Here is a 110,456-nt window from a genome sequence, read left to right as displayed (position 1 = left end):
TGAAGAGGAAATGACACCAAAATAGCAAGAAATTAGTAAAAAAGTACAAGAAAATTACCTAAAAATTAGCAACAAAAAAGTATAGTAAAACATAAAAACAAATAAGTGCTTAAAAATAATATTATTTATATATAATAACAGTAATGTAAATAAATAAATAAATTAAAATAATAATAATAAACAAAGCTTCTGTAAAGATACATTACTAAATCTACTAATTTTAAAACAAATTAGTTAAAAATCAAGATTCACAGACATTTCTTGCCTCTTTACGAAAGAAATTAAACCAATTTGCTCAGGGTTCAAAGGTTTAAATACTTAAACACATCAAAGGTGTCAGATGATCCAGGTCTCAAACGGTTAAAAGCCTTTGAGAGCTTTATATGACTTACTTTATGAGCTGTAACTTTGTACAAACACAGTTGTAGAAAATGTACTGTTTATTTTTTTGCCACAGCGAGTCACTGACGTCAGCCTTGATTTTTTTAGGTGGTTTTAAACTAATCAATGAGGGCAGTTTGCTCAGCGACGCGGCGTTTTTCTACCCCAGAGTTATTGTTCATAAACTGTTATGACTGATTCGGTCAAGAGAAAGAGGGCATATTGCCTCGTACTGTGGCAGTCGAACATATTTCAGTCAAAAAATCGATTCTCCCCTGTGCTTGTACACTAGGACAAGGACATTAGTCCAGTTAAACGGTCTAAACGAGACTGTAAATGACTGTAGCTCGACTAAACTGTGCATGTAAACGTACTGAAATGCATTCAATAGCTATAGAAGAAAAAAATCTGATCATAAATAGTATCTAAAATGGTCATTAATTAGGTGCAAATCTAATGTACTAATGAGACGTCGCCTCTGGACAGACGGACAGACGAGTTAATGATACTAAAGACCTTTGATAAAACACATCAGCTCATGCAAACACACACAAAGACTGACAAACTTAAGGCACAAAGCGTCTTTGTTTCATGCACCTGTGTCTGTTTTAAACACCTTTTTCTCTTATTAAACTTTCCTCTCGTGACGCCGGCTGTGTGTCTTTACTTCAAAAGAAAAACTCAATCTGAAAAAACAATCCGAAATAGAGCGTTCTGAATGCTGCAATCCTCCCACAGTTCGGTGAAATCTCTCCCTCTGGTGACTAAACGACTGAAAATAACTCTACACTCGTCTCGCATGTCGTCATCTGCTGCTCGTTACCTGCTGGTCCTGCAGTTTGACGCCCACCACTCTGAAGGTGTTGTTGGCAGTGTTGTGGTAGATGTTGATGCGGCTGAATCCCTGCTGTCCAGGCTTGATGGGCACCCACTTCTTACTGGTGTCATCGTAGACCATGACGGAGGCCCGCGCCTGGCAGATACTCTGCTCACTGCATGTGAAAAACAGACAGAAAAGAGGAGATAATTATGCTCCGAATTCTTCAGTTCAACTGTGCAATTATGAAACTTTTTGTTTCATAATCGCACTACTTGCACTATAAACTCAGTTTCTGCAGCTGTACTGTACATTTATTCTCTTTATTTAGACTCGAAAAATCATTGAGGGCGAGCCGTCATATACAACGTTGAGCAGACGTCATAAAACATTACTTCATATGAAAACCTGCCCTTTTCTTTTTGCACCACCACACTGCACCACGTTGTGCGCATGAGAATATGTCTACATGTCCATAGCATATGTTTGTATGTAGGTATGTTTTTACACCATGTCTATATTTTCTTTCTTTCTATTGCACGGTTATTTAATTTATGTACATATATATTTTTAGCCTTTTTTTCCTCTTTGTTTTTCTATTCTCTATTTGCACAGTGGGCATGGAGAGAAACACAATTTCAATTCCTGTAAGTCTAACAAACATGTCACAATTGACAATAAAGATGACTTTGACTTTTGAAACGATGTTCACTCAAGAATCAGCTGTTTAAAGGAAAAATCCATCGATAACTTTCCACAAAGCACGGCGACGGATGTTCAAAACATCAGCGGGTTTATTTCTGTTGCAGATGCTGCAGTAGCAATTGTTATTTTCAATCTAAAGTGACGCAAGCGCGTATTCCAGTGATAATGGAAAGGCGAGCCCCCTATACTTGAGAGTGGCCTCGTATGAAGGATTTCTGGGAGGAGAGGAATTATGGACACAAAACTTCCAGATGAGCCGCTCAACTTTTAAAGAGTTATGTGATGCAATAACAGCTCTTGTAGCTCCTGCTGCATCATGAGGGAGCCAGTTCATACCAATAAGCACACACCAATTGCATCATGTGAGCTATAAAAGTCAAAAAAAGTCTTTTCATTGCAGTTTGGCAAAATATGGCTTTTTCCAACCGCCTGAAATACCACCTCATACAAGCACAGAATCCTTTTTTTGCAATAAATGAGTTGTTTTTTTGTAATTTTTCATTAGGCACATATCATATTGGCAAATTCAGTTTGCACAATTTGAGGGTTAATGGAAAACCAGCCCACAGACACAGAGATGTGAAAGACCCTGAAATGCTGATCTATCACAGCAGACCGGGCTTTTTTGTATTTTCAACGGACAGGTGCTAAAACGTAGATAAAAGGTGACCATTAGAGCCAATAAAAATGTTCAAGCAGAAACTGAAAATAAGCATGACAGGTGCTCTTAAATAACTGATCACCAATCGAACAATAAGGAATCACGAGTTTATTTAAGTCTTCATCAAACCATTTATTTTACTCTCTGCTTCTTGTCTGAATTTAGTCCGTTTTGCTGATAAAAAAAGACAGAACTCTAACAAATACAAGGTTGACAACTAAAGTCTTTTAGTGATTTAGTATTGATTTTACGGTCCAGTCTTCCTGCATCAGCAGTGACCGCCGTGTGTTTGTCTGAGGACGTAAGTGAGATAATTACAGTGAACAAGGCAACAACTCAGGCTCCTAATCCTGAGTTACACTAACTGTCTAATCCAAATGTAATCAAGCGCTTGTCCGACATCTGTTGATGTTCTTAATGAGAGGCAGTCGTGGGGTGTGTGTGTGTGTGTGTGTGTGTGTGTGTGTGTGTCCTCCAGTGTTTGGTCTGCCTGCTGACTGCATTTATTACAGCCCACTGAGGCTCCTGCTCACTGCTCTGTCCCTCACTGCAACACACACACACACACACACTCTCACACAGACTTCAGTACACTACAGTGCGAGTGCAGAGTCTCATGACCTTTTCCATGTGTTTTTTCACAAAGCATGCCAGACAAAATGCACTGCGTGGCTGCAGACTGGAGAGGAAAAAGAGCAGATCAAGGTGGAAGTGCAGGAGCAAAGAGGAGGGGAAAACACAGGGGAGGAACAGAGAAACAGTTTTGACTTGCAAATGAGATTAACAAGAAGAGTCCCATCTGTGTCTTTGCCTCTTTGCCAAGCTAAAATTAGTGGATCGACCCCTGAGGCCGAGTGAAAGAGCTGCGTCAGAGAAGAGAAGGAGAGCAAAAAGGGAGAAAGAGGGAAAAGTCTTGGCTTGTAGAGCAGCTCATGTGTGGTTTTAGCATAAAGTAAAAGACAAAATACCTGATCATGAGGAGGATGTTTAAGAGATACTATAGATGGAATAGTTTGACATTTGGGGAAATATGCTTATTTGCCTTCCTGCCGAGAGATTAATACAACTGTCAGAGCTACGGTTAGACACAAGGCGAGTTTCCATCACAGATTTGAGCAAAATTGAAAAGATATTTTTGAAAACACAATTGCGAAATGACTGCTTTTCCATTGAGTGATGTTATGCGACTTCTCCGCTCACAATGACATCCCAAGAATTATGGCGATGGATGTCAAAACATTAGCAGTTTTATTTCTATTGCAGCCACCGCAGTTGCCGTCATTATTTCCAGTCGAAGGCGACGTGGGCGTGCTATGGAGCGATAATGTAAAGGCGAGCCCCGTATGAGGGATTTCTGGTCGTCCACGATTTCACAGAGGAATTGTGTTCAGAATTTCCACATGATCTGCTCACTTCTGAAGAGTTATGTGAAGCAATAACAGCTCTTGTGGTGCCTGCTGCATCATGAGGGAGCCAGTTCCTACTGACAAGAGCAGAAGCCACAGCATCACGTGACCTAGAAAAGCCAAAAAGTGTTTCCATCACAGATTGGTGAAATATGGCTTTTTTTCGAATCACCTGAAATACCACCTCATGTGAGCGTAAAAACTTTTTTTTGCGATAAATGGAATTACCATCAGGTGTATTTTATATTTGCAGTTTCAATTCGCGCAATTTGAGCATCACTAATCCTCACAGAGCTACCAGCAGTGCTGTAGACTCTTCTCACATTGTTTTAAAGCTTTAGAGGCGCTGTTAGCATAATTTTAAAATTCTGAACATAGCCAGTTAACTGTTTTCCATCACGTAAGACTATTCTTTTAGATTAGATTTTGTCGTCCCACTGCAAGAAAAATGACTTTATTCTGGTATAAAAATGACTTCATAATGCAAAGGTAGCATCACTGAAAGCTGCAAGATAAGAAATGTAGTAGCAGAAGTAATAATAGTATTCATGAAAAGAAAGCACCACGCTTACACTCGAATAAAGAAAATAATACCTGCTGTCCTTCTCTTTCACGTCAAAGCACACTGAAAGGAGAGCGGTAAGATGCAGCTGGAATTTGTAGCACCAGACTCCATTCAACCAACACTACAAAAGAAAAAAAAAGCTCCACATAATACTCCTCTGCTGCATTTTAAGTCGCAGTTATAAATAACTTCTTCCCAGGTTGAGTCTTACTCTTTCCACACACACACGTTATCTTGCATTAACGGTTTCAATGTGCACACACTTGAAATCAGCCCGAGCACCAGCAGGGCAACGATGTGTTTAATTTATCTTCTTTAACTTGTCGACTCTGTTAATTTTTAAAAAGAAGTTCTTGGCAACCAGCTGAAAATGGCATCGAGGGCCCAGGAGCATGAATAAATGAGGTTCTTGTGCTAAAAGAGACTCGAGCAGGAAAAAACTGAGGGCACGGGGAGGTGGAGATGGAGTGGTGAGGGAGAAAAGAGGGCGAGAGAGAGGAGCTGTGAAGGAGCTGAGGCAACAACAAAACAAGATTTTCTGACTGACAGTTGTGGGACGCACACACACAAACACACACAAACACACACAGTCATAAATGCACATGCACACAAATGCAGGAACGTAGTGAAAATCGCTCCATGCGCCACACCCGTTGAAAAATTAAAAATTGCTGCGCAGGACATGAATAAATCACATGCTTCTGAATGTACCTTGACAGCACACACATGCACGCACACGTGCGCGCACAGACACACACACACACACACACACACACACTCTTTAAATGCCATCGTCCTCCTTGGCCTGTTCACGTCGGTGCTTCAGCAAATTGGAGCTGACAGGGACAGACAGAGAAATCTCAGAGAGCTGCTCAGGAATCGTCTCCCATCGAGTCATTTCCACAGAGACGTCCAATCACAGAGCAGCAGGAAGTGAAAATAAAAGGCGCTCAGTCACTACTGAAGCGCTGTCCTCATAAAAAAAGCTATTTTGCATGATGATGCACGTTTTGGCTCAGCTATGACAGTCATGAAAATGAAGTGTTACATTAAATCTAACTTCACCCCTCAATGGTTGAGGTACAAACTGCACACTACAGACTAGAGGATGGCAGATTATTAATTATTACTGAGGCTGATATTTGGCATTTTGCAGATTATCTGTATCTGCGTTTTATATTAATGATTGCCGATAAAATGAATTATTTAAAAAGTACAAAGACAGAGTCAGCATGGAAGGACCTCTTACTTTGTAAACCCTCATTAAGCAACGTGTCTTCTCATGCAATATATTATTTTCCAGCAATATTTTAAGGCAAATTAAAATGATTAAATATGTTCTCTACAGTACTCTACATATAGTATGTGAGCTTTCAAATAAAAAATACCTATTTTTCCTCTTTACCTACTGTATGGAGCTATTTATCAGCCTAGATTGTTTTTGGTGGCTGGCTCTTTCCAGAAATCATGACTCGATTATTCAAGATAATCCATGTAGGTCTTCATGGAGGAACTTTGTTTTTTCTGCTGAACCACACCCAACAAATGCATCAGCCTGCAGAAGGAAGCGTGCATCTACTGCGTGCTCACCTGGCAGTACTGAGCGAGCTAACAGAGAACTCAGCCGAGGAGGACGCCATTAGTGAAATCTCGCGCTGTGGCGAGCCTCTCGTCCATGAGCAGATCTGTGGATTATCTCAAGTAACCAGGTCATAATTTCTAGAAAGAAAAATTGCCATCTAATCATCTAATCATCATCAATCCATCATATTGAAGAGAAGAAAGACATCTCGACAACCGATTTCTTCAACACTCGAACACTCACACCGAAACAATTTGGGATGACAAATAGCACCACTAGCAGTCTGTGTCACAGTTCACCACCAAAAGACACAATGCATTTTTAGCCGGTTGAGTTTGTTTCATAAGCTCAGGTCACATACTCAGAAATGACATTTCTCATGTAGCCTACACAACATCCACATACCCACCATGCAGCTGGAGCGCTCTGCATACTCCATTTAACATCATACAACTAAGAATAGCATGTGATTTCCAACAATGACTTTAAACATCACGACATAACCTTGAAGGTGCATGCAGCGAAAACTGCACCGCAGGCCACTGAATGCAACACAAACACCGAGAAAAATGCATCCCGCTGTACTGTAAATCATGGCTGCAGCACATCCAGCACAAAAACTCAGCCAAACACTTTTCACAAACATCCCAGAGTGCCCCGAACACTGTGATTTGTAGCTTAAATGACTTTAGCACTTGATAATATTATACCATTATTACTAATATGCTTTGCACTGGCTTCACAGCATCAAACCTGTGAAGCTAATAGGTCAGTGTGTCTGTCGGAGGTCACATTAATGAGGGTCTAATGATAAACACATGAATTATTCATCCTCACTGCCGCATGTTTGCAGGGCTGAAAAGAGTAATTACTGCTCAAGTGCACCCTGTTTTCTTTTTCATCTCCCCTCTTTTAAACCAGTGCACACACTTACAAACACACTCATGCAAACACACACATGCAAACACACACACTGCACACACAGCAGCTCCATTAAATTGCTTTCCCTTGTGTCTCAGGTCATCGCAGGGTTAATAGGATGCCTGTTTCGCCCAAACTCCTTCCACTGTTGTTGGTTTTTCTCATTTCTCCTCTCTCTCACACACACACACACACACACAAAATAAAGCTCATTAATTCCCTAAAATCTTCATTATGCAAGCATTTCACAAGTGTTTAGCAGTTCCTTCATCAGTCTGCTCACACCTGCACCACTCACACTCGCGCTGCACTCTAACTGGCGGCTGCAAATCGTCAAAGTGTTTCGTTCCTCTCTCTGTTTCTGCTGCCACATTTCCTGTCTGCCTGCACTAAATTTACTCTGCGAGTGTCACTCCTCTGATCTGAGATGAACGGCACAACCAGGAGCTATCGAAGGAGACGGATACGCTTTAGACTGACAGTGGAAATCCAGGTAGAAGGAGAGAAAAAAAAACTCCTGAAGCATGAAACATAATTAGCACTTTGATCCTCTCTCCTGCTGATGAATTGCCAAAAGAAGGAATTTAAATTTAGCCAAATTACTGCTTGGTAATGGAATTTTGCAATGAAGCAACGGTGGAAATTTTCACATTTACGTGTAATTTATCGTTATTGTGCAAGGAGGAAATAAAGTACTTATCCACTTAAAATATAATTGAAAGTGAGAGCGAATGTTTCTGAACAGTTTTCATTCATTTTTCGGTGTGTTTTGCGGTGAATCAGCAGCAGCCAAGGGGCGAATCAGTTAGCACGGAGCTAAACTCTTAATATCAGCAGCTCTGAGTCAGTTGTAGCTGTAACATTATGAAGAAAAGTGTATTTACTGTCACTCAATTCTCTCATTTGCGCTGCCAGTGTGTGTATGTGTGTGTGTGCGTAGCTGTGAGTGTGTGCACGTGTCAGTGCTCGTCTGCTTGTTACACTAATCTGTGCTGTCAGAGGGCCGTGTGTACGACTCGGTCTCCGTCCACGCGGCAGCTCTTACACCACCCCGCAGACATCACAACATCAAAGCCATTGTGCTGCTCCACTTTCCAAGGCCTCCGCGCTCAAGGCAGCGGTGCGCTAACAACAAAGAAGGATGTGCCCGAAATAGAAGCGCACAGACACACACGTCGCAGCATGCAAATTTGTGTACACACTCCCAGTGCAGATTCATATTGTTCATCGATCCTACAGTTTGGGTGAATGACGGCCGTAATGGTAAACAAAGTCAACTTATCACCACTGACACTCAGTGACCCAACACGTCAAACTATGACACCTGAGGTAACCCTCTTGTGTTATTTTTGGTAACACATTCCCACCCCAACTCCCCAAATATTGGCATTTGGTCAAAATATAACATGGTAAGTATTCTCCTGCATCTGTTGTTGACGTTGCAGGACGGCAATTTATGTGAGGGATGCACAATGTTGGATTTTTTTGCCGATATCCAATATGGCAATATTGTATAACAGGACACAGACGGCTGTCTCCCAGGGGAAAGTCTGGAGTTTGTTTGACTCATTCACTCCTTCCCTTGTCAAACTTCTCAGTCTTTCTACTATTTTAATTGCTTGTAGTGTCAAAATGTGTAGCTGCCCGATGAGTCACATATCGAGTCTAAAGGGTCTCTCAGTGCGTTGGACCCGACACAGAAGTCCACTGACTAAGCGTCTGTATTTGGTGAGTTTGGGTTGAGACCTGATTGCCAAAGCAGAGGTGATTTTTGACAAGGCAACATAATCAGTCTCTTCATTTTACATCAGTTGTATACAGCGTTTTTTTAAATTCACCAGTTTCCGCAGTGTGTAAACTTTGGCCATTTGGCAACACCTGGATTGGAGCGCAAAGGTTGTAGTATCGTGCATTTCAGTTTCATGCACAGCAAAAGCGACACACTTGGTGTCTGGGAAGCTCATTTGTTGACACTCTGAAACCACAGAAACCAACAGTGTGTGACTGATACCGTGATATTTGGGGTTTTCTCTTCTGGCAGTGATGATATTGTAGATAAAACATTCTGCTGGTGAAAATTTGCCATGTTAAAAAAAAAAGATATTTTGCATGCACTTTTTCCTTCTTTTTGTACTGCAACTTCCTGTCCTCCAAAATAAATACACACAGGTTAAAAAACTCTTTAAGAACCAAAAAAAAACTTATATGCGAAAGAGACTAAATGTTAAGGACATAAAAAGATGCAAACAGTTCATAATAAAGAAACTGGTAGCCACACTAACATCCGGTAATAGAATATTTCATTAATCATCATCGACCACCTGCTTCAAACTAACTCCTGATGTTGGCAGTTTACTATGACAGAGACGATATAATATTTTGTAAAATCTGAACACAATCGAGCAAACAAACTAACTGACAATATTGTCCCTGAGTGGAAACCTGCCAGCGGGCAGCAGTGGCCGTCATTAGGAGATAAAAATGTCCTAAACTGATTTGATGGATTAGCCCATCCAGTGATGCTGCTGAAGCCGGAACAAGGTTAATACAGAGTAAACCTCCTGATGACGCACCACCGATGAAAAGAGACAGAAACAGTGAAAACAAGATGAAAATCAGAGTGACACAGAGCCAACTCGCCCTGAAGTGACACTATATCACGAAAAACAGCCTGTAACTCTACACAGCTGACAGCTAAATATGAGTACATGCGACTACAAACATAAATGCACCATAATAAAAGCCAGAAGGAGCTGAAAGACCAGAGGAAAAAAAACAGATATTTGAATTATAGTGTAGTAAAGTGTAAATATGGAAACACAACACCTCTAAAAACTCCAAACTTGATATATAGTCTCTATATTCTGAGCCACAAGTGTAGAAAAGTGGCACATTTGCATACTTGACTGCACCCAGTCATTAGTGCAGAAGACTGTTGCGTGTAATTTTGGTTGTCGGTCAAACAGAGAGAGAAATCACAGCTCTAACTGTTATCTCTGCCAGGTGTGATCCTGCAGGAGGTCACGCATTTACGAGATTAGCTGCAAACAGACACACATGAACACACACAAACAAACTACCGGACCAAATATGTTGTGTGTTTTTCAAATATGTTTTTTTTGGTTTTTTTTTGACCAAGGCAACTGGGAGGGACAATGCAAATGGGTGTACTGTCCCTCCAAGTTGCCTTCTCCCAAATAATAGCAACAAATTAGTAAAAAGTTACAAGAAAATAACCTAAATAATAATAATAAAAAAAAAAAAAACAGGCAAGAAAATGGCCAGAAAACTAAAAATATATATGTGTAAGTTTTTTTTCTTCGTAACATAATTTTAAATATACAATTGCAATGAAAATAATTATATTTTCCTGGACATTTTTACCTAGTTTTTGATTTTTGGAACTAATTTTCGGTCATTTTCTTTGTCAATTTTTTTTCTAATTTCTTACTATTTGTGGGACATTGTTTTTTCCACCATGTTTTTGACAGAAATTAAACCAATCTGCAAACATTTCGAGTGGTTAAATAACTTGTGAGTTGCATCAGAAGGCAGCACAAGAAAACACAAAAAAAGGTTTTAAAGGGTTACGTTAATAATAATACATTCATCCTCATGATAACATTGTTCCCATGTCTAACATACAAGCTGGAGAAATTGATCTGCTCAGTGCAACACGCTGCAGCTCTGTCAGACAGACGAGGCGTGTATTTTTATTAGTTTCTGGGACGCCTCTGAAACACAGTGGCATGTCTGCTGGAATTACAATAACTGTCTCGATTTATCGCCTGCTGTGATCACCTCGGGTGGCCCCGCGGACATCTGCACTCGGTGCATTTTTCTAGTTCTGCAATAAAATGTGTGTCTCTGTGTGATCCGTGAAGTTGGATTTAAATCCAAGATGTCAAAACTGGCAAACAAAAGTCTTTTGCAAACCAAATATTGCATCCTCCTCTATGATTTGTTGCTTCTCATATACAAAAAACAACAATCTCATTCACTTTGCCTCGATGCAACCATTACACGCTGCAGCAGTGACCTTGAGATTAACAGAGCAGCTCCAATACCATTTCCAGACTATAAGATTTAGCTCCAACATTCATGATAATGTCACTGTTTGTTCTGGTGGTTCAGCAGTCTTTGAGTTTGAGTTCAGCACATTAAGTCTCTACAAGTGAATAACAAGTAAATTAATTTAGGATGTCAAACGTCTTTATTTTTGTCCATTACTGTTGCTGATTCACTCTCTGTTATCACTGTAAAGCTTGAAGTATTAAAGATTTTTTTTGGATTTGTGGTTCAGTTAAAGAGGAGGAGGGCATGTCATAAAAAGTGTCTTTGTGTCCCGCAGCCAGCTGCTGAGAGAGAGCCGCCAAATCCCGAGAGTTCGCTGGCAGAACAATCGTCACCACAAATTGTTTGTCTTTTTGTCTTAACAAAACGCTCTCTGTTTTCTAAGTCAGGAGGAAAAAGACGGAGAATCCACCGCCTGCAAACTGGCCAACAAAAAGGGTGCACAATGAAACTTCTTGTGCGTGCGTGTGTTTCTGTGCATGTGAGCATCATCTGCACGAAACATCAAAGCTGCATAAAGCAGAAAGAAGAACAGCTGACAGCTTAAACATTTATAAGCGTGCCAGGGCAGAGCTACATTAGCAATGAGCCCGAGCTAAATCTCAGCTTTCAGAGAAAATGGGATAAATCGTGATAAACCGACACTGCGATCCAACCACGGGGGCCAGTTGGCATAATGAGAAGCCACTTTGGTTAAATGACATTAATTTCAGCTCCCATCTGAGTCTCCCAACAAACACTGTGCTGTCAGTCGTTACTTCAGGGAGGATGCTCTGACACAGAGAGTTTGTCCCAGTTGCTGCTGCTGCTGCACTTTCTGTGAAACTAGAGCCTGCTGTGTTGGATGTCAGCCCTGTTTGCTCTGCAAAAAAATGTTCAGACAGCGTATTCTCCTGAAACTTTGTGAGATGATCAAAAAGTTTTGATATGCAAATGTATTCTCCGCACACGAAAAAATGCAAAACAAAACCATGAAGGCGACTCGAACTAGAGTAAAAACAGGCAGCAAAGGTGCTGGTTATAGATGAATAAAGTTTATACAGCACATTAGCTGTTTCCTAAAATGTTTAACTATTTTAGCAGAAGCTTTTCTGTTTCAATCATAACCTCAATTATACATCATCCTTAACAAACTTTCATAACACTTAACGCTTAGTGTAATGACCCAACACTTCACTTTAAGTCCTTTTAAGTTATGATGTAATATCGCTGTATAAATCAGTACAGATAAAGTACATACTGATACTGGATACTTGAATGTAGCTACAGCAGAACAAGGGAGCAACAATTAGAAATTTTAAAAGGAAAGAAGAGATGAAATTACTTAAGCCTTGTCAACATGTACCCCAGTATATTTAAAAACAGCTTTTTCTGTGTTTTGGCCTTTCATCCACATGTAATCTGTGTTTAGGTCATTGAAAACTTCTGTTAAACTCCTTCTTGGGTAAAGATTTTTAGAAACTCTGTTTTAAGTGTTGACATGCAGGCAGGGAAAACATTGCTTCATCATGTCTTTGTAAGGCGTCAAAAATCAACATTTCATGCAATGGCAGGGCTGCCATAAACAGGGCTTCCCACACATACATTCATTTAGGACAGCCTGCCAGGATATCAGCATTTGCTGCCATGTATTTATTTTACATTTTTTGGACCGTTCAATCAGAGCGCTGTTGGAATATACTGTATATATGCCCTTCAGTTATTCTCTGCACCACACTCTCGGAGCACAGAGCGTACAACTGAATAAATTTCCCAACCAGTGACTCAAAATCAAATTTCTGCTGAGGGGAAAAAAACAGGAATATTAGGAATCTATTTTCTTTTTACCATATTTTGTCCAATATGGTAAAAAGGACTTAATCAGGGAGAAATTAGTAAAAATTACATAACATCATGGCAAAAGCCCAGAAAGCCAATCGAGAAAAAATACATGTTTTTATGCTTTGATGGCTGTGGGATCAAAAACTACAGTTTGAATGGGTTTCAATGGCGCATTTTTTTTTGCACTTAACAGCATGAATGTAACAAATTTGTATACACAGTGTATTTTAGATACTGTAGGAGCTGAGCTGGAAATTCCAAGATTAAACAAAAACACACAATCTTGCCAAAATGTATTATACATGCATCAACACGGCCAAAATTATCAAAAAAATGAAGAATGAAAAGTGTGTGAAATGCACCAAACAGTCCCTACCAAGTCCCTACTGAGGTTAAAACCTTAACGGTGCAAATAAAGAGTAAAGAATCTGACACGTAAATAAAAAAAGATTTAAAAAAGGCTCTACCCTTCAGGATATTTAAAATCCTCACTACACATCTTAATTTATTGTTACAAACTCTTTACATTTTCAAAGGTTACATTTATTCTCATAGAGGGAAGGAGAGAAATGGGGATGGCGTGACAGAGTGTGTATTCTCATGCTTCTGTCCCGAGGCCTAAATCCCTTCATGTTTATGTGTGGAAGCATGTTTATGAATGTATCTGTGAAAAATGGTCTCAAAGAAAGTAAACTGTCAGGCCGTTTGCAGGACAGTTACATAAGCAGCTTGCTTGCTTGCGTATTTGAGGTTTTGGTGGTGGTGGTTTGGGGGGGGGTGAAGCGGGGAGAGTAAAAAGAGACAGAAGAGTCAGAGGAGAGAAAAATGGGTGCGCACTGACAGCAGACTTTCACACAGCCTGCCGGCTCGAATACAAACTGTTATAAAACAAACTGAACGGCTCAAGTTGCAAAGAAAAAGTCTAAAAATAACTGGCCTCGGCTGAATGAGGTTACAAGTTTTATAAGTGTGGAAATCAAACTCGCTCGCTGTGTGAATGTGAAGGACAGACAGTCTTGTGACCTGACGGAGAGGACGGACATCAGTCCTCCACACTGACTATAAAGCACTGGTTCATGGGAGAAGCTGTAGTGTGACTCAGTAACAGCTATTATTGTTGGATATGACACTGCATATTAGGACCAAAATAGAACAGCAGTTTTTAAGCTTCATCTCTGAGGACCCAGAGTTTTTAAATCATCTCTCTGGCCCAAATTTTTAGGGGCTATTGTGCAGCCAATCTCCCAAACTGTGCACTGTTTCAGACCACTGACAGCTACAGAGACTTTTCCTTTCAATATGTTACTCAAGAGGGGAACTGTTCATTTTCAATGATACCATTGTTGAGACTTTTTAAGTCTTCATCGATACTATTCTTTCTTTTTTCTCGATGTTACATTTAAACACATAATGATGACGGTTTATTAACCTTTGCCTGATTGTCGTTTTACTGAGCCGACCTTGAACACATCACAATGAAACCTCCTTTATTGAGCTAACTAGCTCCTATCCTGCAGATTTCAACACTGGATTCCTGTTTTTAAAGGTGCTATAAAGTTTGGCTGTGCTCTCTCCTGCTGCTGTGAGAGGATGATGAGGAGGACTGTGCCTGCTGTGCCACAGCAGCCGCAGCTGAGGGAGCTGAAGGAGGTTTTTTTTAACCCTAAGAGAGTCTAAGGTACATTTGATGCTGTATGTTGGTGTGCTTGGCCATGGAGGTTGTGCAAGGTCAAGTAAAAATAAAATAAATATATATGTTAAAAACTGTAAAGCAGACTAATATGATAAATAAATAGTCTGTAAATAAATAAATAAAGTTCAATCAGACTAAAAAGGTAGGTCTTGAGTTTGTACCTGCTGCATATTAAACTGCAGACATTAGTATTTACCTGAAACACTGTGGTGCTGCAGTCTAACAGACAGTATGGCGACGTGTAGACACGTTTAATTCAAGTCAACACTGTGGAAAAATCCACAGACTTGAAACTAGACGTCAGTGTGACTTCCTGTTCGACTCGCTGACATTTAAGCAGCAGTTTTGATGCTAATTCACATAATCCTTTAATGATGTTTTCTGAGTGAATTCAGTGCTATCAGGAAACCAATCTCAGAGCCTTTCAGTCTGACGACGATAAAGCCTCTGGGGGCGAGGGACATTATTTTGGGGATGATTCGGTGAAGCCAGCAGATATCCGATCCAAGACCTCCCCCTTTGTGCACTGGTCATTTCGGCTAATCTCAATCAGCAGATATCTGCATATGAATGCATACATTTTTTGTAAATATCAAGCGAACTTGTCACCAGATGATAGCTCATGTGTTACAAGATTACATTTTGGCCGATGCTTTCTGTCTCTTTTGCTCTAAATACAGTCTGTTTACCTGTCAGTTAAACATGATTTGTCAACTACAAACAGAAACCAGAGCACTTCCGATACCAAAATCATGTCCCACCATCTCGTTAATCTGCATACATATGCGTAATGTGTTTAAAGAGATCATTAGGCAATAAATACCAAAAATAGATGATGCTGTTGTGACAGTGACAGTGAATATTGTGCATGTGAGCTATATTGGAGCATTGGCCTTTATGCTGCATTATTGTAACTGTCATTACCTGTAGATGCTGTTTACTACATAAATGGTTACATTTTTAGGAGATGTTTGTCATTTTTAACTCCCACTGAATTATTTGAGGCCCTATGGAGTTACAGTGGACACTTTTTAATCTGCTCCTGTGGAGCTTGAATGTGCTTTGATGCATGTCACCCTGTGAACAGATTAATGTCAACTGTTGTTTGTTTCTGTGTCATATTGTTTGCACTTTATGTGTTTTGATTTTGTTTTTTTATACTTGCTGCGACACAAATTGCCCTCTGGGACAAATAATGACTTGAACTGAGTCTTTGAGCATCTCACAAGCACTTCCAGGCTTTACAATTACCCAAAATAGACAGGACAAGTGGGAAAAATATATTAATCCATCTACAAGATAAATATAAATGATAAGATAAATATAAAAACATGTTTGCTTTTATAAAACTATTTCATAACAGCAAACATATTTGCATTTGGCCCAATTTTCCAACACACCATCAGGCTTCAAGACTTCTAAAACTTTTGTAGTTGTCATGTGCTTGAGCAAACATTAATTTCTTTGGTTACTTCTGATGCTGCAAACCTCAATGTGTGAAGTCAAAAGCATGCTAATCAAACAGTCTGTGTGTGTGTGTGTGTGTGTGTGTGTGTGGACATTTGATTGTACTCAGTATATTTGAATGCATGCCAGAGCCTGGAGACCCTGCAGAGAAGACGCCACACACACACTCGGGTTTCCACGTGCATGCACGCACGCACACGCACACGCACACGCACACGCACACACGCACACACACACACAGACTACACTCTATTGCAGACTGCTGAGACCACGCAAGAGCACGCTAATCTGTTGGCATGACAACTGGAGTGGAATATTCGCTTGGCCTAGAAAATATGGCTGTGAAGAAAACATGAATGAGCGGAGAGAGATGAATAAAAAAAGAAAAAAAAACATCAACATAAGCCGTCAGACGGCCTGCGCTTTAATTACAGACCCCGCTGTCTCTGCAGCATTACTACACAATATCCTGTCTCATCCTCTCATCATCAATACGCGTCTGTGCAGCTGTGTATTATCACGGCCGTTTGCATCCGTATGTAACACTATGGAATATTACATGAGCTGTCCACACTGTCCCAACGCCTCGGAGGCAGACGCTACAGACTCCACAGACCGTAAAGCACATTTTTAACCATTTGCTGCGTCTACTGTTTGTGTTGCCTCGCTTTAGGGGGTTTTGTTGCTCTTTTTTCAAACCACTAATAAAGCCTTAAACGTCTCTGACAGTCCACAGAGGTCAGAGGAGGAAAAACGCCACGTCGCAGTGCCATAAAACAAGTTTGAATTTATGATTTAATTCCAGCTGAAAGCCGACGAAGAGAGAGCACAAGAATGAGGTTTCTTTTACTGCTGCGCCGCATGATCACATAAAGCATTTAAGAGTTTCCTCAACCCGCAGCGCTAATGCTGAGACTCTGAAAAAGCGGCACAGCGGCGGGAGATCTTGTTGGAGGAGGGCAGGAGGTTTAATATGATACCAGGTTCTTTGAAACCTGGAGTGACGTCACTTTTCTTGTTTTCAGACACTTTTCACAAGAAATTTAACCTTTAACCGGAGCAAACTGGTGCAATGTCTTTCAAAAACGTGAAGAAGGCGACTTAGTCATAAATGTTCCACAAACTGCAAGAAATTAGTAGATTTAGAGAACGACATTAGGGACAAATTATATTCTAAAATGATCCTAATTACATATTTGACATTATTTTATAGAAAAACTATAATTTTGAAGCACTTTTTCCTTGTTTTATTTTGCTCTTTCATTTTAATTATTTTTTTAACAGAATTTCAGGCCATTATAACGTTTCAGAATTATTATAATTTTTTAAATTCAAAATTATTATGGCCATTATTATGTTACAGAATTATTATAATTTTTAAAATTCAAAATTTATTTATTCTTTTTTTTTTTTTTTTTTTTTTTTTTTTTACTAACTTTCTTGTACTTTTTGCTAATTTCTTGCAAATTTTAGGATAATTTCTTCTTTCACTGCCGTCTTCCCATGTTTTGAAAGAAATCAAGTGAATGTTCAAGGGAAAAACTATATTTAAAATGATCATTATTACTTGATCATGGGGCACTGGGACACCCAGTGGTTCAGTTAGTGGAGCGGGTGCCCCATGTGCGGAGGCTGGGTCCTTGCCGCAGCGGCCGCAGGTTCGGTTCCAGTCTTGGCCCTTTACTGCATGTCATCCTCTTTCTCTCTGCCCCTTTCATACTTGAACTGTCCTATCTGAATAAAAGCAAAAGCCAAATCAGGGAATTTTCTTGTACTTTTTACTGATTCCTTGCAAATTTTTGGATCATTTCCTTGTTTGTTGCTCATTGCCGTCTTCTCATGTTTTGAAAGCCAATTTGCTCAGGTTTCAACGGGTTATGTCCAATAAATGCATGTATTACTGAGTGTGATGGATACAATAATGTCGCTTTAAGATTAATATGAGTTTAAGTGGCGTGTTAGTGGATTGAAGGAGGACTTTTTAATGGTCTTGAGCCACATGCACAGAATCTAAAACCTCATAAAAGGGGTGTCACGTCAGCGAAATGCCTGGTACAAGGTCTAATGGAGTTGGCAAGCTGGGTTTGGATATCATCCTTACATCGTCTTGTTCCCTCCTAACTCATCACTGAGAGAAGACGCCAGGCACAACAATTAAAATTAAAAGGAGGGCTGTCTGACCCCGCTTGGCTTAGATCAGAGAGACAGAAGAGAGTGGAAAATAACTGAGAGACTCAGCGGCGGAGGATTTAGACTTCGGATGGTCCTTTATGTCTCTGCAAAGACGGCCAAATCCTCTGACATAACAGACGCATCATCGGCACAGACAACACATGGTCAATAGATCCTGATGAGTTGACTGCGGCCCTAAACAAACAAGTTAATCTGCGGTGAACTAGGAGCAACCTGGCACGCAGCTGAGGTTTGATGCAGATGAGATCTGAATCCTGCAGGTGCATCAACATCACCCTAAAGGTATAATTCCACGTTTTAGGAAACAACGCTTATTGGCTTTCTTGCTGTGAGTTAGATGAGGCGGACAAAGCCACTCACATGTTTTTCCTTTAAATATGAAGCTACAGCTAGAAGTCGGTGGGGCTGAACCCAAATATTCAGCTCCTGGAGTATTTTTTAATTGGGAAGGTATTTGTTTTTCAATTTAGGAATTAATTTTTTGTTTGTTTGTTTTTGCAGAGGATGAATGCTATTTCAGTGTTTGTGATCCTGCTGCTGTGCCTGTCACACACACACACACAGTGACAGGAATCATCATTTTACCCAACGGTTATTGACGGCTTTATTGACTGAGTTGGGCCATTTCTGTGTCTGAGTGTCCAGCACCAAAACGCAAACATGTGAGCTGCCCCCGGCTCACCACAAAAGTAGCTGTGACCTGCAGCACAGAGCAGGTCAATATCAATATCTTACATAAAATGAGAAGAACCAAATTTAATTTTATGTCTTATATCTTTGACTTAAATTCTTTAACTGAATTCATTTTGTTTAATAGTTAAGAAATCAAATAAGTATGTTTCCAAAAATGTCAAACTATTCCTCTGAAGGTCGAGTGTGTGCAGGGTTTGGTGGCATTGAACGGTGAGTTACAGAGCTGAAACAGTGCCAACGTTTGAGAAAACTACGATGGACGACGTGAAAAAGTGAAAACATCAATGGCCCTGTCTGGAGCCAGTGTTTGATTTGTCCAGCGGACTCTGAATGTAGACGAACAGCTCGTTCTAAGGTATGAGTCTTAGTTTCAGGTGATTAAAAACTAATGAAAACATGTTATGAATATTATGTTCCATTTCTACCAATAGAAGCCCCTAAATCCTAAACTCTGGACCTTTGAAGGCCGTTTTATTTCTGTTTGATGTGTGGCATTAAAGGCTTCGAGCCCAGCAAGGAGTCAGACATTCCTGTCTGGTTTGTTGTTCGTGGGAATCTTGATCTGAGCTTAATGAGCGTTTGCTGGAATGTTTTAATACAGAGTCTAGCGCCTCGGGCCGTCCTCGTTTACCTCCAACTGGAGCTACGCGCTACCGTAAACATATTAGAGGGATCAAACTTTGCTGAGTGTGTGCAGGCATGTAGGAAGGTCAATCATTCTTCCAATCAACTCATGCATGAGCCGACGAATCGAATGGTTTGGCAGAGGCGCCTGGACCCCATGCTGAGAGGAGGAAACGAGGGACAGAGAGAAAAATCGAGGGGCTACGAAGAGGAAGATGACAAATTAAGACAGAGGCAGGAAGATAAATCGGGGAGGCAGAGAGATACAGAAGATAGGGAGCAGAGCAGAGAGCGGGGGTGGCTTTAAAAATGCATGCGTCTCCATTTGGCAGAGGGGAAGAGTTTTCCCAGCAGAGTAAAGGCTGGAGGTGAGAGCATAGCTGGAGCATCAGATCCAGATCGTCCTCATCGCTGCAAGAAAAGAAGGTGAGAGTGAAGGGAGGAAGCTGTGGAGATGCCCCGAGGCTGCGCTCACTCTCCCCCATGATGCCATTTAACTGCTGCTACTTACTGCAGAGCCTCACACACAAACAAAAACACACACACACACACACACTCAGCGTAGTCGTGTTTACATGTGATCCATTTTACAGTCGAACGTTCGCTGAAGGCCATTAGGTTAAGTGCTCTCCGTCGCAGACTACCTCATAGTCTCACTCATCTGTAATTGGCCGACTCGTCCTCTAGTGAAACCGCACAGTTTCATCCTCGACATGTGGTTCCTATTTGTGCCGCAAATCATCCGTCAGTGGATTCAGTGACCCAAAATGTTTCACAAATTTCCAGCAGGGCTTTCTTATGTTTGACATGCACGTGCGGTGGAGTCCGTCTCTAATCTGTCAGGGCGCAGTGCGCCGAGGGAATAATACGGACGTTTAGTCTCCTCTGGGAAACATAGAGAGCCCTTCCATCATCCCCAGAAATAATCCTCAAGCAATAATGTACATTACAGCAGCTCTGGGATTTACGTAAAAAGGCTTTCAAGGTGAGTAAGAAGTGCGTGAGCTGAGGGGGAGAATTAGCAAGAACAACTGAAATCCAATTTTTGACAAGAGCGGGGGTAAGAGAATCCAAAGTGGATTTAAAAGGACAGTTCACCCAAAAACGAAAATTCAGTCATCATCTACTCACCCTCGCGCTGATGGACAGCTGGGAGAAGTTTTAAAGTCTACAAAACAACTCTCTTAGTGTGGAAGCCGCATTCACGCTAACGCAACACCAACGAGAGCTCCCAGAAGCTTTCCCGAAAACACAGAGACAGACTTGAGGAGTTAGCAGCAAGCAACAAGTCCCTTTGTCAGATTTAAAACTACTGTGTGTGCGAGGTTCCTGGTAGCATGTTAACGCGAGCATGCAGATACCGCGAGCTCTCGCTGGTCTCTTGCATAAATGCATGCGGCTCCAACAGTAGGAGCTAAAGGCTACAGACTACAAAAAGGCTAAAAACAACATCAATGGTGTTTTTCAAAACAACTTGGCACATTGGAGCTTCAGAACACTTGGATTACTTCAGACGAGCAGTATGGAGACTTTCAGACACAATTTCCAAGGCATAGAAAACTCACTAACATCTGGCTTTTTAATACAATGATACAATCGGTAGTCACACCACGGTCAAATGACCCTGCAGTAGACAGAGGTTTTTATCAACTCCAGCTCCCATCAGCATTGACGGGAATACAACACAAGGGTGACAGCGCTAATTTCCGTTCCTTAACCAGCAAGATGCAATGACGCGCTGCCATTAATTACCTCCCGTCTCCTCCTAAGCAGCGTTAAAACACACATCCAAATACATCCACAGTGAGTTTGAAAGAGAGACTGAATAAGTAAGAGATATATAAAGAGATGAAAGCCTTGAAAAGTTTTCAAAGACCTCTGTTCCTTCCCTTAATCTGGTGTTCACCTGTTCTCCTGCCTGTCTGTGACGTCCGACGGACACACCAACAAAACAACCCCCCCACACACACACAAAAGCTGACAGAAAGGCACGCTCCTGTGATGCAGAGGTTGGTTCACTGGCAGTGGAAATGCAGTCTTTTGCCGATATTTAACAAGTGTACCCGTGTTTGAAAAACCTGCATGCACACGCCAATTTTGGTGGGAAAGAGGTTTACTTCTACCTTTCCCTTTTAATAAATGAAAGTCATAATTCACACACACAAAATCCATGTTATGTAACATAACACAGGTCCATTTAAATATTTAATAATGTGTGCAGTTGTTTTTCCTCTTGAGAACAGTGTCTGTTGACAACAGAATGAAAAAGCTTTTACCTCCTGGGGTCATGCTTGATTTTTAATTGCTTTTTTCCCTCTATAGGCCTAGCAGTTAAACCAGCCATAATTACGTTGCTTCAGTTATGTACTGTTATTGCGTATTGAAGTACCAGCACAAGATGATTGTGTGGTTGCCAATAGCTATTGGTGAATAGCTAACTTTAGCAGTCATAGTAAGCGGTGATTAAAATGATCTCACACCAACAGGTTATATCTCTTTTGTTAATCCTAATTTGAAATATTTTTATCATTTTTATCATTCTCTGAAGCTAATAAAAATGGCCACTTTCCTCGCTGAAAAAAACAGCTGAGATTAATGGATTATGAAATCATTTATAAAGCTTTTCTGAATAAAAATCATTGGGCTGAATCTTCAGAGTGAAGAAAACACAAAAACACCAGAAGGCGTGGTTTCTGCTCGGCGCTCACTGAAGCAGAAGGTCTCTCCCTGTACGTGTTTGTGCGTTTCTGTGCATACATGTACCGCACACGCTCCCATGGATTGGCCAGCACTGGTTGTCATGGTTATCTGGCTATATACTTCGGTCACCATGGCTCCCAGGCTGGAGCTAATATCCCAGCATCCCTCACAAAGCGTCTGCCACACCTAAAAACCCCCAACAGAAACCATCATCTAACATACTCTTTCTCCACAAAGACGCCTGCTCCTCCTTTCTCCTCTAATTCCTCCTCCATCCATCTGACCGTTTCCCTCTCACATTTACAATCTCTCCTTTTGCTTAGCTTTTCTTTTTCTCACCATCCCCCCTCTCTGCCTCTCCCTCCTGGTCTCGTATTTTCTCTCATTTCCTCTCCCTCTCTATCCCCTCTCTGTTGCTCTTGATTTCTTATTTTTATATCTCCGATCTCTCTCCGTCTTCTTCCCTCTCACTCAGCTCTAATGAGCTCACCTTGCTAATAATATGGTTACTGATGCAGCTCTGTACAGTGAGCTGAACTAACTTTAACTACCTGAGAAACGATGTGCTTAATCTGCTTAGAAATAGATACAGCAGTCTCTTTATTTATGCACATTTTTCAAGTGAGTATTCATTGCATAAAATCTGATTTGTGAAACATTAATATTGCTTAGAGGCCTGAATTTGTTTTGTGAAAACACATTGCACTTTAAACCTCTTTAATCTCTGCAAATGCACGCAGGGTTTGTGTGTGTGTTGGTGTGTGTTGGTGCGCTTCCTTCACGAGCCCCTCTTCCAGAAGGAGAGGAGAGGTGTGAGCCAGAAATGTGCGAGACTGTAGTGTTTTTTTTTTTCATTAAGGCTGCAGTTTATATGAACACATCAAACGCTGATATTTGCTGACATTTCCTGATGTTTGCTGACGTGGACGTTTGACAGAAGGACACTGAGGTGAGACCGCAGGGGATCGAACATGCTAACTTGTTTGTAAGGCTTGAAACTCTTTTTATTAACAGTTCTGGCTGCAGAGTGAAGTACTAACCTGGGTTACTAACAGCAGGTATGAATTGTTAAAAAACATGTGTGGCATTTTAAAACAAAAGTCATCACTGTGCACATGTTTTAGCACCATTTCAGGATTATCCTTCGTCCATACTAACATTCCCTAAAAACACCCGACATGAAGAGTCATGTGCACTTTGCATCCACGCGTCAGTGCAAACATGAAGCAGATTGTCTACTTTCCAAAAATGAAAATTTAGTCATTATCTACTCACCCTTGTGGCGATGGAAAGTCTATAGTCCACCAAACACTGCCAAATTTTCACGGCGAAAAGGCGCACTCATTTCCCAAACAACTGAAACAAATGGTGACTACATTTCAAACGTTAAATAAATACCAAATAAAACAACAAAATGTCTCCATACTGGTCGTCCGAAGCAAACCAAATGTCTTGAAACCCCAGTGTGCCAAGTTGTTGTGAAAAACAACACTGGCGTCATGTTTTTAGCCTTGTTTGTGTGTTTGTTTATAAAGTTTTGAATGGGCTGGCTCCCTCCTACCTCTCTGACCCTTTTACAGCCATATATCCCATCGCGGTCATTGAGGTCCGCTGATAAATCACTCCTTTTCATCCCAAAAACATAGCTGAAACACTGAGGAGACAAACTTTGCTGTCAAGGCCCCCAAACTCTGGAGTCAGTAAATAAATCCTGGTCACCACTTACTTCAATTTTTTGGGAGATGAGTATCATGCATTTTCTCCATGAAAGTAAGTGTGTTGTGGACTATAAGACTTGACCCAACCTTTCATCAGCATGAGGGTGAGTAGATAATGACTGACTTTTCATTTCTGGATGAACTATCCCTTTAAACTAGTCACACACAATCTGCAGTTCTCTTCATAGTAGAATTAGGGGTCTGTATCAGCCCCCAGCAATAAACGAAAAGGCTGGGAGATGAGTTTGTCGTTTTCTTATTGCTGTCAGGGTGTGAAAGTGAAACTAAAAGAGTTAGTTTCAAGACAAAAGCAGAGAGTACAGGTATTAGATGTGTTCACGACAACAGAAAGTTTTGCTTTTTAAATACAAATAGGTATGACCTAGAAGAGAGAAAGTAATCCCCTTTTTTGACAAGGATCCTAATGATGCTAACTTCAAAATAAAAACAGTATTGAGAGAATCAATATGTTGGTATAGCGTAGAACACGTGTAAATTGATAAGCTGTCCCTGAGGCTGAAAGGGTACTTAGTCTGTCATGTTTTGACATGTCGGGCTACTGACCAAGCGTTGGTATTTGAGCTGCTCCAGGATAACAAAAATGAACAGACAGTAGGAAAACTACAGCCTCACTTTCTTTCGCTCTCTCTCCCTAAGATGCGGCCCAGCTGTGAACGCCCTCAGACTCCCGTAGAGCAACCGAGGAGTTCGGCCAGACCGTGATAGTGACACGCTGTAGCCCTGTAAAGCTGCTCGAGCCCGCAGCACAGGCCAAACTCAAAGCTGCTTAGCGAGGCAAAACTCTGGCTGAGTCCCTTAAAGCTGCACTAATCAGAGCTGTTAGAGGAGGCATCGTCAAACGGATCTCACACAAGATTACAAGGGTATCTCAAAACGTGAAGACGGATGGATGGATGGTGATGTATGCGTGGACAGATGGTGCAAAAGGAGCCGCGTGATAATCGAATATGGATGTCACACACTTTTTGCACCCCTGAATGCAACAGCTCCATCCAGCACTCACATCTCAACCAGACAAAGAGCAGGGAAGCTGTTGCATTTCTGAGCATGCGTCTTTGCGCGCTCTGCGACCATGACGAGCAGGCGTCGGCCGTGGACGCAACAAGCCACTCTGAGCACTTTGGGTGTTGATTGGAGAAAAAGAAAGAGAGAGGCAGAGAACAAAAGAGCCACAGAGGCAGCAGACAAGAGGGCTACAGCGGCCGCGGGGCCCAGGGTGGCAAATGTAACACAACTGCGGCACTGTCACCGCCTCTGTCCAAACTTGGCAAGCTCCTCCACAGGCCATCAATGCCCTCTGCTTCTCCCAGGAGCATAACACTTTTCTGCACAGCTAGCTAACACATTAGCATGCAGCCCCATCCCCCTGCAAGGGCAAGCAGCGGCTCACAGCAGCACTCATCGTACACTGAAACGCTTCATGTGCAGCAGCGGCAGCTGGGGGTCTTATGCAAAAGGCGATCATGATGCTTCATTTTGGGTGGATCTGAAAGGCACCTGATTCAGACAAAAGCAAATGGTGACATCACAGCTGGGTGTCTCCACCATTCAGATCCTAAAACGCCTTTCCCACCCTTCATGCCTACCTGACTTTGAACTCAGTGAGCTGCGGCTGCGCCCCCGGTTCAGCACAGTAGATCTGGGGGAAGTAAAACCGGTGGGACTGAAGGTTGATGTCCATGATGTCACAGCAGACACACAGGTCAGCCCTGCTCCACGACTACAAAAAATGGAGAGAAAAAAGCGTCCCTATTTGTTGCTTCTTCCTTTGTTTGTCCTGAATATCCTCGCCGACACTTTCGCTAAAGGTCGGAGTTCAGCGCCAGCATCCCCAGTCACCTTCTCCTGCAGAGCGCTACCGCCAGGAAGGCATCCCCCTCTTCTTCACCTCCTCCGTACACAACACATTCAATCACCTCTGCTGCCCGGCACCAAACAGGCACACTAACCTATTTCCCCACAAGCAGCCAGTGTACAGTGCCAGCAGCTGTGAGCACAAAGATGACTCCGGAAAAAGATGCTGCAGGAAAAATATAATCCCAATTTGTGGTCATCAATTCATCCTTCAGCAGGTGGAGAAGCTGAATTAGGAGAAACTGGAATGTGGGGAGAAAAGAGAGGTTTAAAAATGTGGCAGCAGCTCTCAGCCACATACAGAGGAGACTGAATGAGAGATGAAGAGTCCTGTGGTTTTTTTACGCTTCAGAGACAGAGGAGGGGGAAAAAGAGAGAGAGAGAGAGAGAGAGAGAGAGATGGAGATAGAGAGAGATTCCCGGTGCTGTGAGGCGTTGCCCTCGCACTGCCTCTCCTCTCTGTGTCTCATTGGATTACCTCCTCCCTCTCCATCCCCCCTCCTCCTCCTCCTCCTCCCATCCTCCCCTCCCAGCTGTGACAAGAACGATGGGCCGCCAGCCCCGGAGGCTGCTGGTCCTGCCCCTCCTTCTCCTCCTTCCTCCCCCCCTCTTACTGCTCTCCTCTCCTGGCCGCCCGATTGGCCGAGGCCAGGATGCGTAAGCCCGCATGGAGGGGAGGAGAAGGAGGAGCAACAGATTTTAATTCATCTGATGGCTCCCGTCTTTTCTCGCACATGATATGAGTTGGCATGCCGGGCTTGGGTGGAGCTCTGGATGCAACACAGTCACACAACACACACACACACACACACACACACACACACACACACACACACACACACACACACACACACACACACACCCACTGTGATCTGACAGCTTTTACTGGATGTTCTTTAACAGGAAGGGACACAGGTGGAGAAAAAGAAATACAACCCTTTGTTTGAACTTGAGGCTCAACTGACTGTATGCAATTAAAGTATACTACACAAAGATAGATAGATGGGTTACTGAATGGGCCTACTGGAAACAAACCCAAGGGCCCAAAGTGTGAGGGGCCCCCCTCGCCTTCACCTGCAAAATGTGAAATGTCAAATTTAGACGTACAAACCGGGAAGACAGTCAAAATGACCAAAAGTCATACAAAGGAACTGCAAAGAGACATGAAATAACAACAAAAACTGGCCAAAAAAAGAAATCTACAGAGACACAAAATGACTACAAAGCAACAAAAAATGAACAAAGAGACATAGAACGACCTCAGTAAGAAACAAAATACCTCAATATGACAACGTAACCTCAATAAGATACAAAATTAGCTCAGTAAGACACAAAAAAATCTCAAAAAGGCACAAATTACCTCAATAAGACACAAAGTTATCTAAAAGGGACACTCAATTACCTCAATTACACACAAAAAACCTAAAGGAGACACAAATTAACCTCAAAGGGACAAAACTATTACCTTAAACAGACCCAAACAATTACAAAGTGACACAAAACAACCACAAAGACACACTCAACGATGACAAATTACCTCAAAAATGACCAAAAGAGTACAAGAATACACAAACCAACCAAAAGGAGACACACAAAGACAACAAAAGAAGACACAAGATACCTCAAAAAGACCAAAGCGACCACAAAAAGATAGATATGATAAATAGATAAGATAAAAACCTCAATGAGACACAATGTTGCCTTTATAAAACACAAAATAACTACAAAGAGACGCAAAACCACCACAAAGTCTGTGTCTTTCACTCCTGCAGGAGCGGTGGTGGGGCCCTTTGCATATCTGTGCCCAGGAGCCCTTGTCCCATAATATGTAAGAAAAATATATCTGAAGATGCATTTACATGTGCATAAGCTCTAAAATGTAATAGTGCATCACTGGAATAAGGGTCAACGTGTACATCAGTGAAACAAACAATAAGCATCTGAATTTTCTGTGCAATATACCAACATTTGCCCCTTTAATATCCCCTCGCTCTGTCTGTCCAGATGCATTTAGATTATAATTTACATACAGTGAGTGGTGTGTGGCTGTAACACTAATCTTCTGGGTTCCACTTCACAGCGACCTGCCAGTAACCAATAAATCCCTCCCATATTTACTGTACATCCTCTGACATCCCAGAAAATATCCCACCCATAGGCTCTTTCTGGTGCAGCCCACATCACCCACATCTGTCCTGCTGCATCCTGCCAGCAGGCAATTTCATTGATTGGACCGGCGACAGAGCAGTTGGATGACACGGTTTGCTCTGTAATCGGTGTGGACGGTGGTGGACATTGCAATTTGACAGCAATTTAGTTCTGTTTGCTCGTCTGCTGACAAGTGTTTGGACACAATTCTTTGTGCCAATAAAAATTTAGTCTGTGTCCTCTTCTTTTATGTCCATGTGTTATTAGTGCACATATTTGCCTGACTCTGGATGAAACATATTTACTTCAAGCCACATGCAAATGTCTGCTTACAAGGAGTTGCATCATGTAGCCTTCTCACACCAATGAGGCATCATTACAGCTCAGTTTAAGCGCAGATTTAAAGGGGTACTCCAGAGATTTAGCTCTGCACTTTTACAAAGTTAGGGAGATTTGCAAAAGAGAGATTTTAAAAAGAATGTCAAAACCGAAGCCTTTCAATGTCTTTCAGATGTCTCTGTCGAGACAACCGTGATGACATCATCAGAGTTTAAATATAGCGTGCATGACAATCATATCCGAGTTAAGCCAACGTTTAGACAAGAACGGCCCGACTAAAAACTGAATAGTGTTCCTAGTGTTGTGTTTGTCAGCGTTCATATGATAACATTGTGAGATTGATCCTTGTGTACACGGATCTGCAAAAACAACACAAAACGCTGTAGCGTGCATGACTTGGTTGGCGGTGTAACTTTGTAATGACACACCACAGAAGAACAGTGCGGCTGAGATGTCTCCGTTCTCACAGGATACGCAGGTCGCCAGCTTACACGACAACAGAAGGGGCTGCGTTTTCAAAAGATTACACTCTGGAATCTGGTTTCAAAAGTTTGCGTTTTCAGGCCCCCCAAAATGCCGCTGTCATAAGAAAGAAAGGCCAAACCGCAACAAAAGTTTATGCACGAACCGTTGCCATGTAAACAGCCCCGTAGTTAGGCTCGTGTTTATGTCACAGGCTCCACTCACTGCAGCCTCCTCCGTCACGACCAAGGATTGTACTGAGTGTCACGACCTCCCGCAAAATTACGTAATTCACTATCAGAAACTGATCAATTCAATCCCACAACATTTGGAAAGTCTAGGAGAGCCGCACAGTTGAAATATTATATCTCTGCATGCGAGTTATTTTTTGCAGATTAGGGTTAAAACAAATACATCAACTTTGTAAAAACACACAAAGTGCAGGAACGGGAGGAAATGGTCGGATTCAGCGGGAGCGGGCAACAGTGACATTAAGAAAACAGTCCAGTGCCGGGCTCTAGTGTGTTTTTTAGCGTGTCTTGTTTCCTGACGTCACACCTACAGGTTTGATTAATTTCATTTACTGCTCCTGACCTGAGAGCAAAACTGTTTCACTGAAATGAAACAAAAAAGTACATTCCTACTTAATTGAATTACACAAGGTAGAGCACTCTTTTTTGGGATGTCATGAAGCATCCCAAATGTCGCAGTAGTTGTTTTACACCAGCACACAAGCAACTATTTCATCAGCGGTAACTGCCGTCCCTGACCCCCAAAACATCAATGCAGGCCATTATTGGACTGTTAATATGGATTCCAGTATTAAGCCACTGAGGCCTAAAATCATCTTTCTTCAAACAATTACATCTGTGGCATGTGTGTCTGCCTCTTAAAAAAAAGCACTGTAAATGAACAGATTTTTTGTCTTCCTCGGGGAGGACGGTCCCAAAAGCTTGACATTGAACACTGAATCACTTGTTAAGAGGAAAGTTGTTTTTTTTCATGTGTGGCTTTATTGTGGAGTTTCCACTCGATTTATAAGCTTCATAAAACTCCAGTGTGGCCAGCGTGAATCCACACAGACTGTAAACACGACAGTTAAATCAATAAATTACAATCTTTCCAAATTAAACTTTAGCACACCATGGGCAGCAGCATCCCTTTCCTCTAAACTCTTACTGAGATTTACTGACTGAGGCTGCACACTGGGATACACTTTCATTTATTAAAGCATTAAATTGTTTCTCTCATCCTTTCTCTGTTTCTGTTCAAGAGAACCATCTGTTTGGAAATGTCAGAAAATAATTGTATTTTGAGAAATGGTATGTAAGGAACTAAAGCAAATACTAGGATATGAGGTCCCTAACAATAGTTTGGTGCTTTATCTATGTAAACTCTGAAGAAAATGTTATTCCCAGTGATGGATATTTGATCAAAACACTGCAAGTAACAAGCGAGAGAGCTCTCACTAGGAGCTGGGGTAAGGAAACGCCACCAACGAAGGCGCAATGGATAACAATGGTTGCAAAAATTGGCACACAAACAGAGACTACAAGAAAAATTTGAAAAATGGACTGAATACAAGACACCGGGGTGGAAAAATAATCAAGAGACACACTAATCTTGGATGAAAAAATGATTATGCACCCAAGCAGCTTTTGTTTTGTTAGTTTTTGTCTTTTTCATTCTGTCATAACTGACGTGTCAATGTCAAAAATATTTGTGTTGATAAAGATTACAGAAGAGCCGCTCGATTATGGCAAAAATAATAATCACGATTACTTTGATTGATGCTGAAATCACGATTATTTAACGATTATTTAACATGATTACTCACTGGCTCTCAGAACATCATGCAGTTATTGAACATTAACTCTGGTGTTTATTTTTAATGCTGGATGTCATTTAACTTTAAATACAATTTAACTGGAAAACAGTAAAAGTGAAATCTTGCACATTTACTGTAGTTTGTTCACATTCACATACTATTAAAAACTAACCCAATTAGTATAATTTAAGAGCACTGGGAAAGGGTGCGCTTGATTTACAAAATAAAAGACAAAACAGGAACAACGCTGTAAACCTCATCATACTGCACAAAATCGTTTTATCTCAATTATCTTGTTTTGAAAATCAAGGGAAGCCAAAATATGATTAACTGCAAAAGCCCTAGATTTAAGTGAAAAAAAACCAAACATCATATTTCAGTTGCCACAACGAACACCAGACTAGCCTTCGCCATCCGGGCGGTGGAGAAACTGAAGCCGTGAGCAGAAAGCACAAGAAAAATTGAGCACAAGAGGAAAAACAAAGGAAAAGAAAAAAAACATGCAGCAGACTGACAGATCAGAGGTCACACATGGAGAAGAGAGCAGGAACGATTTTACAACAAACGGATGAGGGAGGAGGAGAGAGGAGCAGACAGATGGACGGACAGGTAGAGAGAGTTAAATGCCAGGATGGGATGGAGATAAACTGCTGAGAGGGACACAGAGGGAGTCAGGAGGAGGGCAGGAGGGGGAGGAGGGAAACAGGAGAGAGAAGGATGGGGAGAGGAGGAGAGGAGGAGAGGAGGAGAGGCAGAACAGGAAGGGTGAAAGGACGTACAGCCTCCACTTACAGTACACACCCATCCCCCACCTCTGTCTCAGGTTAGACCCCCACAGCAGATTGTACTCTAATCCTCGAAGCTACACACCGTTACTGCTGTGTGTGTGTGTGTGTGTGTGTGTGTGTGTGTGTGTGTGTGTGTGTGTGTGTGTGTGTTATTGTAGGGCAGAGAGTAACTAAGTGCTACTGTAACAACCTGGCTATTAGCATACAGCAGGAGGGATGGCCTTCTCTATGACACACAGCATGATGAGTGTGTGTGCGTGTGTGTGTGTGTGTGTGTGTGTGTGTGTGTGTGTGTGTGTGTGTGTGTGTGTGCGCGCGCGCAGCAGCGAGAGAGAAGCTGTGTTCGAAACCGTCCTCTCATTCACTCACTCACTATTCACTATGTAGTGTGTATTAGTGCGCTATATAGGGACTAACCAAACGAGATTTCGGACACTACATTGGAATTTTTTCACCCCGAAAATACACCACCGCATTGCATTGTGGTAGACGGGAGTTGAATGTAGCGTACATCACATGTACACTCAAATTTGCTGTGCATTGTGGGCATTTTAAAGTGCATTATATGAACCACAAAAGGGCGAACACACTATATAGCGCACTATATCCGTGATAGGGGACGGTTTCGGACACAGCTAGAGAGAGGACAGACAAGGAGGAAGTGACGGAGCTTTTGGGTGAATCGTACAATGCAATCATGGCGAAAAAATTGTTGCTGCTGACGCAAAACTGTGGGAAAAAGTGACATTTGGGAAACGTGTAGATGTTTAACCACAATTTGAAAAATAAGGTTTAATTTGGTTCTTGGACTCTGAGCTGTTCGGTTTATCTCCTGTATTCTCCTCCTGTCTCTCTGCTGCAGGTTACTGCCTCATTTACTTAATAACTTGCAAACTGTAAACTTAATGCTTTAGTCATATCAGGGAGTTACTTCTTTGGTGAACCTCGAAGAGTATTTTAAGAGGTTTTCCTCTGCATGAATAGCTGCAGTGTGACTGTTCTCAGCCAGTGCAAATAAACACTCAGGCCACGTTTAGATGGGAACAACCGACTAAATATAAAAGTCTTTCCTTTGAGTTTAAAAAAAAATCTATTTTCATATAATAACATTGTGAAAATGATTCTCATATACACTGATCTGCAAAACAACCAAAAACGCTGTAGTATGCACGTCAGGCCTGTAACTGGTGGTGTAACTTTGTAATGACACACGATGGATGAACACCACGAGCCTGCACACGACGGCGTTCTTCTACAGAGCCGTGACAATAAACACGCTGATCACAGTTGTGGTGCAGCAAAGCTACACTTCGCTGGAGGAGCGTTAATGAACTCAGCAGAGTCAGCAGCACAAACTCAGCTCAGTAATCCGCCATTGTTGTTACTGTTGTGCTGAAATGTAATGAGCATGCATGAAGTTTGGCCTTAACGTCACCGTTCTCACGGGATCCGAGCACTGCCAGTTCACACGGAGAGAGATGAAGAAGGAGTGGCGTTTTTAAAAAATTACCCTTTGGAACTCAGTTTGAAAAATTTGTGTTTTCAGGCCCCCAAATCACCATTTTTGTGTGACAAAAGGCCAAACCACAACAAAAGCTTCACATTTCATGCAGGCACCTTTGTCGTGTAAAAGGCCCCTCAGATTAATCGTCCGGCACTAACGTCTCTGAGATTAATTTATTCATATTTTTCGGCCTCGTGATGATTGAGACACATCAAAAAACGCAAATGAACACCTGACCTTTAATTTATTTTGCTCATTAAAACACATGAGGAGCCTAAAACAGATGGACAACAGTGGAGTAAAACAAAGGCGGTTTAATTCTGCACAGTTCGCCCAACATAGATCTAAAAACCCTCAAATTAAAGCTGAGTCAAGCCCCTTTCACCTCGCTGCCATTGTTTCATGTCTAATCCAAAGAGCTGGAGTCAGAACGACAAAGCAACGTGTCACTGTCCAAATACAGCGATCCGGTCACATGTTGTTCTCTTTAATCCAATCTGACTTCTCAGTCTCTTCATCCCCACAAACACCCACAATCCACCTGTAAGCAGTCACGCTACACAAGCTGAAGTGAGCTGGAGAAAGAAACGCGATTAAATGAGTGTGAGAGGTGTGACAGAGAGGAGGTTAAAGATCTCCGGCGTTTCCTGTCTTCTCAGTTAACTCACACTAGCTCATCCTCCCGGGGCCCGGGGGGGGGTCGAATTTCAGCTGCAAACAAATACACACACACTCGCTGTCTGACTCACATGAGCCGATCATTTTAATTACGCCACACACCAATGGGAGCTGGCGGAGGAGATGCTGAGGGGGGGAAGGGGTGATTTCCCTCTCATTCACAAAGATTTGATTACCTCTCTCTCTTAAACACACACACACACACACACACACACACACACACACACACACACACACACACACACACACACACACACACACACATCTGTGCGTATCAGCGCCAGCGCTCCGCCTTGTGACGCCTTAGTGTGCATAATTATGACTCATAAACCACACTGCTGTCACCCAGAATGCACTGTGTTTTTATACAGATTCACCACAGAGACAGGACACGTGACCTCACACCTGACACCGGATGTATCACAGCGTGTGACGTCCCGCTCCATTTTGTGTTGTCCAACTGCATTATGACAAATGTGGCAGTTTTTATTACTCACAGATGACGTGATGTGGCTGCAGCTTCGCGCACAGGCGCTGCGGTGCAATCTGTACGCTTCTGCAATATATAAATATATGCAAGTCCATTAATATTCCCCGTGCCACTAAAACAACAAGCTGCTGAACTTTCAGCACTCAAACGCAGTCAACAGACGTCTGTGAGTTTTTGTTTCTGCCCCATTAACCAAATATTTTTCATAGAAATCGGCTTTCAGCGTAGCTGGCAAGTGCAAAATGAATGAGAAATTGTTGACAGCTAATAAAAGCATCACAGTTCTCTGCAGCTTTTAGTGGAAAGACTCAACCTTATGTTTATTTACTATAAAACCGAAACCTAGTTGATCCTTTGATTATGTTCAGCGGCTGCATTTTTTTCCAGTACACAATCTTAGGCTGCACAGAAATCAATTTTTCAGTATTTAAGCAAGATTACAGTCTTTTTATTACCTTAAAGGGGACCTATTGTGTTCATTTTCAGGTTCATACTCGAAAATGTTAAAATGTTAAAAAGATCAAAAACCACTTGCCTGTCTCTGTCCACAATCCCAAAAAAAAAGCCAGAAATTAACAACATCAGCAACCAAATTTACATGTTTTCCTTAGATTAGCATGTAGCTACATGTAGGCCTATGTTAGCAGCGTTCTTGCAGCTGGGGATTGACTGTTACTGAAAATAACGACATTTTGTACGGCTAAATAAAAAAAAAAAAATCACTGGCCCTTTACTGCATCTCATCCCGTCTCTCTCTTCCACTGTCACACTTAATCTGTCCTATAACTAATATGGACAAACGTCTTGAAAAAATGAAAGACAAAGATTAAGACACTGCTATTTAGTGGTCGGGGTATAAACACAGCACAAAATAAACCACTGCCATGAATCTTTGCATGCAAATTATTAATTAATGAATTAAGTACAAATTTATATATATTTGATTGTTTTTGACAATCTTTGGTACCATATCTGATCTACAGTATCATAAAACATAACACTGCGACTGTGTATAGATATTTTCTTACACCCCTGTCGTCAGCAGGTTTTGAGCCTTAATTTGCCTGTTGTGTGTCGACATGAGGCTGATGTAACTAAAATAGCAAAGTTTCTGTAAAACCAAAACAATAGCAACAACAAATGTGTTAAAATGCTCCATAAAGCTGAAGGGAACCAGAATTTTTTGTCGTCACGTGTGACTCTTTTCACATATACATAATTATCATAGCAGCTTTAAATATTCACCTGGTGGTGTTTTAATGGTTATGAAGCCTTATAACATTGTTTTTTTAGGATTATTGACGAGTTAAAAAGCATTCCAGTGCTGATCATGTTGCGCAAACAAGAGATAAATGCTTCCCTAATAGCCTGCAGCTGAAAATTAGTCCGAGTTTTCAACATCTCTGGAAGAAAATATGGAAGAAATACCTCAGCTTTCAGGTTTTAACTTAGTAACGGGGGTGTAATCAAGAGGACACACCTGTGTGACTTCAAAGCACACAGCTGCGCTGAGGGAGAAATCCGACCTCGTCTTTTAGTCAGGACTCTTTGGTACAGCAGGGCATTAAAAACCATAAACCGAGACATTTTGATTTATTTCAGGGTAGGCACCAGATGCACACAATATTGGTTTACATCGTCGCTGTATTATGGAAATGCCCGAGTTATCCCCCTCTCTTTGAAGCTTAAGTTCCTCTCACAACAATAAGAAATCACACATTCGCTTTCACACTTCTCTGCATTTACATTAGCCTGCATATTGGTCTGAGTGAGCCACTTTCACCTCTATGTGTTCGCCCTTGTCTCGCATTAATTCGGCACACAGTTACTATTAATGTTGGTGTTCATATGGGTCACACACATACCACCAACCGCTCCTGTCAATACACATCAGCCAGCGGTGACGATGCCGGATCGATAAACGCCCACACTTCACTTTCCCAGCATAATGAAACACTCCCATCCACGCATGATGGAGGTTTAGTGGCGATGGTGGGAGGCCACCGTGGACAGGCTGAGGCCGCAGGCGGAGCCACACATCAATCCTGCTGTCACACTTTATGATTGCTCACAAGCACATGCACAAAGTTAGTTACAGGATATGTACGTAACATCTTTTCTGTGCAGTTATTTACAGCACATCACAGCCAGTCGCTTGTCTAAACTGAAAGATAAAGCTCGGGTAGGCAGTTTAATTTTGGCGTCATTGGGCAAAAATCCCAAAATAAACGAGTTTCAGTGGTCGCCAGCTCTGAGGCTTTCCCAGATTTCTGCCTAAACCTATTGATTATGATCAGTTTCTATATGAAATGTCAAATCTGAATTATTCAGTCTCATGAGAATGGCAACACAAAGTCAATAAAAACAAATTGTAAGATAAAATTAAGATTAATTAACCACCAATGCAATCGCAAAATTAAATGCCAATAGTCCCACTCCTGAGAGGGTTTTTAAGCTTCATGTTAGAGACTAAAATAAATATTGGTAATTCTTTGTCCTTTAAACAGTCAGATGTGAGAAATGTTGCATGTTCGGTAGAAGCAGTGGGACTTCAAAAATGCTTGTTTTTTTTCTGATCAACAGTTTTAGAAGCCCAGAAATTTCACATACAACTTAAAGGACTTAAATGATTGATCAATAAAAGAAGAGCAGGAGTGCACAGCTCTGCTAACAGCTCTGTGAAGATGTACTGCAGATGTAATACAGCGGTGCTTTGGGCTGAGTGCAAACATTGAGTTATTGGTCGTGTCGGAGCAGCAGACGAACACAGAAACAAGGATGCTGTCTTTACAGTCTATTAATCAATATGCAGGAGAGAGGGTGGAAACTGTAAGATAAGAGGAATCAGACATTCAGGCTCCATCGAGCCTGTGATCAGTCCTTCAACCCAAATCCCGGACTGCAACCACCAACCCGGCTTTACTGTCCCAGCATTTTCCTCCAGAGACTGACAGCACCTTCAGCCTGTCACAGCTGGAGATAATCCAAACTAATGTGTCTAATCTTCAACAAATGAGAAACAGATACTGCAGCTGTGCTGGTTTTAGGCTTTCTGCTCCCTCAGTTATTGAAAAAGGAAAAACCCAAACAGGATTAGATGGAGATCCATCAAGCTTGGTTGATTTTATGACCAAATTCAAACAACGTAATACGTGAAATATGGCTGCTCATTTTCTGTTTAAACAACAAACCAAACTACTCTGAGTAATGTGTGACAAATTACATTTTTTAAAATTTGATTTCCTTGCTAGCAGATACTTGACTATGGGTGCGTTCATAAATCAAATCCAGCACTTTTCACAAAAATGAGAGAGAACCAGAGATCTATTTCTACATGGATTAAGTTTCGTTACACATTGGCTGCAGTCAAAAAATCCAAATATTGTCTTTTCCAAGGACACGTGAAGCAGAATTCATAAGGACTTAGGAAAAGACGACCGCAGTGTTTAGAGAATCCGACTGCGCTTCTCGTCAGCTCTGTGATGATGTGACGACGGACGTTATTGACGTGGATCTGCTGTGACGAAAACACAATGTTCAGATGATGGACCACTAAAAGCACATCCTCAGTGTACTGATTCTTATGCCCCAAATAGTCTTTCTTAAATTTATATTTATCTGTATTCTTTTACAAAACTTGATTTGCTGCCTTCTCGAAGGACTTTGTGACGCCGATCTTTAAAAGTGCACTAACCGAACAAAAAAGACACAAAACGACTAAAAAGAGACACAAAACCACCACAAAGTCTGTTTGTCTTGTCGTAACTAGGAGAGGTGACAGGGCCTTTTACATGCTGGGGTGTTTACACAGCAAATAGTGGTTTGCTGCCATATCAGTGCTCTGACTGTTGCATACAAAACCTGCAAATAAAAAACCAACAAACCGCAGCGCTGACCTGTGACCTTTAAAAACACTCCAAAACAGCTCAGTTTCTGCAGTTTCTCTTGATGCTGCAGCTTATCTGACCTTCAGTGATGTATGTTTGAAGCGCAGCTCACACACTGAGATCAATGCTCATTAGATCACAGCGCTAAACGACCATTTGTGTCCTACTAACATGCATAACTATAGTAGGACAGCAGAGACGCTGGACCAAACACACACTGTCACACTCATCAATATACAAACAGGAAGATGCAAACGGACCACACACACAACGGCAGGAAGAGACACGCTCACACGCACCCGGCTGGGCCGCAACAAACTGTATGAAGTGGTGAGTCACAGTCTGTGTTGCCACCTACAGAGCACCGCCGCAAAGCACAGATTCACTAAATCACAGCTGAGCATCTAAGTGGCTGTCAGACAAAACCTAAAATAACTCGTGTACCAGCAGACAGCTTGTCAGGGTATTTTACATCTAATGAAAGCTCCTGTGCCAAAATCCCATTTATACTGCTGTAGTTCTAAGTAGTTATTTTTCAAGTGGCAAATTAAACTATACTGAAATAGTCCGTGATATAAGTTGATCCACACTATTGCCCCATAATGCAATGCACGAAGGAAATGAAGGATTCACTCGTACCTAAAAAAAAATAAAAATAGGACAGTGGATGGTGGTAAAACAGCTCAGAAAACTATGTTTTTTAATTGTTTTCTGTTGGTACAAAACAGTTTCTAATTCACTAAATGGAAAAATACAGTTTACTATGGAAATTAGGATGTAGTGCAGTTTATCAGTTGTCCTCTATCGTTATTTTTTTCACTGAATATGATGCAAAATATACAAAAAACATGTCACTTGTATATTTATATTAAATATATCAGGGGTCACCATAGGGCCCACTTTAATATTACACACACACACACACATATATCGTTCTGAGCACAAAATGTGCTTTTCAAAATTAAGCTTTAATAAATATTATACATTAATATTATTTTCTACTTTCATTAACTTTCTTAACCAACATCAGTCCTATTCATAAACATCAAATATTTATTAATTTTCAGAATTCTAACCCTTTAAATGTCAGGTTTTTATAATGATGGCACTATGTTTTTAGTTTGTTTTTTTTAAGAATTATGTTTTTTATTATTATTATTATTATTATTATTATTATTATTACAGCCTGGGATATGTCAATGTTTTGCAAAAACATTAATGGTGACAGTGCATCAGTGGAAAATAGCATGTATTTTTTTCCATATGCCAAATATTGTAGGAAAAAAAATTAAGTAATCTGGTGAAATATAGTAAAAATGACAAATTCAAAGGCAAAAGCCCAGAATGACACCCAGAAATAACACAAAGCATGTTTCGATGCTTTGCTGGCATTGGGTTAAAAAAAATGCAGTTTTAATAGGTGTCAGTTGCGCATTTTTTGCACATAATAGTATGAATGTAACAATTTTGTTTACATTATGTATTTTAGACTTATATGGGTGCTGAGCTCCAAGATTAAAATACACAATCAAAATACAAAATGAAAATAAATATACATATAATACATAATCTTACTAAAATGTATGCATTATGCACATTTGTGTAATGTACTACTATCTTTCACACAGCAGGCCAAAAAAAACTAACATGCATGAGGATAAAAAGCTCTGCCCACAGGCATGAATCCATGCATGAATTGGTACCATCAGTACAGACAGAGCTGAGAGGACAGAGCTGACAGACAGACAGAGAGCGAGAGGACAGCACAGACAGAGCTGAGAGGACAGAGGACAGTGCAGACAGAGCAGAGAGGACAGCACAGACAGAGCTGAGAGGACAGCACAGACAGACAGAGCAGAGGACAGTGCAGACAGAGCAGAGAGGACAGCACAGACAGAGCTGAGAGGACAGAGGACAGTGCAGACAGAGCAGAGAGGACAGCACAGACAGAGCAGAGAGGACAGCACAGACAGCAGATAAACACAGTGTGAGTCTGAGGGGGAGCTTGTTAAAAGAGACACTGACCTCCAGCATGCTGGTGGCAAAATCCCACTCTGACCTTGGGGCACACACACATTTCAAAGCCAACAGCAATTAGAGGCAGCTCTGGGTTTCCTCCTGCTCATGGTGAACCTGTGCCAAGTGCTCGCGCCCCACCCACATCTGTGTAGCAGCAGGCTGCCAGCTGATTGGCTGCCCGGCTTCCAGTAACATCTCACCTGATTGGCTCCTACAGCCAGCCAGTAAAACTTGTTTTTGCATCCGTGAGACAGCTGTGTCTGGATGCGCGTAATAAGCACTCTCAGCTGATTGGCTCTCAGCTGGGAAGGTGTGTGCGCGCGTGCATGTGGGGTTTCATAGTGCGCATACATAGGTATGCATGACCCAAAAAAAAAGATCAAACACATGCTTTTTATCTAATGATCAGATATGTGTGGCAATTAGGCATCATAGCTGTGCACGTGTAGACCGGTTTCCATGACAACACCTCTTTTTTTCTCTGCAGACAACCTCCACGTGACACATCACAGAGCGAGCTTGGGAGTCAGAGATGCTTCGTCTCGCGTCCTCGCGCTGTGTTTTTAACGTGAGAGCAGCTCCTCTTAAAGGTTCACATTTCTGTCGGCCAACAGGTGACCCGCCGGTCAATACAGGCGCGTGCTCCCAGTGATACACCTTTTTGTGCTGCGGTGGCGTGCACATGACAGGCCTTTGAATCAAACTGCGCCAATGAAACCAACAGTATGTCCGCTAATAGGATGTTTGGGCTTATCTCGCTATATCCTTTAATATCCCATAATAACGCGCGGCACAATCACAGCAGTCTGTGCAGCAAAAGAGCAACGCATGCTTACCTCATCTTCCTCCGCTGTGCGTCTGAATGGTGGCTCCTGTCACTGATTTGTCCTTGAGTTTTAGTTAAAAAACGATCCAGCAGCAGCTCTGGGTGTTGGAGTGAAAACAGCGACGCTTCCCGCGGAGCCTGCAGCCGGCTGGGTGTGCAGATGTTGCGGGTTGAGGGGAAAAAGGCGACAGGGTGTGGAGAAATGCTACACGGATGCGCACAGTTTTCAGGTCTGTCTTTGAAAAAATACAAGTAAAAATGTTCTGCGGGGTCTCGTCAGGCGGCTGGTGGTTCGGTCGAGGCCATTTCAGAGGGAAGCACGCCGCTGTCCGCAGGACGAGGAGCCGGGCGGAGTGGCTGACAGCGGCTGCTGAGGTGCCATCTTTTCCTCCCTTCAACCGCTGGGAGGCTGAGAGAGAGAGACAGAGAGAGAGGTGCTGAGATATTCAAGTCTTGCTGGTTTTGCTGCACAGTAGCGCCCTCGGTCTGGTTATGCAGCTACCGTGCAGGCAGGTATCAAAAACAAACGCACACTGCAACTATAAGGGACTGTTCTTTATTAGAGGAGGTGGTGTTAGAAAATCTGCACATCGATATATAAATATACATCCCCATCCACACAGTCACACACTCCCAAACACGAACAAAAAGAAACCAAAAAAACAACAAAAAAGATTTTAAAAAATAAATAAAATGAAAAATGACAATAAATAGTTAATTAAAAATAATATTTTTTTTTAAAGGCAGGTGTAATACTTTTATGTTATCCATATAACTTCATCTTTTCAGTCAACTCCTTTTTTTCACTTTCCGAGTGATGGTGGTTCAACACAATCAAATTACTCTTCTTATACGTCCAAAATCAGTTCTTGAATTTTCAATCATTTCTGCATTTTTTTGTTGTCAAAACTTCAATAAAAATATTGTATCATATTTATTTTTTTGCCACCCCCCCAAAAAATAATAATTAAATTATAATAACTTGCACCTATTTAATATTGTACATTTTATATTTTGAACATTACTGCATGCTAGTTCATGTATTCTGCACCTTACTGTTACCTAGTTTATATTTAGTTTTATGTTTTCCATATATTGTGTATTATAATTGCTATCCATTTTCTTTTTCTGCCATGTTATTTTAGTCCTTGCATATTGCACAATTTGTATCTGACTTTGTATTGCAATTGCTGCAGTAATTTCCTCCCTGGATAAATAAAATGTAATCTTATCTTTACAAAATTAAATGCACTGTTGACATGTCTTTAATTTTGTGAAAAAAAATGTTGAAATGAAACCTAGCCCTTGATCCATCTGCAAAACAATTAAAAGCCTCACAGGAATATATGATTGGATATGAAATACTATGATTACCACAAATACTTTAAGCCCTTAAGACCCTGCAGAAATACTATTATATTGTTGTATGGTGTGTTTGTGTGTGTGTGTGTGTGTGTGTGTGTGTGTGTGTGTATATTTCCTTCCATTTAATACATCTGTTATGTTTCCATAATATTTCATGATATGATAATTTACTGTCTTTAAATCTGCTGTACATCACCACAGTTTTCATGAGTACGTAGACACAATGCTACTCTGTATATTACAGGACAGACAGAGTGTAAGTGGCGCACACAAACACCTGTCGACCAGCTAACATCTGTCTCTGTGTGCGGCAGCCAGCTGCTGCTTTCTCACACACAGAGGACAAACAGGCTCAGTTAAACCTCCGAGGAGGACATCAGTTCATCTGAGGTTTCTCAAAGTTAAGGACTTATTGTTATTGTAAATAGTGTTTGGAATGATGCAGTTACAGATGTGTTTATTTGCATAAAAAAAATTATTGCAAAGCATCTGGACAGCCTGGGCTTTAAATCTCTTTAAAAAAAGAACATGAACGTATCTTCAAGAGCAGGTCAGGATCAAAGATTTAAAATTGTATAACAGAAAAAAAGAAAAATATATATCTTTTTTGTTTGTTTTACTTTTCTTTCCTTTATGTTTTTTTTATTTCTTGTAATTTTTTTTACTAATTTCTTGCTAATCGTAGGGCCAGTTTTTGTTAAGGTACTTGTCACCCTCTTCTCATGTTTTTTAAAGAATTTAAAACAATTTTCTCTGGTTTCAAGGGGTTAATATAAAGCATCTGAAGCATTAAAATCCAGCCTGCAGCAGTTTTATCTTCACACCAGCAGAGGTCCTCCTCACTTCCACAGAGCACAGGGATCCTCTGAGGACCCACTTTCAGGTCACACCAGTTTGACGATAATGAAAAAATTAGTCCTCGTTGTAAAGGAAGAAACTGTTATTTTATTTAGCTGATCTGGATTCACTGGTTACAACTTTAACTTCCACATTATTACTCTGATGAGCCTGTTGACGGCTTTTATCTCCACAGGAGGGCGCTGAGACTGTGGAGCTTAGAGTCACTTCAACATCCTTCACAAGTTTATGAAAGGTCACAGTGACAGATATCACAATATTATATAACCAAACGAGAACAAAACGGTTTCTGCATCAGGATTAATGCATCTAATCAGCAAAATCTGACGATGAGTAAGCAGAGGATCAGTATTTTTTTAAAATGGGCGTTATTTTGCCATGTGTTTGTGTCTAAATGACTGATGGGAACAACAATTTATTGGTCCATTATTGAGAAGGAGCGTGCAAAAGGCTGCTATTTAACCACTTGTATGCACCATCAATTTACATCCACTAACAACAACAACAAAAAAACAGAAAAGTTTGTTTTTTTAAAAAAATAACAAAGAAATGACCCTAAAAACTGCTTAAAAATTATAGTAATTCAGTGAAAATAATTTCAAATATAAATAATATGATGAAGATAAAATGAAGTTTCTGGATTTTTTTTCTGAGCTTTTTTAAAAATAATATTCTAATACTACCAATTTCTTGCAATTTCCATAACATTTCTTATCAAGTTTCTCATTGTATTTTTTCTCATGTTTTTGAAAGATTTTTTTTTTTTTTTTAAATTCAGGGTTCACGGTTTATATACTTGTGCAAGACATCTGAATGCAACACAAGACGCGTGATTTCAATCCAGGTTTCAAAGGGTTAAATTTTTTTTTTTTTAAATTTTTTTTTTTAAATTTTATCTAATCAATGTAAAACATACTCAAAGTCAACAGTCACTAAATAAAACACATAAAAAACACATTGGTCCGTCTTTCCACGGTTTCAAAAATCAGCTCTGGTTCCACCAGTTTTGTATCATGACGTGTTTATAGCACGTGTAAGTGAATTACAGTAAAATATTCTTTATCTTACCAGCACCAAGATCGTCTTCCTCATCACTCCGCTCAAATCTCCTGGCTTTTGGGGCTGCTGCTCGAACGCATAGCCTGGAACACAGATTATACTTCCAAATTTTCATCTCTGAAAGAAGAAATGATCATTTTATCAGTGATAGCGCTTGAATTTTGCATTGGTGCCACTTCTCTTGAATCTCATCAGGCGGACACTTTAAATCCTACTATAAACCATATTATCTTTCCCCAGGTGGAAATTTCCATTTGTTACAATCGCTCTGATGTCAGCATTAAGAATAATAGCGAGTAGAAATAAGCACCAACACAGTATATAAGAATATAAAATAGAAATACAGTAAGAGCAGACAGCTGGCACAGCATGTAAATATTTGAATTATAGTATGTAAAAAAAGTATCAAAAATATAAGAACACAAATATGTGTGCAAAGCTACAATAAGAACAATCTATACATGAGAAAGGATAGCAATAAGAATATATACAAAATATAAAACGTGTACCATGTTGAATATGACATGATACATTCAAGAGTTTAAGAATACTGCATATATGAGTAATCACATAGAGTAATGTTGTGGTTGAAATAGAAACATTGCACCAAATATTGCAGTGAATATTGTGATACAGAGAATTATTGCACCTTAAAAACCATATTGCACATTTGAAATAATAATAAATAAATTGTGGAACTGAATTGTAACTGTATGAAGTCAAAGTGGCAGTCAGTTTTACATTTGACTGATTTTTTTCACCAAATACAAAAACACATATCACCTTAAGTTGACACATGTTTTTTAATCTAAATATTAACGTTCATTTTCCTAATTATTAGTCTCCAAACAGATAATGGCCTTATAAAGGATACAAAAAGAGTAGAAGTAGGTTAACGTTCTTAAACTCACATAAAACTGTAAAAGTATTTAGTGTTAATCAAATATAAACAGATATTATGTAACTGTGTTGCCTATTTCTTTACAAAAATGTCTTTAGAAACATATTTTATTGTCCTGTTTGGTTGTAATTCGAGAATTTCGTAACAAAAAGCGAGTATCACACTATTAACTGCTTAGTAACAATGGAGGCTGAAAATACTGAGCTCGAATGTTAAAACTAAGCAGCGCTGATAAAATATGAACCAATATTCTGTTTCTGTGTCGCTTAAAATGTCTTTAGAAACATATTTTAGCTTACCTTTTAGCTGAAAGTTAAGATTGTTTATTATCACCGGGCTGCCATATTGACTCCCGCCGAAAAACGGCGACGCTTTCATTACGTCATCCACCACGGACGTGATGAATTCTGGGAGTTGTAGGATTCCGACCTCTTGAGCAAACGCAAACGGCACATCGTTTTTTCTCTGTTTTCTCTGGTCATGTGGGACCAAGTACAAAAGTATTTACATCTTTTTTACTGTAAAGACGGACTAGTTTATGAAAATACTGCCTTGCCAGCAGTAAAATACTTCTTTTGATGTGAAAATATGCAGACTTTCATTTATTTAGATTTTTTTAGACATTTATTTAGAATTTTGATTCTGTTTTATGTTGATAAAATTACTGTTTATTTATGTATTTATTTGTTTTTATGTATTTATTTTTAATTTTATATTTATTTATTTAATTAGAGTTTTTTTTTATTTGAATGTAAACAATGATATTATTTTGAGTTATACAAAATGAAAAGGCCTGTGGCAAATGCACATATTGCACATATTTATAACAACCAAAATAAATATTAACCAATTAGAGGCATACAACTGGATCACCACAGTGTCCCAGTAATGCTGTGAGCAAAGAAAAAAGTCCCATGACTATTTGAAGTCCTCACCTTCATCTTTGACTATGTCAAACATCTGTGCATATAATGATATATATATATATATACATATATAAATTTATTTTTTTTTCTCCCAGAGAAGTAAATTACTGTTTATTCAATGGAGTCTGATGAGTTTGATGATAATTTTGGGGCTGTTTCTGGCTAAACAAAGGATCTTACTCTTTAACAAGAAGGTCTATCTCTGTGGGGATTATTTCCATAATGTTTTCAGAGACTTAGAATAATAATCTAAGTGGCAAAAACAATAACTTTTAGTGGACGTACATTCACAGTTCATGTTGCCCCAGGTGGTTATATTGCAGCCCGTTTTAACACTCGCTCAATACTGGACCAATTTTCAAAAACTGTCAGTCACTTAGACACAAAAAAGGGAAAAGAGTGGTTAAAAAAAAAGTTACTCTTCAGACTCAAGCTTTATTTGAGTGAATCAAATCCTAAAAAAAGCTCATGCTGTGGAGTTTTTCTCACAGTTGGAGTGGAAAATGTTGCACCAGGCAAAACTCTTAACATTTTCCACAAGTCTTCATTTGACTGTTTATGCAACTGAAAAGGTCATGGCTCATGATTTACAGCAATTTCCTGCTCATCAAAACGTTCAGTGACCATTTATTCCCTGCAGTCACTCTGTAAAAGACCGTTTCCCTCGTCAGAGCGAAGCTTCAGCATCTGATTGAGGTGACTGCACTTTTCTCGCTCTCCAAGGGGCTGATTGGACTCAACCCCGGCAGGAAAAACGCAGCACACAGTGAAACAGGATCTCTGCTGGAATATAAAGTACTCTTCATTTAGCTGGATCAATAAGGCGCCAGAACTCCAACCCTGCACACACACACACACTTAATGGCAAATAACACAAAGAGAAGTCATCCCATTTGTGATCATAGTGGGTTTTTTTTATTTGTCCTGAACTAGAATGAGCCGTTTGGACTGAATTTGATACACACTGTTTATTATTTATGTTAAAGTGGAACATTAACTACAAAACTGTTAAAAACATCACAGCACGCAGGAAGGAGACACCCAGTGACACACACTCATTGACATAAAACAGTCAGCGCTCAAAGATGACTACAAACACACATCCTCGCCTTACAAACGCCAGCGACGCAGGGAACGTTTACAGTGCACACAGGCATTCAGTGAAACAAAACACAGACGTGGGAGACGGATCTATGACTACTGCGGACTCAGAGGAGGCTAAAAATAAATTAAAGCTTTCATACTGTACTATCCTTGAAACAAATAATCATGTCATTAAACACTCTATTTACTCAGACCTGTGTTTTGAAATGTTGTAAGAGCTCATGTTGTACATACCTGAAATTAACAGTCCGAATGTACTACAAAGGAAAATCCCTGCAGTAGAGGCAGTACACTCATCCTTGTTTTTAACAAAACAATCGTCAGAATAAATGTTGGGCTTGTACGTTTCTGCAAATCGCAGAATTGTTGTGTCATTGTGTTTACGTTTTAACAAAGCTGTGGTTGACGTCTGCATAGGCACAAAAACCACTTGGTTATGGGAAGGAAAATATCATGTTTTGGGTTAATATACACAGTTTTGGAGCCACAATCACAGCTGGAAATGCAAATGATGTTTTGCTTAAAACACCTTATTTTGGGTGCACAGTCAGAGCTAAAAATGCCACTGATTTCACAGTTTTGGGTGTGCAATCGTTGCTGAAAATACCACAATGACTCACTAAAAAACAGTTGGTGGCACAGTCGCAAGTAGAAATGCCACAGGTGTCTAACTGAAAAATACCTAGTTGGAGAACAATTGCTGCTGATCGCTTCCCAAAACACCCTCAGCAGTTGGCACAATCGCTGGTGAAAATGCCATTGATGTCCTCCTAAAAAAACATTCAGTAAGGGGCATAATCGCACTGTAAATGTTGCCAATGTGTCCCAAAAAACGTCCAGCTTTAGTGGCAGAATCAGGAAATGCAGCCAAATTCTCAGTAAAAAATAGCCAGTTTTGGTGGCACAGTCACCACTGAAGAAGAGACCGATGTCTTGCTAAAAAACACAGTTTTTTATGGCACAATGTCTCATTGAAAATAACCCACTTCTGATGGCACAATTTCTGCTGGAAATGCCAAAAATCACCAAAAATAGCTCAGTTTTGGTGGTACAGTCACAGATGTAAATGCTGTCAAAGTCTCACTAAAAACACTCATGTTTGGTGAAACATTTGGGACTGGAAATCTAATATTGTTGTACTATATAATCTGTTATTGTCTAGTTATAAAATGACTAGTTTTGGACTGATTATAAACTTAGTTCTTATACACATATTCTGAACTAAGTCACTTTAAAAATGAGCATTTCAATGTATGAAATGCTCAAATGTAACATAACTGTGGTTTGCAGAAACATACAACGCCAACATTTTCTTCTGGCGACTGAGCTAAAATCAATTTCTTAATGTTTTTTTCAACACTGGAAGAAAGTCTTAATTTGCAGTTTCTGTTTAAGTGGTTGATTGAGGCTCTTTAATTTGTTTGGGGTCGATGGCACGGACAAATTTGTAACAAATCTATCCTCCTGCCTCAGTAACAAATCTGAAAGTACTGGCTGGGCGATTTGAGGGGGCTCTTGTAGCTGGATGTTTCCTGCGGTGGGCTCTGGCTGGTTGTGGTTTTCTGCAGGTTTAAGGTGAACGACGGGGTCGTCTTCCTCCCCTCGGGCTTGCTGCCCCCCTTCGCCTGAGGGTTGTTGGGAGCGGCCGTGGGCCTGCTGTTGGCAGGCACCGCGGCCGTGGATTTGGCGGTCTCAGAAGACCCAGTCTTTCTTGCGAGGGGGCTCAGATAGATCTGCATAGTCACTAAGTGAAGTGGTGAAATGAGGTGAGGAGGGTGAGTGAACAGACGAGATGTGACGTCGGTCAGCGGGGAGGGTGAGAGCGGAGGTCGGAGGTCAGGTGGTGAGGAGGTTTGAAGAAGAAGAAAAAGGGTGCAAGGGGTGAGGGGAAGGCACACAAGTCATGGTGAGATGTGACAAAAAATGAAGGATAAAATAACAGCTCAAACATGATGCTCCTGACTTTTCCAAACGGTGTATTAATGTGTATTGTTAGGGATGAATCCTACCTTTGCAGTGTGTCACACGCCTTATTCCTGCACAGAAACAACACACAAACACAGAGCTCCATCTCACTTACATGCAGCAAACAAAGCCACTGTCATGTCAGGCTTTCGCTAAATCACTTTTTTAAACAAAGGCCGACTCAGCAGCTGCTGTATTTCACAGTCTTGTTATGAGGCTGGATGATGCCAGAAACAAAACAACAAAAAAACTGCAGGGAGAGCTGCTCACTTACCTACGTTTACTGCAGCCTCCTTGGACTTGCTACTGTTATAATGAGACAGAGAGGATTTGATATGGAAACAGAAGAGGAAAAGAGGAGGAGAGACAAACAGCGACACAGAAAAAAAATCAGTTTCAGGTTGACTGAACAGTTAAACATCCTCCAGAATTCAAGACATAAAACACTTCTTTTGTCCTTGCAGATGAAATTATGTTTGGTTACTCTCAGGCTGCTAGCTGTGCACAAACAATAGACTGTATATAAAGATACATAAATAAGATATAAGATCTGTATGTGCAGTCTATGGCACAAACATAACAAAACATGAAATAAAAGTTAAGTTAAAACATTAAGAAAAAGATTTTTAAAAAAAAAAGACAGTAAAACTACAAAAAAATTACAAGATCAAACAGTGGCAAGTACCTCTAAGCATAAGTAATTATATAATGATCATGATAATGGTAACGATAATGCAAAGTGTGTCTTACATGTCAATAAATAAAAGCAGCAGCAGCTTTAAAGTGCATCGTGGATTTAAAGTGCTGGCTTTGAGAATGTTTCTCTGTGGTTTGAGGTGTTTTCACATAAAACGGGACGTTAAGGTTGAATCTTCGATTTAATTTGAGAGATTTGACTCTGACTTGATTGGACAGGTCACCCAAAAATCAGTGGAAATGTATAAGAGCCTATATGCCTTAGTTTGCAAAAAGTGTACATGAAAAAAAGAAAAGGTATTTATAAAACAAGAGGAGAAAAGGCAAGGAATTAAAGATATAAGTGGTGAGAGCGCATTTTTAAACTTGGCTACATAATGATAGACACAGAAAAAAGCATTTGTTTTGTGGATTAAAATGCAAGATCAGCTTCTCACCCTTCTGGAGGCTTCTTACAGGCTGCAGATGTGGGCCGTTTAGAGTCCTTCACACTCCCTGGTGGGCTCCTCACACCACTGAGAGGAACAGAAAAAATCATGTATGTTCATGGCTGTTCTGTTTTAAGCTTTTATTTCAACATTTATTTCAATATGCATCTAGTTTAACAGTCTTAACATTACTGTAATTAAGATTCATAAGCCACATTGTTAATCTCAATGGAAATTCTACTAACTAAGATGAAGAAATATTGATGGAAATTGCAGTTTACTTTTTTAATAGGATGCAACAAGATTGATGGGAATTTAAACTTTTACAGTGAGATGAAAAATGTTTTCACCACTTCGTCTTGGTAGCATCTATATATATTGTTGCCAGTTTTTTTTTGTTTGTTTGTCTTTTTCAAGTCAGCACTATGGCATCAAAAATCTTGATATTTAAAGTTAAACATGAATTAAGTAATTCATAGCACTTAAATATTGCACTTTGCAAACCATCTCTCTGGCTGTATGTGGTTTAAATTTTTCTCTTTGTAATTTCCAGTGGTTCACTTCAAGTTTTGCATTAAAAAAAAATTAAAATTAAGATAAGGTCCCGGCATGAAATAGCCAAAAACTGTTTTTTTGTGTGTGTGTGTAGATTACTATTCTGCTGTGATATTGCATTTTTTAAATGGTTTGGGACGCTTCGAGAACCAGAGCGATTTGGTGGAAAAGAGGTATTAGAGGATTCAGCAGATCCATCTTAAATTTGGCCACCATAATCAGAATCATAATAATTCCTCCACGATGCCAAATTGCATGTGTCGCCATGACACAAGAAGCTGTTGTAATTTGACTTTACATAATCCGATCAGTCCAATGCAAATTCAGCAAAATACTGAAATGTGAATTATTAGTTAAAGAAATAAACAGTATCTTATTTAAAAAGGCGAGCTTTTATTTATCTATTTTAGATCTTTTTTGGGGGGCAGTTTTGCCTTTAATTGACAGGACAGAATGTAACATGAGAGGTGATGACATGCAGCAAAGGGCCACCAGCAAGGACTCTGCCTTTTGTACATGGGTCACCCGCTCCATCCACTGAGCTACTGGGCGCCCTGTATTTTATTTATTTAATCAATTCCAACATTAAATATTAACATTTAAATATCAGTCACATCTGACAATTACCTATTCAGTTCTTGACAAAATTATTATGTTTCATTAATGTGCTCCAAAGCTGCTTCAGGCTCACTAAAAAAAAAAATTTTTTTAAATTACTTTCATATTAATATAAAGAGTACTGTACTCTACACTTCTATATAATAATAATAATAGAAATGAAAAGTACAGTACTAATAATAAAAATGTATTTTATTTATGAAGCACTTTTAAAGGAACTCAAAGAAACTGTACAAAGAAAAATGCAGCAAAATTATTTTTTAAAAATGCAGCAAAAGTATAAAAATTGCAGCAAAAGTATAAAAAAATGTATATTACACATATTGAGTGAAAGTATTTGCACAGGTGCAGACGGTGAAATATGAATGTCTAATGCATCAATTTTAAACACATTTCCTTGGAATGACATATTTCTGCTGCAGTTTTGAACAATGCTTGGCGGCGCACGTGTTACTGTAATAATGGACCCGCTGAGGTGGTCGTCCGGCTGCTGAATGTGTTTTACTTCAAATCTATGCAATAAATTCATGCAGAGGACATTGAATGAAAACAGATGTGGCCACGGACGGATGAGAAGCAGCTGGAGGCAACAAGTAATAAAGAGAAAGAGAAGCGGATGTCGATGTGAGAGAGAGAAATAACGACAGGAGGTGAGGAGAGATTAATTAGTGTAGATAAAAGGTGAGATGAGAGCAGAGAGAAATGAACCACTGCTGCTAATGATGATGATGATGATGATGATGATGATGCTTCACACTTCATCCGAACACTGAACAGACAGCCTTAAGTGAACAGAGATTAACTTCTCTCTGTGCAATTATACCAGCGTACTCCTAATATAGCAGCAGCACATTAAGGTACCACAGAGACAAACTATCATGCTTTCTGACTAATGCTACCTACTGGCAGCATCATTTGAAAGGTAATAGAGAGGAAGAGCGCGGAACGATTCTTCGCTTTATTGCTTTGAAATAAAGACGAGTGTTTGGAATAATTATTGGGAATCTGTCTGTTTCTTGGATAATGGAGGGTGTCTGCTGATTGCTTTAGCACATGAAATAATGAGAAGTGAAGCCTGAGATCTGAGACTGAAGCTTCATTTTAAGCTGCTGGATCAGAGCTGTACTCCATTAACACTGTGTGTGTTTTATGATGCGTGCTGTCAGAGATGACAGGAATGCCTTTTTGTTTTCCTCATTAAGAAATCAATCAATAATTTTAACCTTTTTGTTTTACAGATTTACAAATGCTAATTAAGATCTTTCTCTCAGTTAATTCATGAATGAAATACTCAAAATATCAAAAATGACAAAAAAAACAATCTATTATATTGCAAGTAAGATTTAGATTATTGCATGAGATGATGTTCTGTCTGCAGACTGAGCAGCAGCAATATTTATTTATTTATTTTTATTTTTTACCTGCGGGGCGGTGTTGGGCTGTAGTTCCTGGCTGTGGAGCTGGAGGGCAGCGTGGAGCTCTTCTTCACGGAAGCAGCGCTGGAGGTCACCATGGGCGGTCTGGAGGGCAGAGCCAGAGACACGGGCCGGGCTGTAATCACACACACACACACACACACACACACACACACACACACACACACACACACACACACACAGTGTTTGTGAATGGAGGTTAAAAAGGTGAAACTATAGACATGAAAAGCAAAGAATTATTTGGACATTTCCTCAACCAAATTTCAGAAATATCTTTGTTTACATACAGTCACCGAAGAAACTACTGACAAATTTTAAGATGCTTTACTGATGCTTACCACATTTCTGTCGACACTAAGTTTATAACCTTTTTCTACAACTTAAATTCTACAAAATACATAAATAAACAAAACACAATGTAATGATTTGAATATCTTGTACGACACACACTGGGGTATTCAGTATTCAGCACATGAAAATGTCTTTTATTGAAAGTATTTCCAATAAAGCTATTCACATGCAATATAAACCAGACATTAGTCTTAGTAAAAGTTAAAAGCTCCAACAACTGGTGTCCTCAGTTTTCAAACACTTATTATTAAAAGAAAAACTGATGCCACAAAGAAGTAAACAAGCTCCTGTCCTGACTTTTTTGGAACATGTTGCAGACATCAAATTTAGAACGAGTGCATATTTACATAAAAACTACAAAGTTTGTAAGTTTGATCATTATGTATCTTTGTCTTATTGTCTTCATGTGAATATAGGTCAAATCATTTTTTCAAATCATTGCATTCAGTTTTTATTAATATTTAATGCAGTGTCCCAGCATTTCTTTTCAGAAATGGGGTTGTTTAAACTACTGTCTATATAATACACACCGTATAAAAGAATTAGAACCATCAGTTTATTAGTTGATCAGGTTAATTGGCAACCATTTCCATAATTGTCGTCATTTTTCAAGCAATAACATTTTGCAAAGAGTGAGGATCTTGCAAGTTCACTATTTGCTAGATCACAGCTGAATTCCTTATGAGATTATTTCCCGTCCTGCTCCTGGTGGAAAATATTACACCAAACTCTCTTTAAGAAATGTGACATTTTAACAGTTCCTCACGTGTTGCAAAAACACAAAACTCTAGAAGCACATGATAAAATGTGTCCAGTGTCAACAGTATTCTTGTCGAATTCGGCATCATTGTGGTCCATAAAGATCAACTGTATTTGTGTTCAAATTTTACATTTTGGATTTTGTTGCTTCATCTCTCTTCCAGCCTCTGTTGGTTACCTGCACTATTTCAGCGTGAGAACTTCACTTTTTGTTTGAGCCAAGACTAAAACTTGCAATAAAATTAAACATGTTTGATTTTGTCAGAATGTCAAAATGAGAAAGACTGACTAACGACAGCTCAGACTGAGATTAATGACCATCATGCACTAAATAATCTGAGGGCATGTCACGACTCATCAAAACGCCCATGAAATTATTCTGACAATGGACATTTTTTTATGTAACTTTATTTGTTTGTAAAGTCGTTTGGGGTGAGTCTGGCATTAGTTTCCGCATCTCACATTTGAGCATTTGCTGCTTTGTCTTTTGTGACCGTATATTTTTGGAGATTTTTTTTGGACAAAACAAGCAATTTAATCACATCACATTTGGCTGAAGTAATCTCTAAAAGGCATTTTTTTTCACTTTTTTCATGACATTTTATCAACTAAACAAAATATTGATTAATCAGGGCAATAAATGAATCATTGATGATGAAAATAATCATGATTTACAGCTCTAACATGTATACGTCTTAGCTGACATCCTCAAATGTAGACAAAGATGTCAGCTGAACATACAATAGCAACACCAAATCACCTCTGCCTTGTGTATCATAAAATCCATGCATGTTGACTAACAAATGATAACTGTCACTTACAAAAATCAATAATTATTAATAATATGGCTCTCACTTGAACTTAAGCTAAAACAGTCAGTGCTGTTTTAAAGTGGAAATAGACACAATTGTGCGCTTCAACTTATAATTATGATGTATATATTAAATGAACAATGTAATGGCAAAATAATATTATCAGTGATTGGATTGGTTCCCTATAAGGTTTGTTTTCACTATGTAATTCTGTTATTTGATACGATCATCGGGGAAAATGACTTAAAGCACAGAGAACATATGTCAACCACTGCACAACCAAAACATGAAAAGGACAGTGCTTTTGTTTTTCCCAGTAGAAATTGATGACTATACCCCGTAACAGAAACAGTGTGCGGTGTTAAACATTGTTTTTTTTACCAACTGGCCTCAAATTAACACATGGGTTATGAAAATAATCCACATGCAGATATTTTCTCACCTTTGGCGCCCGGTGCTCTCCTGCCAGCAGCAGACGCAGCAGCAGCTGCCTGGTGCTCCTCGGAGATGTTGAGCCTCTTGAGGACGTCAGCCAGAGCCATCTTCAACAGCTGGATCTCATCTTCCTGCATCTGCATCCTCTGCTCCAGGTAGGTCAGCCGGTCCGCCACGTCCAGACCACTGGCTGCCGAGCTGCGGTCATCTGAAGGAAAGATAGAAAACAGAAAACAGGATGAAAACTAGATAGATAGATAGATAGATAGATAGACATAGCGTGACATGTTTTCACCAGGATTATGTTGTTTTTTATGCTTTGTCAACATTACATAACTGATGACATGCTTAACGTCCACTAAAAAAAGCATAATAATCCAAGGCATTCATTGAATATTTGCAAGCCTGCAAACGGTGTCTAAATGTGTTAAAATGTGCAGATTTTAGATTTTAGTTAGAAAGAGCTTGATATTCAACAGCGGGTGTCAGTGACATACAGTACATAACCACAAAGACACGGGGAGAGGGAACGAAAGGTGCCAAGAAACATGCAGTTGACTCATCATGAAACCATGCAAAGAAAGAAAACAATCCTGCAGCCACAAAGCAAGAAAGTCAACCGTCTGCTCACTAAAACAACACTGACACAGAGGAAGTGTATGAAGCTAGAACAGTGACAGTAAGATTTTGCATCTAAAATAAAAATTAGCATTAAAAAAAGAAACATTAGCACTGAAAAAAAAGTTGCACCGACAAATAAATGCAAAGGCATTTTTTTAATATTATTATTTTGATAATTTTAGCATTTGGATGTCTTTTTCAATGACCGCCTTTTAATTTTTTTCCTTATGCCACTCTTGAAGGACTGTGGGTAAGAAGAGGAAGAGGAGGTCACAGAACCAAAATGACTGGCTGATCCAGTGTGTGATTTTAGACAGCATGCCTGCATTGTGGAACCAAAAGAGCCATGATATTTCACACAACAGCATCAACCTCTAGTTTGTCAGAAAACATATGCGTCTGCAGGGCTTCAGAAAGAAAAACAATGGCATAACATGGCAATAGGAATCATAACCGTCTCTGTTTTATAGCAGCTGATCTCGTCCTTTACTCAGAGATTAACAAGCTCCCAGACCTCATTGTTTTCCCAATTTGTGGACATTTACGGCCACTATTCCTCTTAAAGTTACATGCTAACTGTTACCAGCGGCTTTTTAAATCTCCCACAGTGGATCGCGCACATAACACATCAAAACTTCACACCTGTCCTGCGTACGGTCCGGCTGGATGTCCTGTTTATACAGACTATGTTTCGGCACTGTTTCGACCTCCCGAGGCGGCTTAAAGGCGAGACAACTCTGTCCTTCCATCTCACCATCAGGCAGCATAATGGCACGATATTTCTGCCTTGAACAGCGACAGTGACAGAAATGTTGCATAGAATAACTGACACTGAAAATAATAATAATAATTAATGCCTATGTTTTATCTTCCTTTTTCACCGCCAAAATGTACTGACACTTTTCTACCTCTTGTAGTAAAAAAATTGATCATTTTTTGAAATTCTACCATAAATGCATCTTTAAGGTTTATCTCGCTTGGCAACAAAATGTAAACATAATCAGAGAAAGGGATGAGCTCTTCAGCATCCACTGATACGTAGAAGAAATCAAGCTAATGAGGTCACAGCACAGCTGGTCATCAGACGGCAGCATGTAAACAAAGGTCGCACAGCACACATCCTGTAACAAACTAAAATTTCCCTTTCACTCAGTTTCTAATTTTTTCCTTTCACTGCTGCCAATCATCGGTCCAACACAGTAACAGTAGTTCAGAGGTGGATACCGTGGGTGACACTGGACCCTGATGAGCAGTCAGGGTGCCTCTGCTGGCTGGCTGGGCCCTCCTCCACAACACCAGCCGTCTTCCTCCTCTTCCTCTCCTCTCGCGAGCACACTCTCTCGCTCCTCTTTCCTCCTCTGGTTCCAGTCTTACAGGCCGGCTCTCCCTCCATCTGATTCTGATCCACTGGCTGGCGTCCACTAAGATCTCATCTCCTTTGCTCCACTTGTGTCACACACACACACACACAAACACACACACTCACAGAGCAGCCTTTCTAATGTGTCGTCCGCCTCTGTTTACATCCAGGCTGTAATACAGCATCTACAGTATGTTGTGATCCGCTCACGTTTCCTTGGTGGTCGCCTAACACACTCTGGGACGTGGTGATGTGTATGACAGCGCTTAAAGCCCTTTTGCTCAGGGTGTGTGCTTATGTAAAGGTGGGGGTGGGGTTGATAATGCTTAAAAACTCGTCCAATTCAGCCTAAATTGTTTGTGCACGTGTGTGTGCATGTACATGCATGTGTGTGTGTGTGTGTGTGTGTGGGTGTGCAGACTACAATGATAATCCCTTAGACTGAGCCTCTTTGACCCCGCCCCCACACATAAGCCTCATGTCACTATGAGAGATGGAGACACAGAGAGGAAACAGCAGAAATAAACCTGAAATGTGGCCTGGTCTTATGCTGCGCCCGCCGCAGTAAACATCATGCTCATCCACAGAGTTACAGAGGTCACAGTGCAGGTCAGTCTGAGTAACAGGGAGGATGATGAAGAGGCCAAATACAGAAAAATAAACAAATAATGCTTTGCTGTTCTTGTAGAGTTAACACCAAAGGCTGAAAGCAAACACAGGAATTAAGTATGAAATGCAATAATGCGGTAAAGAATGATTTCCCTGCAGTTTGCAGATCAAATTGATAATGAGGAAAAGGGATTACTTACGTAATCTGTGTCCGTGTATGTTTTACCTATCAAAACTAATGATTCCCAATCATTGATCCCAAGACGATACATCTGCAGTTGCTATAGGGTTCATAAAAAGCAGCTCAGCTAATTAAAAAATAAATAAATTATCAGAAATTTAATTGATTTGATTAAAAAATATATTCCCATCTAGAGTCACGTATATAATGCCTAAATACCACGTGTCATAATTAAGAGCGTGACGTCTAACGTTACTTAACAAGCAAAGTTTAAGCAGAACTTGATATATGGTTAAAATAGATGGATAAGTTGCAAAAATTGTTTGATAATAGATAAACAGTTGAAATAGTTTGTTCAAGGTAATGGGTAAAATAGCTAAAGTAGAGGAAAACTGTTGAAATACTTTACATTAATAGCAGAATTGCAGAGATAGTTTGCTAAAAGTAATAGCTAAACAATTAAAATTGTTTTCTAAAAATGATGAATTAACAGTTGAAATTGTTTTCTAAAAATGATGAATAAATGAATGAAATGGTTATCTGAAGGTTGGCCTAGTAGTTCAACCGTTTAAATGAATTGTTGAAACAGTTAGCTAAAAGACATAGCTAACATTTAAATGGTTTAAATAGTAAACATTAGCTCAAAGTAAAGCTAAACTGTTGAGACACTTACCTAAAAATAATAGCTAAACGGTTGCTAAATGTAATAGATAATCAGTTGAAAAAGTTAGCTTAAAGTGATAAATAAATACCTAAAAGTGATAGGTAAATAATTGAAACAGTTCACATTAGCTAAAAGTAATAGCTAAACGGTTGACATCGTTATCTAAAAATAATAAATCATTGAAATAACTAATAAATAATCGCTAAACGGTTGAAACACTTAGCTAAAGTTAAAGCTACATAGATAAAATAACTGGCTTAGCTAATAGCTAAACAGTTGAAATAGTTAGTCGAAATATATAGTTAGATATCATTAGCTGCTAGCAACAGTTAGCTATTTAGTTAGCCGCTTGCTACAGTTGGCTAGTTAGTTAACTGCTCACTACTGTATGCTAGTTAGTTAACTGCTAACTACAGTTAGCTAGTTAGTTAGCTGCTAGCTACAGTTAGCTAGTTATTTAGCAGCTTATATCTTGCATACAGTATGTATATATGTTTAAACTTTTATCGATATGGGCAAAAAATACTACTCACAATGGTAACTCAGTAAGGGTCTTTTCGTAATTCAGTTAATTTTACTGAAACCATGAGTATACATTAAATAAGAAAGACGCAAAAAAGAGAAAAGTAATTGTAGAGGACTATTAGTGAAAAAAAGAAAAATATACGCTAGGGAAAAAAATGTCCAGAACACTATATTCATAATTATATATTAAAATAATTTTATAGAATTATTGTAGTTTTTAATCATTTTATTCAATATCATTTCTTGCTTTATTTATTTTAGTTTCTTCTCTTTTTTTGTTTTTGTTTGTTTGGACTTTTAGGCAAAAGTTTCAGGTAATTTTCTTGTACTTTTAACAAATTTCTTGTTAACCTGTGGGTCATATATTCCGTTGTTGCTCATTACCTTGTTACGATGTTTTTGAATAAAATAAAACCAATTTACCAAGGTTTCAAAAGGTTAAATAAATAATTTGATTGTATAATACTTTGTTTTGTGTGAAAGAAATTAAAATCCAATCCCATATGACACCTGTCCCAAATATAAACCTGAGGTTTTATGGTATTTCAAGATGCATGTTTAAAGTGTTAAAATCTTAATTCTTGGAAAGATAACTTTTTTGAGTTTTTCCTCCTGACAGAGCTGATCTGCTGTGGGTGAAGACTTTCAGTATAATCATGCCGCCAGCAGTAATCTGCCTCTCATGGAGAGTTGCGACTCGGTGTAGGCCTGTGATTTTCTATTTCTCCTCTTGTCCTGGCTGTGACTACATCCTCGTGCCACCTCCACAAACCCCATATGGGATTGGGATTAGAATAGCCTATAATCCCAGTGCTGTAAAAGGGAATTAGCAGCCCAAAGCTCAATCTCTGCACTAACTCGGCTATACAAAGAACAGGCAGGCTCCGCGGACGCCGTTCATGCAAATGTAAACACACAAACAAACACATGCACAAAGTCTATCTCAGTGCCTCACACATTTGCACATGTACAAACCGCCAATATACCGCTAACAGTTTCAAAATTCATATCGTAGCATAATGAAAATACATGCAGGCATAACTCCAGCAGAGTGTTTAATCTCTGCTTGCAGATGGTGTTTCTTGAATGAAGGAACAGCATCTGTCTGCTCACATCAGCACCCTGCATGCTGACACATACAGGCCATGTGTGCACAAGCCATCCTTCACATATTAGTCCACTGATACGAATATCCTGAGGGGACGGGACGGGGCAATTCCCCAAATCTCCTCAGTCGCGGCACATTCCACAGCACCAACAGTTTGACTGTGTGGAGTCTACAGGTGTACAGGAGTAGTGTTTACGTTTTGCTTGTTTAAATAAAGTATTGAACAGGTTGAAAGTGAAAATCTATATTGCAAAGAAATTGGAGAAATGTGGTTTTCCACTCATTGGATTCATGCTGCTTTCAAACAGGTTTAGTACAAAGTGTAGTCACTATGTTTTTTACTATTGCTGCCCTGTGAGATTAAAACCAGTACTAATATGCATGACCAAAAAGTGCCAGAAGTGTTTTCTGACACCATGTTTCAGAGGGCTTTAATGCGCCAAATTTCCAAAACAGGAAAAATCTGAATTTTCAAAATTAGCAAGAAAGGTTAGGTTAGGTTTTAAAAAAAGAAAAAAAAAGATATGAAAGAAAATAAATTTACCTGAAATAAAAAGAAACCCCAAAAAAACCTACATAGTATATCAGAGTTTTTCTATATTAACAGAATATTATTGTATTTTGGATAAACTGACCGTTTAGCATCTTAACCCTTTGAAACTTAGCATATTGGCTTGATTTCCTTCTAAAACATAACAGGGCAATGAGCATCTTAACAAGAAATGCCCAAAAATTTGTAAAAAAAAAAAAAATTACTGGGAAATGAGAAAAAAATAAAATAAAACACTCTAGCAAATGACCTAAAGAAATTTTTAGCAAATATATAATTAGAAGAATTAGAACTTTCTTTGCTGTTTGACTTTTCTTGCCAAGTTGCTCTTTTTTTCATGTTTTTGAAGGGGTGTTTTTGAGGTTGAGGGTTTTGTGAAAGGCATCTGAGTGCAGCACAAGAGAACTGATGTTGCTGTAGGTGTTAAAGAGTTAACTCGCTCACCTGTCATGAAGTCAGTGTCAGGCGCCAGCAGGGAGTCGCTGTGGTAGCTCTCCTTCAGCGAGGGCCTCCTCAGCAGGCCGTGGACCGTCTCCTCCATCCCCAGGCCCTGGTCCACCAGCTCCTCCATGTGTGAGTCCCCGTCCTCTGTGCTCGCTGCCATGGCGCTGATGGAGTGTGTCGTCCTGCGTGCTCCTGCTAAGTCCCATACGGTTCACTGCTAGGCTAATTCACCTTCCCTAAACCAGCGCCACCTCCTGCTCCCCCTCCCTCTCCCCCGCTGTCCTGTGAGGAGGGTATGAAGGGTGCAGGGAGTGGGTGATGTCACTCAGAGGACAGATTAAGGACCTGGTAAGCCATCTGAAGCTCAGGGGAGGACATGACGATGAGAGAGTAGGAGAGCGTAGTGTGTGTATGTGCGTGAGAGAGTGTGTAGACGGGGGTCAGGGAGGCCTCAGACTGGGATAACATCTTCAGATTAAAGGATACTTCGACCCCCCAGATGACCATTTGTATATCAATTACTCACCCTTCAACTGGTTTTTCTTGCATGTCTTCACGGTGAAGAAAAAGTGAAAAATCCCAAAACTGAGAAAATTCATGATGAATTCCTGAGGGTCCGTGTTTAACGACAGCAAAACTATATCAAAACATTTGTTTACACACTCTCACACAACTCGTGCAGTATAATCCAAGTCTCATTTATCAAGTCTACACTCGGTACTTCCCGAACAGACTTCCGATGGCGAAATGAACTAAAAGTTCCAGACACGATTAACAAAAACAGTAATTTTACCTCGCTGAACACAGGAGCTGCTGGTCTACTGCTGCCGCCATCAGTTCGTTTGTTTGTGTTATTGTGTGACTTTGGTGAATCTGAACTAACATTTAAAAACACAAACTAAGCAGCAAACCAGCAGCTCCTGTGTTCAGCGAGGTAAAATTACTGTTTTTAGTTTCACTTTCAATTCAGTTCCCCTTTGGAAAGGGCCGTCTGTTTGCATTTGTAGCATACGACCTGTTAAATCACACTTAGATTATCCTGCACGGGTTGTGTGAGAGTTTGTAAACAGATGTTTTGATATAGTTTTGCTGTCATTGAACTTGGACCCCAATGATGTCAATTCATGTAGAATTTTCTCAGTTTTTGTATTTTTCGTTCACTATAGACATGCTTCATGAATTCAGTGAATCACAGGGTGAGTAATTAATAGTCTAGTGTGTAGGATTTAGGTGGACATATTGTAGAAATGGTACATAATGTAGCATGTTTTCTTTTGTGTTTAATCATCTGAAAATAAGAATCACAGAGTTTTTTCGTTACCTATAAATGAGCCGTTGATATCTGCACAGGGAAGAGGAAAGAAGAAAAACAGTGTGATTACATGAACAAGCATACAACGAAATTACGAGAGTGCCCCGGCCATGTTTCTACAGGAGCTCAGAATGGACAAAACAAAAACTGGCTCTTGATGGGCCATTCAGGTTTTGGTATCAGCAGGAGAAGTTAGCAGCCTTTCCATGATGAGCCAAACAGCATCAGAAAAACACTGATTTTTCAACGTGAAACTGCTTTTTTCAGTGTTTTACCGGTTTAAATCACCTGCTCCTCAAATGGTAAAAACCTCCCGAACATCTGGATGAACAGTGTTGGAGACGCACTGATTTGTCACGTCAAAACTACTTTATTCAGTCTTTTTTTAACCAGTTTTAATCGCCTGGTCAGTTTTAGAGAAGAAGAGACCTCTGCGGATAATCTGGTTAACCGAGAGAAGTTTCAGCTGGGTGCAACCTGCAATCCTCACCACTAGACGTCACTAAATCCAACACACTGCTACTTTAAAAACAAACGTCATTTGGGAGGGTGAAGTATCCCATTAAAGGGCCCAAAATAACTTCCTGGAAGATAAGTTGCATAACTCCTGCCTGCACACACACCATTACTGCTTCGAGGAGGAAACGACGAGTAACAATTACTGACCTGTGAGCCGAGAAAACGCACAGAGAAAAAACACAGCAGGGTGGGACGACGCAATATGCTGTTGCACGCAAAGTTGCAGACAAGCACACAATTACACTCCCAAAAAGAGCTTACATCAGGCTGCCATCCGGTGTGGCCGGCCCTGGTGCACTGTAAGGATGATGAGATCCTGAGATTAGGGAGCAGAACTTGATTAATTACAGTCATCAAGAGGACAATAAGCCGGACGTGGTAATTAGACCAACAGAGAAAGACAACAGGAGCAGATGAAAAGCCAGTTAGGCGATTGTGTCGAGGACTCCCCGAGTGTAAGCTGGCTTTCTGTCTATTTTGCATTCGCTGGATTGATTCTTTCTCCAGCAGATGCTCCTCTTTGCTGATCTGTCAAAGCTTTCTGGCCTCAGAGAGGAAGTCCTCCAACCCCCAAGAATGTTAAAAAAATGCTTTGCTTTTTCTGCTCCTGATGGCTCATAATATCATGCTCTCGAATGAACGATGGTGCAATGCAGAACATAGCCAGATTTAAATATGATAACAGTCACACTAAGAAATACCTTTGCACAAAAATACACATTATAGACCATAGAATAGGTTAACACATCATCACATCATGCATCAATTTCTTAAAAAACAAAACACATTTTCCTCATGTAATGCTTTGTAAAAAGTGCAAGTCAAGTGATAGAAATCTGAAAATTAAAATAACTTTATACAAAAAAATATAAAAATAAATAAACAAAAAATGAAAAGATACAAATAAAAATAAATCTAGTAAAAAAAAAATGTTAAAATACAAATTGTGAGTATAATAAATTTAATAAGTATACTAAAAATCTGAAAATGAAAGTATCTTCATAAAATAATCAAAAAATAAATAAAAATAAATACAAATAATAAAGAATGTAGTAACAAAATCTGTGTCAAATATATGGTAGAAAAAAACAAATAATATAAAATTAGAACTGACTTTTCTCTTCATATTTCTTCTTTACTCAGTCATACTTCTGATTATGTTTTAGCTGGATTACAACTACAGTGCACTAATGGTGTCTGATGCTTCCACAATACATTATAATGTTTTTGATATAATTATTATTAATATAACAAGCACAGGACACGATCTGCGGTCCAATTTTAAAAAGGAAATAAGACATAATAATAAACAACATGAGAGAAATGCAACAGAAATAATAAATTAAAATGTGGCAGATAAAAAAACTCACATTTAATGAGTTTAAATGAGCTCAGTGTTAGAAATCAAACCATTACTGTGTATTTTGCCTTTTATTATAATAGATCTAAATATGAATCCCTGCAGTGTATTTGCATGTATATCACATGTCTGCAGATACATTCTTGTATGTTAAATACCTGCGCATGTCTGTGTGTCTTTTTTCTCATCAAACTGAAAAACTGAGCTTTAAAGAGAACAAAAGTGGATACCTAAGGGATGAGTAGAGAGAGCAGGAGGGACACTTTGGTGTACCACGAGCAGCAAGTATTTTGCTAATTTGACCAGAAAAACTGCAGAAGCTGAAGCGAACTATCACTCTGTCTCTGAGAGACCGTAAGGTGCTAAAATATTGATTTGACTTGCTGATATCTAATGTTTTTAGCGAGTTACAGGCACTTTGTTAGCATTTCACCATTCAGAGTTACACACTGAGGCGCCGCTGCCCCCCCCTCGCCCCGGTGTGGTGGCTTCTGGGGAATGACGCACTGCGCTCTGTCTTAGTACCTCAATAAATCTCAGTTTTAATGAGAAATGTAAACTGCTCCACATCCTGAACGCCAACACCTTAAAATCTCAAACACTACAAGGTTTTGACCAGCACTTACTCCTTTCCCACCAACATGGAACCAGTTCCCCTCCAGTTCCCCTCCAGTTCCTTCACCTTGTTATGAACCGTTCAGAGCATTTCAGCTTTAACTGGTTCAGAACCTGGAAAGTTGTTTTTCAGCTGGAAAAAAACAAAAAGATTCCTCTTGACCTGAAGTGCAAACTATGACGCCAACACAATAAAATCTCACCCACCGACACGTTTTAACCAGCAGTTTCCCCTTTTCCCACCAAAACAGAACCAGTTCTGTTCCAGTTCCCACACGTTGTTATGAACCATTTAAAGCATTTCGACTGAACGTTTATCGGGAAGTTCGTTCTCAGGTAAAACAAAAAAAAGCAGGTTTACCTTGACCTGAAGTGGGATCAGTGACACCTTTGGGCGCGTCTTATTCTACAGGTGAGAAACAGAAGACGGAGAAATCAAGTGAGAAATCGTCAGACAAAAACAAGCATGCAGTGCTCTCATTCATAGTTGCTTGGTTTTTGGGTAAAACAAATACCTGTAATAACAGAACAAAGGTCTCAGGTAAACAACGTCATCCAGAGTGTTTGTTCCAGCAGTTTATGTTGTGTTTTGTGCAGCACCGTCCGTAAGATTGGGTTCTCATGCACCGCCGAGCAGCCAGTACAGCAGACTGGTGAACCCGAGAGGCCTCTGAGGTCAAAGTGTGCAGCTAGTTACATTATTATGAGACGCTAATCATCTGCTCTGGCTGCTGTTAACCCTGTGTAACAGACACTAAGGAGCTGCAGAGTGTGTGTGTGTGTGTGTGTGTGCGTGCTGCACATTCCTAATGCTCTGAGGCCAGAGCACGGATAAAGGCCAAAGACAGATAATGAGTGTGCTGACAGAGGACATTTGGGGGAACGTGGGAGAGGGACAGGGGAAGGGTGAAACGGTCTCCTGCTGTATTTAAATTAACAGATGACCGCGCACTGTAAACGCCGAAATGAAAAGGTCACGGAGGGTGTGACCCCGACCCGTGCATGCCGTCTCTCTGCTGACCTCCTGTGGAGATCAGCCAGAATAACAGCTGCTGGCTGGAGGACCCGACACTTCCTGCTGATCACATGCAGCAACAACAGCTTCCTTTTTTAGCAGTATCATGTTATAAACAGTGGTGGAATGTTAATTACTACATTTACTCTAGTACAAATTTGAGGTACTTGTACTTTACTTGAGTCTGTTCTCTTCATGCTACTTTCTCCTTTTACTCCACTACAATTCAGTTAAATAAAACTTTTCACTTACCTACATTTATCTAATTCATTTGGTAACTTTACAAGTTAAGATTTTTTTGCAAAAACAAAACAACAAAACAACAAAAACAGAAAAAGTCTGTAAAACCAAACAGTTTATATAAGTACAGTTGCAACAATTAGTTGATTAATCGATTGATTGACAGAAAATTAATTGTCAATTATTTTGATAAACTTTTAATAAAGTTTTTAAGTTTGAGTTTTTTTGTTTAGGTTTTCTTTTTTGTTATCTTTTTAAATAATTTTTTTTTATAAATTTGAGATGCAGAATTTTTTCTGCTTTCTTGTTTTTGTGTTCATTCCCCTTTTAAAAAATAATAATTTTGAGGAATTTTGTGTTTTTTCTTTTTTATATGTATAATTTTGAGGTGTTGGAGTTTTTTGGGTGCTCTGTTTTTTCTGCACAACTTTCACTTTTAATACTTTAAACATATTTTCTTGATTATACTTACTTTTTCCTCGGTAACATTTTCAATGAACAGAGTGTAACAGAGTATTATCACAGGGTGGTATTTGTACTCTTACCTCAGTAAAGGATCTGAATACTTCTTCCCACACTGCTTACATGGAATGGGAACAACATTGCTGCAGAGGGTTAAACTGGAGTAATAAAGATACATACACAAAATGTTCACAAAGGACTTAAAATTTATAAATATTCTTTCAATGGAACATTAAATCAGTAGGGATGTTATATAATTTTTCCAAAAAAATCCAAGAGATTTTCAGAGAGCATGACAAAGTGACAATAATCTGATACACACGTTGCTTCTCTACTCCAAAAATATCTAGACTTTTTTTTTTTTACTGTAATGTCCCCCAGTTTTTCCAAATATATATCAAAATATATGTCGACAATAAGCATCAATACAGACCACACAGAAAGCAGAATCTCATGGGTTGGTCGGGTGCGTTTTGAACTCATGAAGTGAACACACTTCCTGTGTGGCATCAGTAAAGGTCACTCAGTGTTTGACCCCCGCCGCTGTGGACGACCCTACACGTCTGCCTCCCGAGTGCTGGCTGGATGCAACTGTGTCCATGCAAAGCTGCTGGGAAATTAAGTCACATAAATAAAAACATACAATCTAGTCCATGCGTTTCTGCAGGGCTCGCCAGCACTTGGGAAGATGAGTCACGGCAACTTCCTTCGCTGAGCGTTCGTCTCCTTTTTCCAGGAAGTTCCTGCATCACTCTCCAGGAGGATAAGGATGCGAGGAAAAGAGGAAAAAGGAGAGGAAGCAGCTTTGGGCCATGAGATGCTCTGGTCACATAGGAGTCCTGCCCTCTAGGGGTCAAACACTGTCAATGCACATCTGGGAGAAAGGCAACGGTGGGCAGCTGATTCAGATGTCGGGAGAAGCTCTCCAGCAAATCCTCAATTTGACCGACTCATTTATTACATTAAAACACCTAAATTTCCTCTCAGCCCGCTCAGAAACCTTGCAGCTTTAATTACTTAAATAAGGGACTGTATGAAAATTATTGAGCTGGGGAGGGGGGCTAAACTCATTTTAATAAATAAAAACAAAGCAAGGCCCTCCACAGTAACATAAAGAAGGGGTCGACAGATTATCAGTCTGGCCGATTATTGGGACCGATATTTGGCATTTTGCCGAATATCTGCATCGCTATTTTATTTTAATGATTGCAGATAAAATTAATTAATTAAAAAGTGCAAAGAAAGTGTCAAGCTATTTTTATTTATTCATTTTTCATTAATTATTTTTAATAAATTTGCTGGGAACTTGCTGTATTTAATGCTGAAATTTCATTTTTGATTAAACATTTGCTAAAGGCATTTAAACAAAGTTTTGTGTTGGTGTTTGTTATATTCCAAATTATAACATCACAAGGATCATTAGTGATGTGATCCAAATAAATAAAAGAAATGTGAGTATTTTGTCCTCCTTGACTTGAAAACTTTAGTGCCTGTTTTCCTTTTTTGGGGGGGGGGGGCCCACAGGATTTTGGGTTTATCACTCCACTGAGAATCCCAATGTTGAAGCAAAACCTGTTTTTCTGAAACAGTTAAAATACATTACTCTGCACCTTTTCTCACCGCCCTGACCTCCCTAATAGTTTTCCTACAGTCCCTAATTTCATATTGAAAACTCTCCTCTATAATATTGGGCTACATTTAGAGAGGGAAACTGGTCTTTAGCCAGCGCCTGAGGGGGGAGCTTCTACCTGGAGCCCAGAGGACATCCTGTCCTGTCTCAGGTCGTCTGTCTCTGTCTCCCCCCTAACAGGACGAATCAATAAAAGCTCAGGTGACCATGTTGCCACGGCATTCTCCCAAACGTCACACTTAAGGTCAGTCAGGTTAGGCAGGAGAGCTAGAAGTCGTCTCTTCCCGCAGGTCTCAGGTCAGATTCGACTTTTTAAGTGTCTCAAAGTGGAATCAGATCTCTGCCTGCGATCCGCGGGCCGCCTCTGCCCTCCGATCTGCCAGGGTGTGCTTTGGTCTGGTCTCCACCCCCTGACAACTAAACGATATAAACTAAACAACATTTACATCTCAACCGCCACTCAACCATTTTAATTTCTAAACTCATAAGTTACAAATAAAACAGAAATCATTTCTATCCTGGAGCACAAAGAAACAGGATAAAGTTAATCAATTAGACACAGTATTTCCAAATAAGTTAAATCGAAATCTTAATATATCGTATTGTTTACTCCATTTAAATATTATTTTTTTCTTACTTTAAATATAATCATTACAGATCTTGCAAAAATACTACACTGTGCATTGGCTGTCTGCTTGTTTAAAGAGTGCCCGGTGCTTCCTGGATTCAGATATGTACACTTCATTAGAAATCGCCTGGAAGGGAGAGTTTCTCATTATCTACAACCTCAGGTCATGTGACGGCATCCAGTCCCTTCATTCTCCTCTTTCTTTCATTTGGTCAAATCTCAATTAACGCTGTGATGACTTCAAAACTGATTTGAAATAAAATAAAAATGCATATTCTTGCTTTTTTTTAAGTTCATTTTCCAAAAATAGTAAGTCTAAAAATATATTGCATATGCCATCTTAGGAAATCGACATAATAAAATATTCTTAATAAGGAGAAATTGTAAAGTAGGAGAATATATAATACCTCTTCTGGGCGTTTATAGAAATAAAAATCATCAGGATTTGATTTTGTTTTGGGTTCGGAGTCATGCTGCTCACATAGAGAAAAAGTTAAAGATGGCTTTAGGGTTGTTTTTTTTTAATCCAATGTTGAAGAACGGGGCGTTTGCAGTGCAGGAAAGCAATCGGGTACTCTTTTCTAAAGGTACACACACTCCGACGCTACTTGTTTTCTGAGCGACAGTGAAACACTTGCAGGTTAAAAGGCAATGAATGAGTGCGGTCTGACACACACCAACACTCAATTAAGTATCGAACACCCTCCCACACATTCCCAACCCCCACATCAAATCCAAATACACGTCTAACATGGTGCTACGTTTGTCCGCACAGCGCGTCAGGCCTCCGTTCAGATGCCTTTTTGCAATCTAAATCACATTAACAATGTGGATACATACATATATATACTGTATATTTATATAGGTATGTCAGAGCTGATTGAGAAATCAAATGGAATGACTCTAGTAATATATATATATACTGTATATATTCCGTGGGATTCAACGAGTTGTGCATCAAACGCTGGCCGACTCCTCTACAGGTGAAAGAATAGAAATATACAGTTTGACAAAAAGCAGCCACGATATCCTCACTGTTTCCTTCGCTACGAACACACACACACACACACACATATAAATGACACACATTATGTTCCCACCCCCGGTAAGATATTAGTGGCTGGAACAGAAAAAAAACACATTTTTTTGTAATTAAGGAATGGATTAGTGCAATATAATAAAGGGAACGAGGGCAGAAGTGCTGACGAGGAGGAGAGGTGCGAGGGAGGAGACGGGGACTCGGCTCGAGTGACATCCTTTGGTTTATCTTCAGGAGAGGGAGGAGGAGGGAGGAGAGAAGTGGTGTGGATGTAGAATTAAAACGGGCAGAATTGACATTTCAGAGACATTGCGACGTTTCAGGACGCAACGCGAGCAGCTAGAGCACAGCAGATCTGTGACGTGTGAAGTGCACTGTGTTTCTAAACCAGTTTAGAGCTGCAACTATGAGTCCATTAATTGATTAATAATAGATTAGAAATTAATCTGCAACTATTTTGATACTCAGACAACCATTTCTTAGTTCAGTTCACCCCAAAATCAAAAATGTATACTTTTTCCTCCTACCTGTAGCACTATTTATCAGTCTAAACCTTGCTGTGAGTAGTTTAATTTAGTTGCTATGACGACAGCAGCAAATGTAGATGCAGCAGCCAGTAGCTCCTCAAATCCTTGCTACTTTTTTTGCTATATTTTTCTATTTTTTATTCTGGGCTGGATGCAGCAGACCGCGAAAGGATCTCCACCAATGGCATATGCCGAGCGGCCAGTCAGACCAGAGGGGAGAAATGAAACTGAAAGCACCGGACAGAGAAAGGGAGGAGAACCGGCATCAGGGCGAGGCTGACCCGAGAGCTGTTCCTCTACCAAACCTTCTTCTAGCTGATGTCCAAACACGAGAATAAAATGGATTAGAAGTGATTGAGCCTGACTCAGTGCACAACTTCACAGAGACATGGTTAACCCCTAACGTCACGGATCAAGCTGTTGCACTGGATGGGCAGACCTTGTTCGGAGCCGACTGGACACAAGACTCCCATGCAAATTTAAAAACTCCACTTCAGGAATCGTATGATGCCATCAGCAGCAACATGCACAAGAAACCGAACGGTTTCTTGTGCATGTTGCTGATTTTAATCAACTCATCCTTCAACTCCAGAGATGCAGCAGGATCAAGAACAAATTATGATTTCATTTTTTAAACTTAAAAAAAGACTAATAAATCTACCTTGTACCTTCATGCAGGAACTATTTTCCTTCTACAAAACTACACCCACCAACCATTTCACCGCGCAAAAGAACGCGTGATTTACAAGCAGTATTTTGTCTTAATGTTATTTTTGAGCACCACAAGCTGAGCGCCATATAATTCCATTATTTTGAAGAGAAGGCAGATATCTCTACTCAACTCACACCAACACTACCTAGTCTAGTAAGCAGCACTATAGGTAAGAGGAAAATATGTATTTTTAATTGGGGTGAACTGTCCCTTTTAAGCAAAAAAATGCCAACATTCGCTGCTCCTAGTTTTTCAATTTTTTTTATGACACTAACAAAACAATTCACTGATAATGAAAGCAACCATCAGTTGCAGCCCTAAACTGGAGCATTTTGTCCAGTGTTCATGTTGTAGCCGTCAGTCAGTCCGTCCAACCTTTTTCTTGGAGTTACAGTACGCCTGTTCTGTGTGTGGTGAGACTAGCTGCCTAAAGCTCTACCTGCAAGTCATAAGGCAAGTCACAGGGAAAATATGAGGGAAAACAAAGAAAAACAACAAACGATGGCCCTCGACTTGATAACCTTCACAGGGCTCAGGAGCGAATCGGCTCCTCAGTAAGAGCGTTCTCTATTGGACCATTAAGAGCCTCTCTAGAACCGGGTTTCTTTAAACCAGGACTGTGGCTGTGAATAAAGTTAGTTTGAAAATCCACTGGGGCTTTAGTCATGTGTGTGTCTTCACTGATATAATCAATTTAGAGCCATTTTTAGTGTCCTGACGAAGAGTAATCGAAGCCCAGCTCTAGAGTTTGGTGAGGACGGGTCCGTCTCACAGACCCCGCCTCAGGTACAGTATTTTAGTTTGCGCAGAGCGTCACTCGAGATGAAAATGTTTCTGTCAGTGTCAGTGCGCTGTGGCACAAAGGAGAGAGGACGGGCGAAGAGAGCACCGCTTCCCCTAAAGCTGCTTGTTTGGTTTGATTGCCTGAAAGCCTCCTAAAAAACCATCACACATTTATCCATTTATCCACACTGACAACACTCGCTCTCCCACTCTCTCGCACACAAAAACACACACAACCGAGACAAACTCAAATCAGGAGAAATAAGACGACACTCTCCATTAGCTGCTCCTTCACCCCGGCTGGTTGAACACCGTTAACATCGAGCTGACAGTGCAGGCTTGTGTTCCCCCAGAAGCACCTTAGCGCCGGACCATTCCTGAGCCACTGGCTTACAAATGGAACAAACATGATTGTTGTGCTAAGACGCTTTGGGGGAAACGCGGTCCTGACAGCCGCCCAGTTCAGCCTGGTGTTCAGCATTCCTGGCAGGCGAGGGGAGGGAGGACGCACACAAGCCTCCGCGTCACCTCAGACTGTAGCTGAAAAAATCCAAGCTGACGAATGAATTCCTCGCTCTTCCAAACCAGGAAATATTGGTGCTCTGACTGACATGGATTCATCTGTCGCATCGTATCCCCGCTGCAGTCATCTAAAGGGATCTGTGCTTCATAACTTTTTGCTTCATCTGTCCCTCCTCAAAAACCAGCCCATCATCCCCCTTCCCTCTGATCGTGAGCGTCCCCAGTAGAAAAGACAGGGGTGTTCAGTCCCCCCCCCCGCCCTGTGCAGGAGGGGGCGCCATGTTATGATTAATTCCCGGCAGCGACACTCCCGTCTACCCTCTACTGCAGGTTCTTCAGGATGCGTCCGTAGCGGAAGTCGTAGACGTGCCGGCAGAGGTACACCAGCTCGGGGTCGACGTCTGTGGGCACACAGCGGTGGGAAGGGGGGGCGAAGTCGGGGCGGCAGGGCACCATGCTGGCGCTGCCGGGTGGGGCGCCTTCGGCACGCCGCTTCACCAAGGCACAATATCTGGAAAAAAAATGGAATAAAATAGATTTACCACCTCACAGTTGCAGTCACAGTTTACACCCGTGTCTGTCCAGATTCATACGCAGCTATAAGAGGTGACTTGTTTTATCTTTACACCTCGTCTGCACTTTTGCTATTTTTAATGGTGTTTTTTTTTAATGTAGTAATTTTAAGTAAATTTGCCTTTTATATCTTACCTCTATTATGTTTTCATGTTGTACTGCACTGTAAAGCAGAGTAGCCCTGCTGTATATGTGCTGTAGAAATAAAGCTGCCCTGCCTGGACAATGATTCAAGTACGGACGCTGCTGCAAAGCTGCAAATTCTGAAATCCTGATGTTTCACAGTTCACACACATCTTCAACACACCAGCACAGAAGATCCCTACAATCAGTTTCAACATGGGCACCGAAAATGTCGCCACTTCAGTATCTGACCACGTCTCCTTCTGTTCCTGAGTTATAGCAAAGAATAATGTGCAGAAAAGTGTTTTAGCAGAACATTATAATGTCAAAGCTGATGTTTCACCTTTAAGATATAAAATGTTACAACTCTGTAATTTTATTCTGATCGACATTTGTGTGAAATTTTGTCATAATCAGTGTACGAATTCTTGAGTTATGGCCCACAAAGTTCAAATGAGTTCATCCTGGAGTCTATGCGGACATTTGTCCCAAAGTTAGGGAAACCTTTTCAAAGCCTAAGATAAGACATTCATAAGAATGCGACCTAGGGTCAAAGGTCAAGGTCACTATGACCTTGACCTCTGACCTTCAAACACCCAATTCTAATCCATTCATCTCTGAGTCCAAGTGGACATTTGTGCCAACTTCAAGTCCCTCAAGTCATTCTTGAGATATCATGTAGATCGAGCCAAGGTCACAATGACCTTGACCTTTGACTACCAAATTCTAATCAGTTCATCCTTAAGTCCATGTGGATGTTTGCGTGAAATTTGAGTAAATACCTTACCTCCTTAAATATCAGGTAGAAGGACATGAGGTCACAGTGACCTTGACCTTTGACCACTATATTCTAATCAGTTCAACACTGAGCCCAAGTTAGTATTTGTGCCAAATTTGGGGAAATTCCTTTCAGGCCTTCTTAATATCACATTTCATCACATTCATGAGAAATATATGGACGCAAGGTCACAGTGACCTTGATATTAAACCACCAAGTTATAATCAGTTCATCCTTTAAATCAAAGTGGATGTTTGTTTGTGCTCAAGGCCTTTTTTGCAAGGTCAGAACAATCTTGACCTTTTACCACCAAAATCTTATCAGCTCATCGTTGAGTTGAGGTAGATGTTTATGCCAAATTTAAGAAAATTCCCTGAATGTGTTCTTGAGATATTGTGTTTACAAGAATGTGATGGACGCAAGGTCACAGTGACCTTTGACTACCGGTTATAAACCAGCTCATCCTTAGTGAACGTTTGAGCCAAATTTGAGGGAACTCCCTCAAGGTCATCTTCAGATATTGGGTTCATAAAAATAGACAGATGCAAGGTCACAGTGATACCAAACTCTAATTAGCTCATCGTTGAGTCCTCGTGGATGTTCGTGCCAAATTGGCGATCCTGAGATATCATGTTCACAAGAATGAGATGAATATGAAGTCACAATGACATTGAACTTTAACTACCAAATTCTAATAAGTTCATTCTTGGACATTTTTACCAAATTTGAGGACATTCCCTAAATGTGTTTTTGAGATATCTATCTGCTATCACTGACATGAAGGCATAAAAATCACAGGTTGCACTCTCAGTCTGTGGAATCTGTGAAGAAATCAAGTGCAAATTACATGTAAACTTCATGCTCTGCACCCTGATTCATAATAAATCAAATAAAATGAATGAATAATATCTGAAAATGATGTTTAACAAATGTTACACGGTCCCCGGTGTTTCCTCCAATTCATTAACGGTTGCAGTGTCACTGATGTGCGATAAGAAAGTCAGAAAAACAGGCTTCCACGAATCGCAGAAGCTGAGGTGTTAATTAAAAGGAACTCAACCTCTTTAAAAGCCTTTCTGCTAATGTCTATGGCTTGGGTGTATTCCTGTCTCTGAGTGTGTGTGTGTGTGTGTGTGTGTGTGTGTTTACTCACCTACAGTACTGGGCTAGTGGGAGAACGTAGCATCTGTCTTCTATGCAGGCCACACTATTTTCATCCTGATGCCGAGAGGCGAAAATCTCATTCTGAAACCAACAGTGGGTGTTCAGTGTCACATCAACACAAGTGTGTCCTACAGAGGCGGCTGAGTGCTGAAGAAATGACAACACTTTTTTTTAACTGTGAGCGCAGAGGAGGCCGTAATTGTTTGTGTGCAACAGGACTGAGCCTCTGCGTGTTTTCCGCCCTACGTGCCGCCACTCTCGAACAAAAAAAACAACAAAAAATACTCTCTACTCAACACAAGCTGTAGACGTCGGCTGTGAGTAGAAACATGAGTAGGGTTTCACTTTCTAACGGTGGAATTGCTGTCCTCTCGTACTCTTTGTTAAATAAAGGTGGCTGAGATATCATCATTTGGCTCTAAAGTGCTGCCCAACTTTCAACAGTTTCGGGGCTGCTGGCAAAGATAATGATGCCTCCAGCAGCTCTGACTGCTGGTCCTCCTCCTCGCATATTATTTTCTTCACCATGCATCACCGCCCGCTTATTATCACTTAGAAATATTAATCGACGGGTCAATAAGATCTCACTACCCTCACTAGTCAGCACCAGAAATAGTCAAAAAGTCAGTTAACCCTTTGAAACCTGGACGAACATCAGTTTTTTTGTGCTCATCCAGATGCTTTTCACAACTATTTTACACTTTAAAACCTGAGCAAATTGTTTAGGTTTCTTTCGAAAAGATGTGAGGAAAAAGAGGCAATGACCAACTTGGCAAGAAATGACCCACAGTTTGAAAGAAATTAGTAAAAGAGCGCAAGAATTACCTACATTATCTAAAAAAATTTAAAATAGAGGGGATGATTATTTGATTATTATCCAGAAAATAGGGAAAATGTCCATAAAATTAAATTTATGATTGTATTAATTTAATATTTAATTTATGTCACAGAAAAAAAATTAAATAAAATATATAAAATCTGGGAGAAAGTGTTGGGGTCGACTGATGCTGGTTTTTCAGGGCCGATATTGGTAAAAATTTTAAGTAGTTCATGAGGCCGATAACCGATATGCATTTACAATAAAAATGGAAATCTTTCTGTCAATATTTACAATTTGGAACATAACAAACTCCAACACAAAACTTTGTTTAAATGCGTTTGGCATATTTTTAAGCGAAACTATGACTAAGTAACGAACAGTCCCTTTTCCTAACGACCGAGGGAGGCCGGTGCAGCGACGGGGTGCACACGCAGAACGCCGAGTCCAGTTAAAGTCCGACTAAACTGTTTACGTGACGGAATAGTTCGACTTCCAGTCGCATTATCTGGATGCATTAGTCTGATTTTGAGAAGTTCGACTTTGATTTCAGTCTGATTAACATATTTATGTGTATTTTAAAAGTCCAGTTTTAGTCACAATAACACAATAATTCAACTTTCTCTAAAACCATGTAAATTTACTGAATGTTAATTATTTGATCATAATAATATCATTAAAAAAATCGTGTAAAATGTACGTTTTTTTCATCTTAGGGTGATGTGAACACAAATTGTGCACATCTCCACCTCACACAATACTTAAGTTTTTTGTTTTTAACAGCAGACACACAGTTATTCAGTGTGCTGCTGCTGTCTTTCCACAAAGCTGTCATTAAATGGAGCCTCACCTCACAGTGTGTGCTGGGATCTCGGCCTCCCTGTGTGTGCTCGGGTCGGTAGTACCAGAAAAGGCTCATCATCAGCTCTCCTGAGGAAGGAAATACACACACACACACACACCACACACACACACACAGAGGTACAGGTCAACAATCTTGGCCATATGTCCCCTCGTCCATCCGCCTTATCTATGCATCATCTCCCCCTTCCTCTCCTCCTTTACCAGTTTTGGGGTCCTCCCACAGCGCTGATATCTTGGCAACATATGGGAGGGATTTCTTCCTGGGGCCTGATCGCAGCAGCACAGTGTCTCTGACGTGTATCACTTCTCCGTCCCTCTCCACTCCTTCATAACACTGCCGCAGGGCCGTCTCATCCTCTCCCTGAGACAGACACACACACACACACACACATACACACACACACCAAAAGGACAGACATAATTCTCATTATAGAGACAAAAAGGAATCTGTCACACGAGGAGTGCGCGGTCAAAACACAATTATCTTCTCCCACCAAGAGCTGCTTTTTCCTGCACGCCAGCTGCGTGGATGCTGCAGTTTCTAGCAGCGGGTTTTTATCAGGTAGAAGAACTCAAGAGGAGCGACAAAAAGCTGTCTGATCTTCATCTTCACTTCTCACAAACAACCTACCGCGATGAACACCTCCCTCTCAGTGGGCATCCCAACGGGCCGCCAGCCGTTGGTGGCGCGTCTGCGGCTCACTCTCTTCTGTTTGGTGCCGCTGAGGCTCGGCAGCAGCGACGGCTGTTTCTGCGGCAGCCGAGTGCGGCCGATGGACAGGGAGCCGTTGGAGGGCTCGTTGCTCTGCGGGCACTCGGTGGCCAGCTTTAACCGGGCCTGAGGCTGGTCCCGCCCCGACAGAGGGGTCAGCAGGTGGGGTTTAGTCTGCGTGGAGGTGGGGACGCTGGAGAGAGGACAGCTGGAGATGGGCAGGGACGGGGGGACCAGGAGGGAGGGGCTGTGGTCACCCTGAGGGGAGGAATAACCCTCTGGAAGAGCAAAAAGAGGAAAGTTATACTTTTAAATACACAAGAAAGTAAAAAAAAGATCAAAGATACAATGTGTGAACGTGTTCAGGGATGTGATTATACTGAAATACTACACAGACGGGAGATGTAATGAAACAAATGTACGTGGAAAGAGGTACAAGAAATAATCTTTGTAGTTTTTTTCCCCGCCAAATATTATTAACAACTTAGACAAGAGATGGACTGTTTTTTGGTTGTTTTTTCCTTTTGTTTTGTTTTGTTTTTTGTTTGATTGTTTCTTTTTGTCTTCTTAATAATAATAACAATAAATAATAATAATAATAATAATAATAATAATAATAATAATAATAATAATAATAATAATAATAATAATAATAATATTATAAACTGTGTTTGTATACCACTTTTTGTGCAAAAAATGCAGCCCAATGTGCTCAAAGTGAAAAGAAATAGAAGACATAAAGACATAATAAACCTGCATGTAAAAGTGAAATTTAGATCAGAGTAGAAAACACTGAATGCATCTTCATATGGATAAAACCCATTTGATAATTCTAGTAAAGTAAGTTAATAAATAAGGATAAAAATGCAATGCACAGAATGCATAAAATATTGGAAAATAAAACCTACTGAGGTTATTTCAATGAAAAACAGAGTGTATAAAACAGAGTGTATAAAATTAAAATTAAAAAAAACAAGGAAAAAGATTCAAAAGAGTCAATTAAGGATTGGCATTTTCTTAATATCACTATTGTCGGTGTTGTTACGGCCCCACGGTTGCCCTTCGCTGTCGTGTTTGTTGTTTCGGTCTGCTGCCTCTGCTCTGTCTCCAGGTAGTTGGGGAGGAGTTGATTAGAAATGCAGCACACCTGAGCCGGCGGATCACAGGAGGCTCTAAAGCAGACCTGCACACTTATTCTCTGGCCTGCAGACTGCTACAGATTTGTTTTTGTATTGTTTTGCTGACTCACATACCCGTTCACACTCACACACACTCACACACACACTCACACAGCATGCACTCTGATATCCACCTGCAACTTTCGTTAACTTTATTGATTTACTTACTAAAAAATACTTTGCCAACTATATGTGTCGTCTCCCGCTTCGTCACACACTGTTGAGCCAGGTTGTGACAGTATGAATCATTTTACAACATATATTTAACATATAATTACAATTTATTTTTTGATTTATTTGATCCTACTTTAATGCTAAAAACAGAAAATGACAAAGGTGTGCTGTGCTGCTTAATGTAGACCAATTTTAATTCCAGTAAAAACTTAAATTTAAAAAAATGAAGGACTAAATGACATCATCTCGCTCTTACACAGAGAGTCCACAGGTGTCTCACACTTCAATTTTATGCCTTTTAAGACCTTTTGAAGATACATTTTTCACCTATATTTATACTTTTTACATGGAATGTACTGCTGCTGTTTTTATTTTTTGTCTTTCATGTATTTTATGTATTTTATGTATTTTATGGTGAAACTGAAGGCAGATTTTCACATTTGTGGACAATAAAGTTTTCATATTCGTAAATATAAGACTTCTTTTTTTTTTTTCTTCAGCCATTGCAGGTAAGCATAAATTATAAATGTTTTTTTTTTTTTTTTTTTTTTTTTTGCAGAAATCTAGTTATTAGAGTGAGTTAGGTTAACCTACATTTTGCCAACAGGTGAAGTGCACATATTAAGTAAAAAAACAGTATCTGGTTCACTGACTGATGTGTGTTTAACAGGTTAATGTTTTGAATTTATGTATGTTTTTTGGGGGTGACACTCAGCGGATTCACCTCGCCTGTTTAATGTTTGAAAAGGTTACTGTGTCATAATGACAATAATTGGAGACTGTGAACAAACTGATAGAAGGATCTGATGAGATTTGAATGAATCAGAATCGAATCTGACAGGATGTGGGTGCTTCTGTGACTTCCTGTGCCGACCGACGGCTGCTGGAAAAGTCTGAAAACTGCCTGACCTGATCGCGGTCTTTTCTCACGTACTCCTAATGCGGCGGCCTGTAAAAGCAGCTCCAGAGTTCACACTTATGACATATCAAAGTTGAGACTCATCTCTCTGGTTTCTGGCTTTGACAGAGAGCTCATGTTCACAAATACTGATTTTACTTTCTTAGGCTGCTGAAATAACATACTGGGATTTGTAAATTAGTTGGTGTTCCCCTTTAAAGTTGCTGCTTTTGGGTATAACTGACATTAAAAAAAAAAGCAAAGTGCATGGTTTCCTTGTAAATCAGCTGAAAAACAAACCTGCTCCTTTTATCTTAATCATAAATCCAACTATATATAACACAATTAATACGGAAAATATCACATATAACCCACAAGCTCCTTATCAAGGAATATCTAAGTCACAGCCTCAAGGTACGGACACTTTCAAAGCTACAAAAACAAAGACAACAAAAAACAGAAATGTTCTCACTTGTTGGGCCACACAACCAGCCCGAGGCAAACGTTTAACAACAAAGGACGCTTTCGTTCTGGAAGTAATACCTCGATTACACCGGGATAGAGGTTTGCTGAGGGCTTAAGATGAAAGAATCAAAGGAGTGACAGAATAATGAACCTGAAATCAGCGGGAAAACACACTCCACCTGCTCCAGATCTTACTGAAAATGCAAAGTTGACTTGTTTAACCCTTGGAAACCTGAAGATGGGATGATGAAAAAGAACTTACCAAATGTTTGCAAGAAATTACTGAAACGGTACAAGAAAATTACTGGGAATTGTTTTTAAAAGTAAAAAAAAAAACAAACAAAAATGAAAATGACCAAAAAGGGATGGGTTTTTTTTCTGTGGCATAATTTTAAATATATAATTTGGTTTGATTTTTTTCCAAATCACAAAAGGGCGATGAGCAACTTAACAAAAAGTGGCCCAAAGATTTGCAAAAAAAAAAAAGTTACAAGAAAATTACCGGAAAATAAAGCAAAATAAATAAATGAATGAAATAATAAATAAATAAATAGTAAAGTGAAAAAAAATAAAATGGCCAAGAAAGTGCTGATATTTTTCTGTAGCATAAATTTCATATTATATTATATAAACTATATTATAAATACAGTTTTCTGAACATTTTCCCCTAGTTATTTGATAAACTCTTATAATCAGGATTCAGGATTATTTACTTGTCACCTTTTATTAATTTTTTTGCAGTTTGCAGGATATTTCTTGCCAAGTTGCTTCTTGTATTTTTCTCACGTTTTTGATTTTCTGAGTTTTTAAAGGTTAAAATGCCGGTGAAAGGCGTCTGAATGCACCACAAGAAAACTGATGTCGATCCAGGTGTTAAAGGGTTAATCAGTACTTTACTTTTTCATTAAGCGTCTGGATTTTGAATTGGTTGATAATGACGATAATAATCAGAAATATTTAAACGTTCACTCACCTGTTTTGATGCTGTGTGTGCATCCAGTGCATCCAGTGCTGAACGAACACCCCCTGCTGGTGACTGGAGGCATCGCTCTGTAGGTGTAACCGCTGATCCCGCAGGCGTCGCCGTAACAGGGCGACGCCACCGAGTTACAGTAGGCGGCGTGGGCCAACCCCGAGCCGTGGGACACCCTCGGGTCCAGCAGCTTGGAACCAGTCATCCGACTGGGGCATAAACTGGGCGGGGCAAAGTTCAGAGGTCGCGAGGCCAGGCCCGCTGACGTTGTTCCAGTGTGTGTCGGGTGGGCGATGTGGACGTAGTAGCTGGAGAAGCAGTGGGTCGGCGGTGCAGAGGCAGGGGTGGGGGCTGAGGGTCAGAGCCGTGTGCGGGTGGGAATGCGTCAGAGACGGTGAGGTTACGAGGCACTCGCGCTTCACAGGAGGCATGGCTGAGCCGAGCTGCTGATCGTCGGATTCTCCGTACGGTTGCTGGCCGAGGAAGAAGGCGAGACGGTGGCAGTACTCCACCGAGCCCTCCGGGGGGCAGCAGTAATACGGGCTCAGTTCGGTCTCCAGCTGCTCCTCCTTCACTTGCTTTAGCGGATACGCCAGCATGCTGCGCGACTGGTATCCCGGTTTGGTGAGTCGATGGGTGCAGCTGCCGGTCTCCCACTCCACTTTGGCCTCGAAGTCCGCCTTCTTCCTGCAGGCGTTGCAGCCGCTGTGCAGCGGAGCGACCTTTTTCTTCTGCTTCTGTGAATGCCCTTTGTCTTTGACTCTGGAGTGTTTTGGGGTTGCGACAGGAGCCTTGCAGTCCGACGTGACGGTCGCCGTGGGTTTCACTCTCTGTTTACTGGTAGCAGAGGAGCTGGTTAACTTCAGCAGGGCGGCAGCGTTGAGTCCCGCCAGTCGTCTGGGAGCGGGGGCGTCCAGACTCTCATGACTCATCCCGCCGCTCTCTGCCCGGCTGGCTCGGGCCTTCTTGACCTGCTTTGAGCTTTGGCACAGTTCAAGTTTGTGAGACGCGGAGGATTTACTGATGTTTCCTCGGGAAGCCTTCAGACCTCCAGGGACGCCGCTCCTGGTCGGATTAGCGTCCAGAGGTACCCCTCCGTTTGTGGGCTCTTCCTGTCTGCGGGCCTGTTTAGCTGCCGCCGGAGGGTCAGAAGCTCTTTCAAACAGCAGACTGTTCACCGCCTCCGCGTTGAGCGAGGCCAGTCTGCGCTTACGAGGTTGTGGGACGTGACTTGGGCTGCTTGACTTTGATTTGGTTTTTGGTAATGCCTCTTTTCTTTCACTGCTTTTCCCTTTTCTGGGTTTGAGAGATAAATGTCGGCGTTCGTCCTTTTGCACTCTTTCTTCAGAACTCTGTGCACGGATGCTTTCCTCCAATCGCGTAAGCAGGACGTGACAGCTGAGCCCCTCCCCATCTGAAATCCCGGCCCTCCCGCGCAGAGGATACAATCCTGTCACGCTTCTTTTCGCGCCTCCGGTCGAGTTTTCTGTGCTGATCTGATTTTTCCGTCCGCCCTCTTTTGTCGTTCACCTTCTTGGCCATGTCTTTCCTTTTTTGATGATCTCGCTTATCTTCTTGGTCCTCCCGAACCGCAGCGAGCGCTCAGGCCAGGCGTCGCCCATATTGCCACCATGTGGCCAAAGGGGGGAGTTGTCCCACCACTCGGCGCTGCCGTCGCTCTGCCCGAGGGAACCCTTCTGCCTGGCGTGAGTCATCACATGCTTCTCCGCAGAGCCTAAAAAAAAAACAAGTGGTCAAAACTTGTTCAAAATCGCCAAAAAACAACCAATAATCAAAAGACCTTTCCTGGGATCAGTTCGGTTTATTCCTGTCAGCTGCAGGAATAACAAACACTGCGACAGAAAAGAGACCTATTAGCACGTTAACGTCAAATTAAAAAGGTTTATACAGTCCATGTTACTGACAAAGATTTTATAAATGTTGTGATAACTAGGGCCGTACCCAACTCAGAATCCTACAAGTCGAATCAGATTTCACTGATAAATACAAATATCCGACTATTAGTTTAGTTTTCCATATTGCTTTTTCCTTCTTTCCCCCCTCAACATTTTACCCTCGCTTTGTTTAAAATCATTTCGTAAATCTACTTATTTCCTGCATTACGTGGATCAAGTTGCTCTTTGCCTTTTTTCCACATTTTTGAAAGAAATCAGACCAATTTGCCCCCGATTCAAAGGTTTAAATACTTGTTAAAGGCGTTTGAAAGCAACATAAAAAAAGTGACGTCGCTCCAGCTTTCAAAAAGTCTTAGTATGTATTACTTAGTATCTGATCAAAACAAGCTTTTGTGGTACCGCCCAGCCAAAACTCACACAGAAATAAATAAAAAGATCTGAACTTTCCCTTTAAAATCAGCATGCAACACAGTTTTGGCCATTTTAGAACCACATTGATGCTCAGGGCGGACACTCAGGGAGTGGCAGAAGTTTGTATTATGGACCAAGAACGGACCTTTAACATACATAAAACATTTTTTAATCGCCATGACTTAAAACTAGACTCAGCTTCTGTGGTGCTGACAGTAGTGAGGCACAAGAAAAAATGAAATCAAGCGGGAAACAACGAGCATAACAAAGATATCGACCGGCTTACATAAACCTTCAGTTTAGATAGAAACGTCTGATTCCATCCATAAAGAAGTTTAATGATGAGTAAACGCAGCCGAATGGTTTTGTGTTCACAATGAATTGATTTAATCATATGGCGGCCTCTCAGCCATTGTGTGCCTGTTTGTGATCCTCTCATTATATCGGGGTTTGTGTGTGTGTGTGTGTGTGTGTGTGTTTATGTAGCAGAGAAGAAACCGATGCACTCTGTCATTCATTCACTGACTTATCACCGAGTTTGCACACAGCATGCAAATAACAGCTTGTTAAAGCCAATTGTTTAGTCTGAAATGTTTAGTCTGAAAGGAAAATGTCAAAAGGGCCTCGCTGCAATATTTAGGAAAATAAGACAAATAAACAAGACGACTAAATGCGTATTTACTGCAGGCGCGTAACAGTGTGAAATCAGTGTGTAAGTATCCGTGTAATGTAGAGAAAGAGGGTCTCACGCATACGTCTCTGACACAACATACGGTGAATATTCCCTGAGCGCGTTGTGAAATCAATTAGCAATTAAACTCAATTAGCAACAAATAATTAGCTTGGGACTATTTGAAAATAAAAAAAAGTAGTGAAAAAGTGTACTATGGTATTAATGTTAACTGCTGTTAATGTAGAAGGATTAGATTAAACAGAAAATATAGAAAATATCTAAAAATATAGAAAATATAGCAATATATTAAAAAATAGAATAATACATAAAAATAGAATCTAATATATAAAAATAGAATAATACATAAAAATAGAATATAATATAAAAAAATAGAATAATACATAAAAATAAATAGAAATAAAAATAGAAATAAACTGGAATCAGCTATCAACCTCTTGTTTAAAAGCTCTGAGCATTAAAATGCATCCCATCGTCTTTGTAGCTTCCATGTTTACGACCTCAAAGCACATTGATACATAAAGTCAGAAGAACGACTTCCCGACTCGGAAACTACGACCGTTTGACATCACATGCATGCAGCACGAGCTCCTACACGCTGCATGTGCCTAACCAAAACCCAATTTATCACGTTTATGACTAAAAAAACTTAAACACACAGTGCTGAGCTGCATGTTAAATCTTCATGCTCCCAGCTTTCTGATAATGTAAACCACTTCTATGTGATGCACACTGTTGACCTGCTAAAGATCGCCCGTCCCCTCTGAAGAAGACAAAATATGGTTTGCTCAAAGGAACGCAGGCGAAGAAGAGGTTAAATAACGTCCATATACAGACCATAACTTCACTTATGTGTTTAGGGAAATGGTAACACAGTGTATTTTTATACTGGAGCTTGAGTCATAAAGATTTATTGTCTGCCTTATGAGACGGGTAAAGATCTGCATTTAAATACGCACAAGTACACACACACACACACACACACACACACACACTCAAATCTGCACTACAAAGAAAACTATGTACCGAAAACAGAATTATGCATTTTTCACCATTCAGATTTCCTTTCGTAAACTTTTTCAAACTCACAACAGCTTCTTCTCCTGCAGACATACTTCCCATAATAACTATAATCAGTTAATGAAATTACCAGTTAGAGAGGAACTACAAACCAAATATTTTTTTATTTCCTCTGAACACATAATTACCAAGATTCTTGTTAGCGTATAATGTTAATATAGTTTTTTTTTCCAATAAAATTGTGAGGAAAAACTTTTTTTTTAATTATCTTGTATGTGTCTGCTGGGGTTTTAAAAGTTTGGTAAATAAGATTTTTTTTTTTTGGACATTTTGTTTATTTGGGTTCTCTCCACACAAAAACTATCATAAAGTCAACTTCAATTAGGAAATTTTACAGACTAAACCATTTTTCCATTTTTTTAACAGTTTTAAAGCAACAACATAAAAGCAAAAAAAAAGAGAAAAACACAGTTTGTTTTTGAACTGGAGCTGTAACTTCATAATTCAGAGGCGTCTGCTCAGACTGGCTGCGTGCGGCTCTGGTGCAGATTCCTCTACAGTGCGAACTTATTGAAGACGGGAGATTTTGGCCCAACCGACGACTCATAAACAATCGAAGCCAGACAAGACTTTTCAAACATGTTTGATTTCGTCTGACTGTGCTCGTGCAGCGTGAAGGCGGTCCTAAGACTGAGAGAGATCCTGGACGTAGAAAATTCAAAATGTAGCTCCAGGGTGAATGAAACTTAAAAAAACAGCTTCCTTAACTCCCATTTCTATAACAGCATTTCAAAGGAAATGACAGCAGTTACTATCATTTCTTTATCATCCTCACAGAAAAAAAACAACTTGTGATTTTAATGGAAAAAAAAGTTTTAAAAGTCCCATACTGTAAAAAGTTAGACTCCTTTGTCTTTTTTTAAATTATAAAGCAGATATTGATGCTGTATCTATAAATGCTGTATTCAACGTCTTAATCCACACAGAAATGCACACAGCTTTATTCAGAAACCGTGGCTTTAAACAAACTTTTTTTCTATAATCAACAAAATTTTAGTCAACTGAAATTGACCAATTCATTCATTCATCAAAAGATACGTAAATAACCTCCAATAAACGAAATCAGCACGGGTCACTGAACTCTAGCTGGTAGCGCTGTGTGTCCATCAAAGCATTTTTAGGAAGTAAACTCTGTCTGCAGGTATGTGGAAAACCTCGTTGTAATATTGTTGTAATATTATCTGAAATAAACCACGCACTGTAATGCTTTTCCACACTCCAGAAATTCAAACGAAATAATGTTATTGATGTTTAATATCTTTGAAACGCTGCTTTTGAGAGATAGACTCACTATTTTGTAGCCCAAAAGCGAACACGGCCATCGTGATGCTCCAACCAGCGTGATCGAGTCCCTTTCAGACGCTTTTTTAATCCAGCCTCGAACTGCAGCAACATTTTAGTGTGAAAATCTTACACTTGATGTCTTCTGTGATTATTTATCCGATATTCGATTAAAAATCAGCGCTGAAAATGTAAAACGCTGCACTCGTCACTGTCACCAGCCGTCCAATCACAGCAAGACCAACTGTGGTTTTTAAGCTGCTAAAAGAAACACTTTAGAGACAAGCACACGGCCTTCATAAAGTAACCCCAGCAACTGTCCGACGAGTGAGAATTTGTTTTCTTTTTAACAATATCGTCCTTATTTCGACCACTTTAAAGTGAAACATCTCTGAAACTGTCTCTGAGCACGAGACATTCAACCACTGAAGACTTAAAGGTGACTGTAAAAAGTTTAGCTTCTCTGATGACAAGAGATTTACATAAAGTTAAATAGAAAAAACATCCACATAAATTCCTCCAGCAGCTCCTGTACAGTCATAACGCTCCACACTCACGCTGTGTTTTTACTGTTCGAGTAGAAACCCAAAATACTAGCATTAACAGGAAAATAAGCCTAATATGGACAGATTAACACCTTGAAAGAAACAAAAGAAACCTCTGCAACCATTTTTGGGAGCGTGTTATTAGCGACAGCGTTGTTTGGCGTGTGATCTCTCAGCGCGTCCCTCCGTCTCTGCCCCGTCAGAGGACGACCGACTCTGCGCTCCTCAGACGAGATGTAATCCGTTTTGCAGTGTGACCTTGCCCAGCTGAGACTGAAATTCAATACCAAGACTGACACACTTTAAAATCCAGCCGAGTTTCACTTCAAACTCTGAATCCAACAAAAAACAACTATTCAACTTCTGTCCCAGAATCTGACGGATGAATGATTTAAATTACCTAAAAAAATCATTATTTGTCTGCTGATTTACATCTAACCTTGATATTGAGCTTTTTTTTTCTTTTGAAAAAGATAATTTTCAAACAGCAGCTGTGGGTCACTGCTAAAAAAAAGTGTAGGAAAAGGAAACACTGGGGGAAATAACCTGTGAGATATTATCACGGCTTTCTCCGGCAATTTGGCTCTTTAAACACAGTCAGGCTCGCTGATCCTCAGGAAGTAATCTCACATTTACGGGAAGATCAATGACCCCGCGCTCCGTCTCTAATTGGTTAGAAAACAGAGCATCAAACACCGAGCGCTGCACCAGGATACTTCTTTTTTTAATTACTTATCGGGCTTTTATGGCCTTTATTTGATAGGACAGCTAGAGAGTTGACAGGAAATGCGGATGAGAGAGGGTGGACATGCAGCAAAGGGACACCGGTTGGACTCGAACGTGGGGCCGCTGCGACGAGGACACGTAGCCCCTCACCAGGATACTTTTTAAAAACGTTTTCATCATAATACTCGCAAGATCTCCCAAAACAGTGGAGACGATGTGTGTAAAACAAGCAGCTCAGGTCGGTTTAAGTAAGAATTCAACAGAATCGGGACAAACTGAAATTTAACAAACATCCACAGACTGCATTAATCTCTTTGTACACTGTGAAATTACAGATACATAAAAGTAACCATCAAAACAAACTATGAATATTTCATGCACTAGACTCCAAATTCAACTAAAAGCATGCTATTTAAAAAATAAATATAACCCAACACTGCAGACAAAGTGCCTCATGAATGATGACTAAGTAATTTCACTGCTGCAGACAAATTTACGAAGTCTGAAAGAATTCGGAATAAAATTTCGAACGTTGTGCTGAAGTTGTGGCTCCCGTGATCTCATTTGTTTGGACTAAAGTCAGAAAACTCGGCCTTTTTCTCATCTTGACGTTCCAGTAAGATCGTAATAAAGTTTTCCGTCTTGGCTCATGCAAATAGTAAAGTTCAATGACGTGAACGTCAACAACCAATATCTGCGCTCTCCGCAGCGCCAGTGCACACACACTCCTGCAGCGTGAAAGAGGGGGAGAAACTGTCTCAGAGTCTCGGTTTCATTTAGTGATAGAGGAGTAATGCTTCACAAAATTTACACTTTGGTTCAATACGATAAAGTGACTTCATGGTTTGGTACGTTTTTGATACAACAAAAAAGAAGACATGCATGTGAAATGTTCTTGATTTTTTATTTTATTTTTTGTTATGGCATTTTATGTTAATGTACTGTAGTAATATGAACCTATACCTGAGTGACCCATCTGCTGGGGGCATAAAAAACAAAAAAACGCTCCTTATAAAATGCAAAATGTAGCATTAGAGATATAAACATACTCAACATATTATGTATATTTTACACTTACACATATTTTAAATATAAGAGTGAAATTGAAGCATAAGCCACATCTTTTTATTATTTTATATTTTTGCTTACTTCTTATATTCAAACTTTTTATTTTACCCTCTATAGCCTAATTCTCTATGCTTTACACCACAGCGACTGTCATGAAACCCAATTTCTCCCCGAGTATTTCCCATTCTGAATTTATTGATTTTGCTCGTGAAATACAGAAAACATCTTTCAAATGAGAAATTCAGAGACAAGAACTGCTCACAACTTTAAAGCCATAACTCATATCATAAAGGATCAGACATACTGGCTTAAAAATGTGTCACAAGCCAAAAATTTAAAGTTCATAAAGCCCTTTCAGCCGATCAGCAACATGCTACACACGCTGCAGAACAAACTCAAACTCTGCCGGTCGAGATCACTTTCATGCTAAAATCATAACCGTGTCATGAGTCAACATTAACACCTTATCCACACTGCATTTCCTTTGGCGCTGACTTAAATAACAGACTTTTCCACTGCTTGACTTAAAAATCATTGACAGAATGAAGTAATATTATTCTAAAAACACAGAAAACACTGATGGATCTCATGATATACAACTTTACTTAAGCAAAAAAAAAAAAAACAAAAAAACATAACCTACTCTTTTCACTGCCTTCCTCCCCTCTCTCGTGAATTTCATAAAGTCCTTTATTTGTTGATTTTTCTTTAATTCTCCAAATCAGACAATCTGAGATGGATAAAAAACACTTTTGGTGGAACTTGCAGTGGTGTGTGTACACACAGGTACACCAGGTACACATTTCTTTCTCTGGTTTACACTAAACCCGCCTTTCAGCCTCTGAAAGATAAAGGAGAGTATATCTACTTCCTCCTCGGTAACCTACCCATCTACCCAGCCAAAAAATAAAAAATAAACTACCACATTATCCATCCAATCAGCAACACGCAATACACCGTGAAGACATCATCTCCAAATCTGCAGCTCCAGATCGCTCACATGCTTCAATCACGCTCACCAATACGAACACCTGTCAATCAACCTCTCACCCACCTGAAGAGTTCGTCCTTCAACTTTCAGGTAGATAATGAAATAAAAATAAAAAATACATACACTTCCTCTTATCCTCTCCCTCCCCTCTCTAATAAAGCAGCTAAATTGTTGAGTTTTCTTGTGAAATAATGAGGGGTGTAACACAGTATTATAATACATTGTTTCAGTAACACTGTATTGATACACAGACACCAATATCGACTTTTAACATTACATAAATAATGAAAGTAAGTTATTTTTTGGTAGTCCAGTACAAAAATAAAATCAATTGGTTTTTTCAGTCCACTAGGTATATTTTGCTGGAAAAAAAAAAGATTTAAGTGAGAAACTATTTTAAACTTTATCTCATTATATAAAACACATTTTTTGTTTGGGGACATAATTTATAGTTGGAAAAAAGGGTAATAAATTGCAATGTATCACAATATGTGTTATTGCATATCGCAAAAAAAAAGAAAAATTACAATTACATTGTATTGTGCCTTAAAAATTCAGTCAGAGGTGATTGGCAAGCCAAAAAATGCTAAAATCAGACTCCTCAGCCAAAACGAACACCTGTAAATTAACACCTCATCCACATGATTTTCAAGCTTTCCCCCTTCAACGTCCAGGTGGAGCCATCCAAAAAATAAACAAAATACACCAGTGTGGATTTTTTAAATAAATGAAATAATTAATATTAAGGGGGAAAAAATGGCAGCCCACAAATAATTAACAAATAATATAAATTGCTTTAGTCCACTAGGTATATTTTGTTGGGGGAAAAAAGATTGAAACTTTATATTTTAAAGTTTATCTCATTAGATAAAACACGTTTTTCTGTTTGGGGACAAAATTTATAATTGAAAAAAGATAATAAATCGCAATATATCGCAATAGGTGTTACGAACACTCTGCATTTCTTAAAATGTTTTTAAAATTACAATAATTTAATTAAATTCAGTCAGAAATATTGAATTAGCTTCATTTTGAGGTGTCACAAGCCATTTTCTATTACAAACCACCACAATATCCAGCCAATATACAATACACCTTCCAAAAAACAGCTCTTTAAGTCCAGATCACTCACATGCGACAATCAGGCTCATCAGCCAATCTGAACACCTGTAAATTAACACCTCATCCACTTGATTTTCAAGCCTTCCTCCTTCAACTTCCAGATAGAGCCATCCAAAAAATAAACAACCAGCCGGGTAACCAATGGGATCAGATTAACGCTCTAATTTGACATTTTTTCCATGTCACAGCTGGTGACAGACAGCACGAGGCACGCTGAGGTTTGATCAAGATAAAAAGGAGAAGAATTTCAAACATTAGGTCAGTGTTTGTTTGTTTCCTTCAGAGACTTGCACCGCAGCCGCGAGCTTCACCACCATCCGCAGGAAGCTTTGCATGCACGCATACCTTTAACGCACACATTCACAGGCGACTACACGGGTAAACACATACATACAGTGGCCGAGCGTTACAGTAGGATGGATACAGTACAGCTTGACGTAGCTTGCCCATCTGAAGTAGCCAGCCAGGCTCTAAATATGGGCTGGAGAGGGGAGGAGGAGGAGGAGGGGGGCTACCCGAATACACACACCAAACACACCAAGCAAAATAAAGGGCAGTCACCCCTCCTGATCACATTTTCGAACCGGATTACCGACACGGTTGCGATCCCGGTCCCGGTTGCAGGATCTGGCACGTAGCAGCAGCCCCGTGTATCGCTTCTGGTGCACGAAGCGAAAAAATGGGTTGTGCGCTCCTCTCTGGACGGCTGGGCAGTCGGAACAACTTCAAACATTCAGGGCGAAATAGCAACAAAAAAAATGGAGCTGGTAACTTACACGCTTCCCTCACAGCACAGCCGGGAACCGTCGAAGAAATCCGGTGGTGAAGGTGGAGAGACGAGGGGGGGAGGAAGCCGCCGGACTGGTGCGATGGCAGAGCTCCGTAACTGGGAGAGCTGGGGAGGAGTGGAGAGAGAGAGAGAGAGAGAGAGGACGGTCGGTGGTGGCGCTGCCTGCGAGATGTGTGTGTGTGTGTGTGTGTGTGTGTGTGTGTGTGTGCGCGCGCTCTTCCTGGTTGGGCTTCCACCGATTTGCAGAAAACTTAATCTGAACCAATTGCCAAACGGACCAGCCTCGCTTGACACCCCCGTCCTCCAATGACGGACAAACAGCTGTTTATTGCTAAGGCGGGGGGGTCAGAAACTAAAATATTTGCAGTATATCCGAGGTTAACTTGCGCTACATCACGGCCGATGGATGTTACTGCCCCCCCACCACGACGACAGACAGCCTCACCCTGTCATTTGTCGTGACTGAACCGCGACCAGTCAACCAGCAGACGGTTAAAACACGTCCGGAGACATTCATGTGAAGCAGGAAGGCGTTTAAGACCATATCAACAGTGTCCCATGTGGTGCGTGGGAGATATGGTTTTTAAAGGCTTCACATTTAAAAAAAAAAAAAAAAAGTTATGATGAGTTATGGGATGTAAAGGAGAGATGAAACTCACTTTTAAACAGCTATATTAGGTCGGAATGGGAGTCTTTAAAAGACTCTGATACAATATTATCACCATACTTATACAACATTATTGCAATTTAAATATATTGTGATGCATTGCTTTTTAAACTGCAAATTACGAAAAAAAAAAACTGTCAAAATCTGTTTATATTTAATAAGATAAAGTTTTCAGTCACTAGGTTTTTGTGCCTAAATGTAAGAAAATGTTAGACACAACATTGTTAAAATGTAAAGTACATAATACTGCCAACATTTATTCTGATGATTCTGATATAATATTATCACGATACTTAGATCACGATACAACATAATTGCAATTTTAAATGTATTGCACTATGCTGAGAATTGCTGCAACATATACATTGCGATTTATTGCCTTTTTTTAACTGCAACTTAAGAATAAATCAGTCAAAATCTGTTTATACCTAATAAGATAAAGTTTTCAGTCTGATCTTCTCATTTCAATCATTTTTACTGCAGCAAACTGCATCTAGTGGCCTGCAAACAATTGATTTTATTACTCTAGTATGTTACCAAAAGTTTTATTTTTATTTGCAACATTAATAAGCTATAATAAAAAACTGATTCTTGGCGTCAGTTTATGGATGTAATATTGCCATGGAAAATGTTGCAATATCAATCTTTTGCCGAGTCACCACTGCATTACCTGCCAGGCAATTCTGGTGATTCAGATCTAATATTACCACAATACTTGAATCACAATACAATATTATTGCAATTTTAAATGTTTTGGACTGCCTTAAATAAATAAATGTTTTATCACAATAGTTGAGACTAAAGCATTTTTAAACAGAAGTGTGTATAAGAAGTCTCCCTTTTTAAAAATAATTTAATATAAAGGTGCGATTCAACCATTTTTGCATTTTTTTCAATATCATCAAAAAGCAACTGAACAGGAAATGATAATTATCAACTTTCACATCACAGTACACCTTAAAACCTGTTTACCAGTGTAACCCCTCTGCAGACTAAGAAACCTCTAAATCCAATGTGCTGTCGAAATATCTCTATTTTTGTATATTTTGTTGAATTCCTCATTAAACTAAGGTTTTATGAAACTCTGCATTACTGACTTGGACCAACTAGACATCACATCAAGTCCAACAGATCAGTCACCAGACGAAAATGCTGGCATTTAATGTTTCTGCAAATTACAGACACAGTGTATTTGTATATTTCACACATATCATATCTACATTTCTAAGGGGATGTCGTCTGAATTTCTCATGTGAGGTGGAGGGGGTGTCACCCAGGCAAGGTGCCTGCCAAGCTGCAGACCACTGTTAAAGGCCGATCACCAACAACTGTTATTTTCCCTTTTGTAAAACTAATTTCAGGTCATTTTCTTGTCCCCTTTTACTAATTTCTTGCAGTTTGCAGGAAATTTCTTGCCTTTTTTTCTCATGTTTTCCAAAAAAATCAAACCAGTTTGCTAAGGTTTCAAGGGTTAAATAGCTTGTGAAAGGCATCTCGACGCGGCACGAGAAAATCGATGTCAATCCGGGTTTCAAGGGGTTCATTTACTTTATGTATTTGAATATACTTCGTTTAATACATCCAGAAAATTCTCACACTGCGAATGTAAACTCCGCCCACCTCGAGCTTCCCAGAGTGAATACCAAGGACATGACCTCAGTGTCCTCAATTATAGTTACAGCCTTCCATATAATTTGGATGTGTCATACAACATAACTATAGCTGTCAAACTTAGAAGTATAAAATTTCACTCTGAGGTGTTTTATAATACAAGTATAAAGAAGCAGAGAATGGAAAGTTACATGTAAGTACCTGGAAATGAGTACATCAGTAGAGTACCTGGCTACATTACACCACTCTGTATTGAGCATACGGATATAAAAACTACTCAGGTTTATGAGAATGTAATCTAAAAAAACCAAACAGCTGAGGTAACGTCTGCAGTCACGAGGGTCTGATGCATATTTATATTTACAGTCGTTAGTTTATTAAGGTGCAGCAACTATACTCCCAGAAATTAGCCCAAAAACCTGCCAATGAAATAGCATTTTAGCACTGAAAGTCAATGGTTTTTTAAACTGTTTTTTGGGTGTAATATGTTTACTTTCAAATGAAGACTAATTACTTTCATTCTGTGTTATTTGTGTTAAATTATTTATCATTTGTATCTTTATATATTTTAAGTGAACTCTTATTTTTATTTATTTTAGCTGAAGAATTCTCTTTTTATCTTTCTTTTTCTACTCAGATTCATTCTCACATACTTAAATATGGTTGACCTGCCGTATTGTTGTAAATGTGATATTTTTTAACAAAGTCATTTAAAAAAGTAGCCCAAAAAGTGCACTCAGTGGTCAAAAAGTCCTTAATCCTCCAACAGAGTCTACTTTAAGTCGACTCTGCAGCTGACAGCACGATGATGATGCAAAAACTTTCACCAAAGACAACGCAGTTTTGAGGAACAACATATGTAACATATAAGTTGTCATAACATAGACGGGTTCTGCGTGTTGCATGCAACCAGCCACATCGCCACAACGTCTAAACCGCCTGTTACTGACCCAGACGTGCTTCACGCTGCAGCATCAGTATCTGCACCTTATTAAAAAGCTCTGAGCGGAGCCGTGTGCTTCACAGATCCCGCCTGTCGACAGCGTTTGGCACTGATCTGATAAATGAATGACTTTATGTGTAAATTAAAAGAAACAAATTACTTACTGCTGACATCTGAAACTCACTAGTTACCCTTTTTTTTTTTTTTAAATCTTGTCTGTCATTAGAGCCACAAACGGCATCACAGAACAGGCATCTGAAAATAGCAGGGTGTCGTTACCCAGCCTTAACATTTCTTGCACACAATCTGCCACCAGTTCGATAGAGAAACTCTTGCAAAACAATTGAGCAAAAACAGTTTTTTAAGGTTGTTTTGATCACTTAAATACTCTCAGTCACCATACAAATATTAGGTGTATGGGTTCTGGCAGGAGCAATTCATAGCGTTTTTTTTTTTTCTCCAGTAACGTTTAAAGCCACTTCAGTACTCCAAACCCTTTTAAATGGAAAGAAATGGTGATTTAAGTCAAAAAAGCTCAAAGGACCAAATTATACAGTTGAATACACTGTTATTAAATCAATTCAAACTCTTGAAAAGGTGCCTGTTAAAGGCCGAGCCTTTCTGCGCGGTGGGAAAGAAACTCAAGTGATTGTCACATTGTGCCAAATAATCAATACCTCCTTTTTTCAAACAGGGCTGAGCCAATCAGTTCTATTGTTACATTGAGAAATAATCATTTATTTGTCTTAGAAAACATTTTACATGTTTAAATCGTCACCTGTGGATGTGATGATTCAATTTGAGAACATCTCTGCCGACTGTGAAACCAAAAATAAACTGGTTGGTATTGATTAGTTACTCTCAGCTCCAAAATCTGTTATGAGTAATAAACCAGCTGCAGATATTGATCATTTAAGGATATTTCCTACAGGAGCTGATAGAAAAATGCCAGCCAGTATTGAGCATTCATTAGGGGGCTGCCAGAAAAATAACACCAAATTCACGTCATATTGTTCAGACTGTAACCACAAGCAGGTACAACAGAAATATACAATGTGTGAGTGTTTAAATAAGCAGCTGTTTAACATGTTACAAGTTTACGAGGCGGCAATACAGCAGTGAAGTAATGAGTCCTAAAACACGGAAGTCCGTTAGCCGTTTAGCACTTCCGGTTCCCTCGTTTTAAAGTCTCTGGGTTTTTTTGAATGGGTTTTCGGTAAATTTCTTAAATAAGGTCGGTGGTTAACACAGGCTAAAGATATTTAGATGATGTAAGACATAAAATACATCTGCTTTAACACAATTTTTGAACTTTTAAGGTTTTACTGGTCTTAAAAAAGACGGTTGCTAACTAGTGGCTAAATGGGACTACAGTGTTTTTCGGGGACGTTAGACGTCATCACAGCGGACGCGGAAAATAATTAAACTCACTTGTCTGCCTTTACAGCTTTACAGTCACATTCGAACTTGTACATTTATCTGTTTATAATATTTTTCCGTTGTGTTTTTTTTTTTTTTTTACAGTGTTTGTAGTAAACTTAAGTTGTGAGACCACAATGTAGTTCGTGTATGTATGTGAGTTTTTTGCTTCTGGCGATTTCATTTATGCTTCAAAACACACAAAAATGGTGTTCATCCGTGAAGATTATCATGCTAAACAAAATGTGTAAGTATCATAAACTCGTGTTCGTCACAGAGCTTATTTTGGCGGTAATCAAAAATCCCATTCAAAAACGCGGAAGTTCGATGCTTACTTCCTGGCTGGCCTACAAAAACACGTCATCCCTTCACCATCTGTGCGTTGTGTTTTCAGCTTGTTCAGCTTCCCCCAAAGAGCGGACAAAACAAAATCAATGAATGCAGATTCAACCCCAATGACGATATTTCCCTTTATATTCCAAGAATTTCATCTAAACATGATGCGTCCTTGATAATGCTCGTCCGCCTCAACAACACAGTTTGAGCATTTTTATAACTGATCATTCATTTAACTGAAGTTCTGAGTGAAAGCAGAAGACCTCGATCATTTCAGTAATATAAAACTTTCGGCATTCATTTCTATGATATGACAGTGGTGCAGTAAGTCAAATACACATTTCTCAGCGTATGACTAAACACATAGTTCAAGGTATGTTTACTCTTCAATGGATTTTTTACAGCGAGGAGAAATATCCCTCAGTAAAGCCAATTACAGCATCATGCAGCATTATGAGTACAACACTGACTAAAATTAGACTAAAACAGATTCTTTACAGGTTTTTAAAAAGTAATTTCATTTCATTTTTTCTGTCTGTCTTGTTTTGTGCGTTGCTTTGTATTTCTTTACATGTACAGTTTATGTAAGACTGTAAGACGGTGTCTACTCTGTGCTAATTTAATGTACATTTATGCATGTTGACCTTGAAAAGGACGGGAGGTGGGTTCTCAGAGGAGGATGCTGAATGTAATTCTGCAGCTTTTCTTATGAAACGAATTGGTTAAATTTTTTTCAAAAACATGAAAAAAAGGCAATTAATTTGGTAAGAAATGTTCCACAAATAACGAGTTATGTAGTAGATTTTGGGGAAGGGGCTCGGGAAATTTAACTATATTTATAATTACAATAATGACATTTTAAACAATGTTACAAAAACACTGTTATAAATTTTAAGCATTTCTTTTTAGATCATCTCTTGTTTGTTTGATTTTTTTTTTTTTACTTTTTCTTTTTTTTGTGCTAATTTTCAGGTAATTCTCGTTCTTTTCTGCTACTAATTTTTTGTAATTTTTTGGGGTTATTGCTTCTTTTCCTTCCCATGAATGAATCTTTGTTAAGAACATGTAAATAATTTTTTAAATCAAAAGAAAACACAAATAAAAGCAAACAAGTGCAATGAACAAAAAACCTATATGTCAATCACACTAAACAAATACTCAAGCCACTTAAATTTAAATATCACAGAGCAGGAAGAAGTACACACTTACTCATTTCCATATACTGTATATTAACAATTATGCCAACTAGCTCAGGTTTCAAAGGGTTAATATTAAATCCAAATTTAAGATTCTGGTTAAAACGAACAGTAACTCTGCTGCGTATCATCCCCTCTCTCTCTCTCCCCCTCTTTCATGCTTTCACTCTGTCCTGTCAAATAAAGGCAAAAAACACCTAAATAAATAAATAAATAAATACAATTAATATCACATTAACACTAAGTAACAACCAGAGGCAATTCCAACCTCTATCCACATTCATACATCATCTGAACGCATGCACACACACACAAACACACACTTATTCAGTAACTAACATTCTTCATTCAGTCTCTACATGTTTCAAACTGAGCGCAGACATGAAAGCGTCTGAGCTACAGCGGACTCAGAGCGGCAGGGCATTGAAAATTAATTCAATAATCAGAGCAGAGCTTCTGTGCTTAAAGGGCCGCCAGGGGTTAATTATAAAATTCAACATATATCACCATGAAAGGCCACAGCCACACATATTAAAATCTCACACTATCCACGGGGTCACCTCAGGCCAGAAGCTCTTATAGAAACGTGAACTCTGTTAAACATTGATGAAGCAAAAAAAATATAAATTTAAAAAAAATAAAACAGCCGAGCAGATGTGACTCATTTCAGTGCATACACACCTGCGTGGATACATGTGCCAGGTTTCTTCAGGACAATGACAGCGAATGAACATAAACATAACCTCCTCCAATGAAACCAAGCAACCATGACGCTAATCTGTCTCCTCATCGGACGGCGCTCCCGTACGGAGCCGCTCGAATGACAACCAGTGTAAACACACATGGATGCACACAATATTTGATTTGGTGTCACACTCAAATTAAAGTAAAGCTACAGTCAGTCAAACAGATCAGAGGTGTTTTTCCAAGGACTGCTGTATGTTTGTGGCGTTACAGGTAAAAGAATAAGCTCAGTTAGTGAATTATTAGTAAAGGTGTACAGAAGTGTATTCAACAGAAGGCTTGAGTCAGGACACAGCTGTGCTCAAAATCTGCCCCCCAAAAAACAGCATAGTAAATAACTATTATATAACTATTTTATATACAGTGGTGGAGGAAGTATTTAAAGGGACAGTTCACCTCAAAATCAAAAACACACATTTTACCTCTTACCTGTAGCGCTTTTTATCAGTCTAGATTGTTTTGGTGTGAGTTGCCAAATGTTGGCGATATCGGCCGTAAAGATGTCTGTGTTCTCTCCAATATAATAGAACTAGATGGCACTCAGCTTCATGAAATATCATATTTACACAAATTTGGAGTTTATCCCTAAACAAACATTTATTATTTATAAGCCATCTCAGTTTAAATGTTTATTTTCTTGATCTGCTGACAACTCAAAACTGCGACAAGGGCGTTAACTTTTTTCTGCAAGGCTGACAATATTGTATTTTATAAGCTTATTTTAATGTAAAATTTTATTTTGTGAAGAAACTTGAAGCTAAATCTGTCAGATATAGCTGCAAAGAGTAATTGATCAGTTGTCAACTATTAAATAAATTGCCAGCTAATTCTATAATGAATTAATCAGTTTGAAGAAAAGCAAAAATTCTCTGATTTTTTCTGATTTCATTACTCCTCATTGACAGTTAACTTAATATTTTTGGGTTGTGGACAAAACAAGATATTTGAGAATTTTGGGAAACACTGATAAATATTTTTTCACTTTTTTTCTGACATTTTATAGAAAAAGCAACAAATCGATTAATCAAGAATATAATCAACACATTAACTGACAACAAAAATAATTGTTAGTTGCAGCCCTATGTTAGATAAATGCGGTCGGATAAAAAGATGGAAAAAAATCTCCAAAATTGCAGAGTAAAAGAAGCATAAAGTAGAATTATTCAGGTAAAGTACAAATACCTCAGAAATATATGTGCAGTGCTTGAGTATTTAATTACTTTCCACCGTTGCCTCACGGATAACTGACAGGACTGTGGGACAGAAATACTGCAAAAAGTCAAATTAAAGCCAAAGTCCTGTAAACGATTAACATGACTGAACAGCATTTATTAAAGCTGGAATACAATAAATGAAAATAAGCATGATCATAAAATAATCCAGAAACTATTCCAACGGCCCGCACTTCATTGATGATCTCAGCTTTTGATTTGTCTGTTGGCAGAGCGCCGCTGATCATTCTCAGAGGATTGCCTTCACAGTAATGGCTCGGTTATTAGGCCTGCATGGCTATTTAATGACGGGTCTAGGTGTGAGTCATTTAAACACTTCTATATTAAGTTTTATGACATTTATGATGGCTTAGTGAGGTGGGGTGCGGCCTGTTGGATCAAAGAAAGAGTGTGGTATAGAGGCGCTGCACAGGGAGGTATAAGTCTGCTGAAGAAACAGCAAAAGATTAATGTTCAACCACAATAAACTAGCGTGTCAAAGAGCGGCCTGGCAGATCGCTTTTTCATTTACACTGCGAGAGTCTCAAGGCGGCCCCGAAAAAGGAGACTTGGCAGAAAAAGAGGAGTCGTTTATGATAGTATGAAGAAGAATTAGGCCCACTAAAGGTGGCAGTTACTAGTGATTAAAAAAACGATAAAACATAAAATGAACAAGGTCTAACTCAGTAAGAGAGTTGCTTTAACTGAGACACTAAAACTGATCACAGTGGTCGAGAGTTATTAGATACATCAAGCACATATATTTCAGTTTTTATGTTTTAAAATGGGCCTTTGGGAGATTAGTAGGCACTACATGATCGCTCTGTACAAAGTGAAAGCAACAAGTCTGTGTTACCCTATTTGACAGAAATCTATGCGATTTTTTGTCTAGTTGACAAAAAAGTGTATTGTGCTTTAGTAAATGAAACCCCAATTGACAAAATTTGTTAAAAAAAATACTAATATTATCAGAACAGGGGGAGAGGAGTGAGTTTAAGGGTAGGTGTAGGGGTGAGGTTGGGAGAGGGGAGGCAGTCAATGTCACAATGTCCGGAGAATCAGTTAAATCAACAATCGTCCAGTAATAACGACAAAAAAATTACAGATCTATTTGCTCTCCACTGAACAGTTTCTCAGTCTTAAGATTCAGTTCTTCATTTGACATGAAGGATTTTCAGCTGCAGCTGCTCCTGTCGGACCTCCTTTGTACCAGAGTTAATACAAAAGCAACCAATTATCCAATTCATTTCACACAAAGGCAGAGATTCAGTCCAAAGTCCAAAAACTGAATGGAAATTTTCGTCTCAAAACATGTCTGCTTTTCTTCGTCCCTGCCTCATTAATCACCTCATGATTTCATATTTATCTTGTGACCTTCTGAACGGGCCAAACCCCAAAGTTATGAACCACTAAACTACAAAACTGCATGAAACATAGTTGAAGCTTTATGATACGATACGATACGATACGATACGATACGATACGATACGATACGATGCAATGCGATACAATACGACTTTATTGTCCTATTTTCCGCCCTCAGGCAGCTCCAGTCAAGAAGTCCATCTACAAATTAGACATGTAATTACACAAACAACACATACCTATAAAAAACACACCAAACAGTCATGACCACATAATATCCCCAGACTCAGATCTTACACAGCAGCACATTGACTTTGGTCTTCTTTTACATTTTTATTTCTTTTATTTGTTTTCCACCTCTGGCCTGTGCTGCACTTATTTCCAGAGCTATGGTATCCATGTATGCATAATGATTTTAATTTTATTTATGTGTATATACGTGGGTGTATGTATACATACATTGTTAGGTTTTAAATTTTATCATTATTATCATTATAGCAACAGGATACACTGATGTAAACGGATGTCACAATCAGATCTGAGAGCACAATTTGCAGCAGATATTTAGGTTTTATTGTAATGCTGCTACTCTAGTGATTAGAAACAGATTCATTTTTTATGTTCAACTTAAGCTTTTACACAACTTAAAGCGGAATTAAATGTTTTGTTGTTTAATTTTCAACTAGTTTTAGTACAATGCTGTAATAAGAGGAAATGTGACCGATTTTTATTTGTTGTGACTGGGAATGTTAAAAGTTCAGCTATAACACTACTTTAAAGTGGAGTTGTGATTATATAACTAATTTACAGTGTTCTGTACTTTTATTAGAATACTACACTAAATGGGTTTGAGAGCTATTTCTGAAAACACGTTTCATTTTGTTAAATCTGTTATTATGTTGAGAAAAAAAACAAATGCTGCACTAAGTGGAATTGTAATAAGAGCCAGTTAAAAAATATACGTAGTTTGTTTACTTTTTTATTTTGTAAAAATAATATAAAAACTCTTAAGGAACTGTTTGGAAGCAGACATTTTTCTTGTCTTTAATTGCAAACTGTCAGGCATACACACTGTGTTGATTTTAAGAATTTTAAGTACTTGAAGTTTGCATTGAGCGGCTGTATCATCCACATAAATACAAGTATCAGATTGGGACTCAGTGACGGCAGATATTCTAAATTAAATGACTCGGATCGGGATCAGGGGCAAAAAACTTTGATCAGGACATCGCTACTGATGTAAAAATGAATTTTCCAGCCTGGTGTGTTTAAATGAAGGGACTCTGAATCACCTGTTGGAGGGCAGAAGTTGTTATTCTCTGTTTAAAACAAGCTCAGGGTCACTTCAACCCACCACACAGTTGTTACTGTTACGGTTAGTGTACAATTATACAGTTTATATGCCAGTCAGATGGACATTTTGGCAGAAGGAGTCCTTTTACTTTTGATACTTGGGGTATATTTTGCTGCTAAAACCTGTGTATTTCTACTTCCATAGAAGTACTTGATTGTCCTTGTAGTAGTGTTTTGTCTCTTTGTGGTTGTTTTGTGTCTCTTTGAGGTCATTTTGTGTCTTATCGGGGTTATTATATGTCTCTTTTGGGTAATTTTATGTCTTTTGTTGTTTTGCATTTCTTTGTAGTTGCTTTGTGGCTCTTGGAGGTACTTTTTGTGTCTCTTTGTGGTCATTTTGAGTCTCTTTGGGGTCATTTAGTGTCTTATTGGGGTAAAAATGCATCTCTCTGTGTCTCTTTGTGGTTGGTTGAAGTCTCTTTATAGTCATTTTGCATTTCTTTAAAGTCATTTTGTGTCCTTTCTGGTCATTTTGTGACTCTTTGGAGTCTTTTTATGTCTCCTTGTGGTTGTTTTGAATCTCTGTATCTTTTTGGTGCCTCTTTATGGTTGTTTTGTATCCTTTTGAGGTAATTAGTGTTTCTTTGAGGTTGTTTTGAGTCTTTTTGGTGTAATTTTGTGTTTCTATTGTGTCATTTTGTGTTTCTTTGAAGTCATTTTGTGCCTCTTTGGGGTAATTTTGAGTCTTTCTTGGTCTTTTTGTGTCTCACTGTGGTTGTTTTGAGTCTCTTTGTAGCTGTTTTGTGTGTCACTAAAGTAACAAACAGATCTCTCAACAACAGTGCACATCCTGTAGCATATTCATTGAGCCACTGGAGGGTTATCTATCTGATGTCATAACAGCATCATCAGTAATGTGCTCATTGTCTTTATGACCCGGTTGGCAAACTGTGATGTGGGCTAATTGCCTCGGCATTTGTGACGCCTTTTCATTTACCTGCACACACCGAAACACCCTGACTTACGGACAGTTATTCCCCCTCTCCGAGGTTTACAGTGGCTCTTCTGTTTATTTTCACTCAACCCAAAGTAGCCCGTTAAAGGCCCAAAATGAGTCACAGCAAATTATACCTCCATGAAATGCCACAGGCTGATGTGCCATAAAGTTTGCTACCCCTCGCGCACAAAACACACACACACACACACACATACAGAAGGGCTGACACCCAGGTGTGCAACCAATTCAGCCAATCATGATATTAGTGAGCTGGCTGTGCCTATAATTGACCTTGTTTCACACAAAGCATTATTATGTCTTTACACTTTAGTGAGCTGCTGCTGGTGGAGGAGGTGAGGGAGGAGGAGGAGAAGGAGGAGGAAGGGGGGCTATGATATGATAACACACATTGCACGGCCAGTCCGACTGAGTACCACTCCCTGGGAATCTCCTTCATCACCATGGCCATTATCTGCCTCTGCAACGTCCTCCAGACATGACTAAAAAGCGTGCACAAAAGAGAAAAGCTGCCCGTGCAAGCCTTTTGAATGCAAAAAGAAAGGAAGCAATAATGTGGAGCAGCCGCTACTTACCGAAACGAAGCTCTATCTCTCTCTCTCTCTGTTTGTGTGTGTGTGTGTGTGTGGTGGTCAGATTTTCAATGGTGCGAGGAGCCAGTCAGTCAGGGCACCTTGTTTTCCAAACGGCTAGGTGAGGCAAGTCCGACTGGTTACCCGATGCAACTAGAGGAAATAATGTCGCCGATGTTTCGATACTCCACTCGAGAGGGGAAGCTCTTTAAAAAAAATATCGACGGGAGGAGAGCAAACAACTCTCCTCTCGCAAGAAGAGTCCTCTTCCGATGATGTTTTTATATCCCATCCACTCCTCGGGCTGCACAATCTTTCGCTGCTGCACACACGTCGCTGGTATCCGTCAGTTGGCATGAGCACTGCACGCAGCTTTCAGTTTGCGCACCAGTCGCGCGGTGTGTGTGTGTGTGTGTGTGTGTGTTTGCGTTTGTGTGAGTGTGTGTGTGTGTCGCTGCTCAACAACAACTAGCAGCACAACATGACTGACTGACTGCAGCGCTGACACACACGGGGGTGGGCCGGGCCCCCCCTTCCTAACGCACAAAGTGGAGAAAATCCTCCGCAAAAGTCCCAGTCTTTGAGGAAACAAATGTGTTTTACATAACAACAACAACAAGAACATCCTACTTCTGTGCTGGAGCATGTGATGGCAACATGGTGAGCCTTTTAAAGGGGTATCCACGCGTAACTGCAGGCAGGGGGTTGCCTCTTTGGACCCACCCCCCGTCAACTTTCCCGGAGGGGTGTCGCTGTGGCGTTAATTGGACACGGTGATGGTTGTCAGGCAGGCTGGAAAACACCTGTGCACGGACCTGTGAGCCTCAAAGTGGCATTCAGACCGGAGAAACCTCCATATTCCCAGTCATGGGCGGATTATGTTACAGTGGGGCCCTGGGCACAGACATGCAAAAGGAACCACCACCTCCAGACATTTTTTTTTTAAAAATATAGTAGTTGTTAGAGATCTTTTGGGATTTTATGCCGCCTTGTGGATATTTTGTGTCTCACTGAAGTCATCTTCATAGTTGTTTTGAGTCTCTTTCTAGGCATTTAGTGTCTCTCTTGGTCATTTTGTGTCTCCTTGTGGTTGTTTTGCATCTCATTTTGTTTTACTGAAGTAATTTTGTGTTTTATTTTCGTCGTTTTGTTTCTCTTTGTTGTTATTTTTGTTTCTTAATGTGGTAATTGTGTGTGTTTTTGTAGATATTTTGTCTCTTTTGAGTCTCCGTGTTTGTTTTGGGTGTCTTTGGGGTCTTGTCTTATTGTGGTAATTTTGCAAATCTTTGTAGTCACTCTGTCTTCTTGTGGTTGTTTTGCGCCCCTCTCAAGTAATTTTGAATCTCTTTGGGGTCATTTTGAACATACTTATAATTGTTTTGAGTCTCTATTATGTCATTTTGTTTTACTGAGGTAATTTTGTGTTTTTATTTTAGTCGTTTTGTGTCTTTTTGTAGTCATTTTTTGTCTTATTGGGGTAATTATGCATGTTCTTGTAGATATTTTGTCACTTTTTGGTTGTTTTGGGTCTCTTTGAGGTCATTTCTTGACTTATAGTGGTCATTTGGCAAATCTTTTTGGTCATTCTGTCTTATTGTGGTTGTTTTGTGTCCCTCTCAAGTAATTTTGAATCTCTCTGGGGTCATTTTGTGTCTCTTTGGGGTTGTTTTGTGTCTCTTTGTATTAATTTAGTGTCCCCTTGAGGTTGTTTTGCTCTATGATGTAATTTTGTTTTCCTGAGGCAATTTTGTGTATTTTTCATTCGTTTTGTGTCTCTTTGTAGTCATTTTGTGTCTTATTGGGGTAATTATGCATCTCTTTGTGTTTCTCCTTAGATATACACTTTTTGCACGTATTTCAAAGACTGGAATCTGAAACAAAATAAACTGTTAAATGTGTATTTTGAGCATTTCCATTCCCCTAGTCTTAAAGAAGACATGCCAAAAACTGACCAGAGCATGAAAAACATGTATTTAACTGTCATGTCTTTCCTCAAATTACCTAGAAATAATTGACACACGTGGGACCAAACAGTCTTTCATCATAACATTACTCTGTGGTTCCTCAGGATAAAATGAAGCGCACAAAGACAGCGGGGGGCACTGTGATGTCTTCATTGACCCTCATGGAAAATTAACTTGTGTGTTGAGGGGTCAGAGCACAGACTGCTGCAGCTGGTAGAGATTCAGTGACCTGCTGCGGGACATTTCAGTGTAGATGCTTCCTGATGTTGGAGCTTTAACACACTTTGGTAACAAAAGTCCGTCTGTAGCTGTAGGATTATGGCATTTAAGTTACTAAAAAAGAAGTACAGGATAAAGACAGGACACTTTTTCCTCTCACACTCTTTCCTCTTGTTGGATATTTTAAATCAGCCATGCATTTTAGTTTTTGAGTCTCCTCGATAAACTCTATTTCACACCTTCACACTTAATTAACTCCACAGACAAGTGATTTCTGAACAGCTAACAGTTCACTGCGAGTGTCAAACACATTTTAATTTGCCGAACTGGTAATTACATATAATTCTACCACAGAGCAATATTACTCTCAAACAGCAGCTTAACAAAGTGATTGGCAAGTGATTCATTCTGATTGCTGCAGCATATTAACATTCAGAGGAAATGTTACACAGCTGTGTGGCCAAGGTGCCATGGCTCCAGTCCAAGTTAATAACATTATTTCTTCTTTTTATTATTATTATTATTGTTTCTTGGGCTTAAGTTTAAATTTAAGAGATAATGTGCGAGGTCTTAAGTCCTTATAGGTCAAGTCCAAGTCTTAGCTCAGAATAATACGTACAAGAACTTGATAAAATGAAAATTTAAGACTCACATATAGGCCCTCTCTCACATTAGACCTATTGACTTTAGCAGGAAAAACACAGGTGTTATAAATAACATTAATGATGGTTATGTTCTATTCAAGTGCAAGAGTAAGTCAGTTATTGTATTATTTCCACCTGTGCTTTTCCAGCTCTGACGAGTCAAAATGACTTCTGTGAAAAGGGACTTTTTCGTTATTCGGGTATTTCCAACTATTTGCTTAACATCACATGTGAATTCATTTTGTATAAATACAAAAAATTCCATAATGAATAAGCCTTCTTGTATTTTCACTAACATGATGGTACAGATAAACAAAAACATGAATTGAAATAAAATACTACTACTCTTACTACTGCTATTAATAATAATAATAATAATGGAATGAATAAATACACTTAAACAGTATAAAATAATTACAATAAAAAACACATTATTCTTCTTTAAATAGTTATTACTTTCTCAAGTGTTTATGTGTTTGAGAGTCTTTACATATAACTTAAATTCATATGCAAATCCAGTGAAATTGGGGATAACAGTTGTTATTTTGCACCCATGTACAACGTGTGGAACTTACCATAGGCCTACATAATCAGTAATGTTGTTATGTATTTTCCACTTTGGTTTATGAGCAAATACCTGCAAACAAATCAGCAAATATTAGCATGCTAACATGCTAAACAAAGATGGTGAACATGTTGAGCATACCTGCTAAACTTTAGCATGTTAGCACGCTAATGTTTGCATTTGGCTCAAAGCATCACTGTGACTTTAAGTGCAGTCCATGCAGTTTTAGTGTGGGTGGAGACTTCCTTATGTGCTAACTCCTAAAAATACTTGATTCATGGTGCTTACCACACGTCTTTTCTTTTCTGTCCACTAATGAGGTTACAGTTGGGGTTTTCCACTAAACAGTCTAGTGAGTGTGCAAACAAAATAAAGGAAGACAAAAAAAAAATAGTGTGATCTGTGGAAAATCCCACCAAAGCTATCAGACTGAAGAAACCGTGATTTCTGCACCGAAATGAAGCTACGTATTTTTTTAGAAGCACATGAAACAACACACTAGCTTGAAATCAATCGACCAACTTTTCTGCTAATTAAACATTAATTAATGAACGCATTATTTAATAATTAAACAATATAAGTGACTAGTAAATGCTGTTAAATCGGGTCTCTGATTGATTATTATTAAATGATGAAAAGAACTACAATTTTAAAGCTCATTACATAACACTTAGTTTTACCTATTTTACTGCCTGTGTACATGGGTATACACACACACACACACACACACACACACACACACACACACAGTGGGATTCACAATTAAGCTGAATCAGGATGCAGGGCTTGATTGAAGCGAGCGTTTGCTAACTAGACAGCGGACTAAAAGAGGAAAAGAGACAAGCTGGAACATGATCTGTTTTTCATCTGTCCAGACGCGTCTGTCCCATTATGTCTTCTCCCCTTATTGTCCACCACACAAACTCAAGTAGTATTATTTCTTATTATGTTTAAATTATTTACATTAACAGAGCATTACCCTGTGAATCTATTGCAAGGCTGTCAGTTTTCAGCATTTACTCAGTTCTTGTCTTTTAAGTGGACTGATTTTTTATTCTGAAACAGGAAGTTTCCAACGATACACTGTATTTAGGGACACGGCTAACACTGTGAACTCCTGAGACGCTTAAGCCTCAACTACAAACATTTCCTCTCTGAACAAAACAAATTAAAAATAAATACATTTTGGAATATAATGCAAAAACAACAAAATAAATACTGATTAGTTACACACATAGGGAAAGATTATAAAGTTAGTATGATCAGTTAAGATACTTCCTCAGATGAAACCATTCATATCGCAGCTCTTTCTCTAGTTAGCCAACATTATTTCTACCAAATCGACAGAAAAAATGTTTGCACTGTGATTCTACAAATCACAAACACATTACATTTGCATGTTATTATGTAACGAATGCACTGACATTTTACATGGTTAGGTTTAGGCACCATAACTGAAAGGAAAAGATAATATTTTGGTTTTAAATACCAGCAGGAATCACAGCAATGTCTCAGTAAAAAACACTTTTTGTGCTATTATCCCCACAGGAAATGCAACAATTGTTCATTTTTAAAAATGTCTTTTCATGCCACTATACCGGCAGGAAAAGCAGGGACGTCGAGGTAAAAGACAAACACATTTTGTGGCACGCTCCAAGCAAATGACACCGTGATGTCTCAGTAAAAACAACTGCTTTTTGTGGTACTGTCTTAGCAATAAAAGCAGCTATGTCCTGGTAAAAAAAACTGTTTTTCATGTCATTAGTCCAGCAGGAAATGCGAGAAATACAGCATCCTCTGGGTAGAAACAACTCCTTTAGACGCCACTATCCCAGCAGGAAAAGCAGCAATGCCTTGGTAAGGAAAAAACACATTTAAACCACTATCCTGTCAGAAAAAACAGACACATCTCTGTAAAATACAACCACCTTTGTGACTCTAAGCTGTGGGGGTGGGGAAAATCGATTCACATAAGAATCTCGATTCTCGTTTTTAACGATCCAGAATCGATTAAAAAATCCTAAAAATCGATTATTTAGTAAATATAGTCTATTCTTAACCCTCTAAATTTGTATCATTTAGAAAAGTCTTAATAATTTTGAGACCGTTTGTCGGATCGTCTTACTTTTTTCGGCGGTGAAAGCTGCCGGCTCTGCCATTCAGAGGGAGGACTCAGTATCCAGCCTGGGAATTCAGGTGTTTTTTACGGGACCTTCCGAAAGTCAAAGATCCGATATTGGGTGTTTTCCATCCATATTTTATCCACATTTCGATGATAAAAGTACATTAGCATCGATGCTAAACGCCATATTGGTTTCCCATGGTTCCTTTGGAGAGAGGTCAGAGGTTTGTTTTGGTCTTGTCCACCAATCGGAAGACCGACCTACGCTTTGTATCCGCTTACGTATGTCATACGTCAGCTGGAGCAAACTGCACTGTGATTGGCCGAATCCTCCCGTATCTATCGCTCTGTGTTATTGGTAGCGCCTCGTGCATTAGAATAAACGCTGGTAGCCCAACAACAACAACAACAACAACAACAACAACAACAACAACAACAACAATAATAATAATAACAATAACAGTAATAATAATAATAATAATAATAATAATAATAGTGGTAATAATAATAATAATAATAATAATAATGAGACAAGGGTAAATCGGGAGACAGTCTAACAAGCAGCAGGGCCTCATATGGATGTAAATGCTGTGTTGACTGCAGGCAGGAGAATCAGGGCCCTCTCAGGAGTCAGGAGTGTGATGTGGCCCTCTGCATCATCACAGATAATG

The 110,456-nt window shown here is 39.7% G+C and overlaps 3 protein-coding genes across 3 annotated transcripts; all 3 read right to left on the bottom strand.

Moving 5' to 3' along the window:
- Positions 1–1,186: 1,186 nt before the first annotated feature.
- Positions 1,187–25,770, bottom strand: evlb (Enah/Vasp-like b). Its single transcript, XM_042503907.1, has 2 exons — positions 25,629–25,770; positions 1,187–1,373 (listed from the first exon to the last, which is right to left on the bottom strand). The coding sequence occupies exons 1-2, from the start codon at positions 25,721–25,723 to the stop codon at positions 1,187–1,189; spliced, it is 282 nt and encodes a 93-aa protein (XP_042359841.1). The 5' UTR covers positions 25,724–25,770.
- A 22,715-nt stretch (positions 25,771–48,485) lies between these two features.
- LOC121955111 (echinoderm microtubule-associated protein-like 1) lies at positions 48,486–61,414 on the bottom strand. Its single transcript, XM_042502914.1, has 7 exons — positions 61,196–61,414; positions 55,141–55,341; positions 52,762–52,891; positions 50,177–50,254; positions 49,318–49,346; positions 49,088–49,114; positions 48,486–48,822 (listed from the first exon to the last, which is right to left on the bottom strand). The coding sequence occupies exons 1-7, from the start codon at positions 61,353–61,355 to the stop codon at positions 48,548–48,550; spliced, it is 900 nt and encodes a 299-aa protein (XP_042358848.1). The 5' UTR covers positions 61,356–61,414; the 3' UTR covers positions 48,486–48,547.
- Positions 61,415–71,147: 9,733 nt separating this feature from the next.
- On the bottom strand, positions 71,148–92,468 carry LOC121955080 (bromo adjacent homology domain-containing 1 protein). The gene is given in 11 exon segments (XM_042502867.1): positions 71,148–73,070; positions 75,187–75,278; positions 76,865–76,944; positions 77,080–77,239; positions 77,510–77,868; positions 81,279–81,600; positions 81,602–82,727; positions 82,729–82,831; positions 82,834–83,013; positions 91,886–92,004; positions 92,345–92,468. Coding segments are annotated over 11 exon segments (2,739 nt in total). The 5' UTR covers positions 92,353–92,468; the 3' UTR covers positions 71,148–72,880.
- Between the last annotated feature and the right edge of the window lie 17,988 nt (positions 92,469–110,456).

This window comes from Plectropomus leopardus, chromosome 16, assembly GCF_008729295.1.
Source record: "Plectropomus leopardus isolate mb chromosome 16, YSFRI_Pleo_2.0, whole genome shotgun sequence".
Lineage (NCBI taxonomy): Eukaryota > Metazoa > Chordata > Actinopteri > Perciformes > Serranidae > Plectropomus > Plectropomus leopardus.
Note: the sequence above shows the minus strand (reverse complement) of the source record. Positions and strands in the feature narration are given on the sequence as shown.

Excerpts from the sequence above, each read along its gene's own strand:
- evlb (XM_042503907.1), bottom strand. The coding sequence starts at position 25,723 with ATGGACATCAACCTTCAGTCCCACCGGTTTTACTTCCCCCAGATCTAC. Across the intron at positions 1,374-25,628 it reads CTCACTGAGTTCAAAGTCAG|TGAGCAGAGTATCTGCCAGG; the intron begins GTAGGCATGAAG and ends TTTCACATGCAG.
- LOC121955111 (XM_042502914.1), bottom strand. The coding sequence starts at position 61,355 with ATGGCAGCGAGCACAGAGGACGGGGACTCACACATGGAGGAGCTGGTG. Across the intron at positions 55,342-61,195 it reads TGACACTGACTTCATGACAG|ATGACCGCAGCTCGGCAGCC; the intron begins GTGAGCGAGTTA and ends TCTTTCCTTCAG. Across the intron at positions 52,892-55,140 it reads GAGAGCACCGGGCGCCAAAG|CCCGGCCCGTGTCTCTGGCT; the intron begins GTGAGAAAATAT and ends GTGTGATTACAG.